The sequence below is a fragment of the Bos taurus genome, chromosome 16 (genome assembly GCF_002263795.3).
Source record: "Bos taurus isolate L1 Dominette 01449 registration number 42190680 breed Hereford chromosome 16, ARS-UCD2.0, whole genome shotgun sequence".
Classification (NCBI taxonomy): Eukaryota; Metazoa; Chordata; class Mammalia; order Artiodactyla; family Bovidae; genus Bos; species Bos taurus.
In genome coordinates this window covers 50223533-50334372 of record NC_037343.1, presented here as the reverse complement: position 1 = coordinate 50334372, position 110840 = coordinate 50223533, and the positions used below count along the sequence as shown (strand labels likewise).

At 55.0% G+C, this 110840-nt stretch overlaps 3 protein-coding genes and 3 long non-coding RNA genes across 14 annotated transcripts; 3 read left to right on the top strand and 3 right to left on the bottom strand.

The window, feature by feature from the left end:
* The first annotated feature begins 8491 nt into the window (after positions 1 to 8491).
* Positions 8492 to 15483, top strand: LOC112441844 (uncharacterized). Its single transcript, XR_003029756.2, has 2 exons — positions 8492 to 8757; positions 15209 to 15483. It is a non-coding gene; the product is annotated as an uncharacterized lncRNA (long non-coding RNA).
* Positions 15484 to 15973: 490 nt separating this feature from the next.
* On the bottom strand, positions 15974 to 23319 carry LOC132342476 (uncharacterized). 2 transcript variants are annotated; one of them, XR_009490866.1, is made up of 4 exons: positions 21924 to 23319; positions 20414 to 20622; positions 19664 to 19766; positions 15974 to 19225 (listed from the first exon to the last, which is right to left on the bottom strand). It is a non-coding gene; the product is annotated as an uncharacterized lncRNA (long non-coding RNA). The 2 variants fall into 2 exon arrangements; XR_009490867.1 differs by having other exon boundaries at positions 19664 to 19736.
* Positions 23320 to 23420: 101 nt separating this feature from the next.
* PRXL2B (peroxiredoxin like 2B) lies at positions 23421 to 26535 on the top strand. The gene is given in 7 exon segments (NM_001040598.1): positions 23421 to 23571; positions 23766 to 23970; positions 24660 to 24711; positions 25265 to 25328; positions 25409 to 25484; positions 25778 to 25896; positions 26392 to 26535. Coding segments are annotated over 7 exon segments (606 nt in total). The 5' UTR covers positions 23421 to 23508; the 3' UTR covers positions 26419 to 26535.
* Positions 26536 to 26639: 104 nt separating this feature from the next.
* On the bottom strand, positions 26640 to 64661 carry MMEL1 (membrane metalloendopeptidase like 1). 8 transcript variants are annotated; one of them, XM_059875550.1, is made up of 24 exons: positions 64545 to 64661; positions 62469 to 62631; positions 46857 to 46934; positions 46090 to 46149; positions 44668 to 44829; positions 44414 to 44494; positions 42509 to 42604; positions 42010 to 42128; positions 41471 to 41536; positions 40048 to 40245; positions 39885 to 39974; positions 34084 to 34220; positions 33636 to 33729; positions 32230 to 32358; positions 31744 to 31842; positions 31219 to 31302; positions 30699 to 30802; positions 30356 to 30414; positions 30022 to 30141; positions 29431 to 29564; positions 29267 to 29332; positions 28589 to 28684; positions 28044 to 28120; positions 26640 to 27971 (listed from the first exon to the last, which is right to left on the bottom strand). In XM_059875550.1, the coding sequence occupies exons 1-24, from the start codon at positions 64575 to 64577 to the stop codon at positions 27872 to 27874; spliced, it is 2445 nt and encodes an 814-aa protein (XP_059731533.1). In that variant the 5' UTR covers positions 64578 to 64661; the 3' UTR covers positions 26640 to 27871. The 8 variants fall into 8 exon arrangements, with proteins under 8 accessions (XP_059731533.1, XP_059731534.1, XP_024832287.1 ...); XM_059875551.1 differs by having other exon boundaries at positions 40078 to 40245; XM_024976519.2 differs by having other exon boundaries at positions 40048 to 40182.
* A 4920-nt stretch (positions 64662 to 69581) lies between these two features.
* TTC34 (tetratricopeptide repeat domain 34) lies at positions 69582 to 94369 on the bottom strand. Its single transcript, XM_002694179.6, has 9 exons — positions 94201 to 94369; positions 92481 to 93304; positions 84400 to 85234; positions 82526 to 82751; positions 81186 to 81390; positions 80364 to 80530; positions 75308 to 75578; positions 74301 to 74515; positions 69582 to 71428 (listed from the first exon to the last, which is right to left on the bottom strand). Exons 2-9 carry the CDS (start codon positions 93259 to 93261, stop codon positions 70901 to 70903), a joined length of 3228 nt encoding a protein of 1075 aa, XP_002694225.4. The 5' UTR covers positions 93262 to 93304; positions 94201 to 94369; the 3' UTR covers positions 69582 to 70900.
* On the top strand, positions 70160 to 73010 carry LOC132342477 (uncharacterized). Its single transcript, XR_009490868.1, has 2 exons — positions 70160 to 70243; positions 71872 to 73010. It is a non-coding gene; the product is annotated as an uncharacterized lncRNA (long non-coding RNA).
* Positions 94370 to 110840: the final 16471 nt, after the last annotated feature.

Below are 110840 nucleotides of genomic sequence, written 5' to 3'. Positions count from 1 at the left end.
GAAGCTCTTCTCCCCTCTGCCCACTGTGGATGCTTCCCTCTCCTTCCCTGGGAGGAGACACCTGGATGATGTACCTGGCCTGAGAGGGGACTGAGGCCTGGCCCCTGTCCTGGGGCTGGAGCGGGGCTAAAATTGGGGCTGGGAGACCTTACACGTAGGAGGTCACTTTGAGGGAGTAGTTAGCCTACCATGGAGTTACAAGGAAGAAAGAATGTCTACCTGACATTAGCAGAGAGGTTGGGGGAAGCTTCCCAAATGCTGACAGTTTGGGGCCAGAAACTTAGTTTTTCTTCTGTCTGCTTTCTTCAGATTTTCTGGAAGGAGCATCAGCTGCTTGTATAATTTCTAAATGGGCACATTTAGGCTCACTCACGGAGAAGGCAATGGCACTCCACTCCAGTACTCTTGCCTGGAAAATCCCATGGACGGAGGAGCCTGGTAGGCTGCAGTCCATGGGGTCGCTAAGAGTCGGACACGACTGAGCGACTTCACTTTCACTTTTCACTTTCATGCATTGGAGAAGGATATGGCAACCCACTCCAGTGTTCTTGCCTGGAGAATCCCAGGGACGGTGGAGCCTGGTGGGCTGTCGTCTCTGGGTCGCACAGAGTCGGACACAACTGAATCAACTTAGCAGCAGCAGCAGCAGCAGCAGGCTCACTCATGGACCCAGGGAGCATGGGGAGTCTTGGGGAAAGCTTGAGACACTGACATTTTTCAGAAGAGCCCTGGATTTAGAGGGCTGAAGAGAAAGGTGGGGATACCAAGGGAGGACTTTCTGGAGGAGGCGGTGCCCAAGGAGGTCCTTGAAGGGAGACTAGCTGTGTGCCTGGTAAGGAATTCTGAGAAGCTCTATCTAGGTAAAGAGATTGGGGGGATACAGACTTGGGGGTGAGCAAGGCAGGGATGGGTAGTCTCCAGGTCCGGCTGGAGGAGGCTTCCCCATGTGTGTGCCATGCATGTGTGCCCTGGCATGTACACCATGGATGTGCACCCATGCCTGGGCTCTGGAGGTAAAGGGCCTGGCACTGCCCCCAGCCCCTCAGCTTGGCTTGCTTCCCTTGGTAGGTCAGCGTGTGTACGCACCTCAGGCGTCCTCTCCTCCCTCCTGCAGCCTGGCATTAGGGGCCCCAACTGGAGGAGGACCCGAGTTGGGCTGGATGCTACTCTGGGCGCCCCCTCCTGAAGCAGGTGAACTCGGGGCCCTGGGTGGGTGTGGGAAGACCTTGTCTCTTAGCAGCCCCCATCCTCACTGTCTGGGGGTCAGTGCCCTCCCCAGGGCGGCACCACGGCTCAGCCAGGCCTCCGGCAACATTTAGAGGCAGGAAAGATTATCCCCATCTCACAGGGGAAACTGAGGAGTTGAGAGTGCCATGGTCCACCACCACCCTACCTGGGGCTGGGCTGTGGTGCCGGGCCACATGGCGGGTCAGTCAGCCCCCCGAGCCCAGAGGGGCTGAGGGTTCAGGGTGTCTGGGGAGGGGCCTCTCCCCAAGCACTACACTCAGAGCTGAGGACCAGCGCTCCTGGGTTATGTTGGACCCGGGAGGTGGACCGGAAGTCCGGGGATGGCAGGTGAGGGGATGTTTTCAAACAGCAGGAAACCCGAGGCCCGGGGTGGAGGGGGCGCACAGATGCCTCCTCCTGTCCCTCAGCCTGCAGCCCCCATAGTAGAGGCCAGGTTTCAGAAAGGGGGCCCCCAGCCCTCTCCCCAGGGCAGTTGGGGTTCCACAGACAGCTTCTTGGCCAATTCTGGGTGCTGCTGGGCGGGGATTCCAGGGGTTACCCTCTTCTGCTCCAGGACAGAAAGCAGGCTGCAGGGGGTGATTCGGGAAGTGGGGTGGTCTGCCATACTCTCTCCACAGCTCCTCCTCCAGTCAACCTGGAGGCCGGGCCACTCCAGCTCACAGGGCACTAAAGTAAAGCTGGCATTTCCTGAGCGCCCACCGCGCGCCGAGCCAGAGGAGAGGCTTGGTGTCTGACTCTGGGATCCAAGGATGATTATTATCATGTCCATTGCACAGATGAGGAAACTGAGGCTTCGAAAGAGGAGGGGTCTGGCCGAAAGCCGCAGACCGAGCCAGACAGCTGGGGCCCTGCAGCTCCTCCTGCCCGGAGGTGAGAGGAGGTGGCAGCTCCAGGGGCTGAAGCAGGGGCTGGCGGCTTTGTCTTCTGCGCTCCTCTCTACCCAACCTTCGCTCCCGCTAGTTTTGTTCCTGTGCCCTAAGGCTGCAGAGCCCCTCCCCGAGCCTGCGTCTGGGGGTCAGGCTCTCAGCCCGTGCCTTGCAGCTTCTCCCCAGGCTCAAAGTTCTCCAGGCTGGGTGCCCAGAGACCCACTGAAACCCCCATCCAAAGTGGGGTGGTTTCCAGGGGCACCATTAGGGGCACAGACAATGCCCTTCTCGGCCCTCACCCCAGGTGCTGGGTGGGACCAAGTTGCCCATCCCGTGGTGGGGCAACTCTGCAGCCAGCCCCCAGTTTCTGGGGTCTGTACTGCCCCTGCCTGTGTAGACACAGACCCCCCCCCCCCCGCCCCCCGCAGAAGATGGTCTCCTTCCCTTTGGCATTTCAGTAGTACACTGAGGGGAGCTGGTTTTGGGGGAGGAGGGACTGGGCGGGATGGGCACAGGGTGTGTCCAGGCTGAGGCTGGGCTCTGCTCTTGCCTTCTGTGCCTTGATTTACCTGTGTAGGATGGGCTTTCTCTGCCAAGACCACCTGAGGCAGGGGTTGCTGGAGCTAACTGAGGGTGGCCAAAGGGGCTGGGCCAGGTCATAAACCTGATAACTGGATCATATTCTGGGATCCCGGAGCTTGGACCCTCCCCAGAAGTTGCCCTTGGATGGCTGCCTGGCCTCCCCCACCCCTTACCCCTTTCTCTCATCTCATCAAGGTTATGCTCTATCCTGGGGTTGAAGCAAGGTATCCATAGATCTGAGGGACCCCTGCATTCCATGAGGGGGTGAGGGGTCAGCCAGGGACTGTAGACTTGGGGACCCCCCTCAGATTTTGCGGACCAAACAGGCCCCAGGTTCCCAAAAGAGCTGCGCTGCAGGCTTGGCAGACAGGAGCACAGACCCCGGGCTCCATCAGCCCCTACTTCCTGGGCTTCAGTTTTCCAGGTCTAAGGTGGTGGTGGTGGCGGGGAGGGCGGGGGCGCAGGGGAGTGGCCACAGGGACGCGCGGAGGTGGGCGGTGGGAAAGCGCGGGAGCCGCGCGTCTCACGGCGCCTTGGGATTAGGGGCCGCGCGGGCCCACGTGGCCGCGCCCCGCCCCCGCCCCGCGAGGCCAGGGCAGGGCCAGGTCGCTGTCCCCAGCTGGTTAAAAACCCCGCGGTGTCAGAGAGCAGCTCGTTCCCAACCTCTGAAAGGCAGACAAGCCCTTTATTGCTCTATTATAACGCGGAGCCAGATGGTCTTTTGGGAGTTGCCCCCCCTCGCCCCCCGCGGCCGCCCTCATTCATTCAGGGGCAGACCCCGGCGTTAATGCCGCCGGGAGGCTGGGGGCAGGGGAGCAGGCACGCTTCCGCCGCCGCCGCGCAGTGTGGGAACCGCCAGGCAGTGCGGACCCACAGCCCGCCCGCGGGGAGGGCACGGATGGGCACGCACGGAGCTCCCGCGGGGCTGCCCGCGCCCGTGGAGAGCTCGCGGGCCGGGCGGGGCGGGAGGACTCCTGGCGGCCCTCACCGGGTAGCCTGAACCCTACCGTGCCTCGGTCTCTTCATCTGTAAAGCAGGGAGGATGCCTGCGCCCACCTACTAGGTTTTGGAGTGCTGGGTAGGGGCGGGCCGCGGCCCTCCGCCATTTTCATGCCTTCCGGGAAGAGCGCTGTTACATGTTTAAATCCTTGAAAAAAACATCCAAAGAAGAAAAATATTTTGAGACACGTGAAAATGAGAGGGGGTTGAAATTTCAGCATCCAGAAATAAAATATTACTGGACCACAGCCAGACCATCCCTCTGCTATTAATATGAGGAGTGCTGTTCTGGATGGAGGCAGACCCGAGTGCGTGAACCACAGGCCCCTAAACCCTGACATATTTACTGTAGGGCAGGTTCGCTGTCCTGCAGTCAGGAACGGCACCCACCACACCATCGGTGTGTTAACTGCTATCCTTACCACCCCCCACCCCCAGCTCAGGGATAGGTCTTGCCCCCGCCCCATCCCTTTTGCTTCTGGGGCTGGTGTGGGAGCTCCACTCAGAGGGGACACCTTGCTGAGGTGAAGGTTTTCATGGCCACTCTGCGTGCCAGGTTCCTCAGTCCATGGGATTCTCCAGGCAAGAATACTAGAGTGGGTTGCCATGCACTCCTCTAGGGGATTTTCCTGATTCAGGGATCACCCCAGGGATCGAATTCCAGTCTCTTAAGTCTTCCGCACTGGCAGATTCTTTACCACTAGTGCCACCTGGGAAGCCCTCATGCCCATTGTACAGGTAAGCACACTGAGGCCCAGTTTGTGGCTGAGACCAGACTGGACCCTGGGTTAGGGCAGATGGGGCAGCATAAAGCACCATGGTGGTCACTCAGCTCCTAGACCCCACCTGCATGTCTTCCACTGCCCGGGGAGGATCTTCCCCTTCACACCCGTTGGGAGGGGTCCATGCCCCAGCACAGGTGCTGTTGTGCACCACAGAGAAGATCCAGCTCCACCCACCCCCCCTTCCCGGGCTAAGGTTAATTCTCACATGGCTGCTCCGTGGGCTCATTGGCTGGCTTGTCCAACCCCTTCCTCCACCAGCAGTCCAGCTCTGGGCCTCGGTGTCCCCACTGATGGTTGGATTGGTCTTGCTGATCTGTAAGGCGCTCCCCTGCCTTGTGCTTAGGTCACTGGGGGCTTGAGGGATGGGAAATACAAGGGGCAACAGCTCAGAGGAAGGGGGCTTTAGGCAGGCCCACTGGGGCCTGCCTGCTGTTGGATCAATTATGGGGGGATGCCAAGGAGACCTGCAGTTCTGGGGCACTGAGTTTGGAAATCCTTTCTCTTTGCCTCACTCAGCTGACCTATCCCCATTCCCTTGTCCTGTGATGGCTGAAAGGAGAAAAGAATCCAGCTCTGCAGGTATGGTCCCAGCCGGGACCCTCTGCTCCCAGGTATTATGGGGATCACAGATGTGAGGCTCCACATCCTTCTTGGTCATTCCTCCGTGATCCCTGGACCCTCAGTTCCTTCCCAACCTCCCCCCCAACAAGATCCCTGCCCTGATGCCAAACTACTACATCAGCATTCCCTGTGGGTACCTGCTGGCTCCCACCTCCTGCAGACCCCACGTTATAACTGGCACTCAGAGTCCAATGCCAGGGGCTCCAGGCTTCCAGCCCATTTAGGGGACCTCTCAGTGAGGCTCAGCAGTGGTCCAGGGCACACTTGGTGCTCCCTGAGCCACTGGGCTGGGGAGTCTCCTTGGACCCACTTAGTGGGGCAGGGGACACGATGCCTGGTTCACAGGTGAAAGCAAGTGTGGCCAAACCAGTCTTGGGCTCCTGGCCAGCCAAAAGCTTAGGGGAGGGGGCAAGATCAAGCCTGCCCACCCCCAGCTACTTAAAGTGGTGGTTAAATGCCAGGCAGGGTGCCCAGAGCCTGGCCATGGGGTCTCCACTCAGATAGAGGTGAGGGCTCCCTTCTCTGGTTTGCCCAGGTCTGGCAGTGACCCCATCTTCGGTGTCCCACCTCTAGCCTCTGGGACTCAAGACGGCTCCTGGGCTCAACCACAGGTGTCCAGCAGGCGACCCCCTGGGTTCACCCAGTAGCTCTGGGCCCCATGGGGCAGCTGCCATCTAACCTGGAGCTCCTCGGTTTCCCTGCGTATGGAACAAGACAGGAGAACCCCAGTGGTCTTGCTGGCCCTGTGGACCCCTTTCGTCGGATGCTACTTGAGAAAGCCGGGGGGCCTGTGGACAGGGAGCCTGTGCTGCCCAAGGCTGATGCCGGCTCTTGGCTCTGGGGCTTTTTCTGAGCAGCCGCCCCGCAGCCCTGCCCACCCCCAGTCCGCGGGAATTTGGGCGGGAGGCCCACTCCGGGTGGCTTCCCACACCCCGCCCCCTGCTGGGGACATTCATCTGGCACAAAAGGCGCGTGCCCGGCGACAAACTCATTCACACGGGCTGCCGGGCTTTGTGTGCGGGGCTGCGGACCCAGAGGCCATCTGGGGAGCAGTCGTCCCAGCAGGGCGGGGCCCCGGGCTGCCTTTGAAGGTTGAGGAAGCAGCAGTGGCTGGAAGGCCACACATCTGGCCTGGCATCACCTTCCTGTCCCACAGCCCCCAGGGTGTCCCATGCACGCCCCAGCCTGGCACTGCTAGGGTGACGAGGGGGTAAGGGGGACGCCTGCCTCCCCTCCCCAGCCGTTAGGATTGCTACCCCTTGGATGCACACATCAGAGAGCCTCTGGGGGCAGCATGGCCTCAGGACAGGGCTGTGGGCTCAGGACTCAAACCCAGGCACTGCGACTACTACTACCACTTAGTAGTAGACCTCAGTTTCTTCATCTGTAAAATGGGGCTAACAACAGTCCACCGCAGGACCATGCTGAGGACAAAGGGAGGGGATAAAGGCAGAGAATTCAGGTGGCCATGCAGGCGCTGCTGGTACTAATGCTTTTGTTTCCACCCACCCCACTTGGTTCCATTTCTTGGGTTGGTGATCCCTGTCTACATCTGGGCTGCGTGAAAGCCACCTGATGGAACAGGAAAAGGCTGGGTGCAGGGCCAAGGAGCACCCAGGACGATGTGACCTCAGCAGTGGCGGGGCTGGTCTGTCCTCTGTCCAGTAGAGCACAGGTGGGCCTGCCTTCCTCTCAGGATTCCAAGCAATTCCAGGGAGAAGCCGCATGTCCTGCTTGGTCTGCATGCCGTAGGCGCTAAGTAAGTGTGCTCCACTCTCCTCATTCAGGCCCCCTGACCTCCACCCTGGGCCTGCCCTGAGTCAGCCCAGGGTGGGCACAGCCCCAAGCATACCCTTCTGCTGACCAGCCCCTGAAGGGCTAGGGACCTGGACAATCTGAGGGGAGAGCCCTGAGGGGCAGGGTGGGGGGCTCCCTGAAAACCCCACCTCATGTGGCAGGCAGTTCTGAACTTGGCAGCTGGACGGCTGGGGGCAGGGAGAGGGGCATCAGGGTTTCCCCCACTCAGGGATCCTTCCTGTCCAAGGGGCTGTGGGGCCAGGGCTTGGCGGACAGGACCTCTGCGGAGGCGCCCTGCCCCCACCCCCGCCGGGAGGGATGTCCTTGAGAGGGTGTCCTGCAGGCCCCGAGATAATCCCTGCCTTTGAGAGGCTGTGAGAGGCTGGCCGCGGACTTTCCCACAGCCCCACATAAAGGCCGGCCGCCAGCTGCTCTCCCACAAAAGGCTCCCAGCCTTTCAGGGCCCGGCGGGTGGGGTGAGCAGAGGCGCAGTGCAGCCTACCTGGCCACCCCCAGGCAGAGCTTGCAACCATGGGGGCGGTGCCTGCCCACTGACCACCAGGGGCTGGGAGGTCCTTGTGGCTGGGCACTTGGGAGAGCCCTATGGGGCCACCCAGGCCAGCCACCCGCCCCCCTCCACCTCCCCCCGCTGGAAGCTGGCATGGTTCTTGGGCCTGTCACTCATTCTTGGCCTTCTTCCTTGGACCGGCACACTCCCGCTGCTGTGCCTGCCTCGCCACCAGCCTGCCCTCTCCCACTCTCCCACTGGCCTCAGATCACCATCACCCGCTGGCACGCTGCCTTGCTGCTCTCACCTCCTTTTTGCTTAGACACCTCACCTGCCCCAACCCCATTCTGCTACACCATGCAGGTGACAAGAGGGATAAATGGCGAAGGCAGAAGGCTGGGCGCAGCCTCCATCTTGACCTCAGCGTCCTCATCTGAGACGTAGGACAGCACTGCCACTTCCCTGGGCTGGTGTCAGAGCCCCCTAAATTCAGATGTTTCAAAATACCAAGTCCTGGAGGAAGCAGGGGGTGGGGTAAGGGAGGAGGGGAGGCAGGGTGCCTGGCCTCAGGAATTAACTGCCCAGTGCACATCAGACAAGGACCAGCCTTGGGAGGCCAGGGGAGCTTCCCAGAGGAGGTGGCAGGTGGAGGCTGGCTTCTCAAAAGCAGGGAGGAGTGTGGGAACTCTCGGGGGCAGAGGCAATGGCCTCTCAGTGCAGCCTAGCTGGTAGGACCCTTTTCTGATTCAGGCTGTATCTTCATGGGGCTCCACATTCTGGGCACCCTGCACCAATTGTCGCCCAGTGAGGATGGCCTTCTTCAGAAGGTCCCCTGTCTGGGAGAGCTCCTGGTCAGGTGTGAGCCACTGGAGAGGTTCATAGGAGGGACCAAATGTGTCACCGGTAGACAGCGACCAGAACGTGGCCAGTGGGGACGCCTGTCCTCAGTGTCCGGGAAGGAACTGATCCGTATGCCAAGACCCCAGGGAGGGACACTTTCTCTGGTCCTGAGTCCTACAAGGCTGCTGGCTGCTGGGGGCCGGGCCATGGGGCTTTGAGGACTGGTATCAGGAGCAGAGATAGCTTGCGCCCACGTGTCCCCGAGCGTCCCGCCCACACCCCCACCTGCTGGGGGCGGAGGCACTGCCTTATACCAGTCAGCGGCCTCTGGCGTCCAAGCTTCATCTAGCTCCGGCCTCCGATTGGCTGCTGAGTGAGCGTGGGGAGGTGGGGAAGCGTGCCTGCCCTTGGGCCCCCTACCCTAGTCCCAACCCAGTCCCATAAAAGCACCGCCACTACCGCCTTCCTGCCGCCCTCCTGCACCAGGCGCCCCAGCCCTTGGCGTGACCCCGTGAGTACCCCAGAGTGAACCCTGATCCGGGTCTGGTTAGACTGCAGCGCAGGGTGTCACCGGGGGTCCCTGCAGGGTCCAGCGTACACCTCGCTACCACTCTGCTCTCCCTCCTGTTCGAGCAGTTTGCGTGGGCGCTAGGTCAAGTCGGAGCCGGGGAAGGGACGTGCTGGAGATGGCGGTGGTACCATCCCTGGTGCGCTTTGCATCCGTCCTGGCGAGGGTCGCGGAGGGGTGTCACCCAAACCCAGAGGTCGGGCCCCAGACAGCCCTCGCTGCCCCCCACCCCCACCCCCGCGCAGTCCCCAGCTGGGCTCACTCTCCCTAACACTGTTCACACTGCGGATGGATCCAGGGAAAGCGTGGCCTGCGGCCTCCCAGAAGCCTTCCGGACTTCTCCCTGCACCAAGTGAGGATGGAGACCTAGGTGGAGCTGAAGAGCCCCTTGCGGAAGAACCCCCGCCCCCGCCGCCAGAGCCGCACGCGAAGGCACTCCCCTCCCACTAGGTTCCTCTCCTACTAGGGTCCCAGGTCGGGGCTTAGCCGTGATGGCCAGCTGCAGTGCTCCTCCCGAAGAAGGCAATGTGGTTCCCCTCCTTTTCCCGCCAAGGCTGAGGAGCCCGGCCTTCCACTGTTCGCTGTGGGCTGTGCCCAGGCCTTCACCTTGAAGAGGAGTCCTGGGGACAAGGGTTTTGTATATTGCAAAGGCGGTAAATGATCAAGTTTGTCCATGGCAGGGAGTGGAGTGGGGCCGGGGCGGGTGTGCCTGGTCATCCCAGCCGGGCCCTGCAGCTCCACCTCTCCTTCTTTCAGGCTAGGAGAGGACTAGATGCTTTATGTTAGAGCGGGAGTGAGGTGGTGGCGTGCTGTGGCCTTGAAGGGCATGCCCACCTGCTGGACATCAGTGGGCTAAGGGGCATGTGCCATTCCCGTGGGATACAGGGGTATGTATTGCAGAGGTGCAGGGTTCATACCATGTGTGTCTCAGAACTGGACCACGTGGAGCTTGAATAAAGCTCCTGGTCTGCAGACTCCACCTGGGTCTCTGCCCCACCCTCAAGTGGACCACCACCCCTGAGATTTGGGGTCCCTGCCCAGGGCATGGGGAGGGGTCTGGCCCTCCAGGGGTGGGGCATTGTGCCAGGGTGTCCTGGGCTGGATCCCTGCCCTGCTGACCTCTTCCCTGGAACCGTGGTCATTGCCCAGTCTACTCCCTCAGCCTCTAAGGACAAAGAAGACCCTCTGTCTTCTGGGGCCACCCTGAGCCAGGCCTCCTAGGGGGAGCCTCCTGTCTCTGGGAGCTCCCTATGGTGCCCACGATGTGGGTTCTGAGCCAGAGCGACATTGTCCCCAGTTCATGGCAGAGCGTTCCTAGTGTGACCCTGCTGGCCCAGGGACCCTGCAAAGGACACACCAGGAATTGGGTGGGGGTGGGCTGGTGCCTCTCAGCAGTGGAGGCTGGCCCTAACCTCCCTCGTTCCCTTTCCACCCCTGTGGTGACCGCCCAACATTACTGAGCAGAGCAAGGACTGCGGCTCCCCCAGGTACCTCTTCGTGGACCCCTCAATCTGCCCCCATCTGTTCCCCATGATTAGAGCCCCCTCCTCCCTTGGCAGCAAGGCTGAGAAGTCAGGAGTCCTGGGCCCAGCCCGTGTCCCGCACTGAACCGGTATGGGAGGGGACGCGGGGTCACAATCTTAAAGGGAGTGTGGCCCCAGGCTCCTTCCCCTGGCCCGCTCCTCCCCTGCTCCCTGACTAAAGCCCATCCAGGAGAGACCAGGGCATAGATCTGGGGTTTGCTGCCCCCTGGTGTCTCCTGGCCTGGTCCTGCCGCCTGGAAGTGCTGGGCTCCCAGAAGGTAAGGGGCTCTGAGTTCCCTTGCTTCTCAGCAGAGGTGGAAGTGGAGGTGGAGGGTCCCTGGGCCCAAGCCTGCCCCAGGCCCGGTGTGGACAGACAGCCAGGGGCTGCCCCCGCCTGGGTGGGGCTTCAGTCAAGCTCTGGAAAAGGGGTGGGCTATGCAGAGAGCAAGCAGAAGTCAGAGAAGGTGGTCAGCGGGCAGAGGTGGTGACCACAGCAGCAGGCAGCAGCCTTGTGGATGGCGCCGCTGCCTCTGTGCCTGGAGTGGCTCCAGATGATGGGGTTGTGAGCCATCTCCCACCCCAATGAAAGTTTCCACCTCTGAGCCCCCTGCTCCACGCTCAGGGCTCCAGTTACTCCCCCTACCAGCAGGTCACTCCTCTAGGGGAGGGGGCAGCCACCAATGGGCCATCCCTCTGCCCCATTCCTCAGCATCTAGTAGGTGTTTAATAAATGTGGGTTACACAGAGCTTGGCTTCCTGGAGGCCTGAGGAGCCTGGACTCAGGGTAAGGCCCGCTGGCTCAGAGCCCTCCTGTTTCCCTATCAGAGGCGGGCAGAGACTCTCAACTGTGCAGCTGGTGACTGCCTGGTCCCTGGGCCCTGGAGGGCCCCCCTCCCCACCAGCCTATCTGGGAACCTTGGTCCAGGGACGGGGCTGGGGCCATGGACACGGTCCTCTGCTTCCAGGTCAATTGGGCAGTTGGTTAGCATGGCTGGCTGGAGAATCCAGGGAGCCAATCTGTCATGTGTCAGATATCTCAGCAGCAGAATATGGGGCATAGGTTGACCACATCCATGTCACAGGTGGTGGAGACTCAGGGCTGCCTCACAAGTGCTGCTCAAAACGACAAGAACCCGTGAGTTGGGGGTGGGGAGCCTTTCACCAGGCTGTGGCCAGACAACATTCCCCTCATGTCCCAGGTTTTCTTTGTGAAATGAAGCCCGTGACCACATTGAAACAAAGGAGACAGGCTGGGGGTGAGCATCTTTTTAATGTCCTGATATCAGTTTGGGGGAAGGACATGATCATGGTTCACATTTAAAAAGGAAACCATAGCTCCTGAAGGTGGACAACACCAGCTCCCAGGCCCCAGGGCCCCACCCTCCAGCATCACCTCCTGGAGGCAGTGATTCCTTTTTTCTGGCCAAGGAAGGAAGCTGGAGCAACACCCCGGGGTGGCATCTCAAAAGTGCAGGGTCCACAGCCCAGGAGCCTGGTCAATTGGCCAACTCTTCCTGCACGTAGTGTGCAGACCTTTAGTTCACATGCTTTTTATTTATATTCTTTTAGTTGAACGTTTTGTTTGGAGATAATTCACAGGGAATTGTGCGAAGCAACACGAAGGAGCTCATGCACCCTTCACCATCAGTAACACCTCACAAAACGTTAGCGCAGGGGGACTTCCCTGGCCGGCCAGTGGTTAAGAATCCATGCTTTCATTGCAGGGGTGAGGGGGCGTGGGTTTGACCCCTGGTCTTACATGCTGCATGGCACGGTTGGGGGTGGGGGGGCCAACTATAGTACAGGGATCAGATTGGGAGTGCTGATTGGGTCCAGATACAGAACATTCCAAAACCGCGAGGATCACTCCTGCTTTCTTTGCAAACAAAACATTATTGAATTATTAATTTCAGATTGTGATAAAACATACATACATACTTTAAGTTACCACCTTAGCCATTTCTAAGTGTGTAATTCTGTGACCTTAAGGATATAAATATTGTTGTGCAGCCATCAGAACTGTCTCCAGAACTTTCTCATCATCTCTATAGAAACTCTGTCCCCATTGAGCACTCACTCCCCTTCCCCCTCTTCACCTGCTGTCTCTGTGGACTTGGCTGCTCTAGACGCTCACGTGACTGGAGTCATTCGGTGCTGGTCACTTGACGTCAACTTGTCACGTAGCATCGTGTCCTCAAGGTTCCTCCACACTGTGGCGGGTGCCAGAGCTCTGTCCCTTCTTCTGGATGAATGACCCTCCCTTGTATGGGGGTGCCATTCCTCCGTGGCTGGATTCCCGGGTGTCTTCCACCTTTTGGTGACAAAGGTGACTAACTCTGCTGTGCCATGTGAGTGTATGGAGCGCTGGACGTGGGTCCTGGGGGCAGGACTGCGCCTGATTCATTTCTGAATCCCACAGTCCAGTGCTGAGGAGTGAGGGCCCATTGTGGAGGGTGGGGGGTGGGGGGTGCAGCAGGCAATGAATACCTGACAAGGCTTCCTTCTGGGGTCAGTATGGAGCTCCCAGGGGTGTCCTGGTCACGTGGCCTTGACCAGCAGTGAATGTTAATCCATGTCCTCATCAGCCTTTTTCTCATAAAAGTGAAACATGCAGTTCCCAAAACTCAGAGCCTGCAGAAGAGGATAGAGGAGAAAGTGGAGGTTGTCTGTGGCAGCCCTTCCCCCTCCCCCATACTCCCATCCCTCCATCCCCCATCCCCAGATCCAGCAGCTTTATCAGGCAAAGGGGCCCATGTGGGTGCCTTCCCTGAAAAACGGTGTCCCTACCCAGGGGGATTTGATGAGGAGTTTTACAGCAATGGTTCAGGGGTGGGATTGCTAAGGATCAGGGTGCGGTCAGGGCCTGAACTCCTTTAATCTGGCCTCAGTTGCTCCCCTCCATTGTCCCCTTCCTTCCCTGATTAGCAACTGTCTGAATCTGCTCTTTGGAACTCAGGGAAGGTCATAGAGGCTGGAGTCTATTCCTTACAAACAAGAAATGGTGCACACAGAAAGGCTTTTGTGCCTGGGAGCCCCAGAGGCTCTGATAGGTTTCACTGTCAGGGACAGGGTAAGTCGATGATGGAGCATCTCAGTACATTCTGCTGAGCAGGTGGAACGAAGCTGGAGCTGAGGCTGAGGCAGGAAGGAGCAGCAGTCACTGCATCAGCAGGGTCACTTCTGTGGCCTGACTGCGATTGTGTTCCGTCTGCGGTCAGACCTGGTTGACGTGTCTTTGTGGGCACTGGCTGTGCTGTTGTTCTGTTCACTGGGAGAGCAACGAGGCGGGCAAGCAGCTATCCTTGGCCTCATCGGGTTTGTTCTGAGTCTCTGCTCGGTGCCAGGTGCTGGGGACACAGACAGCACTGAACAAGGGAGAAAGTTCGTGGCCCTCAGGAATTGCATTCTGCTCCGTGTCTGTTTGCCCTGAATCCCATCTACTCTGGATTCATGTGTTGAAGTGCTGACTCCCAGCGTGGCTGTGTCTGGAGACAGGCTCTCAGGAGGTGGGTAGAAGGGAGGGGCGCTGGTCCCCGGGGACTGGTGTCCTCCTGAGAAGAGAGACATGGGTGATGTGGGTGAGGATGTGGCAAGAAGACAGCCATCTGCGAGCCAAGGAGGGAGGCCTCAGGCCGACCCTGGACACCTTGATCTCAGACCTGCAGCCTCCAGACCAAACCCTCCAGACTCAGGTACACTGCCATGGCAGCCCTCACCATTAGCCCCGCCCACCTTCCAGGCAGGCCCCAGCCCCATCTAAGCATCCCTGATCTCTGTTACTCATGATGTCTGCCTGCTCCCAGATTTCACATCAATGCTGTCATGCAGCCTGGCTCTTCACTCAGCATAGTGACTGCAGGGTTCCTCTGATGCTGTGTGCACCAAGATTCATTATCTTATTGCTGAGTAGGGTCCCATTGTACGAATATGCCACGCTTTGTGTCTACTCACCCATCTGGGTGGTTTCTGGCTCTTGGTGATTACTGGGAAAGCTGCTCTGAACTTCTGTAAACAAGTTCTGATGTGGATGTGCGTGTGGACTCGGTCGCTTCAGTCGTGTCTGACTCTGCCACGCTATGGACTGTATGTTGCCCTCCAGCCTCCTCCGTCCATGGGAACCTTCCAGGCAAGAATACTGAAGTGGGTTGCCATGTCCTCCTCCAGGGGATCTTCCCGACCCAGGGATCAAACAAACGTCTCAGGTCTCCTGCATCGGCTGACGGGTTCTTTACCACTAGGACCACCTGGGAAGCCCTCTGGTGTGGACACATCTTCTCATTTCTCTTCCTTTTTTACCCAGGAGGGGAATTGCCCGGTCCTGCGTTAGGTGTGTCTGTAAGTTCGTAACAACTTGCCAATCTGTGGCCCAAAGTGGCTGTTCCATGTTCCATTCACCCCTGGGAGTGTTGAGATTCCCAATGGCTCTGTGTGCTCCTCAGCATTTGGTCAGACGTTAATCTTGGCTGTTCCGTTGGTTTCAGTTTGGGTTTCCCTGTTGACTCATGATGTTGCACCGCTTTGCCGGTGCTCTCTATGCATCTTCTCGGGTTTGAAGGATTTGTTCAAATCTCTGCAAATTGGATTGTCTTATTGTAACAGTTCCCTGGTGGCTCAGATGGTAAAGAATCCGACTGCAATTTGGGAGACCTGGGTTTGATCTCTGGGTTGGGAAGATCCCCTGGAGGAGGGCATGACGACCCACTGCAGTATTCTTACCTGGAGAATCCCCATGGACAGAGGAGCCTGAAGGGCTACAATCAGTGAGGTTGCAAAGAGTCAGACATGACTGGAACGACTAAGCGCAGATCCTGTAACAGTTATATCTTTTGGCTCCAAGATATTAATGTATGTGATGTATGTTTTCCCTGCAGGTGGTGTGCCTTTGCTCCAGCCCCTCTGCAGGTTGGGCCATGGCCAGCAGCGTTGCCACCTGCTCCGGATCTCACCAAGAGTGGAGCCGGCCACAGTGCTTAGCGCACATTCTTCCTCATTGTACACCTTTCTCACCTTGTCTCCCGGACTCCCAGGGCTCCTATTCATCCTTCAGAGCCCTGCCTGGCATCTGCTGCCCAGAAGTGAGCCTTCACCACATGAAGCTACTTTGGCTTTTTAAAAAATTTTATTTTTTAAAAAAGATTTACTTATATTTTTGGCTGTTTCTGGGTCTTTGTTGCTGTGCACTGGGTTTGTCTAGTTGCAGCGAGTGGGGGCTATTCTACTTGCTGTGCGAGAGTTTTCCATTGAAGTGGTTTCTCTTGTTTTGGAGCATGGGCTCTAGGTGCTCAGGCTCAGTAGTTGTAGCTCGTGGGCTTAGTTGCTTCACGGCACACGGGATCTTTCCTGACCAGGGATTGAACCTGTGTCCTCTGCACTGGCAGCGGACTTTTGACCACCAGACCACCACAGAAGCCTTACTTTGACTTTTAGACTTCATTTCCTCACTAGACCATGAGCCCAGGAGGCCGTCCAAGGCCTTGCAACCCAATGCTGGGGTGTGGTGGGGAGGGGGCGGGGCAGGGGGAGAATGGTCCAGCCAGCAGTGTGGCTCCCTATTCAGGGTTCGACTCGCTGATGCGTGTGGGTAATGTTGGAGCAGTCCAAGAGCGAGTTGAAAAAGAATTTCTGGACACAGAGCATTTCAGAAGGGAGTGAGTTTATTAAGAACAAAGAGCAGAAATAATGTGGGCACCGCGAGCGCAGCAGGCTGACCTCTTGACAAACCAGGGAAAATGGACAGTGTTTGTGGGTTAATAGCCAATTGTTATAGCAAAATTCCTGCTGGATGGTTGGTGTTAGGTGATTGGTTGGGGAGCTACAGGGTGCTTACTGGAGTGGGCATCTTTGCCTAATGGGGAGTCAGGAAGCTCCTTAGTGATCATCAGGGGCTTTTGGCAACAGTTACAAAGGGGCTCAGTCAGTTTCAGAGGTGACCTTGGTTCTGGGCTCTGCTTCTGTGGTCTTGGGGGGAGGCCTCAACAGGTAAGTCCTGCTCCTTGCTGTGCCTCAGTTTTCCTACGTGCCCAGCATGGGCAGGGTGAATGAAATGATCTCTGAGGATGTATCAGATGTGGGGGGGATTCAAGATGTTGGGGTACCCCTACCTGGAGGAGCACCCCATGAGATGGGAGGACAGTGAAGGCGTGGGAGGGAGCAGAGGAGGTGCTAGTGCCCCAGACCAGGCCCTAGGCCCCTGCCATACTATTGGGGTTCCAGAATATTCTAAAGCACTACTCAGAGTCCATCATGGCCAAGCCAAGGCTGCAGGGGGGTGCAGCCTTCCCTGGAAACACTGTGAAAATAGTGGGGCAGGAGCCCAATCTGATGTACCCTCCCAGGGGGATGAGAGCTGTGCTGGTGGGCATCTCATGGGGGCTCCCAAGCTGCTGGGTTGAATGCCCTCCACGCTGCCTCCAACCCCTGGAGTCCATGGGGCTGGAGGCCAGTCTGGGGGCCAACTCTGCCTCTGAACTCTGGGAAACTTTGCAGAACAGGAAGGTGGTCAATCCCTGCCCCACCCCCATGACTGAACCCCTGCCGTATCCCAGCCTCTCCTCCTCAGGTTCCCCTGGAAATGGAGTAGGTGGTGACCATGAGCACATGGTGGCTGCTAGCCAGTTCTACCAGCAGAACTCCTGCCTGGGGAGAGCTGGGTAAAACTGGCTGACCCATGTGCCTGCAGCCTGGGGATGTGACCTTCCCGTGGAGTCCTGCCCTCCCAGCGTCCTGCTCTGTGGGAGGCGGGGCTCCTTACACCCTCCTTCTGCAGCCCAGAGGTCCCTGCCCCCAGGCCTACTCCCTGTCCATCTGAGGATTGCCAAGGAGCTGAGAAGTCTGGGTGGGGACAGCCCCAAGACTCATTGGACGGGAAGATCGGGGTTTGGGTCTGAGCACAGTTGGCTGGGGTTGCAGGGGAGACTCTGGGCAAGGCCTGTCCCTTTCTGAGCCCCATCTCCCCTTCAGCGAAGTGGAGCAAAACTGTCCAGTCCAGCCCTTTTCCAGAGACAGGTGGGGGTGGACACAGTGGGGAGCCCCTGTGGTCATCAGAGATGACTCAGTACACCATGCTGCAACTCATGAGTCCTCCAGTGGTCGGGAAGGAGCCACCCTCTGCAGAGCTGAGGGAAACAGGGTAAACAGCCAGAACCACAGCCTGGCCGAGGTGGGGACACGCACTGGGCACACTGCATGGGGGCTGCTGGTGCTTCTCTGGAGGACTGGTTACTGTTTCTGCAGAGTCTGAGACAGGTAAGGGGGAAGCCAAGCTGAGCTCCTTTGGTGGGCTCAGTGTTGTGGGGAGGAACAGGTGGGCTTTCGGGGGGTCAGAGCAAGGGGAGGCACGGATGACTTTTGGGGGTCACCTGCTTCTATAGGAACTCTAATGCATGACAGAGGGGGCAGGAAGCTGGTTCACTGGGTGAGGCAGAGGGGGGATCTGTGATTGTGGGGGGCCTCACCTCTCCACTTACATGCCCCTCCCCCATGTGGCTAATCAGTAAAGAGAACTTCTGCCATGCAGGAGACCTGGGTACAATCCCTGGGTCGGGAAGACCCCCTGGCGAAGGGCATGGCAACCCACTCAGTATTCTTGCCTGGCGAATCCCGTGGACAGAGGAGCCTGGCGGGATACAGTCCATGGGGTCGCAGAGAATCAGACTGAGTGACTAACACTCACTTTCACTTTCCCTCCTTTGGCCTGGTCAGCTCCTGCCGCCCACACAGGCTGTACCCCTCCCAGCCTGACACTGGTCTCCCCACCTCTCCCCTGAGCATAGCCTGCACCTGACTCTGAGCTGTCACCGAGGGGCCTGCTCCCCCGGCAGCTGTGGGCCCAGGGGACACTGGGGACTGGGGAGCAAACCCTTCCTGCCTCAGGTGACCCCTGTGTGGCTTTCCAGGGGACTGCAGCCAGGATCTGAAGGGTCCTGAGGGTGAACATGGAGCCTCTGCGAGCTGGGGTCCACCACTCTGGTGCCCGGGGCCCAAGGCTGACAGTGGGAGCCTGGCGAGACCCCTGAGCCTCTGCCTGTCCCACCAGCCAGCCCTGTCCCCACTCCTGCCCCTTGGGTGCTCCCCAGTGACCCCCTCCCTCCCCAGTCCCTGCTGGGCCATGTCCCTGTCCTGACCTCACTTGGCCTCTGTCCCCCCGGTATCCAGATCTCCTGGACTGACCCATGTTGCTGGTGCCCAGTCCCCCTGACCTCAGGAGAGCCAGACCCACCCTCAGCAGAAGACCCCTCTGGTGGCCCCTCCCCAACCGCTCCACTCAGGAGTCTCAGGTGACCCCACTGCAGGTAAGGGCGCTCCCTGGCCTGGCTGCACTTGGCTGGAATGTGCTTTGGGGTGGGGCCCTGTGGCTGGCGCCCATCTCCACTCCCAGCTGGCAGCTGGTCCTGGGTGATAAGCCAGGATACTCCTGCAGCCGGGTGGAGACCACCTTCTTCTGGCCAGTGTGGCTCCCCTGCCAGTCCAGTCATCACTCCTCAGGGAGGCCCCTGACGGCCAGGCAGAACCTGCTCTGGAACTAGGACCCCCGGCAGGGCTTCTCCCAGCCTCCAGCCCAGAGCAGTCTGTCCCTCCTGCCAGCCGGGCCTGCTGAGCCCCAGGCCCAGCGCAGGCCTGCAGGAAGGCTGATGGTCTGTCCAGCCTGGAGGGCCTTGGGATTCCTGGGGGTGGGGTTCCCACTCTGCCACAGGGAGGCTGTGGCCTGAGCAGGGCAATCATACTCAGCCATTCCTGGAGCTGGTCCTGGGTCCACTGTGGCATTTCTACAGAGCGTGGTCAGCGGCAGAGCTGCTGCCCCATTTTACAGAGACAGAGACTGAGGCCAGTGCCATCTCCCCTAGGCGCTGTACCTCTTCCTCCTGCATCTCTGTGCCCTGGCGATGACCCTGGGCAAAGAGGAGGAGATGGGGGCTGAGTGCTGCCCGAGAGCAGCCCTGGAAGGATCTCCTCTGAGGGGCTGTTTCTGGGGGTCAGCACTATGGGCTGAGGGCAGACACCCCACCCCTCCTGGTCCAGGAGCCCCTCCATTCACAGCGCCCACCAGCAGCGGCATGAAGCTCCTGACAGGGACACAGATAGGGACACCCCCTGTGGCCCCCATTCTTTCCCCCAAGATTCTCACAGCCACACTACACAGGGGACCTGGCCTGGGTACCTGCCAGTTTATTTTTGGCCAGAGCCTGAGGCTCAGAGCAGCCCCTGTGAGAGAACCATGCCCCAGGAGGGCCTGACATTCTCACAGAATGATCTGACATACCCCAACAGGCTCACTGTGGGGCCAGGAAGAGCTCAGGTGCCTTTAGGTCCCTGTGGGTGGGTCGTACCTGCCAGAAGTATCCAGGTGGCCGTGGTGGGTGGGCTCCCTTTGGCCCTGTCAGCCTTGAGTGCCCTGGACCCCTGGGAGGCAGGGTACGAGGTGAAGCAGCCCTGGGGGGAGTTGCCTGGTATGCTGTGTGCTCCCTGCACCCTGGGGAAGTCCACCATCCCCCTCAATGCCTGATCTAGGGTCTGCAGTGCTGTCTGTGACCCAGGTAGGAAGCTGACCCTAACCCTGAAATCCTGCTGCCAACTGATGCACGCCCTTATTCCAGGCAGATGTGCTTCAGCACAGAGGGTATCACATGTGGCCACCACCAAGATCACTTCTGCGATAGCAGGAGTGGAGATGACTGTCCTGGGGCTTGCCCCACGCCATCTGCAGAGCAGGCCAGAGGTCTCAGGAGAGAGGTGAGCCAGAGGGGCTGGGCACCCTGATCCCCAGGTCTCTGGCCAGTGCAAGAGCAGCCTAGTCCCCTGAAACCCTCTGAAGACACAGACCCCAGACCCAAGCCTGAGATGGCAAGCCCAGCACCCCCTCCTGACTGGGTCCTTGGGCCCCTCTGCCCGGCCCGCTTGTTGCTCAGGCACTGAGTGGTAGGTAGGACAGGCTGTGAAAACTGCCCTCCTGGGATCTTCTCTCTTGCAGGACCCTGGAGGAGTGCCAGCCCCAGACCCAGTAGGTGGTCCTCGTGGTCTTAGCCCCACGTTCCTGAGAGGTAAGGGCCCTCCCCCAGCAGAAAGCCCACAGGCCTCACCCTGGCTGCTTCCCGTTGTGTGCCAGTATCCAGAAGACGTCACCTGCGCCCTGGGCTCACACACTCATCACCGCAGCAGAGAGAGCCAGAGCCAGCAGGTACCAGTTTCTTGGAGGTGGATGAAGGCCCTTCCATAGAGCGGATGCAGAGGGGTGCTGCTGCCCCTCCTGTGGTTCTGAGGTCAGGGCTGGGGGAGGGCTCCAGGGGTCCTATAAGGGAGGTTCTGGAAGTGAGGACCCCTCTCCTGCAGCAGGACCCCCACAGGCTGATCCCCTGGCCCCCGAGCTGACCTGGGTGCTCAGAGACTCTGGAGGGAGCCTGGGGTCACTGGGCAGGGGTGGGGAGACTGCCACAGTGAGGGAGTCTGAGGGTCCTCTCTCCCCACCCTGCACCCCCTTCCTCTTCCCAGGTCTGTCCCTCTGTCTGTGGCGTCGGCTCCAACAGTTTCCATCCCTGACACGGTTCTCTCCATACTCCTCCTCCTCTGGGTCTGTCTCTCTCCCACTCTGGGTCTTGAGGCCTCACTCTCCCCTCTTCCTTGCCCTCCCCTTACCCGTCTCTCCTTCCTCACTACATCCTGTTCTCCCTCCTCCAGCTCCCTCCTCTCTTCCCCAACCCCACCTGCCACCCTCCACCCCAGCATGGGGGCCGGAAAGTCAGATAGACCTGCACTCACACCCAGAGCTGCCCACTAACCACGTCCAGGCCACTGCCTCCACTTCTCTGAGCCCAGCTGTGGGGTGGGGACCCTTGTGGGCACATGAGCCTCAGGCCATCCAGCTGCTTTATTCAGGGAAGAAAATCAATGAATAAAGAGCTTGATGTGAAATAGAATATTTGCACAGTCTCAACATGTCTCCTGGAACAGGCTCATTGCTGGGAAGTGTCCTTGCTTCTCATGACTTCCCAGAAAGTTTGAGGAGAAATAGATTTATAGAATCTCAAATCATCTCCCCCCAAATATATCTTTTTAAAAATTAATTAAGTTTTGGTCATGCTAGGTCTTTGTTGCCGCACAGGCTTTCTTGGGTTGTGGTGAGTGGTGGGGCTAGTCTTTGTTGCAGAGCTCAGACTTCTCATTGCAGTAGTGGAATAAATGAACAAACCAATAACGGAGTGAAGCACACCTGGGGTCTTGGTGGGGACACAGCCCTGCTCACAGGACTGCTACATCTTTATCCCAGTGCCTCTCCCAGCTGCTTACTGCCTGCCCTGTGCCCCCACTGCCCCCTCAGGGTGGACAGGAGCTCGAAGTCCATGGCAGTGAGTGGGCATCAGGGAGGCAGAGAGCTCCCTGGGCAAGGCTTCCGAATCCTGTCCCCCCTGCCGTTGAGAGACCCCATGACACAGTGGCTCTGGCTCCTTGGGAGGTCCGCATTCCCAAGGGGCAAGGAATGCTGGGGGGCACTCTTGGGGTCTGCCTCCTCTGGGTCTGAGGGATGGAGCTTGGAGGGTCGTTGGGCTGTAACTCCTGGGGACCTGAGCCCGGATGGCCCACAGCTTTGCTCACCAAGTGGCTTTCTGGTTTTCAGGCCTGGCCAGTGTATCATGCCAAGTCCCAGACAATAAACGCTCCAGGAGGAACATGTCCTATGCCGTTGTGCTGTTGGTCCCAGGGCTTGCTTCCATCTCAGAAGGGCTGCTGCACCCTGGAGAGACGAGAGGTGGGGAGTGGAGCAACACACGTGGCACCTGGGTGCCCGATGACAGAGACCCCTGAGATACCATGGCCTCCGTGGTTGCACTCCTGGATTCCGAGCTGTGACATTTCCTGTTGTTTCTCCTTCCCTGGTGGACAAGGGGCTTCCTGCCGCTGTTAGTCTCTGCATGGCCTTTCCTTCCTGCCTTCAATACCCAGGAAATGAAATCCTTCTCTTTTTGACATAGTAACTCAATTTTGGGGCCTGGACTTCCAGGCACCCCAGCACCCTCATCCTTCCAGGCCCAGCGGCAGGTTGGAGGCAGCAGCAGCCATCTTGGGCCTTTGTGTTCCCCCTATTGGGGGCCCTGTGGAATACAGTGAGGTAGCAAGAGGGGGCGCCCCTCCTTCCAAACCCCAAGTGGGCTGCTGGCTGTGGCTTCCTTCTCCAGCCGAGTCTGGGGCCTGGAGCCGCCAGAAACCGCAGACTCTCCGCGGGGGTCAGGGGACACCCAGGTGAGACTCCGCTGTCCAGCTTGCCTTGGCTCCACCTCTCAGCCTCCGTGCTAAGGACCCTCGCTGCTAAAACTGAGCGATACTGGAAGGCGTCGCAAGGCTGTCGCGAGGAATGACAAATTCACAAGGCACCTAGCAAACTGCTGTTGTTTCTTTCAGGTCTATTTTACCCAAAGTTTGGGGGTTAAAGCAGATGTTTAGCTGGCATGATAACGGACAGTACTTTATGATGAAAGCCAACACGGACGTGTAACTCAGAAATCGCTGCACTGTCATGGACTTTCAAGATAACGTTTTATCTTGGTCTTTTTAGACCACGGAAAAGCTAGGCCCTCGGGCTACCCTCGGGCTCCTCCACCAGATGGGACCCCACCGGAATCCCAGGACCCTGGCCGCTCCGCCCCTTATCTTCCCGCACACCAGGATCGAGCCCGCTGCCCCGGGCACGTCGCAGCACTCTGCTCCGGCGCGTCGCGTGCCTGCGGCCGGGTTGCCAAGCTCCGCCCGCTACCAGCAGCACCTTTGGCTGGCGGGCTCACGCATATACAAAATCTAAGCACTAGCAAGTACTAAGCAGGCCCGACCCTGCTTAGCATCCGAAATCAGAAGACATCGGGCGCGTTCAAGGTGGTATTGCGGTAGACACAAAATACAGGGGCTATTTTGCATACGAGCCGCTGCAATGGGCGGGGCCAGGGCGGAGCGGGGTTGTCGGGGGCGGGGGGTGGGCAGGGCGGAGCCGGGCCAGGGCTCTCCCAAAGTGGGGCGGGGCGACGCCTGGGGGCGTGCCCAGGGCAGAGCGGGGCCAGCGCACGCGCATAGTGGGGCGGGGCGACGTCTGGGGCGTGCCCGCGGCGGAGGCGAGTTGTGCGTTGGAGTGTAGGCGGAGAGGGCTGGTGGGGACCCGGGCTCGCGGCTGAAATCTGGGGCGGCCGGCGCCATGAGCACCGTGGACCTTGCCCGCGTTGGCGCGTGTGTCCTGAAGCACGCGGTCACCGGGGAGGTGAGGCCTGGCGGGCTTAGGGCGGTGTGTGCGCCCCGGCACTTGGCAGCGGCATCCGAGTCCCGCGTCTGGGCGGGGGGCGGTGGGGGTGGGGAGCTAGCTGGCTGGAAGTGAGCGGCCCTGGCGCGGGGCTCGGGGTGTGGACGTGCTCGCAGGCTGTGATCTGGCGGCGCTCCTTACCCGCCCACACGCAGGCCGTAGAGCTGCGGAACCTGTGGCAGGAGCAGGCGTGCGTGGTGGCCGGTTTGCGGCGTTTCGGCTGCATGGTGTGTCGCTGGATCGCCCGGGACCTCAGCAACCTCAAGGGGCTCCTGGATCAGCACGGCGTGCGCCTGGTGGGCGTGGGTCCAGAGGCCCTGGGCCTGCAGGAGTTCCTGGATGGTGGCTACTTCGCGGGAGGTGCCTGCGCTCCCCACCCTCCTCCCCCAGCACCGGCCCCTCAACTGCCCAACCGCCATGAGACCCCTCTCCTCCTCAGACTCAGGGCATTCGCCTGCCTCCTCCTCGTCCAGCCCTGATCCTTCTCTACAGGAGCGGCTTTGACATGCTCCTGTATCCTCTCCCCTGCCCTCCTCTCGTACTTCCTCCCTTCCCCTGCCCCCTCCAGCTGTGGCCCCTACCTGCCTGCCCAGCCATGATGTTCCTCCCACTATGGAGGGCTCAGTGGTGACTCTAGCCTGGAATCACGACCAAAAGTCTTTACTGTGTCCTCTGCCAGCCTCCCACCTCCCCAGGAGCCTGATCCTGAACTTCCTCGGATGTTTCCCAAGCCCAATAGTAGTGGCTGGGCCTAGAGCCCAGACTGCACTGGCTCCCACCCCACCCCTCTGGCCCACCTCTCTTTCCAACCTGTAATATGCCCTCACAGAGTCCTGCTCCTCCCGTTTCCCCCTGTCCCCTCTGGGCCTCTGCCCTTCCTCTTAACAGTGGGGACACAGCCCTGTTCTGCCTCTCCTGATCATGGGTGTCTGAGCTGGGATCCAAGGGTGGACAGAAGGGCGGATGCAGGAGAGTGAGCCCCCTGGGTGGGGGCTTGTGGGGGAGGGAAGACAGTCCAGGGGCACAGAACTGTGGTCTCTGCTTTCCAGAGCTCTACCTGGACGAGAGCAAGCAGTTTTACAAGGAGCTGGGCTTCAAGCGGTGAGCTGAGAGCTCCGGGCTTCACTGCTCCCCTCTTCTTCTGCCTGCCACCCTCTCCTTGGCCAAGCAGACTCTGAGCATCCACTGCTCCAGTCAGCCCTACCAGTCTCTCTTGGGTGCCTGTGTCTGTTATGGGCTATAGGTTAGGCTTCTCACCCAGGACTTCTCCCTAGCTGGCTCCAGCGGGGGCCTGGGCCTAGGGCACCAGTCAGGGGCCCCTCAACCACCTTGGGTGCCTTGCTACAGGCTGGCTGCCTTGTCTGATTGGCGGTGCCAGCTGAGCCAGATCCCCGGACTCACCCCGTCCACACTCCCCACACCCTCTGTGGGGCCCCAGGCCTGCCAGCCCGTGGCTCTGGCAGCTGCTGCTCCTGGGGCTGGGCCAGTTGCTGGCCTGGCTGTCCCATGTCCCCTGAGCCCCTGGAAAGTTGGGGTGGGGCTTGCTTGTGGGAACTGGTGGGTGCGTCTTGTGGAGTCAGGGTCGTGGGCAGGCTCTGGGGCCCAGTCTTTGGTGCAGAGTCGGAGCCTGCATGAGCCAGCTGTGTCTTGGCAGGTACAACAGCTTGAGTATCCTCCCGGCTGCCTTGGGGAAGCCTGTTCGTGAAGTGGCTGCCAAGGTTTGTGAGGGCCAGGGTTGTATGGGGCTGGGGTGCAGGGCTTCTGTCTAGGGCTTACCTGGGCTGCTCCCCTCCTCCAGGCCAAGGCTGTCGGCATCCAGGGGAATTTGTCCGGGGATCTGCTGCAGAGCGGAGGGCTGCTGGTGGTTGCCAAAGGTGGGCTAGGGCACGGGCATCAGGGCTTAATGTGTGGTCATGGGGTGGGGATTGCAGGGCCACATGCTTAGGTGGGAAGGTCTTGCTGAACTTGACTCTGCCCTGACCCTTCCTCTCTCCCTCCCTCTGGCTTGTTAATCACAGTTTCCCTCTTTGCAGTGTGGCCCAGCTCTCAGTGTCCTCTTAGCTGGACAGGGTGTGGCCAGAGCAGCTCACCCATCCCCATAACCAGATGGGGTGGTGGCTGCACAGGGGCACCCTGACCACTCCACCCCCACCTCCACCTGCTGCAGGTGGTGATAAAGTGCTGCTGCACTTTGTCCAGAAGTCCCCGGGTGACTACGCCCCACTGGAGAGCATCCTGCAGGCCTTGGGCATCTCTGCGGAGGTCGGCCCCAGTGAGCCGCCCCAGGTGAGCCCAGGCCTGGGGTGGGCACTGCACTAAGAATGCCTCCCCCCCAAACTCCCCAGGGTTGCGTGCTTGATGTGGCCAGACTTTGAGCTGGGCCCGGATGGCTTTAGGTGATTCTGTGCCCACGGCAGCCCCAGGATGTCACTGTTGCCTGCCCCACTTTGTGGTGATGGGCCAGGGGCAGGGTGACTGTACGGGCAGGCACAGCAGGGCCTCTCTGGAGGACAGGGGGTCACTCAGGGGCTGCAGAGAAGAGGAGTGGCCTGTCCTCTCAGCCTAGGAGGGCCAGGGTTGTCCCAGGTGACTGTAGCCCATATTAGCATGGTTCCGGTGGCCGACCTTCTGTGCTCTACGTGGAGAGGACTGTCCAGCATGCTTCTCCTCCTACTTGGGCCTTAGACACCCCTGGAGGGTCTATGGCCCTGGAGGGTGGGAGGAGCGGCTCTTGGCCCCAGGGGCATGGCTGGCCTGATGGGGCCCCTGCTGCCTCCACAGTGCGATGAAGAGGCATGCTCGAGGTGAAGGTCCCAGGAGGTGTCACCTGCCCCGGGCACACTGGGAGCTGGATGTGAGCAGACTCCAGAATCTCTGGACGTCCTGGTCTGTGAGCAGCGATGAGCAATAAACTGCGGTCTCTGGGCAGCGTTTCTTCATTGCCTCTAAATCTTGCGCTCAGCAGCCAGGGCCTTGATCACTGATGGTTTCATCCGGGGCGGCGGGTGGTCGTGCGTCCCGAGGCTTCACTTTCCCCACTAGGAGAGTCACTTTCCCTGGTAGGTTGGTGGTGGTGGACATGCCCCTGGCAGTTTCTCTGGAGACCCTGGGCCTTTGGCGCCTGCAGGTCAGGGGTCTGCAAACAGGCCCAGGGTGTGGGAGACGAGGGTGGGGTGGGCTTCATCTGATAGGAAACACCCCAGGTGGGAGCCCAACCTGGAAGGCTCGGGGTCAGAGTTCACGTCTGGTGGGAGCTAGTTGGGTTCTAGGGAGCTCTGCTGGACAGCCGAGGCCTTGTATGGAAGCCCTCCTGGGGGAGGGGCTTGCCTAGACAAGGTGTAGCTCCCTGAGGCTCTGTCACATGGGGGTGACCAGCGCCTCAAAATTGACAGGTACAGAGCAGAACTCCTGTCCTGCCCGCCTTCAGGGCCTCTCATCTGAGTCCAGATGAGTTTCTCAGCAGCCCCGCCGTGTCCCCTGGTCTGGGTCTGAACAACCACAGGGGCCTTCTAGCTGTTCTCCCTGGCACCCAACCCCCTCACTCAGCCTCTCTGTGGTCATTTAAAACTCAGGGCACGTGACAAGCTTTAACCCCTCACCGGCTTCCAGTTACACAAAACCCCACATCCAGATAGTGGGGTGCAACTTGCATCCCCTCTGCCCCATCCCCCACCTTAGTTCCTCCCTGAGTCAGGAGCCCCCCGCCTTGTTTGAACCGTCGGCATGGGTGGGCATTTTGGGGCATCGTGGTCACTGCTGTGCGTCCAGCACAAGGACCCTGGGGTCTGTCAGGAGCGCCCTGCCATGTTCCCACTCGGCCTCCAGCTCTCAGTGGCAGGTGCAGCGGGAGAGGGGGCACTTTCTCGGGTACTGTCACCCAGACCACTGGCCCTGGGCCCTGCTACACAGACAAGGCAGCCGCTTCTTTAAAGCGTTTACTTAGCTGAAGTCTGAAGCTCGTGGACATCTGAGGAGGACGCGCTTTGGAGAGCGGGCAGAAGACGGATAACCGCGTCTACAGGGCTGCGGTGGGGGGCGTAGACCCTCGCGGGCGGGCGCAGAGGCGGCGCTGGGCAGGGCGGCGCTCACCTCCGGTTGTCTGAAGCGCCAGCTGCGGTCCAGGCCCGGTGCGGAGGCCGGGTGCGGCGCGGGCGGGTCGGCTGCTGGCTGCGGGGTCACCGCCGGCAGCACTGTCTCCGCGCGGATGGGACGCCTCGGGGCGGCGGGTGGGCGTGGGCCGCGCAGCGCGGCTCGGCCTTGGCTACCAGACGCGGCATCGCACCGTTGGGTGCATGGGGGAGCCATTCGCGCAGTGGAACGCGTCTGCGAAGGCGCCCAGGTTCTGCAGCGAGCCCAGCACCCTGTGGGTGGACGGAGGGGCCTGAGACAGCGCCGGCCTGGGCGCGGGGCGCGGGGACGCCAGGGTCACTTGCCTGTACTTCAGGGGACTGTGGACGTCAGTCTTGATGGACTGGATGGCGAACTCTGGCCGGTAGGATCCGCACCACACCTGTGGGCGCATGAGGGGCGTGGCTGCAGAACTGGGGAAGGGGCGGAGGTGGGATGCAGGGGTAAGGAGGACCAGAGGGGATGACCCCCCGCCATGTCCCAACAAGGGCCCGGAGAGGTGGGGCTCCCCTAGGGCTGTGGCAGTGCTGGAGTGTAGTCTCCTTCCTCTAGGCACAGAGGAGTTAAGTCAGGACCCCCTGCTCCTTGGGTGGGGAGAGAGAAGGCAGCCGGTTGCCCCTTCCCTCAACAGCTACATCTGAATCTTCCCCAGCCCCAGCTCCCCTGACATCCTTTCCCTCCAGGAAGCCCTCTTGGCCCATTAGTTCCGGTTCTGCCCAGCTTGCCAGCCCACAGTGTCCCTGGAGGCACCCTGTAGTGAGGGCTCACCGAGGATAGGAAGTGGGAGCCAGTTCCCAGTGGTGGGTGTGGGGGCAACTGGGGAGGGTGTGGGTGGGGAACTGACTCCCACCTGCGCATAGTTGATGAAGAACAGTTGCTGGTAGGTCAGTTCCAGGCCTGGCAGCTGCTGGTCCTTGCCGCCTTCTGCCACCCACTTCAGGTAAGCCTGCAGGCACCAAACGGGTGCTGGGCCAGGGCCTGCCCTCCCGGGGGCAGCACCAGCCTGGTCAGGACTCCTGCTCCTTGGCTTGGGGCAGAATGGAGGTCTGGCTCTCAGGCCTCCCCTTGTGAGGGTCCTGCCTCTGCAGCGTGGAGCTTCTGAGCACCCCAGGGACCATCTGAGCACAAAGCCTGGCTGGGCTCTGTGGGGGCTCACTGCCCAGGCAACCTGCCCCACAAATGAGCTCCTGACACCTAGTGCCCAAGGCTGTCAGTGCAGGGGTGTCACTGAGGCTGGAAGCTGTGCAGTGACTGTCACTGTCTTATTTGGCAATGGACAGTGGTCTCCGCAGAGTGCAGAGGCCTCAGCTAAGAGTGGAGTGAAGTGAGGGCCAAGTGGCTATAGCACTTGCCCACCTGTGGCCAGCAGGCTCCCCCAGGTTTCTGCTGCCTCCCGTCAGATGAAGAAGGGTCCCAGGATACACCTGGGCTTGGGCAGGGGACAGTCCCTGCCACACTGAGGGGCCTGTACCTGCCTGGGCCTGACCACTCCCTTCCACTTCCTCTGGGGGGCCCTACTTGGACCCACCTTGTATGCCTGCCGCACCCCTCCATTGTCGGCAATGTTTTCCCCGAGTGTGCTGAAGCCATTCACCTACAGGCGGGAGACAGGATTGGGGGGAGCGCCTGGGCTGCCCTCCTCCGCCCTCCCCTAGGCCAAGGCTGCGGCATGGTCCAGCGGTGGCCGCTCACATTCTGGTCATCAGCCAGGTCCCAGGAGTAATTGCCATATTGGTAGACCATGCACTCTGACTGCTCCCTGAAGTGCTGGGCAGAGAAGTTGCTCCACCAGTCCAGCATGTTCCCATTCTTGTCGAAGTTCCGGCCTGAACGGAGGTTAGGGGAGGGGTAGGCTACCCATGATCCCCAGCCTGCCCAGCGCCAGCCTCGCCCCCACGCCCTCCTGAAATCCCCATGTCTGGAGCCACATGAGCAGAGAATGGGCCCCAGGTGGGGGCTGTTCAGGCCCTGGGGGACAGAAGGCTTCAGTGGTGTCCACGCCACCCCCAAGGTCAGGGCCTGGGGTCTCTCTCAGGAGACTAGTGACTAGTGACCCTTGCTGTGATGTCCAAACTTTCCAAACCCCAGGGAGGGAGTGCATGCACTCTGGGGGTTCGGGGCTGCCCTCAGAAGATCTGGGTGGGCCAGTCCTAGGGGAAGGCCAACCTCCCTGGGTAGCAGCTTGAGGACCCTGGAAGCAGGTTGGGGGGGTCCCCCAGGCAGTGGTGGGAGGAGTGAGTGTGTGATTGGAGGTGCGGCTCAGCGCCCCGGGCAGCCCCCCACCATTGTCGTCAAAGCCGTGGGTGATCTCGTGCCCGATGACCATCCCGATGCCCCCGAAGTTCAAGGCTTGAGGCTGCTCCTTGCTGAAAAAAGGGGGCTGGAGGATCCCAGCGGGGAACACTGTGGGGGGGTGGGGGGTGGGGGGAGATAGAGTAAGCTTTAGGTGAGCACACCTGTGTGCTGGGCTCTGGGCGGGCACATCGAGGGGTCCTGCCATTTAACCCCACGGCCGGGGAGGTAGAGGTTATGACCCTCTCATTTTACAGAGGAGAAAAACCAAGGCTCAGAAGGCGGGAGGGCAGGACTAGAGGAGCAGGGTGGAGAGGGAACTTACCAATCTGGTTTCGGTTTGGAGAGTAGAAGGCGTTCACCACGGCAGCCCCAATGATCCAGCTGTGGAAGACAGGTGCATCGTTCAGAGCCCAGTTCTCCTGGGCCTTAACTCCAGGCCCCTCTACTTGGCTGACCAAAGCCCACTCTGACGCATGCACAGCGGTCACGTCACGGGTCCAGCAATGCCAATGGCCAGGGCTGGGTCTGGGCCAGTCTGAACACCTGGTTTCTTCCTGGAGCCCCACAAGCAGAGGGCAGGCACAAGGGGCTCGGAGTCAGACCACTGCCCTCCCCAGCTGGCCTGGCATCTGGCCCATCCCCCACCCCACACCATCCCCACTCACAGGTTCTGGTCCACCTTCTCCCTAAGCTTCTTGAGGCTCCGCTGGGCGCCAGCCTTCAGATTCTGCAGTCCGTTCTCAAAGTACAGGTGCTCTGAGAAGTTCAGCTATAGGAGAGAGGTGGTCATTTCTGGACATTTGTGCGGGGTCCTCGAGAGGCTGGCGGGGAAGGGAGGTCAAGGACGGCTGCAGACTGGCCTCAGGACTCGCCAGGCAGTCCTGCACGTGGCTCACAGGCTCTGGGTGCAGGTGGACTAAGGGCCAACCTTGGCTCTCTGTGTGTTTACTGGGCAAGATCCGAGACCCTCCTGGCCTCAGTTTCCTCACTGGTAACGGAAGGTGATACTGGAGCCCTGGCACATGGCCAGATGACTAAGTTAGGAGGGGTCCACCCCTGGTAGTTGAGGAACGAAGGTCCCCTGGGCTGGTTCAGGGGCAGGTTGGACTGGGGCGAGGGGACAGGTGGGGCTCTCGAGGGCCCCCGGCCTGGGGGTGGACTGGGGGGCCCCATTGGAACACACACGTTGGAATACTCCTCGTCCAGATGTTTGTTCCCCTCCTCCAGGATGTAGTCAGGGTACCCAATCTGCTCCCGGATGTTCATGGCCTGGGTAGGAGAGGGGGCCAATCCATGCCCACCCTGCCATGGGCATCCTGGTTCTGTCCCTACCATATGGGTTAGGGGCTAAGGGACTTGGCTTTCCTTGCAGGCTGGGGGGAGGCTAATGGGGACAGAACGTGAAAGGGCTTGACTGGAGACTGACCTTCACCACTGACCTTCGTCCAGCTGCCAGCTGGGATCTGGGGTGGGGGTAGGGCCGAGCTGCCACGCTGCCCTCTGTCACACGGGCCCAGAGGGACCCCTGCTCCTTGCAGCCGTGGCCGTCCCACCACCCTCCCCCCCTTGCTGGGGGTGCCTCATCTCTGTCCAAAGCCCCTTCCTGAGTGAGCCCCACCCCCTGCTCATTGTCCTGTCTCTGAAGTGGGTGTGGTGATGGTCACCCCATGGCCCTCACACTGGGGCCGCCCTCCCTGGCCTCCTTCCCACCTTCTCCTGGGCCTTCTTCTTGGATGACTCATCCATCCAGCTCAGCTCATCCAGAGTGTCCACGAACACTGCCCGCACCTTGTCAATGAGCTCTTTGACCTGCAGGAGTGCACGGCCCTGGTGCCTGGGGGGGCCAGCACTGGGTCTCTGCAGGGGGCTGGTACCTCTGAATGTGGAGGGGATTTGGGATAGGATCCAACCCCCTGGGCGCTTTGTCCAGGGTGGACCTTCCGACCTCCTGGGCAGGGGCTTGCCGGGCCCTGGACTCATGCCTCGTACAACTTCTCCCCCCTCCCAGGCAGGCCATCAGGGGTCCTACAGGGGGCACAACTTCCCCGAATCCCCATGTGTGACAGGGCACTGGGGCAAACATGTGCTCCCCAGTATGCACAGGCCCTGCTGGACAAGCAGGACCCCCTGACCAGGGGCCAGGAGGTCCCTGCAGGGAGGCTGCCCTGGGCCCAGGATGGGTCGTGGAGCACCCACCACGTCCTTGCTGTCACCGGAGAAGGCCTCCTTGACATAGAGCGAGCCCACGGCGCTCTCCATGTTGCTGTTGACATAGCTGACGCACTCCCGCCAGCGAACCTCCTCCACCGTCGTGCCATAGAGTGCCTGGCATGGTTCATGTCGTCATCACGTTTACCAAAACCTACTTCCCTGGCCTCGGCCCCAGGGTGCCCAGGGACCAGTGGGACACATGGGGGAACTCAGACACTCCCTTTGAACCCTGACCCCCAGGGGTGGGAAGACAGTGTGTGGTTTGGAGGGTGGGGCTCCCGGCACAGGCCGGCCTATGGAGGCCGGGGGCCCTCCTTGTCCCCTGTTCCTGGCCTGACTATTTGCTCTCCAGGAGTCCAGCCCCACCCAAAGCACAGGGTGGCATTGACCTTGGAGGCCTTGTCTAGCTCAACCGTGAGCTGCCAGCTGCCTGGGGCTCCGTTTTCCCATCTCCAAAGTGATGATGGGAATGCTTGTGGTCCTCGGGGACACGGGGCACAGCCCACCAAGCTCCTCTGTCCATGGGATTCTCTTGGCAAGAATACTGGAGTGGGTTGCCATTTCCTTCTCCAGGGGAATCTTCCTGACCCAGGGACTGAACCTGGGTATCCCGCATTGCGGGCAAATTCTTTACCGTCTAAGCCACCAGGGAACTGCCTGATTATACTTTTCCAATCTCCAAAGTGGCAGTGAGAATGTTTGCTGTCTTTGGGGACACAGAGCACAAGATGGAAACGTTTCCCCTGTCAGATTTCCGGCCCTGAGTCCTGGCCAGCCTGGAACTCTGGCCCTGCATCTGGGCCCACACTTCAGGGTTGTGGGGTCTCCTGACCCCAAAGCACTCTGACTCAGCCTCTCTCCACTGAGCTTCAGGCTCCACTCTCTTCCCCAGCTTGGCTGCTAGTGTCTCCAGCCTGGCTGCCCCAACCTGGCTACCACTCTTAACACCCCTGGGGCTCTCAGTGCCTGTGGGACCTGAGAGCTGCTCTGGCCCACAATTGCCGGTCCCCCACCTCATCTCCCTCCTTCCCCCATGTGATCCTGGGGTTGCTGCCCCAAGACCTCTGCACTGGCTGTTTCTGCTCCTGGGGAATCTGGCCGCAGTCTTTTCATGCCTGGGTCATCTTGCCTGAAGGTCTCTACTGTCTAATGGAGAGGCCCTCCCTGCCCTCATCCACTCCCTTTGCATCTTACTGGTTGGTTTTAAAGAGCAGATCAAGGTTTGTTCAGCTGGCCCAAGAGGACCAGTGTCTCATTAGCCTCAATTATGGCTCTGACCCCAGGGTGGACTTTGGTGCTTGGCCCATGGCAGGTGGTCAGTGTCATAAAGGGACAAGTGGCAGGCCAGGTTTGGCATGTGGGGAGAGGCACGGAGGTGGGGTGTCACTCACCTTGCGGTAGCTTGCACGCGCTTCCTTAAACCGCTGGCTCAGGCTGCTGATGCGGTCCAGCACCAGGCGCCAAATCAGGTAGTTCTGCATGGTCCTAGGATAGGAGGCACAGGGAAGTGGATGGAACAGGTGGGTGGTGCTTGCCCAGGGAGAGGATGAGGTTTCCGGCCCTTGGACAGCAGGCTCCACACCAAGCAGGGAGTTCAGGGTGGTGGAGGACACATCCAAGATGACACCCACATACATCCTGCCTGCCCCTGGATGCCTCAAGGAGGGGTTTGCATCTCTAATATAAAGTTCCACTGGCCACGAGCATTTACCCCCATCATGTCCCTCACGCCTCAGAGTGATGCTTTATTGGATCCTTTCCTGAGAGAAGGAGCTGTTAGGGAGGAGTAGAGAGCGGGGGAAAGATGCCGAGGCCTCTTGGGGCCTTCCTTGGCCCTACCTGGGTGAGTAGACATCGATGATGCCTTCAAGATTCTGGAGGTAGGGGATGCCATAGACCACCACTTCTTCATTAGGCAGCAGATCAATTTTGACAGAGGATAGCACGGATTGTATGAAGAGAGTCCAGTTAAATCCCTGGGGACAGAGGGATGGGGAGAAAGAAGGGGAGGTGGAAAGGTAGACACAGTTCTTAGGCATCCAAGAAACCCACCCCTACCAGAGAGTATTCTGGTGGAGAAGGCAGGTTTCCTAGTGGCTCAGATGGTAAAGAATCTGCCTGCAATGAGGGAGACCTGGGTTTGATCCCTGGGTCAGGAAGATTCCCTGAAGAAGGGAATGGCAACCCACTCCAGTATTCTTGCCTGGAGAATTCCATGGACAGAGGAGCTACAGTCCTTGGGGTTGCAAAGAGTTGGACATGACTGGCTAACATGTTCACTTTTTCAGGGAGAAAGTGCAGGTAATCAGAATCAGAAAAGGGTGGATGACATTATCGCAAGCCTAAAAATGGTGAGAAGAGATTATGCCATATATTTGAAAAAACTCAAGTACAATGGAAGAATTCCTGGAAAAGCGCACTTAGCAAAGACAAAAGAAGAAACAGAAAAAAAGTTTTATGTGTAATAATCTGGATGTGTGCATGGCTCAGTTGTGCCCGACTCTTTGGAGCCCATGGACTATAGCCTGCCAGGCTCCTCTGTCGATGAAATTTTCCAGGCAAGAATACTGGAGTGGGTTGCCATTTCCTATCCCAGGGGATATTCCCAACCCAGGTATTGAACCCATGTCTCTGGCGTCTCCTACATTGGCAGATGGATTCTTTACCATTGAGCCACCTGGGAAGCCCAAAGACATACAAAGGTAGTAAACTGGATATTTAATTAAAATATTTTCACATAGAATTTTCCAGACTTATCTGGCTTTTCCTGTGGATACTGACATTTAAGGAAGACATATTGTCAATGTCACTCAAACTTTTCAGAGAAGGGAGAAAGAAAAAACCTGTTTCAACTTGATTTATGAGATGAAGAATAATCTTAATATCAAATAAGGATATTACAAGAAAAGAAAACAATAGGCTAAAGACCTGCCAGGCAGTCCAGTGGTTGAAACTTTGCCTTCGGAAGCAGGGGGTGTGGATTCAAAACCTGGTTGGGGAGCTAAGATCCCACATGCTTCCCAGCCAAGGAACCAAAGCATATAACAGAAGCAATATTGTAGTGTGTTCAATAAAGACTTTAAAAAATGGTTCACATCAAAACATCAAAAAAAAAAAAAACTTAAAAATGCAATTAGAATTCATCCATACCAATATAAAATGATAATGCAACACAGCCAAATTAGATTTACTCCAGGAATACAAGTGTGGTGTAACATTTGAAAATCAAATCAGTGTTATTCTATATGATAACTGAATACAGAAGAAAGATCACATGGTAATTTAAGTAGAGGTGGAAAAGTTGTTTAAAAATGGACTATCTGTTCATGATAAAGACTTTGAGCAAATTAGGAATAGGAGATAAGTTCCATAATCTAATGAAATGATCTATACAACAGGCTAAAGAATGCTGAGTACCAAAGAATTAATGCTTTTGAACCATGGTGTTGGAGAAGACTCTTAAGAGTCCCTTGGATTGCAAGGAGCTCAAAGCAGTCAATCCTAAAGGAAATCAATTCTGAATATTCATTGGAAGGACTGATGCTGAAGCTGAAGCTCCAATACTTTGGCCATCTAATGCGAAGAACTAACTCATTAGAAAAGACCCTGATCCTGGGAAAGGTTAAAGGCAGGAGAAGAAGGGGACGACAGGTGATGAGATGGTTGGATGGCATCACTGACTCAATGGACATGAGTTTGAGCAAGCTCCGGAAGACGGTGAAGGACAGGAAGTCTGGCGTGCTACAGTCCATGGTGTTGCAAAGAGTTGGACATGACTGAGTGACCGAACGATGAATACAACAGGAACAGTGACAACAAATAAAACCCCACTCCACAGCAAGCAAAATTAAGTGAAAGCTTGCAACACCAAGCTTTCCTGCTGAGATCAGGAAGGAAACAAGGTATCTACTGTCATGACTTTAGCATTATGCTAGGAGTCGTAGACAGTTCAATAAGATAAGAAAAAAAATAAAATCGTAAGGATTGAAAATGAAAAAACACATTTTTCATAAAGGATATGATTCTGTGTATATAAAATATGAAAGGATAAACTATTGGAACTACTACATACTTTGAGTAAAATTGCTATATACAAAGTATTTTTATTAATATATACCAGGAACACACAAGACATATTATAGAATTATACCATTGGCAATGATATTTAGAAAACCTAGGAATAAATCTATTGAAAGATATGTAAGGCCTTGACATAGAAAACTATAAAACTTACTGAAACAAGAGAAAACATAATATATAAAAGTAAATGTATATGGAAGGTTCATGGATCAGAAGATTGAACTTTGTAAAGATGTTGACCTTCCTCCAAACTGACACTTAGATTTGAAGCAATCCCTATGGAAATCTCAGCAGCTTTGTGTGTGTGTGTGTGTGTGTGTCTGTGTGTGTGTGTAATTGGCTAGCTGACTCTGAATCTTGTAAGACATGTAAAAGTTCAAGAATAATCAATTTGATCTTGAAGAACAGAGTTGGTAGACATCAGAACTTATCATAAAGCTGTAGCAACAAAGGCAGTGGGTGCTGTGAATAAACAGAGACCAGTGGAACCGAAGGCAGTTCAGAGATAACACACGCAGGTGCGAACACACAGACACAGACACGCACGCAGAGGCGCACAAAGACACTCAGGCTTTAACAAGGGCGGCACACAGCGCAGGGGCTGATGAGGGGGGTCTTTTCAGTAAATGGTGCTAGATCATCCGGATGGCCACAGGGAGGAAATGAAACAATTCCTTCTCACTCTACATAAAATATCAGGACTTCCTTGGTGGTGCAGTGGATAAGAATCCTGCCAGTGCAGGGGACATGGGTTCGATCCCTGGTCTGGGGAGATGTCACACACTGTGGAGCAACTAAGCCCATGCACTGCAACTGCTAAACTCATGTGCTGCACCTACTGAAGCCGGCGAGCCTAGAGCCTGCGCTTCGCAGCAAGGAAGCCACTGCAGTGAGAAGCCTGCGCACTGCAGTGAAGAGCAGCCCCCACTCCCTGCAACTGGAGAAAGCCTGCTCGAAGCAGCAAAGGCCCAGGATAACCAAAAAGAAATAAATAAGTAAAATCACCTCAAGGTAGACTTTGACCTAGACGACCTGGACAGGCAAAGATTTCTTAAGCAGAATGCAAAGAACGCTAGACAGAGAGACAGTATCCATCCAACTTTGATAAATTGATAAACTGGACTGTTTTAAACCTCCTTAATAAAAAAGAACCAGTATGAGAGTAACATATCAGGCTGCCTGTTGGAGAGGACATTCGATACACAGAAACTGGCCCGGGGATCACATCCAGTGTCTATAAAGAACTAAAAACCGGCAAGAAGAAGGCAGAGGTGGGAAGAGACTTGAACAGACACTTAGGAAAAGAGGGTCATCGCTGGCCAGATGGTGTGGAGTAGTTCAGGGAACATCAAATCCAACTCAGAATTCCACAGCACATCCCTGGACGGGCTAGGACGGAAGGAATGGGCACACCCAAGCACCAGAGGGAGCATTTCACTCCTGTTGGGTAGTGTAAATGGGTATGATGGCTTTGGAATGACCTGTGTCCTACAACCTGGCCACTGTGCCCCTGGGTGGTTGCCTGACAGAGATGCTTGCGTGTGTGTGCTAAAGGACATGCAAGAGAATGAATGCAGCAACATCACTCAGAAAAGTCCTCAACTGGAACTGACCCAGAGGTGCAGCAAGAGTAGAAAAGATGCACAAACTGTTGTGTGTTCTCAGGGTCGATCGTACAGCAATCAGGATGAGTGGGAGGTCGCTGCTGCCCCGGTGAGGTGAGATGTTGGCTCGCCCAGGGAATGTGAACAGGGCAGCCGGTACGAGTGTGTGGTGGGAGGAGGACAGCGCTGCTTCAGGGGAAGAGCAGGATGGGGGCTGAGTGGATGTGCTCACATGTGGCAGTTCTAAACTTTATAAACCCATTATCATCCAGACATTCTGAGCTCTGGGTTCCTGGACATGCCCCCTGCTCTTCTGGGGCCATCTCCTGGGCAACTTCTGGCCATCTTGAGTTCTGTTCCTCTCACTTCCCGTGTTGAGTGCATTTGTAAGTCCTGCCCCATCTCTCTCCCAAATCAACCCACAAGCCAGGTCTCTCGGCACTTCTGCTGCCGATGGTCCCAGGCTGCCACCTGTCTGGGTTGTGCATGAGCCTCCTGACCTGTCTCTCTGCTTCTGGCCCTCGGTTCCCCTCCCTGTGCCCTCAGCAGCCAGTCCTCTTCTCTGTGAGCCAAGTCCTGTCCCATCACAGCCAGAGCCTTCAGAACAGCCCCAGAGGCCTGACACGGTCCACCCTTCCCCCTTGGCCTCCACTTGCCCCCAGACATCCCGCAGCCCTGGCCTCAGGACCTCAGCACACACTGTACCTCTGTCCCCACCTTGGTGGCCCTCTGACATACTGTGCAGGCCACCTCTCTTTTTCCTGACCTGAGCTCCAGGCAGGGCTGCCTTCTTCGTTCATGGATGGAGCTAGTGCCAGAGCAGGGCTGGCCCTGAAAATGCCCGCTGGGGAGTGGGTTGTGGGTGAGGGGTGTCACAGCGGGCCACGGCTGAGAGCCGGGAAGGAAGAGTAGGATTGGGTGCCATGGGGCCTTCCAGAGCACCAGGTTCAGAGCCCTGGGTGGGGCCTCTCCTGAGTCCTGTCTTGTTCCCCAAGTCCTCCTCTCTTGCTCCCTGAGTCCCCTCATGTTCTGTGGCTCCAAACACTCAGGTTTTCTGGTCAGAGGAAGGAGCTTTCTGCCTCTGCCTTCCTCCTGCTGACTTGGTTCTGTCCCCAGCTGCATGCACCCTCCTCCCTCTGACTTGGGCCTCAGTTGCCACCTTTAGTTGGCAATGGCTAGAACGGCCTTCCTGTCCCTCCTCCCCCTGGGGGAGGCCCCTCTGACTGCTCAGGGTGGCCAGAGCAGGCTTTGGGTGAGTTGGGGGTGGGGAAGGGCCCAAAGCTGATCTCCTCTCTTCCTAGGCTGGGCTGCCTCTCCCCAGCCCCTGGTGCTGAGCATGAAGCTTGGCCAGTGGGGAGGGTAGGATTGGAGGGTCTGGCCACAGTGGGGGTCCTGAGCTGGGCCTGGGGACAGAAAGCCCCAGGTGGGGGTCTGCCCAACTCATCCAGGTGAGTCTACAACCCCTCTCAGGCTGTTTCCCGCTCAGAAAACTGGGGACGTTGCAGCAGCCACCTCATGGGAGGGCAGCCCCTCCATCCGGAGATAGCCAGCTGGTGTCTGTTCCAGTGTGAAGGTGTCCCTGTTGAGTGACCGGTCCCACGGCCCCTCTTGGGGGTGGGGGTGTATCTAGGGGTCCCAAGGCCCCTCTTGGGGGTGTCTTGAGGTTTAGACTGTCCTGGTGTGGAAGTATCCGTGTTGGGTATATCTAGGGGTCCCACGGCCCCTCTCAAGGGGGTGTATGGTCCTTCCTGGAGGGCGTATGTGGGGGGGTCCCATCCCATGGCCCCTCTCGGGGGGTGTATGGCCCTTCTTGGGGGGTGTATGTGGGGGGTCCCTCAGCCCCTCTCTGGGGGTGTATGGCCCTTCTTGGGGGGCATATGTGGGGGGTCCCTCGGCCCCTATAGGGGGGTGTATCCAGGCTAAGAGGAGAGGTGGGTGGGCGGGGGCGGGGCTCACCTTCAGACCGAAGCTGTTCTGGAGCTGCTCCAGGTCCATCCTGTGGTACAGGGCGGTGACGTCATGGCGCTCTTCCTGGGGGACCGTGGCCTGCGGCAGGGCGGGCGGTCACGGGGGCCGGCGTGGCACCCCCCCGCACCGCCCACCTGGGGCGCGGCCTCACGTTGGCCAGCTGCGTCTCCAGCTCCAGCACCTGGGCCATGTCTTCCTGAACCAGGCCGCTGTTCTCGGGGAGGTTCAAGTCCGCCCGCAGCATCATGGCCACCGACACCATGAACTGCAGGTAGGCTTCCCGTACCTGGGCCAAAGGACGCAGGACAAAGTCTGGTGGCCTCGGCTGCCATGGCCCCCACGGTGCTCTCTGTGGGGGTGCGGTGGGCATATGACAGAGAGCAGCCCTCAGGTGCTCACCCGGGCAGGCATTCCAGACAGCTTGTGCCTCCCAGAACAGGGCCCTCAGCGCTGGGGCTCACGCTCCCCACCAAGCCTGGGTGGGTGGCTGCGAGCTCTGTGTGGATGGTGCCTGTGTGACCCGCACCAGGCACTCAGGGCCGGGCTTCCCACTCCATCCCTCCTGTGTGTGACCAGGGCCTGAGACCTAATCCAGAGGACCGCATAGCCACGTGTGAAGTGCGGGGCACACAGTAGGTGCTGGAAAAGGCCCAGGGCTCAGGGGGGCTGCCCCACCAGGCTGGCCTCAGCTGGGCACTGGGAATCAGTCCTGAGGACGTGCGCCGTCTTAGACCCACCTTCTTTGTGGCCCATCATTTGTGGGCAGGAACCACAGAGGCCTTCTCCTCCCAGCTGCTTGGTGTCAGGCTGGGCTACTGCCCAGAGGCTAGTGGTGGTGGCCTCTGCTCCCTGGCTGCCAGGTGTGAGCCCATCCACATGCTCCAGCCTCTGCTGCTCTGAGCTGGGTTCCTTGGTCTGATCTCCCACTCCATGGCCCCTCCACAGGTCCTGCTTTTGGTCACCCTTGTCCTTTCTCTTGGCTGGTCCCATCCTTCACAGTCTAGCTCACAGCCTGCCTCTTGCGGGAGGCCCACCATATTGCTTCCAGGTCATGGGTCATGTCATCTCCTGCCTTCCTAGCCCACTCCCAGTCTTTCCTCTCCAACTTCCCCCTCTTCCCCTCACTGGCCCTGTCCTAGCCACTATTTGGTTCCCCATTTCTCTCCTTCTGCATGCACAAGCAGGCCTAGTTGGTGGCTGTATTCAGATCTCTACAGGCCCTGAGCTGACCGCATGGACTCTAGTTCTGCCCTGACAAGGGGGCGGGCAGGGTGTGCCCCTCGGGGCTGCAGGGCTGAGCTGATTGCCAAACCTGGCGCCAGGGGTCCAGGGGCACCCCTGCAACAGTGACAAAGACAGGGGTCCACGTCTGCATGTCCAGCACTCAGCACCGGGATTGAGCAATGCAGGTGCCCACAAAGGCTAGCTGTGGGACAAGGGTGGGGCAGACACACAGGGAGCTGGGCCTCAGGGGGCCCTCAAGTGACATGCAGGGGGCACCCGGAGCAGAGGGGGCAGACAGGAAAGTGCCGGGGGTACCGGGCTGATCCAGCATCAGGCAGTCCCTGACTCACCTTCTGGTTGTTGCCCTCCTTGAAGTAGTACTCTCGGGACGGCATGCCCAGGGTGGGTTGGTCTATCTGCAGACAGAGCATGGGAACCTGGGCACGGAGCTAGGTCCCCAGCTTCGCCCCTCCCCCAGACTGTGCCTGGCAGGAACCTGAGTTCCATGTGGAATGCATGCAGCCCCAACTCCTGCCCTGGGCTGGACTGTGGGTGGGCTGAGGGGAGGCCCACCTGCACAGCCTTGGGCACCCTCTCCCGCCCCCCAAAGTGAGGGCACATTCCACACGGGTCCTCTGTGGCCTTCTAGCTGTGGCCAGTGGTAGCTGTCTGAGGTCAGACTTTCTGAGCTGGTGCCAAAGGCCTGGACAGAGTGTCCCGAAGACCAGCTCAGCACATGGGCTTACTCCTGGTCAGGACCTGGGTCCCAGAAACCCAGATGGTTGGCACTGGTCCCTGTACTGCAGGCGTGGATGAGAGCAGGGCCCTGGAGCACATCAGGCCCACCCGGCCCTGTGGAGCCCCGCCTCCCCGGCCCCCTGGCTCGTACGTAGATGATGTGCCGGCTGGAGTTCTGGTCGTCGTTCCAGATGAAGAGGTCGATGAGCACCCGCCGGTTGAACTGTGCGTTCATCACGGCCAGCTGCTGTTCCAGCTCCCACTGGGGGCCTGAGGGTCAGCGCCTCATGCTGGAGACCGGCCGGCCTTGGGGTCTAGCCCAGCCCCTCGTCTGATGGGGAATCCCAGAACTCGGGGGTGTAGGACACCCTGGCTTGTGGCAACAAGCACACCAGTGGGCCTTGGAGTGGGGCTTGGGGTCGCCCTTCCCCACATTGTCCACAGGGAACAACGGTGTGGGAAGCAGAGCCTGCCCTGAGAGCTGGAGCCCTGGGTCTCTCCTTAGGGCTCTGGAAGGGATGCCGCTCTGTAGAGCTGGAAGGGACTGGCCACTCAGAGCCCACTAGCAGCTGCTGTACACTCCCCAGCTAGGGCCTAGAAGGCCTCGGCTCCAAGGAGCCCCAGGCCCAGGGCCACCTGCCCTGCCTTACCTACGCTCTTGTTCCACTTGTCCATGGCCACTGGCCAGCCTCCCACCACCTCCAGGATATTCAGCAGGGGCTGTGAGTCTCGCTTCTCTATCTCACCTGAAAGGGGAGGGAGTGATCACTCACCTGATGCCCGAGGGGTGTGTGTATGTGTGTGACACCTGCTGCACACCCAGGTATGCTGACACCCAGCACTATGTCTGACCCTCCCTACACAGACACTGCAGAGTGGGACATGTGGGGGCCCTGGAAAGAGCAGAGACAGGACACAGGTGGGGAGGGGACCAGGGTTGATGAAAGCCCAGGTACCACCAGGACGAGGGTATTGGGGGCTGTGACCTGGAGCAGGCGGGACTCAAGAGGCCCAGGCAGCACTCTGGGCAGGGGTGGGGGACCAACTCGACGGTGGGGAAGTCCTCGAGCCCTCCAATCCCAGCATCGGGTGGCTGAACTGCCGACAGAGCTTGACACACAGCCTCCCAGTGGGGTGGTTCAGGAAGCTTGGGAGAGCCTGGGTCAAGAATCAGTGTGGGTGGGAACAGAGAGGCCTGTGGAGTAGGCAGAGGCTCCGGGTTGGGAGGGACTGGCCAGCCACTTGATCTGGATGGGCTTGAGAGCAGGCTGGTGGGGGAGCAGTCCAGGGGGAGGGGGGCCAGGGACTGGGGGAGTGAGAAGTATGGTATCCCACATGGCTGGTGAGGGCACACTGGGCTTGCTTTCTTGGGTCCCAAGCTGAGAGCAGGTTCAAAACTGAGGGAGTCCTGGCAGTCTCGGGTCGGTTGTGACAAGAGGCACTGGCTTCCTGGGCTGGTTCCCATAGGTAATGGACTGGCCACCAGGCTGCAGGCCATGGGTCACACCTGTACTTTTATATTCAGTCTGGCATTGTCCTTTTGAAGATTTGGTCTCTCAGGTCAGAAACTCTATACATGTGGGAACCGAGGACACCGCCTTCACCTGGCAGGTGCTGGCCAGACCAGATCAGGTGACCTCTTGTTTCCATGGGAGGAGGGAGTGCACCAGCCAGAGATTGCACAGAGATACCCAGATGATGCTGGGGTCCCCACAAGTCCAGCTCTCAGGTACACCAGGAGCAAGGCCCTCCTTCCAGAGACCCTGGGGAAACAGCCAGCTTTGAGCCCTGGCACCAAGGAACTGTCCCCAGAGCAGCCAAAAGCATGGGCTAGGCTTGAAAGCTCCATGGCAGGTGGCCAAGGGAAGATGGCCGGAGGGGCCCAAGTGTGTGAATCCTCTTAATAGGGACCAGCGCCCCGAGAAATCCCCCAACACGCCCCCAACATACACACAGGCATGCACATATTCACACAAATCACACAGACACACAGACACATATACATATACATACATACACATACAAAGACACATAAACACACAAACATACAAAGACATGCACACAAACACGTATGCCTATACACACAAAGACATACACATGGCGTATGTATATAGACACACGCACACACATACACAGACACACACAAAAACTAAATACACATATCCACATATATATGTATACACACATACACACAAATGCATAAATACAGACAGACATACACCAATTCACATTCAAATGTATACACACACATTCCTACACACGCATATATACAGAATCACACACACAATAGATATACATTCACATCTATGCACACACATGCATCCCTCACTATCTCCCTCCAGCCTGAACACATGTCGTCCACAAGGGTCAGGGGGTGAGCTGGTTCTGGGTAGCTGGCAGTCAGCCCGTGCTTGCAGGAAGCCTGGACCCTATGGGGGAGGCAGGGCACATGGTCCCCCCAGGTGAGTTTGGAGTGGTGCCCTGTCCCTTGCTCTGCCGAGGGCCGTGGAGTCCTAGAACAGGGTCCTGGCAGGGCAGCCCCACTGGCCACTCACTTTCGTTCATGCAGGAGCGGTAGAGCATCTTGGCCTTTTGCACGGCCGGCCGGTCTTTGGTGGTGGAGTTCTCCAGCACCGCTGCGGGCAGAGAAGCCAAACAGAGGCCTCAGGTGACTGCTGGTGGGGGGGAAGGGTCAAAGTCCCAGCCCAGGGTGAGGCTTCATCCCAAGGGACTCCGTCTCCCCAGCCTGCTGGGTGAGGAGGGCTCTGCTGGCCGTCTCCCTGCTCCCCGTGGTGGAGGCTGTGCTCACCTTTGAGGATGATCTCCAGCTCATCCCGGAGGATGTCGAAGACGCTGTAGCGCGAGTTGGTCTCAGGGATCACGTGGCGCCGCAGCCAGCCCCCGCATGCGTACTGGTAGAAGTCGTTACACGGCTCCATGGATGGGTCCATGTTCTGGAGGATCCTGGCAGCTGTTCGTCCCCAGGGATTGCAAAGGGAGACCCGGTGTGGACAGCCCGATGGGCAGTTAGATATTCAGTCACAGCCAAGTGCCCTTGGGAGCGTTAGTCACCCTGGGACCTCAGGGCAGTTGTAAGCAGGGGCTCCAGCTCTAGTGTGTTAGTTGCTTGGTCGTGTCTGACTCTGTGATTCCATGGACTGTAGCCCCCAGGCTCCTCTTTCCATGGGATTCTCCAGACAAGAACACTGGAGTGGGTTGCCATTTCCTTCTCCAGGGGATCTTCCCAACCCAGAAATTGAACCTAGGTCTCCTGCACTGCAGGTGGATTCTTTACTGTCTGAGCCACCAGGGAAGCCCCCAGCTCTAGGGACTCCAGTTATCAGCCACACAACCTTGGACCCCTGTGACTGCTCTGATCCTCCCCTTCCACATCTGCAAATCTGCAATGCTGGTGGTCTGAGCCCACCTGGCTTGCAGCAAGTGCTCAATGCTGGCCCTGCCCCAGAGCCCTGTAACGGGTCACTGTGTCTGTGGGGGATGGTGGCTGTCATCTACCACGGGGCTTCATTTCCTGCTGGAGGGCTGTCTTTGCCCCCAGAACCCCAAGTGGTAGGGACAGTGGTGGGATGATTTCAGCTGGGCTGGCCAGGCTGGAACCCCACCCAGGACCCTCCCTCACCTTCTGCTTTTTGTGGCCGGGACGTCGCAGGAGACAGCACTACAGGGGTCTCTCCACGGCCCCAGTGTGGGCCGAAGAATTACATTGCTGAGTTCTTACACTAGTGTTTCTTTGTACCATTTTCACTGAGTTTTATTTGCACATAGCTGCACATGGCACCCAATTTTAAGATGAATTCCTGGGAGAAAACTCGAGAGTGTGTGTTTGTGTGATCTTCTTTCTGTAAATGCGAAAAAGAGCATGTGGGGTCCCTGTGCTAGCTTTGCTGTGGTCACAAGGGCCTCAGCGGGCAGGGAGTGGCTTCCTGGGCGGCACAGGGGATGAGACACCTGCAGAGGAGTCCCTGCCTATGTTCACAGCTGGGTCTGCGCACCAGCGCTGTGTGTGTGTGTGTGTGTGTGTGTGTATATGTGTATATATGGGTGTATGTGTATATGTGTAGGTATGTGCATGTGTGTATATGTGTGTATATATGTGTGTGCATATGTGTATATATGTGTGTGTGGCTCCTCCTGGCCTTGGGCAGTGCCTACACCACCATCACCGCCACCCCCCTAACCAGGGCAACACGCGGCAGGGAGGCGGGCTTACCTGCCATCACGCAGCCAGGGGTGGTGCAGGTCTCGACATTGTCCTTGGAGGGTTTGATCTCTGCAGGTAAGGAGTGATGAGCGTGAGTGCAGGACAAGGATGGTCAGGTGCCAGTAGGCCAGGCAGGGGTGGGTGGGGCACCCGTGGGGTGGGGACAGCTGAAGTGGGCAGGGTCAAGCTTCAAAGTCATCCCGCCCCCATGTAGCCCAGACTGGGCCCTGAGGGCATCCTCCCTGGGTTGCCCAGGCCTGGGCCTTAAGTGAGGGTAAGCTCACTCTGGCTTGACCCCTGTAGTGACCCTGGAGCCCCTTTACACCCTCTGAGCCCCCTCTGAAGGCTGAAGCCAGCCGTGGTGCCCTCTACCCCATGGGCCCAGCCATCTCTCACCCATGAGCTGTCACCTCCTCCAGGCAGTCTGCTTGTGCTGCCCTGTTGCTGTGCGCCCCTACTCTCTTCCTATTCTCAACCCCTGCCATCTGGCCATGTCTGTGGAGCAGCTCCCAGTAGGGCTGCAGTGTGACTCCTGCCGGTCCCCAGGCTTGGGGAAACATCCTGCATCTAGCAGGTGCTCACGACTGCATCCCTACCACTGCCTCCCCCCACCTCCCAGACACTGTGTCCTGGGCAGGACCACCCTCCTGCTGCACACTCCAGCTTGCAGTGGAACCCGGCCTGGCTATAGGCTCCACGGCCCTTGCTGGTGGCCTGGCCCATGGGGGTGCTGATTCCTAGCCCCCTCCCCGTGTTGAGAGGGGAGGTGGGGCTACCTCGGGGTGCTCGTTTTACAGTGTTCTTCTCTTCCTTGGAGAAGCAAAGCCGGCTAGAAAAGAGTGGCAGCCGCTTCCCTGGGGAGAAACACAGCACTCAGCTCTGGGGTGGTAGGGCCTGTGTGGGACAGCACAGGCACTCTCCTGTGGCAATGGGGGCAGGGGGCGAAATCGTGCATGAGGTGGTGGCCTCTGCCCCCTCTAATGGGGGCAGGTCACCAGTCAACCAAGACGGGGCCCCAGCAGAACTCAAATCTGAGTGGAGGGGGCGGGGCTCCCCTGGCTTGCCAGTCTCTCTCCGCCCGCCTGCCTGGCCCCCGCTCCTGCTGCTGGACCCACAGGGGTCCTGAGGCAGGACCTCCTCCCCTAATGAAGTGCCTTCTGACATCCTCCTTGACCGGGGGATCATGGGCCTCACCCAGGTCAGGGTAGGCAGCTTCTGGGGTCTGCTAAGGCAGGGACAATGCACTCCTTTAGGGTGAAAGGATGTCCTCTGGGGGCGGGGGTAACCTCCTGACCCATTCTCCACGCCCTCAGCTCCAGCCCCGCCATTTTTTCTGGCAGCTGAGAATGCAAAGCTGCCCTCCATCATTTGTCTACTGCGTGGGAGGGGCCACTGCTTGGTCAGCATCGGCCTGAAGGGGTTGTGAGAAGGATGGGCCAGTGGCAGGAGGGGGTTGATCAGGTCCAGGGAGAGTGCCCACCAGCCCTGGCCACCTTCCCCACCAGGGAGACACATGGAGGGCCTTGTCCAGGTCAAGGCTGTGAGCACTACAACTGTGGGGGGTGCAGGAGGCCCTGGACATGCTGGTGTCCCCTGGGGGCTGTGATTTGGGATAGGGGTGGGGAGAGGAGTTTCCCCGCCATCTGTTTCTTCGTCCGTGAGTCCAACTTGTGTTCATATTATCAACCAGCCCTGGTGCTGGACCCTGGAGAGTCAGATCTAAGGCCCACACAGGCCCTGCCCTTAGGGGCCCCCGGTTCAGTGGAAACAGCAGAAAAGTGATACGTAGATTGAGGCAAACTGTAAAAGCAAATCTGAGCTTTGGAGATGAGGAGGACGGTCGCGCAGATCAGAAACAGAAACGCAGTGCTGAGTGATTGCCACATCTGTCTGCCCCATGGGCATGTGCCAGTTACAAAAACCCACAGGGCTTCCAGACAACGGCCATGCCTTTGTGGAAGAGTGGACTAGCTATCTGAGCTCTAGCCAAAGAGACAGTGGTGAGTTGGGGGTGGCAAGGAGGACAGGGAGGAAAAGGCCTTTGCTTCTGATTAGGGCGCGATTGTGGCTCCCACCTGAATAAGGACAGCAAGCTGGAGAAGCAACATGAGAATTTTAGAAAACAGCAGACAGCTGAAGACAAAGAAACCCAAAAGAATTCCACAAAGAGCCAAGCCCTCCCAGGACCAGAGGGACCTGTGGCTGTTTCACCTGTGCCTGGGGCAGGAGGAGGGGCAGGGGGAGGGGCAGGAGGAGGAGCATGCCTCCTATAAAGTGGAAGGATTTGTAACAAGCCCTTTGCACCTGCTGGGTAAAGAATCTGTCTGCAAAGCAGGAAACACAAGAGATGCAGTTTTGATCCCTGGGTCAGGAAGATCTCCTGGAGAAGGAAATGGCAACGCACTCCAGTATTCTTGCCTGAAAAATCTCAAGGACAGAGGAGCCTGGCGGGCTACAGTCCATGGGGTCCCAGAGAGTTGGACACGACTGAGTGGCTAAGCATGCACGCCTGTATTGCACCTGCCCTTGGGCTGGTGGGAGGGATACTGGGTTCCAAGGAGCCCCCGTCATGCAAGGCTCTGTTTCTTTCTCTGGGGCCTCCCCTGATGCACTGCAGTGATGCAGATGAAGGCAGGGCCAGGGCAGTAAAGCTGGGAGAAATCCTCCCCCATAAGGAAGCAGGCAAATGTGACCCATAACCAAGAAAATAAACAAAAGCCCAAAGTGGATTTGTTGGTAAACAGATATCAGTTATATAACAGATAAAAGTTATTTAACTTATTTAGCTTCTATGCAGAGTATATCATGCAAAATGCCAGGCTGGATGAATCACAAGCTGGAATAAAGATTGCTGGGAGAAATATCAACAACCTCAGATATGCAGATGATATCACTCTAATGGTAGAAAGTGAAGAGGAACTAAAGAGCCTCTTAATGAGGGTGAAAGAGGAGAGTGAAAAGCTGGCTTAAAACTCAACATTCATAAAACAAAGATCATGGCATCCAGTCCCATCACTAGATGGCAAATAGATGGGGAAAAATTGGAAACAGTGACAGATTTTATTTTCTTGGGCTCCAAAATCACTGCAGATGGTGACTGCAGCCATGAAATTAAAAGATGCTTGCTCCTTGGAAGAAAAGCTATGACAAACCTAGACAGTGTATTAAAAAGCAGAGACATTTTTTGCTGACAAAGGTTCATATAATCAAATCTATGGTTTTTCCAGTAGTCATGCATGGATGTGAGAGTTAGACTATAAAGAAAGCTGAGCACTGAAGAATTGATGCTTTTGAACTGTAGTGTTGGAGAAGACTCTTGGGAGTCCCTTGGACTGCAAGGAGATCAAACCAGTCAATCCTAAAGGAAATCCAACCTGAATATTCATTGGAAGGACTGATGCTGAAGCTGAAGCTCCAATTCTTTGGCCACCTGATGCGAAGAGCCGACTCACTGGAAAAGACCCTGCATAGTATACACTCTCTGGTATAAAGATCAATGCAAAAAAATAGAGGATCCAGAAATGAACCCACACAAATATAGTCAACTGACATTTGACAGAGGCACAAAGGCAATTCAATGGAGATAGTATAGCCATTCAATAAATGTGTCAAAATGAACAACTGGACATTCAAATACAAAAACAAACCAAAAAATTAGAGACAGGCCTTATGCCTTACACAAAAATTAACTCAAAATGAACCACAGAGATAAATATAATATGCATAGTTTTAACATTTCTTGAAGTAGACAGGAGAAAATCTACATGACCTTGGTTTGGTGATGATGTTTAAAATAGGACACAAACAGCATGATCCAGGAAAGAAAATACTTGACAAGTGAGACTTAAAGAATTAAACTGAGACTTGAGAATTAAAGTGAAGAACTGCTCTGTGAAAGTCTTGCTAAGAATGAAAATATGAGCCACAAACTGAGAGAAAATATTTGCAAACATGTATCTGATGAAACACTGGTATCCAAAAGTTAGAAAGAACGCTTAAAACCCAAAAGTTAGAGAACATAAAAGATACGAAGACACCTGACCAAAGAAAATATACAGTTGAAAAGGAAACATATGGAAAGATGCTTAACATCATTTTTCATTAGGGAATGTACATTAAAACAACAGTGAGGTAGCATAACAGACAAAATTTGAATGGACAAAATAAGCAACGGATGATATCAACTGCTAGTGAGGCTAGAGAGCACTGGGAACTCCCACTCATTGCTGGTGGGGATGAAAAATGCTACAGTTGGAGCTGTTGTCTTACAAGGCAGTTTGCCAGTTTCTTACAAAACCACAGTCTTACAACATGACCAGCAACTACACTCCTAGGTGGCTACACTACTGACTTCAAAACTTATGTCTATGCAAAAACCTAAATGTGAATATCTACAGCAGCTTTATCTATAACTTCAAAAAACTAGAAGCAACCCTGATGTCCTTCAATAGGATAATGAATAAACTGCATTACATTTATTGAATGGAATTATCATTCAGCAATAAAAAGGAAAAAGCTATCAAGTCACAAAAAGATGTGAATGAATCTTAAGTTGTGTATTGCTAAGTGAAAGAAGCCAGATTGAAAAAGCTACATACATTGATTCCAATTATATGATATTCCAGGAAAACAAAGCTACAGCGAAAGTAAACAATGATTGCCAGGGATTTGGTGGAAGGTCTGAAGTAGAGGTGGTGCTGGTGGATGCAGGAGAGGTGAAGCACAGGGAAATTTAGGGCAGTGAAACTATTCTTTCTAATACTGTAATGGTGGATATGACATATTAAAAACTCGCAAAAACCCACAGAACTTTATACCAGAGAGCGTAAACACTGATGTACATAAATTTTAAAAAGACCATTTAGAAGGTCAGGAGACCCCAGGATGAAGTGCAGCATGAGAATTTAAGTATATCAGTGCGTGCAGTAACCTCACTGAAAGGGGTAGGGGCACAACATGCTGAGCTCACTCACCTTGGAAATGAGTAGATTCCATCAGACTGAAGGCAAAAGAGCTGTGTGTAGCACTGCGCTCTAGCTGATAAAGTTCTCCCCCATGGGAATACACGTTAACAATTCTGAAACCATGATACGAGTATGTTGGAATTGAATAAGTAGGCAAGTAAATAACAGAAGGCCAGGTGCATCAGTGCTGCAAGAGGAGTTACAGATAAACAAGGAGAGGGGGCAGAATGATCCATGTTGTCATGGATTAGAGGTGGGGACATCAAAATAAATTCATGTTTATAGCTTACATACACAGACAGATACATACACAAATGTTTATAGATAAAATGAAAGACATTAGCTTACAGATCCCCAAACTGCAATATATCTCAAGTAGGACAAATACAAAGACACTGCATGTAGCAGCATTAAAATCAAACTACTAAGAACTACAGACAGAGAGAGACATTTGTAAAAGCAGCCAGAGGAGAAAAAGACTTCAGTTCACGGGAGCTACAGAAAGAGTGGGGCTTCCCTGGTGGCTCAGTGGTAAAGACTCTGCCTGCCAATGCAGGAGACGTGGGTTCAATCCCTGGGTAGGGTAGATTCCTGGGAGAAAGAAATGGCAACCTGCTCCAGTATTCTTGTCTGGGAAATCCCATGAACAGAAGAGCTTCGTGGGCTACAGTCCATAGGGTTGCACAGAGTTGGACACAACTTAGCAACTAAATGACAGCAACAATAAGATTAATGGCTGGCTTCTCATCACAAATAATGTTGGCCAGGAGATGATGGAATGAAGCCCTGAATGGATGTATGAAGAAAACAAACTATCAACTTAGAATTCTATATTCAGCAAAAATTTGGTTAATAAGTGAAAATGAAATAAAGATATCTCAGGTAAAAATCGAGAGAATTTGTCTCCATCACAGATGCACTCACTACAACAAACATTGGGTTGGCCAAAAAGTTCATTTGGGCATTCTGTAGCATCTCACAACTGAACTTTTTGGCCTACCCAACACTAAAGAAAGGATTCCCACAGGACGAACAGGTAACCAGTTGGAAGCACAGGTTTGTGGGAAGGAATGACCATGACCAGAAAGGAAAGCAGAGAGTAAATGGGGTGAATGAAGCATCATGGGGACCCAAACAGTGCATCTGTCTGACCTACTGCCTGTCTAGTCAGACAAAACCAGAACCTATGACCAGCACTGTGGGGGTAAGTTCACTTCTTCTCCATGCTGCGTCCCCCTCTCATTTCCTCCACTGCATTCCCAGCACAGGCTGCTGTAACTTTCTGAGTGGGGAATATTCCTCGGGTAAGTTCATTTGATGCTACAGCTCAGGAGTTGCCCGAGGATGCAGTGGGATATTGACAAACGTTTTTGAAATGGAATAAGGCAAGACCACTGTATTTGTGCACATCACCTGTAACTTACACCGCCTCATTTGTGTCACCACCTCCACTTTCCTGATGAGAAAACCAGCCGGCATGCGAAGTCATGCACCTGTGGCCAGTCACTAGTGAGTGGGCAAGTTTGGCCTTCCAGACTCCATATTTCATTCATAATTTGTTCTTCTGAGCAAGAGAAAAAGCAAATCAGCAAGGGTTTGACACAAAGGCTGAAGAGGAATGAAGTCTTCCTCTAAATATAAAACGGGATCAATGGACACAAGCAAACAGACCCTCAAAAGGGATATTTCCCCATTGATTCCAGAAAGAAGTAGCCTTCCTTATACCAAACTGACGTGTCCGTTCTTTGTTCTTTTTTATATATGCTTGAATAATTATTTTCATACAGACTCTCTACATTAAAAAATAACTAACTTTTCCTTTGAATGATCGGTTCTCCTAAAGGTTGGCCTTGATGTGAATAATTTGTTACCTCTTTCTGTCTCTCTGCTCTTCCTGTTTCTGTCTCTATATCTAACAAAAGAAGGCAAAGAAGAACTTTATTGGGTGGAAAACAACTGTCCTCCCTGGAGAATGTATAATCCCAGGCTGATTGTCATGCAGGTGTGGAGCATGAGTCTACAGGATCCTGTGGTCAAGGAAACCTCAAGATGAGAAATTAATTTTAGGCTGGTAGTGTCTCCAGGTGCCTGATGGAGATAAACACACATATTCTCTGGAGGAAAACTTAGCTCAAGTAACAAAGGATTCTCATAGACAAAGCCAGTTTGAACATGCACTTAGGTTTAGGAAAAGACCAGCTTCCATGAGTGAGAAACAACTAACAGCAGGACTAGAACCCCAAGGATTTATATTTTGGGACTGTCTGATCAGAACGTGTGGAGGCTGGCATCTCGGGCCCCAGACCTTGACATCTCTCTGCCGCTCTGCCTTAGTAGTTGGTGCTCCCGAGGAGGCAGGAAGTATGTCCTCCCTCTCTTCAGTGTGGGTTTGCCCCTGTAGCTTTGGTAATGATGTGTTCCAGTTGTGAGGCTAGGCCCTGAGTGTGCTCCTACTTGTCTCCACGAATTTCTACACAGAGAAGGATGTGTTTGCTTGTCCTCATAGGAGGATGAAGTTCATTGTACAGACCTGCCCCAGCTGAGCCTGACCCACATTAGGTGAGCTGCCCCCAGCCCACGGATGAATGTGTGTCATGATAAATAATTGTTGTTTTAAGCCCCTGAGTATGGGGGCAATTTGTCAGGCAGCAGTAGCTAGCCGATGTAGAAATAACTCAAGTATGTTTGAAATATTTTTTTAAAAAAGAAAAACATCAATTTGGAAAAGAATCACTTGGAAATTAGAGAAATAAAAAATGTAATTGTTGAAATTAAATTTTAAAGAATCCAAAATGGATGGGTCAGGTGGAAGATACAACCGAACTGAAGACAGATTTAGTGAATTTGAATGTAGTTCTAAAGAATTTACCTACAATGTGGGGCAAAGTCAAAGAGATGGAAATTTTTCTCTAAAAGATATATGGAAGGTAGAGTGAGAAAAATCGAGTGCATACACAATCAGAATTTAAGAAGGAGAAAAAAAGGTTACGCGGGAGCATGTGTGTGCGCTTGTGCCAAGTCGTTTCAGTCACGTCTGACTCTGTAACCCCGTGGACTGTGGCCCACCAGGCTCCTCTGTCCCTGGGATTCTCCAGGCAAGAATACTGGAGTGGGTTGCCATGGCCCTCTCCAGGGGATCCTCCGGACTCGGGGATTGAACACACGTCTCTACGTCTCTTGCATTGGCAGGTGAGTTGTTTACCTCTAGTGCCACCTGGGAAGCCACAATATTAAAAAGACAGTAGCGACAAGTTTCCAAAATTAATAAATGTTATTAATGTTCAGATTCAAGAATCACAACAGACCCAAAGCAGAATAAATAAAGAGAGTCCCATGGTTTAGGCGCCTCATGGTAAAAATGCGGGATACCAAGGGGAAAACAGTTCAGTGGGGAAAAAGTTCATCTGACAAGAAGGACAACTCATAACAGCAGCAGTGGAAATCAGAGACAGTGAGGTTAAGTATTCAGGATGCTGAGTCTATAACTAAGTCCAGATTTTTTAACCAGTTAAACTATTACTGAAGGATGAGTACCAAATAAAGTCATTCAAATAAACAAAACTAAGGTTTGCTATTGAAAAGAGTATTTCAAAGCTGTGCTTCCCAAACCTGCTTGATCACAGGAAAGGCCTAACATGCTGGTTATATATAGTATAGTTTCAGAGGTCTTACCTTAAAAGATTTCTTGGTTTTGCCCAAATGGAGGCCTGTAATGGACTAAATGTTTGTCTCCTCCTCCCCACTCCCTATTAATGTGTTGAAGCCTTAACCCTCAATGTGACTGCATTTGGTGATGGCAGTAAGGAGGTGATGAAGGTTAAATGAGGCCATATGGTGGGGTCCTGATCCAGCAGGGCCGGTGTGTTATAAGAAGAGGAAGACACCCCAGAACCGATCCTGTCTGCCACATGAGGGCATAGTGAGAAGGTGTCTATCCACAAGCCAAGAAGAGTCCTCACCAGGAACTGAATTGGCCTGTACCCCAACCTTGGACTCTTAGACTCCAGAACTTGGGGAAATAGATTTCTGTTGTTGAAGTCACCCCAACTATGGTATTTTGTTATGGTGGCCCAAGCAGTAACAGTTAGGACCAGACATGGAACAACTGAGTGGTTCAAAATTGAGAAAAGAGTATGACAAGGCAGTATATTGTCACCCTACTTATTTATCTTCAATGCACAGTACATCATACAAAATGCAGGGCTGGATGAATCACAAGCTGGAATCAAGATTGCTGGGAGAAATATCAACAACCTTACATATGCAGATGATACCACCCTAATGGTAGAACATGAAGAAGAACTAAAGAGCCTCTTGATGAAGGGGAAAGAGGAAGTGAAAAAGCTGGCTTAAAACTCAGCATTATAAAAACTAAGATCATGGCAACCCATCCCATTACTTCATGGCAAATAGAAGGGGAAAAGTGGAAACAGTGGCAGATTTTATTTTCTTGGGCTCCAAAATCACTGTGGACAATGATTATAGCCATGAAATTAAAAGATGCTTGCTCCTTAGAAGGAAAGCTATAAGAAAACTAGACAGTGTATTTAAAACAGACATTATTTTGCCAACAAAGTCTATCTAGTCAAAGCTATGGTTTTTCCAGTAGTCATGTATGGACATGAGAGTTGGACCATAAAGAAGGCTGAGTGTCAAAGAATTGATGCTTTTGAATTATGGTGTTGGAGAAGACTCTCGAGAGTCCGTTGGACTGCAAGGAGATAAAACCAGTCAATCTTAAAGGAAATCAGTCCCGAATATTCATTGGAAGGACTGATGCTGAAGCTGAAGCTCCAATACTCTGGCCACCTGATGTGAAGAGCCCAGTCATTGGAAAAAAAAAAAAACCCTGATGCTGGGAAAGAATGAAGGCAAGAGGAAACAGGGATGATGAGAAGGCAAGAGGACAAGATGGTTGGATGGCATCACCGACTCAGTGGACATGGGTTTGAGCAAACTCCAGGAGATGGTGAAGGACAGGGAAGCCTGGTGTGCTGCAGCCCATGGGGTCACAAAGAGTTGGACACAACTTAGTGACTGAACAACAAGCAGATTGAGATGGGGCCAGAGGTTCCTGGGCAGACAACTGCCCCAGGTTCCTCTGATTATCAAGCAAGTTCAGCAAATGCCATCCTAATCAGCGCTCCCCAAATTTAAGTGCAGAGGATCCCCTGGGGATTAGGTGCAGGTCCTCACTGAGCAGGCCTAGGGTGGGCCCTGAGTTTCTGAATTTCTAACAAGCTCCCAGGTGACCCATATTGTCTGTGGGCACACTGTGAACAGGAGACTCCAAAAGCATGTACTTCAGAAAGAAGGAAAACTACTTCATAAGGGCTGCCGGAGAAGTAGGAAGAGCGATGAGCAAAGAAACTGGTAAGGACATGGAAAATCTAAATTAAATTGACGGTATTAGAGAATGTTGCCTGTGTGCAGTAAATAAAAAATAAGGTGGAAACCACGGACGTATCCACAACAATATGTGATCAGGGAGGAGGACAAGAAGAGTAAAACTATTCTAAACGCTTGTGTCGTTTGGGAGAAACATGAAGATATTGACTGAGTAAGTCAAATATGCACATAAGATTTAAAGTATATTAGTTTAGCTTTCTGCTTATGACATCAAATGCCACAATAGAACAGCATTCCCTTTTTAACAACAGGGAAAGTCTAGATAGTCTACAGAAATCAGTACTTTTCTGGAGACCTTCTAGGACCTGAGGTCAGAAGGGGACCCAGAAAACAGAGTGACAAGCCCCACCCAGCAGAGATGGGACTGTTATTGCTTTGACAGGCCCCAGGAGGAGTAAGAGACGGTCACCATACAAGTGACAAAGAAATCAGCCAACGTTTTAATGAATTCTTATTTTTAAAAGTCTGAAATGCTCCTTTTAAAACTATTTATTTTTGGCTATGCTGGGTCTTTGTTGCTGCGCATGGGCTTTCTCTAGTTGTGGTAAGTGGGAGCTACTCTTTGCTGAGGTGCACAAGCTTCTCACTGCAGTGGCCTCTCTTGTTGCAGAGCACTGGCTCTAGGCTTCAGTAGCTGTGGCACGTGGGCTCGGTAGTTGCGTTTCCCAGGCTCTAGAGCACAGGCTCAATAGTTGTGGCACACGAGCTTAGTTGCTCTGTGGCATGTGGGATCTTCCTGGATCAGGGATTGAACTCGTATCTCCAGCATTGGCAGGTGGATTCTTTACCACTGATCCACCATGGAAGCCCCTTAATGAATTCTTGAAGTCCAAGTGTGAGTTAGCCAGTGTGGAACAGCTGGAGCTTCAACACAGGGGATTTTGCAATTTTCACCAGCTATTTCCATGGATCCTTATCAGGTGTTGATGAGAAAGATTGGGGCAGTTCTCAGGAGGCCAGAGGGAGTCCCACTCAGTGGCACAGGCATGCAGGAGATCATCTGCTTCTGCTGCGGGGCCTGCACTTGGGGTCTCGTGCTTGCCTGCACTCTCCTCTTGTGGGAAGCAAGAACTTTACACCACTGCGGGGAAGGGCAGTACACCTTTTCACCCCCAGGGGTCAGGTGAAAATCTACTGGTCTGGAGGAGGGCCTGATGTAAAAGTCCTCTGCTCATGGGAGAGGCAAAGGAGAGCCCTGTGGGCCCAGGATTTTAGCTGAGGTCTGCTGCTACTAGGTACGGGGGAGGGGACTCAGGGATACGGCAAAGTTTGATGGACATGGGGATCAGGGCAGGGATGCTGTGACAGCTCCACTCCAAGACTGAGCCTGGGCCAGGACACCAGAGCTCGCCCCCCACCCCCTGCCAGCATAAGCCAAGCACTGAAGAGCAAGGGCAACCTCCCAGCTGTGGAGGGACAGAGGCATGGAGAGAACCCCTCTGTGTCACACACATTAGGGACTGCTGATTGCTGAGGCTGGAGCAGGAGCGAAGTGGACCCAGAGGTTCCTTCTCTGAGCTCAGGTAATCATCACTCACAGCTGGAGAAAGGTGAAGTCTGCAGGGCACCGAGGGTGACAGGGTGAAAACAAAACCCCAAGTCAGCTGACTCCTGACTGGATGGGTTCAACTATTCACACTAAGGCTGGCAGAACAGGTGCGCTTACTGCCGGGTGCAACTACTGTTTACTCCAGTCTCTGTATTCAGATGTGCAGCGTTCAGTAAAAATGTGTGACACACAGAGACACACACATACACACAGGAAGAAAAAACAATCCACTGCCATGAGATAAATTATTCAATAAAACTAGACTCAGAGATAGCTCAGATACTGGCATCATCAGAAAAAGACTTCAGGATAATTATGATTAATATGTTAAAGGATCTAATGGAATAGGTGGATAATATGCATGAACAGATAAGAAATTTCAGCAAAGAGATGGAAGCTATAAAAAAGTGGAAAATGGGAAACATCAGAAAGGAAAAGCATGTTATTAGAGATGAACTTAGAATTTCTTTAACTGGCTGACCAGTCCAGATACAGCTGAGAAAAGAGCCAGTGAACCTGGAGATTAATTAGGGTCAAACTCTTCAAATTGTATCACAGAGAGTAAAAGAATGAATGAAATCTGAACTGGGCATCCAAATACTGTGGGATAATATCACACCATCCTACAGACATGTATGCAGAGTCTGAGGAGGGTGGAAGAAGCAAGAGAAAAATGAGAATCCTTAAACAAGATTGCTATTAATAAGAAAACCAAAAATAACAAGGAAAGGAAATATAATCCAGCTAGTCTTCATAGCTCAGCTATGAAAAATCCTCCCTCAGTAGAACTATTGTAGTGATGAATATGGATTTATCAAAGGCAATGAGGTAGCTATACTCGGACCATAGAAGCCTGGGTGGCTTAAGGAGCCAAATCTGCCTCCTATTTGGGATGTCAATATTAATACTGATAGAGGATCAATTACAAATCTAACATTCTATTACAAAATCTGATCATAATATCATGATAGACGTTTTTCTAAGTGTTTTTGAGGTGTTTGAACCCTCAAGTAAGCCTCTAACTATGTTATGTTCCATTTTACAGATAAGGAAACTGAAGCACAAAGCTGTGATGAAAACCCTCCAAGGTCACCCTCCAAGGTCACGTAGGTGGGATCTGGGGAGGCTGGCAAGCCACCAACCTGTCAGCCTTTGGAGCCTGGGTATTAACCACAGCCTTATAGGGCCCCCTGTGATCTAGCAATGACAGTAAAGAGAGAAGAGTCAGAGATGAAGTTTAGACATTCCAGTACAGGGGTTGGCAGTATTTTTCTGTAAAAGGCCAGATAAATATTTTAGCCTTTGTGAGTCACATACAGACTCTGTCTCACCTACCCGATTTAGCTCTTGTAGCATGAAGACATCCACAGGCAATATCCAAGTGAATGGACACAGCTGTGTTCCAATAAAACCTTATTTAGGAAAACAAGCAATGGGCCAGAGGTATCCAACCTCTGCACTAGACAATGAATATGACAGCTTCTGAGGAGCATAATTCCAGTATGGGCAGGAGTATAGGCCTGGGACTGTATTTGCTACTGTATATTTTATTTTAAAAAGTTGCTTTTATGAAAAAGGCTTATCTATAACTTTTGAAAAACATATTAAAATGAAAAAATCTGAGATAACCTTTAAAAGGATTAGAAATATAAAACTTTCAAGCTAGTTGAGGTAAAACGGAGTGAAAAATAATAGTCCAATCCAAAACAAGGTGAGAAAAAAGAAAAAAGGCATCGAAGCACAAAAGAACACAACAGAAAAAAACATACATTTTTGTGTGAATAGACAGAGACAAAATCCTCCAGGTAGAAGATAGAGACCAAAATCCACCTTTACACGGTTCCAAAAGACACACATGTAAAGCTAAAGAGACAAAGTTTCAAAGAAAAAGAATGGAGGAAATAAAGAGCAAATGCTAACTCAGATCAGATGAGACAGAATTGAAAACAAAACACATTAAGGCAAAAGGCACATTAAGACATAAAGGGGCCCTACACCATTATACAGACTTCGCTTGTGGCTCAGCTGGTAAAGAATCTGCTTGTAATGTGGGAGACCTGGGTTCGATCCCTGGGTTGGGAAGATCTCCTGGAGAAGGAAAAGGCTTCTCACTCCAGTATTCTGGCCTAGAGAATTCCATGGGCTGTATAGTCCATGGGGTGGCAAAGAGTCTGACATGACTGAGTGACTTTCACTTTCACACCATTACACTGAGTGAAGATACACTGAATCTAAATTTGCATCCATATAATAATGTAGCTTTTTTTTTTTTTTGGCCATGCCCTTGGTACTGAAAGCATGGAGTCCTAACCACAGGACTGTCAGGAAATTTCCTTAACGTAGCCTGCCAATGCAGGAGACTGAAGAGACTTGCGTTCAATTCCTGGGTTGGGAAGATCCCCTGAAGAAGGGAATGGCAATCCACTCTGGTGTTCTTGCCTGGAGAATCCCAGGGACAGAGGAGCCTGGCGGGCTAAAGTCCATGGGGTTGCACAGAGCTGGACATGGCTGAAGTGATATAGCACACAGCACAGAGGGTCTTAAAACAGGCAATTGAATATTTGACATAACTACAAGGAAAATTGAAGGTTCTCTAGGGCTAAGTTTTAGTACACACATCTTTCAATAATTAAAAGATCAAGAAAATGGAAAGAAACAAATATATAGATTTGATTGACCTAATAGATGTTCTAAGCCTCCTCTGTGTCTCCACTTTCACCTAATGGTGATGGGGTGTATTCCACATGCACACGTGGATTACTTATAAAACTGACCTTGTATTGGCCCTAAAGCAAGTCTCAGCAAATACCAATGAATCAGTATCACAGAAACCATGGCTTCTGATGACAATTCAATTAAGTTAGAGACCAATTACAAAAGGCAACTAAGAAAAAAACCTCCACACATCTAGAAATTTAAAAGAGAGATTTCTAAGTAATCCATGAATCAATTAAAAAAAACAACCAGTGGATGAGAAAGTACTTAATAATAAGCAATAACATAGCATATAAACCCTTCCACAGGCTCTATTAGGACCTGAGGCAGAGACTGGCTATGGGTCATTTGTGGGGGTAGGGGAGGACACAGGAGCCCTGGCAGAGACCCCACTTGTATTTAGGGAACCAGGAGGAGAAGGGAAGGCCGTTGCAGTCAGGGTGGGCTCACACTTCTCAGTACTGCCTAGATGAGGACTGGGGTGGTGTGCGGGGTCAGCCCAGTCCCCAGGAAGCCCCTCAGCTGGGTTTCTGCAGCCCAGTAGCTGTGAACAGGTTCCCTAGGGTCTCTCTGAGAGCTCTGTGATTCAGTGCCCATCTACCCTGACAGAAGACCCAGGATGGCCAGAGACCGAAGCAGCTGGCAGGGTCCAGCCGGGCACCTGGTCAGGCAGGAGCAGCCCTGGGGGGAGGGGGAATGCCCATTACATCTGGGGGTGGCGCCCACTTCTAGTTCAGAGAAACAGTGCTGCCCAGCAATGTCTGGATGGTCCCATAGCAGTGCAGGTGGTTCCCGTCAGTGAAGGAACATTCTAGTACAAAGACTGCCACTGCCCTATTGTTGAGGGTGCTGGGGTTGGGATGGAGATGGTGTCTTTTCCTGCAGATCCTCCTGAGTCCTGAGCCCACTGCCCACCCACCCGCCTGCAGAAGGAACCTAGAGTACCTCCCAGCTGGTGTCCACCCATTGCACATGACCCTTGGGGCAGCAACGTGCTCCAGTGAGGACAGTTCACACCCCAGGGTTTAACCTGGGCTACCTGGTGCCCAGGTGCAGACACGTGAGCGCCTCCCCTTGTTTCCCGTGCCTTGTGACCCCATGAGGGGACAGTTTGGGCTCTGTGAGTGGGGGGGTTCCAGCAGGGCGCTCTCGCTCCTCCATCTCCCTAGGACCCCAGCCTGCTCCCCGCCACCCCACCAAGGTTTGAAAAACAGAGCCTGAGATGCCATGAGGCCGGGGAACCAGGGCCGTCAGGGGCCGGGGAGGAGGATCCCAGCGAGGTCCCTGCGGGGGACAGCCAGGGAGGCGGCAGGTGAGCGCGGCGGTCGGAGGATGCTGCGCCGAGAGTCCCAGTGCTGGAGCGCGGGCTCCTGCTGCTGGGCCGGCCGGGAACTGCAGCGCTCTGTGCGGCAGCCGAGGGGAGGGGGCGCGCAGATGGGGCTGGGGACAGGGTCTACAGCTTCTCGGGAGTCCGGCAGAGGCCCACCGAGTCAGAACCAGCCTGGTGCCAGCCCGCGCCTGGGCAGAGCCTTCCAGAAAGGTCCCCGGTCCCCACAGGTCAGTGCCCCTCATCTCCAGGCTATAGCACAGCCGGGCCGCCCCCGGTGCCCCGCGCAGACCCCGCCTGCCCTGCTCGCCAGGCGGCTCCTCCGAGTGGGCGGGCGCGCAGACCTTCCGGAGGTCGGGTGCGGATGAGCGCGGTGAGCAGGGTGCCGGTGGCCCGTCCGGGGGAAGGGGGCGCCCCCACTCACCTCTGCTGTCGGCGTAGAGGAGGCCCAGGGTGACCAGGGCGCCGGTCACCAGGAGCAGCAGCAGCAGCAGCCCCGCCTCCAGGAAGCCTCGGTGCTTCTGCCCCGAGCGGCCGGCGATCTCCACCATCCCCACTGGGCTCTCGGGCTTGCCCATCGCAAGTCTCTAGACGGGGAAAGAGCACAGCGGAGGAGCCCCAAGGCCAAGGCAGGGGCGGCGTCCACCCGGGGTGGGGCGTCAGGGCAGCGGGGGCTGGGTGTGGCGCTAGGGAGGCCCTGCCCGAGGCTGGAGGGTGCTCGGCCCTTTTCTCCATCCCAGGTCCTGCGCCTGAGGGCTCTCCTCTCTTTCCCAAGGAGTCTGAGTGCCGGACCCCAGGGGTGGGGCAGGCCCGGCCCTGGGCCGTTGGCAGTCCCTTTTTGAGGTTGGCCTCTCTACGTCTGCTTTCGGGCAGAGATTGGTCTGGGGTCGCTCAGCTCACAGCTTGGGGTGGGCACGCAGGACCCAGGAGACCCAGCTCCCAAGTTGTTGAGGGGCTTCTGCAGCGGATCCTGCCTGGGGCTCTTGTCCCGATTTGGGGGGATGTCCTGGAGCTGTGGGCCTCCTGCATCAGGGTCACCCTCTGGGAGGTGGCTTGGGCCACTGCGCTCCCTGCTCACTGTTCCTGCCTGGAGCCCAAAGGGTCTAGGGGGAGGCGAGAGTGACTGTGGTGACCAGGCAAGCCAAGACAGGACACGGCAGGGCAGCTTCAGCAGTTGTCCCCCCACCCTGTCACTACTGAGGGGACGCCTTCTCCAGCCGGCCAGGTGGTGACAGCCAGGCTCCAAGCAGCATGGAGGACACCCGGGGCTGCAGCTGTGGGCACGAGAGGGTGCACTGCCCGGGTCAGTGAGGACAATTCACAGAGGGCTGCATGAGTCCCCTGTGCATGTGATTGTGCGTGTGGATGCACACGTGTGTGTGTGTGAGTGCATGGGATGAGCGTGTGAACATGCACGTGTGCATGTACACACGTGCACGTGCTCCTGGGTGTCTGTGTGTGTGTGCTCATGTGCACGCCTCTGCTGCTGGCACTCAGGGCCCTGACCGAGAAAGGTGCCTGGGTCCCCAGGGAGAGTGGGCTGCCCTCCCAGCTTCAGTCCTCACATGAGCTCACATTCCTGATGTCGGGACTGGGGCCCAGTCTACACCAGCACAGAGGACAGACCCGGTCCCGCCTGCTGGCAGGTAAGCGTGGCCCAAGGCTGCCCATGACTGGGTTAGCTGTTCTCAACGCCAACAGGTGTCCACACTCACTGGGGGGTGGGGTGGGGGGTGGGTCTCTCAGCCCTCTGACATCATTGCCACACAACCCAACCAGGGAGGAGCAGCCAGGCCTCCATCACTTCTCTCTGCTCCCCTCCCCTTCTGGAAGTCCCTGCTTGAGGTCCCCTTAGCCAGGCCTCCCCCTGGCCCACCCCCAGACCTGAACTGCTTCACCACCTCACCTGTGGTTCAGCTTCTACAGTCCTTATTTCTATTCCCATTGCCCACCTCCCCATTGGGGGTGTCAGTGTGGGGGTCACAGGGCTCCTTCTACCTGGTCCTCAGGACCTAGGTGGGTGCCCATGACCCTGGAGGCATCCACTGACTTGAATGAATGAACGAAAGGATGAGTCAGGCTGACTGATCTGAGCCCAATTTAGCACCTGTGGCCCTGGTTTCGCCAGCATCTTCTTTCTCTGATTAGATCTAATGAGTCTACTCATCACTCAGTCAGTCCACTTCACTGTGTCCTGCTGACTCCAGGGGACTCCGCATAACAAAGGTAGGCATACAGTAAAAACTCTCCCTGAGGACTGAGGACAAAGCCAGGTACCGACAGGGGGAGAAGCTGGGGACCCCACCTCCCTGGAGACACGGTCATGGCATCTTCAGGCCTCTGTGGCCAGCTGGGCAGACAGGGTTCCTTACAGGAGTTGGGGGGCTGTGCTGGGCTGCTTGTCTGGGGCCTGGGCAACGGGCTGGTGCTTGGAGGGTGTTCTCCTGGCTGCGCTGCCCAGGAAAGCTGGCCTGGCAGGCAGGCCCCTCCCTTGGCTCACCTTTGGGTCACTCAGAGCGGCCACCACAGACATGTCTCAGAAGGCTGAGTCAGGAGGGCTCCCAGGGGTGGGAGACAGTGGCTCCAGGAGGGGCCAGGAGAGGCTGTTGCGGCTTCCGGCCTCTTTGTGATGCGAGCAGGGGTTCTCTGGAGGCGGACCCTCCTGCTCACAGTAGGCAAGTTCCATCTGGGTTTGGTGTGGGGGAGAGGCCAAGAGCTGCTCTGGGGGCTCTAGGCTCCCTGCTGAGCGAGCGAAGTCCCTGGAGGCTGAGGGTACCGCCTCCTGCCTTTCATCCATCCTTGCTGTCCCCTGGGTTCAAAGGGGCCACAGGGCTCCTGGGAAGGAAGGCCAGGCCCTTCTCCTTACCCTGCTCACCTTGGCGGAGAGGTTGGAACCAAGAACCACCCTGGTCACGGGGTTCCTTTCTCTTTTGTCTCCAGGGAGGGTCCAGTGAGGGTGCTGGGTTCTGGGGGCCTTGCTGGGCTGTGAGGGGAGCAGGCATCCCTGCTCATCATGATGGGGTGGGGGTGGGGCCGTCAGGGAGGGTCCCCACTCAGAGACACTGACCCCCAGAAGGCAGGTGGCCCTGACTGGGGGAACAGGAGAGGGCCTCTGGGGTTGGCAGGGGCACCTCAGTGCTTCGGTGTTAGTTAGGCACCCCTGGCCCATGATGGGGTCAGAGTTGGGGGCTTTGGATAAAGGAGGCCCCAGTCAGAACCCAGATGTCCCTTCTCCAGGCCTGACTTGGTGACCAGCATGGTTCTGCTTCCATTTCAGAATCTCACAGATGGAGGGATCCCCTTGGGCTCCTGGGACTCTGTAAGAGTGTCCAAGGCTGGGGCCAGGCCACAGAGCCAGGGATCTGGGGTAAACAACTGCTCACTCCATCCCCTCACCAGAAGACCCACCCTGGGTCCTGTTGGAACGTTCCAGTCCATGTTCCGGTGGTCTCTTGGGTTGGCCCCTGCGCTGGGGGGAGGGCCATGCTTCAGGGTCTCAGATTCCAGAAACCAGTCCTAGCCCCCAGGCAGGGCTCGCCTCAGCGCCCTGGTTGTCCTGACAGACCCCCAACCAAAGGCCCAGAGACCCAGCCTAGCAAGGAGCTACCCAGGCTGCTGGTCTGAATGGGGACAAGGCCAACGTCAGGGGACTGAGAAACTGGAACTGCCCTTCCTGGGAGCCAGGGCTGGGTCAGGGTCCAGCCTGCTGGCTACAGATTCCTTCCCAGAGTGTGCTGGCTCTGGGGACCCAGGCTCTGTGCTGTCCAGCCGGAGGTTCCCCCTCCCTGACCCAAGGCCACCCGGATGCAGGGACTGTCTGGTCTCTGAGCTCAGCTGCACTTTCCCACTCATGCTGCCCCATTCAGGCTCCTCCCTGTCTGTAGCTCTATCAATGAAAAAAACTGCATGAGCAAGGGGCCTGGGGCCTGGCCTTACCTCCTGGTGGGCACTGCACTGAGGCCAGCAGTTTCTGGGGGAACCCAGCATAGTGGTACTGGGTGCCCTCCAAGAGAATCTGGAAAAAGGGGGGCCCACAGGCCAAGGACCTACAGACCCCCAGCCAAGTCCCTGGATGGGCCATGACCTAGCTGCCTTGAACACAACCCCCCAAGGTGGACTTTAGTCCTTTCTCTTAGATGAGCTCAAGGGCCAGTGAGGGCTCCCTGTCCATCCCTCCCCATCTCTTGGGCAGTAGATGTGGGAGGTGGAGGTCTGAGCCCAACCTCAGCTCTGGGGTCCAAGGAGCCAGCACCCTCATGAGGGCAGGGAATGGGGCGCCCCTCCCCTCCCCAGTCCTGGGACCAGGGCAGGTCTACAGGGAGTAGCCTCTGGCCCTGGGGCTGCCCTCAGACCCTGCAGACACCTGCCCTTTACTGCTGGGTCCAGTCCTTCCCTGCCCCATGCCCTTGGGCCAGGCGGTTTGGGGAAGATCCTATCGTCTGCCTGAAGCCCAGCATCCCCCGGCAGGCATGTCTCTGGGCCTCAGCCCAGTGGGAAACGACCTTCCCTGGGTCTGCCCACCCATGCTCCAGGCAGGCGGGAGGTGCCCCGCTTGGAGAAGACAGGCTGGCTGGAAGAGGTTAAGTATTTCGAGGCAGTCGGAGAGCTGAGCTGAGAGCTGGGCCTCTGGGAGAGCCCTGCACACTGTCCTGTTCACTGCCTCCTGGAGTCAAGAGGCAGGCATCCTAGACAGGAGGAGGGGGTGGGGCGGTCTGACTCTGCCCCAGGTCTCCCATCACCAAGCCCCACCCCCAGCCCCAACAGCTGGAACATCAGACCCTCCTCTATATGATTTGTCTTGGAGTCAGACAAGAGGACAGATGTGTGGTGCCTAGCACAGCTGTGTGTTTGGGAAACACCTGGCGGGGGTGGGGGTGAGGGGCAGGTGCAGAGGAGCTGGAGGGTGCACTGGTGGCTGACAGCCCATGCGGAGGGGCTGTCATCTGTCTTGGAACTCAGGCTGCTACTTTTGTGATCCCTAGTTATTTTACTCCCGTATCCCTGATGCTAGGAGACTGAAGGCTAAAGGAGAAAGGGGCAGCAGAGGATGAGATGGTTAGATAGCATTACTGACTCAATGGACATGAGTTTGAGCAAACTCTGGGAATAGCGGAGGACAGGGAAGCCTGGTGTGCTGGACACAAGTTAGCGACCAAATTAACAATTAAGACCCTCATAACTAACTGTTCTTTAAATTCTCGCTATTTAAATCACTCGTGTGGTTTCTGTCTCCTAAGTGGACCCTAATGACACATGAATTGGCCACTAGGAATGACCCCAGGAGGCACCCCCAAACATGGAGTTTGGGAACCAGCCTGCTTGTATCCTTGGGCCTGACTGTGGGACTGAGCGCCTGGGAGACGTGACTCGTGGCAGCGGCTTTAGGAGTGACTGAGCTACCACCGTGCTCGGCTGTGAAGTGTTAGCTGAATCTGGGCCCAGGGACCGAGGGCTGCGTGCTGCTATGGATGAGCGGCCCCAAGGCCCCTGGTGTCCTGCACACTCACATGGAGACGACAGGAGCTCAGGTCTGGGCTCAGCTCCACCACAGCCCTGAGAGGCCCTTCTGTCTCACAAGCACGGGGCTGACAAGGCTGAAAGACAGACACAACATCTGCTCCTGTGAGTAGTACAATCAGTGCTGGGACTTTCACGGCCTCCCCAGGCTTCTTAGGAGAAAGTTCAAGCACTGATTGGGAAGGATTGGGACCCTGAAACTAGGAATGGGATGTCTGGTTGGCCTCAGATGGGGCTGAGAACCTCGAACCCCTGGGGCCTCTGAGCCCCTCCCATGTCCAAGGAGACAAGCCCCTTTCACTATAAACCCTGCGAGAACCTCCTGTGGACCAGATACTTAGAAAGAGGCTGCTCATTCTACTCGATGTCCATAGTTGGCCCTCAGACCCACAAGTATGGTCCAATCTCTGCATGCTTAGGGTGGGGGCGAGTATAGCGTCCAACCCAGAATAAAACAACTTACAGTAATAGATCCAAACAATTTCAAGACATAATTAATCGACGCCAAGAATCCTGGGGATTATGCCGGGTCGGGTCAGGGGTGTCAGACCACAGTGGAGGGAGCACAGCACTGAGCTGGGCTGGCACCATTCACATAGGTGCACCAGCCAGAGAGTCTAAATTTGTGTGTTGGCTATGGGCTCCCCTGGGGTTCAACGGTGAAGAATCGCCTGCCAAAGCAGGTGATGCAAGAGGCATGGGTTGGATCCCTGGGTTGGGATGATTGCCTGGAAGAGGAAATGGCAAGGAAATGGCAATAATTCCAGTATTCTTGCCTGGGACATCCACGGGACAGAGGAGCCTGGTGGGCCAATGAAGCTGAGATGCTAGAACCTCTCCTGTGTAACGTAGAGGAAGGAACCCAAGGGCACAGGGAGGTGACATGTTGGAGAGGACTTATCATTCATGACCCATGCCTCTGATACAGCCTCCGGTAGGGTCACAGAACTTACTTTAAGTATTTCTGTGGTTAACTATACAAACACATTTCCTGATTTTGAAAAACCCTTGCATTCCCATGTATGTTGCTGTCGAACATTTTGTTGAATTCAGGTTTGTTGGCACTTCATTTAGTGTTTCTGAACTGATAATTTGTAAATGAAATGGGTTTGTGGCTTTCATTTGATTGAGATTATGCTTTCTAAAAAAAAAAAAAACTTGGAAGGGAACTATATTTGGTATTTTGTAATAAAAAACTATAATGGAAAAGGATAGAAAAAAAGAATACATATACATATATACGTGTAACGGAATCTCTTTGCTGAGCCCCAGAAACTAACACAGTATTGTAAATCAACTATCCTTCAACAGAAAAAAATAACTTGGAAGCTTTTCTTCTTTTCCTTGGCTGTGAAGGAGTTTAAAGCAATTACGAGCTGACTGTTCTTTAAAGGCTGGCAGATCTCCCCGACACCATCTGGAACTGGAGCTGTTTTGGGGGAAGCTCCCTAACCACCTTCTCTTTTCCCTCCGCGATAATTGTCCTGTGCAATTGTTACATCTACTCTGGAGTCAGTTCAGTTAAATAATATTTTCCCGGGAACCAACACATTTTATCCAGGTCTTCAAATTTATTTGCACAGAGGTGAGAAAAGTGATGTCTTATGATTCTTTAAATTTCCTGTGTGTTGTTTTTACTTCTAAAAATTTTGTGGCTTTGTTCCTTTCCTGTCTTTCCAGATTAAGTCAGATACTGGTTCATCTGTTTGATTTTCAAAGAACTGTATTTTGGATTTTTGAGTTCTTTCCCTTTTCTATTCCCAATTCATTAACTTCTGTTTCCTGTTATTCATCCCTGCCTGTTAATTTCCTCTATTTCACTGTCCTTTTTAAACTCAAGTTTAGGATGCACTTCATTTTGATTGGCTAGTGATGCACTCAGGATGTGAACTTTCCTCTGGGCACTGCAACTCATAGGGGCTCCCCTGGACTGCTTTTTTTTTTTTTTTTAACTATTTTTCCAATATTCTCCAATTCCAGTTTTGATTTTTTTGGATCCAAGAGGTGTTTCACCTGCAGGGAATTTTAAAACATCAATTTACATCTTTATTGTCTTGAGAATAGGTAATGCTTTCTGTACCACATCATAAACATTTCTTGGTAACCTCAGATTTTGAGAAAACAAGGTGCAGCCTGTGTTCTAGGGGGACAATCTGATTTACACTGAAACCACCTGATTATTCTGCCATGATGGAGGCCATCCAGGGCCTGTGAGTTCTTGTCCACTTGGGCGCCATGGCAGGAGGCTGGGATATGGCCTCACGTGGACCTGCAGATGTGGTAACGACCCCCAGCCCATGTGGAAGTGGATGGGGAGGACTCAGGGTGGGGGTCTCTGCCAGCTCAGCAGTGAGGAACTGGGGGGTGGGAGACTGGTTGGGGGCTCTTCCAAGACCATCAGCTCCTGGGAAGCTGTGGTGAGTCAGGCATCTGCAAGCTCACTGTGATGAGCCTGGCCTTGAGTGGACAGAGGAGGGCAGGACATCTTGGGGGGAGGAGAGCAAATGCACCCTCTGTCCCTTGCTTTACTAGATGGCCTGTCCAGCAGTTGTGTTCGTGAACAGGAGAGAAAAACTGCACAACTCGGACCTGGCTTCTTTGAAACCAACAGCAATGGGACCAGGGCTGGACTTCTCCACTCCCTCCAGGAGAAGTTTTCCAAGCCAACTGTGGTGGGAGTGGGTAAGTTTAATTATGTAGGAAGCACCTTTACATCCGACAGGAGATCAGATGCCAAGTAGATGCCTGGCTGCTCTGCTCATTGGAGGCCCCTTGGGGCAGGTGTCTCTGCTTGGCAGGGAAGGGAGGCCATATCATCCTCCCAAGGTGCTGGCTTCCCTGGAGAACAACCTTGATGAAAGCATAGGTTTTGGGCCCAGTTTGAGAGTTTTTTGCCTTTGAGGAGCTCCAGGCCCTGCAGGACACCTGGCCAGAGGTCAGGCCAGGGTCAAAGGCTGCTCCACATCTGGAGAAGGGTTTCCTGGGCTGGCACCATCTCCCCAGGGCTACGAGGGGCCAGCCTGAAACCCACTCAACCTGCAGGTCCCAAGCCAGGGATAAGGAACAGGACTTCTCTCTGAGGCCCAAGAGGGCCAAGAGGGCCCCAGCTTTGAGGACCAGGTCGCTGTTCAGGGAAGAGGCTCTGAGCTTCCTAGGATGGTTGCTCCAGGCAGGTGGGGAACTCTCTCCTCTGCTTCCCGAGGCTGGCCATCTGCCAACCCACCCAGAACTAGGAAGAGGGAGAGGGTGGGGGAGCACCTCCTCAAGCAACCTCCCCAGGGGCTGGTCGAAGAATGATGATGACAGGGTGGCCTCACAGCTGGGCCTGGGGAGTGCTGGTCAGTAGAGCCGGCAGCCAGAGGACGCCTCCCTCCGGATTCTCGCCTTCAGCCTCTTCAGGCCGCTGTGCTCTGGGTCCAACAGCAGGCCGGCCTCTGCCACTGTCCAGGCCTCGCTGTAGCGTTGCTCAACTAGGCAACACCGCGCCTGGCACAAGAGTATGTGGGAGGCTGGAGCCCGGCCTGGCCGCTCCCACAGGCTGCTCTGGGCCTGGGTGGGTGCCAGATGGAGGGCCTGGGCGAAGGCCCCTGCAGCCCCAGCCTCATCCCCCAGAGCCAGCAGCAGGCGGCCCCGGGAGCAAAAGTCCTCCACCTGTGTCTGGAGGTCGCTGTCCCTTGAGCCCTCTCGGAGCACGTGGTCTAGGTCCCCAAGTGCCCGGCTAAACTCCCGCAGCTCTGCCAGGCAAGTGGCCCGACGGCGCAGGTGACAGGTGCTGCTGCCACCTGCCAGGATGGCCAGCGAGCAGTAGCCCAGCGCCTGGCGGGGCTGTCCCAAGTTTAGGAGGGTGTCAGCTTCCTGGACTGCGGCCTGCACAGAGGGGATGGAGGGAGGGAGGTCAGGCCATCCCCTCCGAGCCCTGCACAGCCAGCCGCTGCTCGCTCCCCCATGCAGATGCTGTCTGCTTCTTCTGGGGGGTAGTGTATGGAGGCACAGGGCAGTGACCACCCCCTTGCAATCCCTTCACCCTGCTTGGGTGTCCTCCTGCTTCTCACAGCCCTACTGTCCCACCTGTGGTCCCAGCTCCTCTTACCTGGGTGACCTCCTCTCTTCCCTCTGCTTCTCCCCCTCTGATGGGGCCTCGGCCAGCCTCCCCCCTCCCCTGGGATGGCTGCCCAGCCCCAGGACAGCAGCGAATGCCCTTCAGCCCAGCCTGTTCCCGGAGCCCCCTCCTGGACCCCAAATCAGAAAGGCAGGGTCTGCTCTGTGCTAGCGCTCTTCTCACTTCCCTAACCAACTAGCCACTCCCGCAGGCCCAGTGGAGCCAGAGTCAAGGCCAGGGAGACACTCTCCAGGCGCCCCCGGTGTGTCCAGGAAGGCTGTGGTGGACTCACCCTCTGCTCATGGATGCAGCAGGGCAGGACCAGAGGTCAGAGGGCGCTGTCCATCCTAGCACTCTTTCCCTGGGGACTGCTGGACTGAGGCCCTGGCCGCCCCCGTCTGGGTGGAGCAGCTCCAAGGGCCAATGCCACCCCTCTGCCCCCCAGGCTCACTTTCCTTTTTTGAGTGTACAGGAAGCCCATTCTTCAAACCTGCCAAAATGCCTTACCTCCCCTCGCCAACTGCCCCGGATAAATCCGCTTGCCTCCCTTGGCTCCTCCTGCTCTCAAGAACCCATAGTGGCTCCCCAAGGCCTGATGGGGAACAAACCAGATGCTGCCTCTCCCGCTGTCCCTCCCTCTCCCATGCAGTCAAGTGATACCAACGCCCCCGGCCCCCGCCTGTCCCCAGGAAAGCACAGTGCACCCAGCAGGTGAGCGCGTGGTCTTGTCTTCCCGGCCGTGCCACAGAGGATCGGCGACTCTATCTCTCAGTGCAGCGCCCTCTCTACGGGGGAGGTCAAGAGCATCAGCAAGAGAGTCAAACCCTCGCGCGGCCCAGGGCAAGTATTCCATTTCTTCTTGCTTCACCTACGGCTTCTGCGAAATAGGTGTGGAAACTGACAAGGCACCACCAGCCGCGCAGGCGTAGTACCGCCGGAAGCGGGGCGCCACTACTTCCGTCTCACTTCCTCGTTGGCCCGCGTTGCCCAGCAACGGCCCAGCATCTCAAGAATTCTCGCTGCAGCGAAACTGGTCTCCAGGCGGCCAGGCCCAGCGCTCATCTCCCGGCCCAGCCCTTCTAAGAACTCGAAGACACACCTTTGCCCAGCCTTGTCTTGTGAACTCCGAGACCTCAACCTAGCTCCCTTCTCCTAGCTCACAGCCCTCCTCCCCTTCCTCTGGGATCTGAGACTCTAGCCCAGGACCCGCCTCTGAGATCTCTGGGCTTCTCAGCCGCCCCTCTGGTTCTCGGTCCTGGTAACACGCTGCTTGGTCGGCTCAGGGCTTCTTTGATAAGTTCTTTGACTTCCCTTGTAGCTCAACTGGTAAAGAATCTGCCTGCAATGCGAGAGACCTGTGTTCGATCCCTGGGTTGGGAAGATCCTCTGGAGAAGGGAAAGGCTACCCACTCTAGTATTCTGGCCTGGAGAATTCAGTCCATGGGGTCGCAAAGAGCGCAAAGACACGACTGAGCGACTTTCACTATCAGTTTTGGCCTGCTCAGCACTACAAGGGCCGCCCCCCTACATTGCCCATGGCTCCCTTAGCTCTTTCTGTCCCTAATGCCCATCCAGCCAACTTCCATACTGACCCCTCGTTGAAACCCCTAGTGTGGTTCTGTTTTCCTGATGGACCTGGAGTGACAGAGCCTGTGGAAGCATAAAGAGGTGAAATTCTTGCCCCAGGTCGTGCAGGGGTTCTTGACTGGCCTGCTGATGCTCTTGGCTTCTACCACCTACTGGTCCCTTCACTGCCCACCCCGTCCCCTGCTTCCTCAAAAAATAAAAATTAAAAAAAAGGGTTAAATTCAGCCACTGCAGGGAAATCCATTCTGCTGTCTGCATTCCCCCAGTCCACCTCCTGTACCTGCCTGGCTGCTTCTGCCTCCAGCAGGTGAAGGGAGGGGCCCTTCCCTCTGTCCCCACCCTGAGCCTCTCATGCCCCTTCCCCTGTACTCCACACCAGCTGCATTTTGATCACCTGTTTCTTGAACACTCCCAATTCTTTCCTGCCTCCAGTCTTTTGCCTTGGCCTCTGTATTGCCACGGCAATGTCACCTCCAGAGCTGCCTCACAACCCCACTGCCCTGTCTCATGGTCTTCCTGCACTTTCACCCTCTGAGGTGAACCCCCCCCCCACCACGGTGGTACCCCCTGAGATGCGAGGGCCATGGTGCTGGCAGTGGCTCCACCCAGGGCCTGATGGAATGTGCTCTTACCTTCTTGTTAAATGAGCAGCCGAAGGAAAAATCCCCTACCCAAACAGCCTCAGCCCAACATCCCTTCAGGGTCCCCTTCAGTTCACTAAGGGTTCACCTGCTTGCTCTCTGGACGGATGTCCCTCACATGGCCTGACTAGGGGGTTGGGGCAGGGTTCCAATGAGGGCCAAGTGTTCCTGCCTCGCTCAATCTGGCTCTGAGGATGCCGTCCCCTCCCTCTTCTCAACCCTGAGTCAACTTATATGTTTTACACAAAAAAGACACCCTGGGGGTGTCAGGGCTTGAGCTGGCCAGACCGAGGTGCCTTCTGATCAGGTACAGGGGGCTTGCAGGGCTGCACAGGGCCCTGGACCTGGGGGTCTCACACCTCAGGTGCTGGAGAAGGGCTGGGCTGGGGACTCCGAGGGGTGCTGTGCCCACCTGGGTGAGGCTCTGCCGCTCCGAAGCCTCCAGGAGACACAGCAGGAAGCCGAGGTCCTGGGCATCCATCTCTGCAAGGCACTGCAGGTCCTGTGCAGCGGCCACCACATCCCCCTTCTTGAGCCGGAGCAGCCCACGCCGGGCGCGGGCTGCCTCTGATGGAGGGGTGGGGTGCAGGACTTTTTGCAGATGGGCACCGGCCTCCTCAAAGCTGCCTGTCAGAGATTGGGGAAGGACAGTCACTGTGGGGCTGGGGCGGTGGTGGGGGGCGGGGGGACACAAGTAAGCTCACTACAGCATTTCTTGCTCAGCGCTGGCTCTGGGAGTGGCTGGTTAATGGAAGGCCTTGGTCCCAGAAGGAAGGAGCAGGGAACAGAGGGGCAAAGTGATACCTTTCACCTGATGACTGAGCCCCCCACCAAGGGGGTGTCATTAAATTCTATGACCCCCGGGTGGAGCAGTAGGACTTGGAGTTCCCTCACCATGGTCACTCCAAGGACCTGCTGTCTCTCCTGAGTAGGGCTGCATGGGATCAGAGCAGCCTCTGGGGTCCCCAAAGGCCTTGGTGGGGGTACCTCACAGGCTTAGAAGTGATGATGACATGCCCGGGAAATGCAGGTTGCAGAGAGAGCTCCCTGTTCAATTTAGCGCTGAAATATTCTCAGGACTTTGCAGTAAAGACCAATGTTTTGGTACATGTGGGCCTAATACAGTCTCGCCCAGAACCGGGCAGTCTGTAAACTTCTGAATAAATGCATGAATTAAAGAGGAGGCCTAAGCATCTGAGCCTTTCACAAAACCCCACATCATGGCTTCATCTCATCTCCCAGTGGACAAAGCTGCACAGGGGACCCACATGGGAACAGGGCACAAGTTCTGGGACTCAGGGTGGGAGGTACCTTAGACGCCACTGAGTCCAGGGTCTCTTTCTCCCATTTTACAGGAAAGAGTTCAGGATGGGAGGAGTAGGGACGATGTTCACGTCCCGTGTCTGGACAGACACATACCCACCGCAGCGAGCGCATCTGCCAGGAGCATGTGCCAGAGGGGCTGCCTGGCATCAATTTCAATCAGTGCCTTCCCCGCAGCCAGGAGGTTCTGGGCGTCCTTGTCACTGAGGCGGGCCCCTGTGTCCGGCAGCTGACTCAGGAGGGCCCGGCAGCGGGAGGAGAGGCTCTGGGTGATGAGGGCCTGGGCTTCTGGCTTCAGAGAGCGGATCTCGGGAACTGCAGTTTTCGGGCTGAGCCTCAGAGCGGAGAGGATGTCGTCCACAGCCTCCTGCAAGGGGAGGAGGGCAGGGTGGGTGGCAGAAGTCATCCCATATTTGTGTTCCTCTCAGTGCCCTAGTGTTGGGGACACCAGAACGGGCAGATGGCCCAGTCCCTGCCCTTTCACCATGGGGTGAGGGTCAGTCAACAGGAGGGCCTGTAGGGTAAGCTGTCAAGGCAGCATGTGGCGAAGTTACAGCAATGGTATCAGAGTTCTGGACAGGGGTGATGGTCTGGAGCCCCAGAAGGGCCATGCTGATCAAGAATCTGCTATGGCACAGAGTGGGGTTTGGGCTGGCAGCAGAAGGGCCAGAGGCCAGGGGCTGAGTCTGTAGCTCGGAGGTGAGGAGGGGAAGAGGAGTCTGGAGGCCCTGATGGTGCTGTGGAAGCACATGAGGTCCGGTGAGGCTGGGCCCTTTAGGAGAGCCTTGACCCCGGTGAGTCATTTGCATCTGACCTCTGACCTGGCCAAGAGTCCAGAGCCATGAAACCGCCCTCCAGTCCATCCTCCTGTTGGTTTTCTACTTGTCCTTTTCTTTGTACTTTGATGTCTTTCCCCCTCCTTTTCTACCTTCTTTTAGGTTAACTGAAAAGGTTTATTATTTTATTTTAGTTCCTCCTTTAACCACTTCACTCTGCCTCTTTTTGGGAATTCCCTGACTGCCCTGAGGTTAGGACTCTACATTCTACTTCAGGGGGCACAAGTTTGATCTCTGGTCAGGGAACTATGATCCTGCAAGCTGCGCTGTGGCCAAAACAAAAACACAACACAACAAAACAAGAAACTCTGCCTCTCTTTAACACTTTCTAGCTGTTGTCCTATAGGTTACAAAGTCGCTTGCTCAGTTGCTCAGTCATGTCCGATTCTTTTGACCCTATGGACAGTGTCGCCAGCCAGGCTGCTCTGTCCATGGGGTTTTTCAGGCAAGAATACTGGAGTGGGCTTCCACTTCTTCCTCCAGGGGATCTTCTCGACCCAGGGATTGAACCTGTGTTTCCTGCGTTTCCTGCATTGGCCACTGAGTCACCTGGGAAGCCATAGGTACAAAATGTGTCTCTAGAAATGGCATAGCATCGTCTTCTGGCTTCCACCGTTTCTATGAGAAGTCAGTCATTGCTCACACTGCTCTTCTGTTGCTCAGTTGTCTCCGACTCTGCAACCCCACGGCCTGCAGCACGCCAGGCTTCCCTGTCCTTCATCTCGCGGAGTTTGCTCAAAGTCACGTCCATTGAGTTGGACTGTTACTGTTGTTCTACTATATGTAATATTTCTTTTTCTCTCTGGCTGCCTTGAGTATGTTCTGTTTATCTTTTGTTTTCAGAAATGTGATCAAGGGGTGCCCAAGCGTGGTTCTGCTTTGTGTTTGTCATCTTGGGATTTGTTGAGCTTCTTGTAAAATTTTTGGGCATTATTTCTTCAAATACTTTTACAACAACATATACATATATTAATACAAATACATGCACACATATTTGTCCCATTGTTTCTCCTCTGGGACTATAGTTTTACATATGTTGGACTTCTTGGTATCATCCCAGAGGTCACTGAAGCTCCCTTCATTAAGAAGAAAATCGTCTCCCCCACTCTGTTCTTCAGACTGGATAATTTCTACGGATCCATCCTTAACTTTACCAACCTTTTCTTTGGCAGTTTCCAACCAGCTGTTAGGCCCATCTGGTAAATTAAAAATTTTAGATACACCTTTCAGCTCCAGAATTGCTACTTGATTCTTCTCTATAGTTTCTGTTTCTCTGCTACGATTTTTCATCTGTTCATTCATTATGAAAAGTTTTCCTTGATGTTCTTCACATGTTTATAATCCCTGTTTTAACACCCTTATCTATTAATTTCAGGAGAAGGCAATGGCACCCCACTGCAGTACTCTTGCCTGGAAAATCCCATGGGCAGAGGAGCCTGGTAGGCTGCAGTCCACGGGGTCTCGAAGAGTTGGACAGGACTGAGCGACTTCCCTTTCACTTTTCACTTTCATGCATTGGAGAAGGAAATGGCAACCCACTCCAGTGTTCTTGCCTGGAGAATCCCAGGGATGGGGGAGCTTGGTGGGCTGCCGTCTATGGGGTTGCACAGAGTCGGACACGACTGAAGTGACTTAGCAGCAGCAGCAGCTATTAGTTTCAACATTTGCACCATCTCAAGTTCTGTTTCTATTGAGTACTTAGTTTTCTGATTATTGGTCACATTTCCTGGTTCTCTGTGTGTTCAGCAGTTTTTTGATTTGGGGCTGGAAGTTGTGGATAGTACATGGTAGAGTCTGGACTATGTCACCGTCTCATAACGGAGGTTGTGTTTTATTCTGGTGGCTCATTTTGGTTCTGTTAGATTTGGTTTTGTTCCTTGTGAGGGCAGATCCATTTCAGTTTTGAACTTAGTCCTAAAATATGACCTTGACTTGGCCTCCCTCGTGGCTCAGTGGTAAAAAAATCTGCCTGTCAAGCAGGAGACATTGATTCGATCCCTGAGTTGGGAAGGTCTCCTGAAGAAGGAAATGGCAACCCACTCCAGTATTCTCACCTGGGAAATCCCATGGACAGAAGAGCCTGGCGGGCCACAATTCATTGGGTCACAAGAGTCGGACGTGACTGCAGTGACTAAAAACATGACCTTTACTTAGGACATGGTCTCAGCTGAGTGCCTAAGGTATTCAGAAAAGTCTCTACTCTGGTGGGGTCAGGATTCCAACATCTCCTGCCACCTGTGAGCTCTGTGGGGCCCCCACATGTGCAGATCAGTTCAGACAAGAACCCACCTGGAATCCCATGAAGACTTCGCCCCTCTGCATAGCCCCAGTTTCTCCATTGCCCTTCGTTGCAAATTTTAGCTACTGCACCAGCCAGGAATCCCAGGCTCTGCCTCCTCAGCTCAGCAAGCCGACTGCCCCACCTCCTGGTGAGTAACAGGAAAGGCTCCCCAGGCAGAAAGTCAGGTTATTGTGGGGCTCCCCTGGGGCTCCCCTTTTGTGGTTTCCCGTCTCTCAGGGATGGCAGGTCTTCACTGTCTGTTGTCCAGGGCCTGAAGACAGTTGTCATGTATTTTATGTAGGTATTTTGTTTTCAGAAGCCCAGTATCTATTACCCCTTCTAGCCACACACTTTAAAAGTCCAGAAATGGAGTTCTCCTGGAGCACGTGTGTGGGGGACAAGGTCTTAGAGAGACAGAGTCCTTAGATGGCTGGATGAAAGTATGGTCCTCTCTAATCTTCCCTAGACCATGACCTGGATCCTACCTGACCCTGGTGCTGGCCAGTGGTAAACCTACTGGCTGGTTACCTTTGCAAGGAAAAAGTCCAATTCTGTGCTGGCTCATGGGAATTCCAGCTACCACCCATGGAGCCCTCACTGAGGACCAGGCACCAGGCTGAATGGGGCTTCCCAGGGGGTGCAGTTGTAAGGAATCTACCTGCCAATGCAGTAGAGGCAAGAGATGTGGATTTGACCCCTGGGTCAGGAAGGTCCCCTGGAGTAGGATATGGCAACCCACTCCAGTATTCTTGCTTGGAAAATTCCATGAACAGAGGAACCTGGCAGACTATAGTCCACATGGTCTCAAAGAGTTGGACATGGCTGAGCATACTCGCAGGCACCAGGCTGAGTATCTGACAGCCTTGAATAAGCACTTCTACCTCACGGCTGAGGATCTGATGACCTTGAACAAGCACCCCCCGCCCCCATTTTACTGATGTTGAAACAAAGCTCAGAGATGTTTCAGGATTTGGTCAGAAAGTTAGAGGTAGGGGAGAAGGGTTCTGGATTCTGGACCCTCGCAGGCTGACTCAGAGCTTCTCTCTCAGTGAAAGGCTGGAGGGCTTGTGGGCACTTGGCCTCAGCCCATCTCCAGGAGGAGGAAGTCCGGGGGTACAAGGTGGGGTAGCCTCTGCTTAGAGATGTTTCTGAGGCACCTCTCAGAGGAGCTGGTGGCATGCTGGGAGCACCCAGGGGCGCGGTTCCAGGGGTCCGCCTCTTGGCTGAATCCCGTCTCTGAGAACACAGGTGCTTTCCCAGCACAGGAAGGGCCCTGCAGAGGGCTGGGTTCCCAACCACACGTGCGTGCCCAGGCTGGAACAGACACCAGGTGCCAGTGGCCTCGGGGGAAACGCGATACCCTGGCAGGCAGAAGCACCGTCTGCAGATGCTCTCATTCCAGTGGTATCTTGTATGGATCACTTTTCCTTGTCTTCTGGGACTCCAGTCCTTAAGGAATTCAGAAACCTGGCAGGCTGGTTACCTCTGGGTGTACTTTGACCCAGCGAAGCATCAGAGCAGACAGTTGGTTTCAGTTTCTCACCCATGACATCGCTCTTGGCTGCAAAGTGCCCTTGTCCAGGGCTGTTTGGCTGTGGCTGCCTCTGAACACAGCTTCTCTGTGGAAAGTACCTGCCCTGGGCCTGGCAATGGACTACCTCCCACCCCTGCCCCTGCAAGCCAACAACCCGAAACCACAGGTCCTGTATAGACAGCTGAGGGTGGCACCCAAGAGGCAGCCAAGGTGTCTTTACTCTAAGGTGGGGTCCCCCAGTAAGCCCGAGGCCTTGCATATCTATCCACACTGATGGATGCTGGGAGCACAGGGACTCTTCAGATGAGAGCGACAGGCTACCTGAAACCATGGATGTGATGGTGAGGCTCCGGGAGCCCCAGAGCGGGCGGGGTTTGATGCATGTGTCACACTCGATGCCTGGCTCTGCGTCCTCTCTCCTGGGGGGCTGAGAAGGAGGGCAGTGCCTCTCCTGAGTACCACCACCTGCCCTGTCCCAAGTGGGGGGCGTGGGGCCGGTACCTTCTGTTTATCCAAGGCCAGGTGCAGGAGTGCCCGGCCGCACAGCGCCTGTGCGTTCCCCGGCTCAGTCCTCAGCACGGAGGTGAAGTCGAACATGGCCGTCTTCTTCTGGCCCAGGAAGCCATAACAGCGGGCTCGGGCAAGCAGGGACTCAGTGGCCTGATTTCCTGAAGGAAGGGGGCATGGCATCAGAATGTGACCTCTGCCAGGCACGGCCAGGTTCAGCGTGTCTGCCCTCACCCAGCAGTTTCTGCACCCACCCTGGTGCCCAAAGGGTTGGGGGAAGGGGTGCGCCAGCTCTGGGGTCACCTGGGGAGCTCACAGACTGCTGCACACCAAGACACTCTGGGGAGCAGTCTGGATTGGCCTGGGGGCCCTGGCTGTGGAACATAGCCTGGCTCTGGGAGCCCAACCCAGATAGGTGGTATCTGGGAGAGTTGGTGGACAGTCCGAGGGGACTTCCTAGAAGAGGGGGCACTGCAGCTGCATCTGAGGTGAGATGAGGGGAGGTGGATCTGAGCAGCTGGTCATGGAATGGCTGCAGGTGTGAAAGTGCCAGCCTGGTCCCCCTACCCTCAGGGCCTGGATGTGTGGTATGGAGCCCAGGATACAGGGGAGGGTCCCAGCTCAGGCCCCAGCTGGCTGGGCCTTCTCCTAGACCTTAGCATGAAGGTGACCAGGAGTCATGAAACACCTGTGAACCAAGCATGTGCTCAGACCGCTGGTGCCTGACAACACCCCTTCTCCACACAGCACAGGCTCCCCTTATCCCCAGGTACCTGGCAGGATGGGGGTGGGAGGAGGGGGCCGGGAGGCTCTTACCTGAGGCAAAGATGGCCAGAGAGAGGTAGGCGATGGCCTCCCTGGTGTGGGCCCCGCCCTCGGCCCCTCCCGGTCGTGCCCGCAGGATGGCCAGGGCCCTCGCGTGGCAGTGGCCCCAGAGCAGCTGCCTGTCCTCGTGAGAGAAGACGGCCAGGGTGGACTGGAGGCAGGCCGTGTCCCCGGACTGGACCACCTTTTTCACCAGCTACAAGGGAAGGGGTGTCACCACTGGGTCCTGTCTGAGGCCCGCCCAGACAGCTCCACCCCTATCCTCCACGTAGGGGAGTGGCTCAGGGAGGCGGCTTGCAGGGGCGTGGCAGGCAAAGGTGTGGCTCATGGGGGCGTGGCTCTCGGGGGAGGGACTTCGGGCTGGGGTGGGGGTGGTGGTGAGGAGGGGTGGTGGTCTTAGCCTCCTCAAGCCGCGCCTCCTCCTCCATGACCGGCAGGCAGAGATCTGGCCTTACGGACCTGCGCACGGCAGGTCTGAGAACTTCAGGGAAAGCGGGCTTTCAAACTAATAAAGTGACAGAGGCCCGGGGAGTCCTTCAGAAGGCACCAGGAGGGATCCTGGGACCTGCCCCTGCTCTGGGCGGAGTGCGTAGGGAGGGGGCAGGACATAACTTCACAGAAACCCACCCGATGCTGCCCCTGCCTCCTGCACATGTGTGGACGCCGGTCCCAGAGCAGGACAGGCAGGACCAGAGCATCCTTCCCTCCCACCCTTACGGCCCAACTCAGGGCGACCAGAGCCCAAAACAGGCCAGAGTGGAAGAAGGAGGCTGACAGGTTCCACAGCCTTGCCCCAAAGTCTGACATCTCTTCCCTGGGAACATGATCTTCTGCCCTCACAGGACCTGAGGGAGGCGAAGTCACACCGCTCCTGGGAGTAGAGTGGTCTCCGAGGGAGGAGAGCAGGGCTGGAGAGTCTGGGGGCTCCTCCACCCTGGGACAGGGTCACCAGCAAGCCTAGTTTACTTGGGAGATTTGGGACTAAGCTCCGCTGACACTCAGCTCATGGCTTTTTCTTCATAACAACAAAAGCAAATACAGAGCGCTACTGCATGATGGAGGTCGGCTGGGCCTTGGGGTACCTCCTGCAGCTAATTCTCATGAGAACCTGAAAGGCCAGGGTACAGTTGAGGAGACTGAGGGTCAGAGAGATGAGGACCTGCTGGAGGTGGCAAAACTGGGGCTGAGACAAGCTGTGCCTGGGGCAAGCTGGGGCTGGGACAAGTCTGGGTGCAGGGTGTTCAACGAGGGGCCAGTGGGGGCCTGGTGCCCTCCACAGCACTGTGCCCTGTGTCGAGCTGCCCTGCTGTGGCCTGCCGGGGCCCTCTCACCTGGTTGGCATCGTAGGAGAATCCCCTCCGGAGCTGCAGCAGGGCCAGCCGCGCCAGCACAGGGGCCGCCTGAGGCCTCCGGGAGAGGGCTGCCAGCAGGGCCTTGTGGGCGTCGTCCAGGCGGCCGAGGCGATACAGGGCGTCAGCTGCCAGGAGGCGCGAAACCTCATCCTCCGTGTCCAGTTCCATCAGAAGCGTGGCCAGCTGGTGCACGCCGTGGGCATCCCTGTGGAGAGAGCAGCTGGGGGAGAGCTGACCCTTCCCTATACCTCTTCCATCTGCCCAGGAGGTGGGCTGCAGGCAAATCCTACTTCCTGCACCTTGTACAGGCAGCTCCCTTCCTGCTGCATCTCAGAGACCAGGTTTCTGCTGGAGGGTGCCTGCTCACTGGCCGCAGAGCCTGGAGCTGCCCTTTCTGACCCTCTCCCGGCCTATGGGGCAGGCATTTCACAGATGAGGAAGTGAGGCTGTATGCTGACCCCCAGCCCACTCTGCCCCAGTTTTCTTTTCTGCAAAAACAGGTAACAGTGTTGGGCTTGCAGGGCTCAGGTGTGTGGTCTGCAGAGCTAGATAACGCACAGGCGGCACTTGGAATGACCCCGGGGCCCTCTTGGGAATGAGCTTGAGCTCCTACTGGGACACAGCTGGAGCCTGGAATTGACGGTCCCCAAGACAACAATGGCACCCCACTCCAGTACTCTTGCCTAGAAAATCTCATGGATGGAGGAGCCTGGTAGACTGCAGTCCATGGGGTCGCTAGAGTTGGACATGACTGAGTGACTTCACTTTCACTTTTCACTTTCATGCATTGGAGAAGGAAATGGCAACCCACTCCAGTGTTCTTGCCTGGAGAATCCCAGGGACGGGGAAGCCTGGTGGGCTGCCGGTCTATGGGGTCACACAGAGTCGGACACGACTGAAGCGACTTAGTAGTAGCAGCAAGAGAACAGATATAAAGGGCCCCAAATCTCCTACAAGAAAATTCCTCCTTACCAGCAAATCAAAGCGATGCAATTGAAGGAACTGGGGCCGAAGAAGCCAGTGTGTGTGTGTGTGTGTGTCTGTGTGTGTGTGTGTGGTGTAGGGATGAGGATGCTGACATCAAACACACCAGGGGCCCCCCAGCTCAGTGTTGTTAGTTTTGCTAAAATACCTTCTCACCACCTCCCAGCAACCAGAGAAATGCCAATCAAAACATCTGCAGGTTTACCTACTGGGCTGCTGAAAAAATTTGCAGAAGGAGCATCAGGGCTGGAGCGTGTGGCATGATTGGCAGGTGGACAGCTCCAAGGTCAAGGGCCTCACAGGGAGCTGTGCCCTCTGACCCCAGAGCTCAGCTTCTGTTGAATCTTTAGGGCAGACTAGTCCAAGACTGGATGTTACCTGGGTAGCATTATAACTAAGAGCAGAGGAGCTGGGAATACCCGAAGCCCTGATGGGATGTTCACAGGATGAGCTACCAGGCTGTCTGAGAAAGGTAAGTAGCAGCAGAAGAAATGTTCATGATCCAGTGAGTAAAAACGTGGGTTATATTTGCATATTGAGCACAAATTCAGTTTTGTGAACTCTATTTTATATGGACAAAGAGAAACAAGGGAATGCAAACAGTGTGATGCTGGGTAAGTTCTGTTTTTTTCATTTCCATTTTTGAGTTTCTGATTTTCTAAGTGCATAATGTATCTGCCCTTTGGGACCAAGGATCCAAGATCTGGGCCCCAGGACTAAACCCCCGACCAGTGCCTTAGGGAAATCACCCAGCAACTCCCTGCCTCTGTTTGCTCATCTATAAATTAGTACTGCACACACCCCGACTACCTTGGAGCAGACCAGAATGAAGCAGCAGCCCCAGGTGGGTGTGCGGGGCTAGTGTTTACCCTTCCTGCACAGCGCGGCTGTCTGTCTCCGCGGCCTTAGTCCGGCGGCCCCGCCAGCTCTTGGGTCGTGGCTCTGGCCTCCCCTGCAGCATCTTGCGGCCCTCCTCGCGTAGCACGGTCAGGAGCAGCCCCCGTTGGTTCCAGGGCACGTAGGTCTTGGTGACGAGCAGAGTTTCCTCGGGGCCTAGGCGGCAGGCGGTAACGTAGTCCAGTGCGCCCAGGAAGGCGCTGCCCGCCAGCACTCGCAGCAGCCCGCGGCCGCACAGGGCGCGCACGCAGCCGCTCAGGTGCGGCGGTCCCAGCTCCACCACCGCCTGGAAGTCCTCCTGAGCGCTCCCTGAGTCGCCAGAGTGTAGCGCGCAGAAGCCGCGGAGCGCCATCAGGGGCGCGCGGTCCCCGGCGCGGTCCGGGGTGCGCGAGGGCCGCAGCAAGCGCTCGCACAGCGCGCGGGCGCCCGCCGCGTCCCCTGCCAGCAGCAGGCACTCGGCCAGTCGGGCGCCCAGTGCCGGGCGCGCCCCGGGCGGGGCGACCCGACACAGGACCCGGAGCGCGCGGGTCACCGGAACCAGCAGCTCACGGCCAGAGTCCTCGCGGAGCTCAGGGCGACTCCTCACGGTCTCCTGGAAGTGGGAGAAGCCCAGGTCCGCAGCCTCCTGCACTTGGGCGTGCAAGCGCTCCCGGTCCCCGGCGGAGAGCACGGCCTCGAACTGCCTCCGAGCCCCCGAGGGGCTCTCGCGGAAGGCCCAGTGCAGGTCCCGAAGCAGGTCTTGGGCCCCGCTGTCTAAGAAAAAGGTCGCTGCAGCGCGGGTGACCAACAGGGTGGCCAGACGCTCACCTGGGGAGAGAACAGAGGCGTTGGTCTGTCTGTTGGGCCATGTCCTCCAGGGGAGCCACCTGTAGACTCCAACCCTCCAGTGGAGGACCCTCTGAAGCATCTCATGCCAAGCCCCTGGAGTCTCTCAGTGGCCAAGGACACGGCATGAAGAGGATGAGGGCTGTCAGAAGGCTGGGAGCTCCTCCGGCAGTTCCTGGCCTATAGAATACAGGTTCAATAGTTGTGGCACACAGGCTTAGTTGCTCTGAGGCATGCAGGATCTTCCTGGATCAGGGATTGAACCTGTGTCTTCTGCATTGCCAGGTGGGTTCTTTACCACTGAGCCACCAGGGAATCCCTGGGTCAATTTCTGTTGACTTCTTTATCTCCTGACTGTGGCTCACCTTTTATTTTTGTTTCTTTGCATGTTTAGTAATTTAAAAAATTGTACACTAGACATCTGGTTGATTTTTTATAGAGACTCTGGGTTCAGTTATGTTTCTTTGAAGAGAATTGAATTTTGTTTTAGCAGGCAATGAGTGTTCATTGGAAGGACTGATGTTGAAGCTGAAACTCCAATACTTTGGCTACCTGATGTGAAGAGCTGACTTATTTGAAAAGACCCTGATGCTGGGAAAGATTGAAGGCAGGAGGAGAAGGGGATGACAGAGGATGAGACAGTTGGATGGCATCACCGACTCAATGGGAGATGAGTTTGAGTAGAGTCCAGGAGTTGGTGATGGACAGGGAGGCCTGGCGTGCTGTGGTCCATGGGGTCTCGAAGAGTCGGACATGACTGAGTGACTGAACTGAACTGAAACTGGCTAGGTTCAAACTCCAAATTCTGTCTTCTAAAGTGGGCAGCAGCTGAAAATCCCATTTAGTTCTTGCAGCTTCCAGCTGTTGCTTTTTCAGGCAACCCAGTCTCTCCTGTGTGTGCAGGTCAGTGGACAGCCAAGGATTTAAGTGGATTTAATATACAGATTTAATCTCCTTTCAAGAAGACCAAACCAGTCATTCTTAAAGGATTAACCTTAAATATTCATTGGAAGATGCTGAAGCTGAAACTCCAATACTTTGGTCACCTGATGCGAAGAGCTGACTCACTGGAAAAGACCCTGATGCTGGGAAAGATTGAAGGCAAGAGGAGAAGGGGATGACAGAAGATGAGGTGGTTGGATGGCATCACTGACTGGGTGGACATGAGTTTGAGCAGGTTCTTGGAGTTGGTGATGGACAGGGAAGCCTGGTGTTCTGTAGTCCATGGGGTCATGACTTAGTGACTGAACAATGAAGGACAGCAATACATGGATTTGGGGTCTTATCTCTTTTCCTCCCTGAATGTGGCTCTCTCCTTTTTAGGATTTCCCCTCTAACTTTGCAACTACTTTTTTCATCCCTAGTTTCTGTCATATGACATCTCAAGTGAGTAAAATGGCAACTTTCTGTCCTACATGGATTGAGGAGTCAAAAGCTGCAAAACTACAAATCTCACCTTGTGTAATCTTCATCTTTTAGGGTCAGTCTCTGGTTTCTGCCTGCATTTGGTCATTGTTCAATTGCCAAATATTTTAACTTTATATTTTGCCCCAATTTTATAATTATCTGTGGGACACACAGTTTAGTCCAGCTGCTGCTGCCGCCGCCACTGCTAAGTCGCTTCAGTCATGTCCGACTCTGTGTGACCCCATAGACGGCAGCCCACCAGGCTCCCCCGTCCCTGGGATTCTTCAGGCAAGAACACTGGAGTGGGTTGCCATTTCCTTCTCCAATGCATGAAAGTGAAAACTGAAGTCCAGCTAGTTCAACATTATTGAAATCCAGAATCTTTTATTGTTAGATTAAAAAAATTTGACAATCTGGTGGTGAGGGGATATAACATGCTATAATGTTACCACTGTTCTTTTAATTTTCATCTTCCTGATTGCTGGTGAGGCTCATTTATTTAAAAATACTTTGCTGCCAATCTGGTGGGTAGAGAAAGTGGGATCTCATTGTTTTAATTTGCATTTGTATCATTACTATGATGTTGAATATTTTCCACATGTTTATTAGCCATCTGTGTTTTCTCTTTTGGGAAATGCATTTGCCAGTTCTTGTACTGATTTTTTCTCCCTTATGGATATGTAGGAATTCTTCAAATACTCTGGGTACTCATCTTTTATCCTCTGAATATTTTGCAAATATTTTCACTCTGTTGTGGATTGTCCTCTCATTTTCTACAATTATGGGCAAAATAGAAGTTTAAAAATTTCAATTCAATCAAATGTATCAAATTTTTCTTTATTGTTTCCATTACTTTTGCATCTTAAGAAGCCTAGCTGTACACAGAACCTTAAGATAGTCTCTCATATTTTCTTTTAGAAAATGTAAAGCTTAGCTGTTAACATAATTCACCTGGAATTTACCTTTTTTTTGCATGATTTGAGGTAAAGAATCAGTACTATGCATTGAATCATGGTCCTCTTTTTTTCCCCTGTAGCTTTGCAATGCTCACTCTCATATATTAAGTTCCAGATAATTATAGGTCTGTTTTTGGCCTCTCTAATTTGTTTTATTAGTTCATCTATTTCTTAAGTCAGTATCTTTCTGTATTGATTAGTATGCTGCTGCTAAGTCACTTCAGTCGTGTCCGACTCTGTGCGACCCCATAGACCGGTCAGCCCACCAGGCTCCCCTGTCCCTGGGATTCTCCAGGCAAGAACACTGGAGTCGGTTGCCATTTCCTTCTCCAATGCGTGAAAGTGAAAAGTGAAAAGTGAAAGTGAAGTCACTCAGTCGCGTCCGACTCTTTGCAACCCCATGGACTGCAGCCATATAGCTTTGTATTAACTGGTAGAGAAAATCCTATACCAGTGTCTTCTTCTCCATCTTCATCCCTCCCCACTCCCCTTCTCTTTCTGCTCTTCCTCCTTCTTCTTTGTCTTGTCTATTATTGGCCCTTTGCTCTTCTATCATATCAAATATTTCTATTGGTAGACATTGGCTATCTCTCTGCTTACAGAGGCATTATTTATTCTCTTTTAATAAATGTTTACAGTGTTCTCCATAAAGTCATATGACTCATTGAAATAAATTATTTTCTTTTGCTCCAGTAAAAGGTGTACTGTAAAACCATTAAGCTCCTATTCATTGTTGGTGTCTGTAAACATAAATACTTTTTGTATCTCCTGTTAAATTCTACCCTTATATCTAATACATTTTTGTTGTTTCTGTTGGGGTTTCTACATAGCTAATCATATTGTCTGAAATAATGGTTACTTTATCTCTTTCTAGACTTATTATTTCCCCTTATTGCATTGGCTAGCATCTCTAGTGCAGTGAGGTATAAATGGGGGAGTGGGCAGCCACCACATTCTTGGTTCTAAAATATCACCATTAAGTGTGATATTTTGGTAGGTTTTGATAGATTTTATCTTTTCCAATTAAGTAAGTTTTCTTCTATTCCTGGTTGTTTAAGTTTTGGAGATGTTAAATATTATATAATACTTTCCCCTAATTTATTCCCTAATTTCTTTTTTCTTCCATGAATGAATGTTGTAAATTATATTATTACGGAAACATAACCCTATAAGTCCTGTATTATTTAAGTCAGTTTTGGTTAAAAGATGCGTCAAAAACCAATGCTTTGACTCAGCATGCAGTTGCAGCAGCCACTCTTGCTGTGTAACGAATTGCCACAACACCTAGTGACTTAAAGCAACAACCGTTTTCTATTTGCCATGATTCTTCTTCCATTTGGGCTGAACTGGCAGTTCTGTTGGTCTTGTCGGGGATCACTTCGGTGGCTGAAGCCATCTGGTGGCTTGCCTGGGCAGGCAGGTGTAAGGCGGCCTCGCTCACGTGTCTGGGGTTTTGGTGTTGGCCGTGGGCTGAGCCTCCTTCCCGGTGTGTGCCCTCGTGATTCACTAGTTATCTTCCATGCATGGCACTGGGGAGGTTCCAGGAGGATGGAGATGGAGCCTGGCTTCCAGAACCACACAGCATCACTTCCACTGTTTTCTGCTGGTCCCAGCTAATCTCAAGGCCAAGCCAGCTCTGTTTCCATGCTGGGTGAACCATGGCTATGTCTTCCACCTACCGCAGGAGTTCTTAATGAGGAATCTTGAACAAACAGGAGACGGCCGCCGGGAACTTTCCAAAGATAAGCAGTCAGGGAACTTCGACCCCAGGGAGACGTGACTCTTGTTCTGTGTCTTGTCCTCATGCATCGAATGTCTCTGTATTGTTGTCGCTGTTTAGTGGCTAAGCCATGTCCAACTCTTCGTGACCCCATGGACTGTAGCATGCCAGGCTCTCCTGTCCTTCACTCTCTCCCAGAGTGTGCTCAGATTCATGTCCATTGAATTGGTGATGCCATCCAACCATCTCATCCTCTGTTGCCCCTGTCTCCTCCTGCCCTTAATCTTTCCCAGCATCAGGGTCTTTTCCAATGAGTCAGCTCTTCATATCAGGTGGCCATAGTATTGGAGCTTCCACTTCAGTATCAGTCCTTCTGAAGAATATTCAGGATTGATTTTCTTTAGGATTGACTGGTTTGATCTCCTTGCTGTCCAAGGGACTCTCAAGAATCTTCTCCAGCACTACTCTTCCCTGTATCTCCATCTACTAAGAAGGACTGAGGATATTCCCAAATATGGAAGACTTGTTCAATGTTTCCAGGGACTTTGGATAAGTAGCCTTGAGAATAGAATACATTTGTTATAGGAAGCTACATTTGTAAAAAGTCTGTTATAGCAAAATGCATTCATTCACATAGTAAGCCATGCTTGTGCAGGTGTGATAAGGTGGCTCCCAGTGATGGAAGTGATTTTGGCCTAATTAAGGTGGTGATTTGTAGGGAAGGTTCTCCTGTCCATGTCAGAGCCCAGGCAGGACAGACAGCTTCCTGCTGTCTCTAGGGGGTGGGGAGCAGAGTTTTTCCAGAACATGTTCTTCGAGGCTGCAGCCCATTGGAGGCTGTGGATTTCCGTAGGGGCTCTGTTTTTTTTTTTTTGTGCTCAGTTGCTTCAGTCGTGTCCAAATGTTTGCAACCCAGTAGACTGTAGCCTGCCAGGCTCCTCTGTCCATTGGATTTTCCAGGCAAGAATACTGGAGTGGGTTGCCATTTCCTTCTTCAGGGGGTCTTCCCAAGTCAGGGATTGAATCCAGATCTCTGCATTGCAGGCGGATTCTTTACTGATTGAGCCACCAGGGAACCCCAATACATCCGGGTTGTCACTGGTTCTTCTGACCAACTGGCTATAAATCAGAGGTTCCTCTGAACCCCTCTTTGTTTAGTCGCTCACTCCTGTCCAACTCTTTGTGACTCCATGGACTATAGCCTGCCAGGCTCCTCTGTCCATGGAATTCTCCAGCCAAGAATACTGGAGTGGGTTGCCATGCGCTCCTCCAGGGGATCTTTCTGACCCAGGGATCGAATGTGAATCTTCTGCATTGCAGAAGAGGCAATGCCTCAGGTGCCCACTGAGGCACCTGCAGGGGCTCTACTCGTCATTAAAGTGACAGACCTGCCCCTCACCCGGGAGCTGCTGAACGACCCCAGCTCACAGGCCTCTGTGTGTCTGTGCTTTGGGCACCAAGGGCCTCCTACTCAGGATTCTGTTGTGACTCTGTTGAGCATTTTTAGGTCATTGATAGTAGGAGGACTGCAGGGTGTCTGCTCTGGCATATTCCTAGAAAGAAATCTGCTCACTTTTCAGTTCTGTCTGGTTCCCGTCTCACCTTGGCATCACCAGGAGCCTCACAGGCACACTGGACAGACATGCCCCTCCCCCTCTGCATGGATTGGCAGAGGCAGCTCTTTATCTCATAAACGCAGGTGTCATCACCCTTCGGGCTCCTGAGTTCCCTTCTTCTTGTCCTCCTGTCCCCTTTGCTGGGTCCTCTTTTGTGGGGAGCAGCGTGGTGGGTAGTTAGGAGCACATGAGGGCCAAATTCCAGCCTCTGTGAACACTCTGTGTGCCCTTGGTGGCCCCATCGGTGGAGTGGATATCCTGCATCCAGCTTCCAGTGGTGCTGTGCAGTGCCGTGCACACATGCTTCTCATACCTGAGCAATGGGTCCGCTCACTGAGTGGCAGCTCCTGGCCCCTGCCTCTAGGTGTCCAGCTGCCCTACTCTGTCCTGGGGGCTCTTCCGATCTGGACCATGACCATCAATCTCTTCCAAACACCTTGAGACCATGACCCGGGGATCTCAAGGCTCATGTGTCCAGCTGCCTAACTACACATCCAATTGATGGACTCTAGGAACATTTTGGAAGAACTTAGTGGGTTACTGGAGAGCACTTAGTGGTGACACCATTTTCAGGGTTTGATACACAATTTCACTGAATCTGCCCAGTAACCTTCAGAAATGGGTGTGACCACCACCCCCACATGTGCACAGGGAGGCCAGTGGGTGGCAGGGAGTTGGGAGTGGGGTGGCAGGCTGGTGTGTGGCTCCTGGGTGATCCCAACCACAGCCCCACTACTTCCGGGCAGGAGCAACATCTCAAACTGGGGGTGTCTCCATCCCCTGAGGCCCCCTTTCCTGTCCTCTCTTCTCTGTCCTCTGCCATCCAGCTGCTGAAGGTGAACTCTTAAAGATCTTCCCTGTGCGCACCCCCCGCCCCCGCCCCCAGCCCCTGCCATCACTACATCCGGCCAGTCTTATCATTTCTGTCTCAGTGATAACTCAGACCTGGACCGCATCCAGCCTCTGGCAGTTTCTCTTCTCAGTCTGGCCCCCAGGGCATGTTCTGTGCACAGCAGACAGACTTGAAAAATGCAACTCAGAATACCTCACTCCAGTTTAAAACCTCCCTGACTTCTTGCTGCTCTGAGGAGAAAATCCAAAGTCCTCAGCCAGAGGGCTTAGCCACGGCTACTGCCTTTAGAGCCTTCTGTTGCCCTCTGCCCCCACCCACTACCCCCTACCAGCCATGCTGGATCCATTCAGTGGCATGGACACCCCAAGTTCTTTCTCACATCCTGTTTCTGCTGCCAATCCTTCAGTCTCAGCTCAAATGATGCCTCCTCCAAGAAGCCTTCCCTGACCAGCAGGCTAGAACAGCACCTTGCATAGTCGCACAGTGCTTTCTCAAAGCATAAATGTTCTTTTCTTGGTGCTCTGTAAGGTCAGGGGCCTGTCCGTTTTGTCACTGTGGTGTCCCCAACGCCAGCACAACCCCCTCCCCCACCATAAGCAGGACTTAACCATGCAGTGAAGCGACAGCAGGAGCAACTTTTGACCTAGTCCTTGGCGGGTGTGGAGGGCATGCCTACCTTGGGGTCTGCAACCCGTTGGGGTGGCCTCCAGGGCCCGGCTGCAGGCTGCCCGGCAGTCCTCATACCTGCCATGCTGGAGCAGGGCTTCAGGTGACAGGGTAATGCTCCAGATGCCCTCAGGGTCCAGGGCTGCAAGGAGTCCCTGGCAGTTGGTCACCTGTTGGTTGGCACCGTCCCCAGCCTCCTGATGTTCTGAGATGTAGTCCTGGAGGGCTCTGACCAGAGCAGGGAGGTAGGGCTGCTGATGCGTGTGAACGAAGGCCACGGTCCGGTCGGCGCTCTCCACGAAGGCCTGGAGGTAGTTGGCCACCCCGGTGCGCACCTGTGTTCTGGACAGGACCCAGGCCAGGGCGCGGGTCAGCCGCAACTCCAGGCTCTGCTGGGAGTGGGCGTCCAGCAGGACCCCACAGCGCCGCACCACTTCCCCGTGGTGCCCGTGTGCTAGCAGCCCAGCCAGGGAGTGCAGGGCTGCAACAGGGTGGTCGGGGCAGAGGGTGGCCAGGAAGGCGCAGGCCAGGGTCCCTGTCAGGGAGACCACTGCCATGCCGTCCCAGTGGATGGCTGGTATCTGGCTGTCACCTCGGCACCAGGCCTCTAGGGTGGCCACCACAGATGACCCCCGGGTCTCGGGCAGGGCGGCTCGGACACTCCGCAGGGCCGAGGGAGCGTGGCAGCTGAAGGCAGCCAGATAGAAGGCAGTGGCCAGCGGGGTCTCCCCCAGCGCCAGGTGCTGGTCACCCTCTCGACAGAGGCAGGCCACGAGCTCCTGGGCCGACATCACGCCCGCACCTCCGATGGGCCCATGTCCATCCTCACAGCACCTGGAGGGGGAGTATGGTTAGTGCATAGATGGCCCACCTGGCCTATGGGCCCCCCCCATCCTGCTTCAGGGCTGCCCCCTTCCCCTTCCTACTGAGACCTCAGGGTCAGCGCGGAGCCCCCAAATGAAGACAGGGTGAATTCAGCCACCAACGGGTGTCTGGGGTGCCTGCCCCGCAGGCGTCTCCACCGGGCTGGGGCACATCTCCCAGGCCAGCCCCCAGTTGCTGTCTGCCTCCAGGCCTCAGTTTCCTCCTCTGCAGAGGGGGCCATGACCCCGCTCAGTGATCAACACTCAATGGACATCTGACTTCTGAGTATCCACATGGGGAGGAATCGGGCAACCTGAGGGGTCAGGGACCTCTGGCCCTCACTCCAACTGCTGCCCCTCCTAGCACAGAGCCGCTCAGGAAGGTGGGACCTCCCACCGCCAATCTGGGTCACACAGGCATCCCCTACACCTTCTCAGGGCTCTGAGTTTCCACTGACCTCCAGCCTCAGGACCACAGCCCTGCCCACCTCCCACACTTGGGCAAGGTGGGGGGAGGGGGTGGTGCAGGTAGGGCTGGGGTGGTGAGGGGCACATGGCCAGCTCTTGGGTGGGGTGGGGAGCCATGCTGGTGAGGGGGGCAGTTCTTGAGGTCAGTTCCGGGACCAATCCTGCAGAAGGCCTCTCTCTGCAACCAAACCTTCCCACCTGAAGAATGGCTCAGTGGCTGGGGATTTCTCTCCTGGTTCCCACGTGCCTGCAAACAAGCCCCCCACCTAATGTTTGCTCTCTGACACACACCCAGACACAGACACACACCCGTTGCACACACGCACGCACTCACATGCATATGCACACACACGGCACACACGCAGGTGGCTCCCAACGTGCACACGCGCTCACACTCGCCTGTGCTCCGAGGCTGTGCGGGGTGCGCGGGGAAGGAAAAGGCTCGCCACCCAGACTTGGGGGGCGGACAGGAGCAGGGGCGGTGGATGCGGCTCCGGCGGAGGGTCCGCGGACCTGGGCTCTCAGAAGCGCCGGGGTCGAGAGGGCGGGTCCGTTTCCCTGGAGACTGTCAACAGCCCGGGCGGGCTGGCGGCTCAGCCGCGCCCCCAGCGGTCCGGCGCGCCCCCGCCCCGGACCCCGCCCTCTGTGGCCCCTAGCCGCCGCAGCCAGACCAGGCTGGGCTAGGGTAGGGGGCGTCTGGACGCTGGGGAGGAGCTGCCCACAGTCTAGGACGCACCTCCAGACCCATCCCCACACAGGTGGGGAAGGAGCTCCGCGGAGGTGGGTGGGCCTGGGGGCCCCCGCCACCCCCAGAACTCTGCCTTGCTGCTTCAGTGCCCCTTTCTATCGTCCACGCCCCTCCTGCAGGGTGCTTCTAGGAAAGCGGCCCCCAGGTCACCTGTTCACTTGGGCTCCTGTGGGTCTCCCTCCCTATCGTCTACTCTCTGCTGAGCAAACAGACCAGACCCCCCTCCCCACCACACCCCGTCCCAGCAGAGGGCCTGTCCCCTCCTTGAGATGAGGCCTGGAAGGTGGCCCTAAGGGGCTGTGACATGCCCTGCTGGCCCAGGATCACCTGGACTGTGGTGGAGGAAGGCCGGTAGCATCGGCTGATATTTTAGGAGTTGACGCCCTCCCAGTAGGGAGGGGGATGGGTGGGAGGAGGCAGCAGAGGTGGGCAGGGCAGAGCTGGACTGAGGCTGTTGCACTGGGGTCTGAGATGCTGAACCCTGCCCTGGTGGGGCCCCTAGGGAGGTGGATAAGTTGCACCTCCCTGGAGGGGTGGTCCTGTTTAGGGTGAGGGCCCCTCCTAACTCAACATGCCAAGGTTCCCAGATGCCAGGCTCATCCCTGTCCTTGTGGGGCTCAGGGGACCAGGTGGAGTGACCGCTCAGGCACTGGGTGCTGTGGGGCAGGGATGTCCTCCCCAGGGTCCTGGTCCCTGGCGAGTGGCCCCCCCAGCCTGATAGGGGGCTCCCAGGGAAGAGGCGGAGTCTGGGCTCTAGGTCTGCAAGGGTCAGACGGCTGTGGTCAGCATGGCCTGGTCCCCCTGTCTGGCTCCTGGCCTGCTCTTCAGCTCCTTGACATTCACAAAGGCATGGCACCCAAATGAGCGAGTGGGGACCCAGCGGTGACAGTTTATGGAGAGATTTCCTGTGACTTTGATTACTTTCATTTTATTACCCTAATTAGGCGAGCCAGTAATGGAGCAGGCCTGTCGCAGGGCTGTGGGGAGGGCCTGGGGCATGGAGGCGCAGTGCTGCCTGACATCCCCCATCACATTAGCCCGAAGGGTCCCCCGAGCCTCTGCCCGGGTGCATGGTGCCCGCAGGCCCTAGGGCGCTGGCCAGATGAGCCCAGTGATCTCGGTGGGCCGGAAGCTGTGATGGTGGCCCCCACCTGGGAGCAGTGCACCTGGATACAGGTAACCTCAGGGCACCTTTGGGATGCAGAACCAGGAGCAGTTATCCTGTATGCAGAAATGTGTTGCTTTAGGTGCCAGTGTGACCACTGAATTCAAAAGGAAGGCGTTTCTTGTCTGCATCAGCGGTTTCACACTGTTTCTGACTGGCGTCCAATTGGAGGTGATTCTGGGCACTTGTCCTTCGCACCACTGTGGCCCGCAAAACCCTGACAGGCCAGGCCACATCTTTGTGGGGAGTGTGCGACTCTTCCACAGGTTTAGGGGATGCGTGGGGTGTCATTGTGATGGAAGTGCTGAGGCTCCAACTGAACACTCTTGGGCAGATGCCCCGCAGAGCCAGGAACGGAGCAGGTGTCAACCCTGGGCCCGCAACTCCCAGCATCATCACTGCCCACCACAGGACGCGGCTCTGTCCACCAGCTGCCCCAGGGGACGTGGTCAGACCTGGGCGGGTTTAGGGGTTCTGCCCAGTCCCCCACAGAACTCCCTACGCTCCCCAAGATGGCCGTGAGACAGCTGCCCCGAGGGACACGGGCGATGCCGTCTGGGTCCCAGTGTGCATGTGGTTGCTTTCCTGGGGGCATCCTGGTCATACCACTGACTGGGTGGTCAGTGGTGGTCAGATGGTGGTCAGACGGTGTGAGCAGGGGCACGGCAGAGAAGTTGGAAATAGAAGGAATTGGTGAAGGTGGTTGGGTGGTGATGGCTTTGCAACTGACCTTGTATTTGTGTGACTTTCACCTCGTGTGAGGTGGGGTGTGATGAGTGCTCCAGGCCCTTTTGGTACGAAGACGCAGAGCAGTGGAGTTGCTTGCCTGGGGACCAGGTCCCTGGGCCCAACCAGAGCTCAATCTGAATTTTCAGCAGCGCCTCCCCCGGGGTTCCTCTAGGAGGAACTGGGCGGGGGGTGGGGGGGTGGGCATTGGTTTACCCATCAGCTCCACTGAAGCAGGTGCTGGTCCATTCCCTGCCTGTACACCTGCCTCTCCAAGGTCAGGCCTGATCCCAGCGCTGGGCCCAGAAATCACGAGGCGGTGCTGGGTATGTCCTGCTCCTACTGTGGCCCTGCCTGTAGACCCCGCGCCTCCTCTGCTGTCACAGAGACTGGGCCTCCACGCCTGGGCCTCCTGAAGCCTGTGGGCTGCCTCCACCACTGGGCCTCCAAGCGGGGGCCTTGACACAACCCAGGAGGCAAGCTGGTTTTGTGCTCCCCTGGCCATTAGGGAGGAGGGGCCAGGCATCCCCCACCTGTCTCCCTGGGAGTTACCCTGGGGACCTCTAACCTACTGACTTCCTCACACCTGCTCCTTCCTCCCCAGGCACCAGCTGGGAAGGCAGGCTCCTGGGGGCTCTGCCAACCTCAGTTAGAAAGTGCAGCTCTTAGCAATAGCCTGTGACTACTCCCAACACCCCCAAAAGTGACTGTGGGTTCTTGGGGTGACTGCCTCTCTCCCTAGGAGCAGCTCTAGTCATCTCTCTGGGCTCAGTGGTCCCCAGCATCCTGGACTCCCCAGGGGGTCTCCCAGGGTGTGTAAGCCACCCAGAGCCCCCTAGCTGCCAAAGTTCAGGGCACCATCACCCCTCTTTATAGCCCCTCCGTCAGCCCCAAGAGGCTTACCTGTGGAGTAGCGGCCAAGTACACCAGTGCACTGGTGGGGAACACGGTGGGGAACACCAGCAGGATCCCGGGGACCAGGGTAAGTGAGAGTCTGGTTGTCACTAGATGAAATTTCAGCTTCTCATCCCTGCCACCCGTGGGCAGGAACTATAGGCAGAGCATGCCTCTGGAGTCTGGAGCCTGGAGCCTGGGGAAGGGGGAGATCCACCAGCCTGGACCCCTCCCTCCACTGGCCTCATCCTGAGCTTCCCGAAGGCCCAGCAGCCCTCAGACTGGCACAGGGGCTACACCTGTCCCGTGCATCATTCTTCATCAATAATGCAGTGGGGGAGGCGCATCCCCTTATCCACTGCCCACCTGTCTCTTAATCTCAATTACAGTGGCTGCAACTTGCCAAGGCCACCTCTGCCTTCCGGGCACTAGAGTGGGTGAAGCTTGTGTTTAGGAAGGAGCAGGTGTGTGATGTTGAGGTCCTAGGCTTTGGGGGATGGGGCCCCTTTTTTTATCAGGGAGACTTTTGGGGCTCCCCTAAACCCACATCTCCTGCCCGTGGGACCTGCCCTGCCCAGTACCCTTGTCATTCAGCCAAGACATACTTGTCCCCTTGTTGTGCCTGCCCGCCCTCCCCCCCGCCTCCCCGTACCCCTCTCCCTCTCCACAAGTCTGTTCCTGCCCCAGGGGCTTTGCACTCCCCTCACTTCCTTCTCTGACTCACTTCATCTGAAGTGACTCCCTGTTCCCCTCTGTTCCCTTGCTTGCTTCACTGTCCGGCACTGTCCACTTGTCTGTTATTGGATTTTGTTGTTGGAATGTTGGCTCCAGGAGGGCAGGGTTGCCACAGCCCAGCAGGTACCTACCTGACACGTGGGAGGGGAGGAAGGAAGGAAGGAGCAAGGCCAGGCCTGGCTCCCAGAGAGGCAGCTGGCCTGGTGTCACAGAGCTCCCCAAATTCGGCAACCTTAACCAGACACCAGCTGCTGTGGCTGCGAGAGCAGATTCTGAGGAACCGGCTTCTGAAAAGCAAGAAGTTTGGGAAGTTCACTCTTCTCCAAAGCCACCCAAATTTATCCTTTGCCTTTTGCCTTCGTCCAAAGCTTTTAGCCATCAGGGAATGGGGGAGATTGATGGGCCGAGTCCGTTGGCTGGTTTGTGCACAGAGCCTGTATTGGTTTCAACTAACCAAGTTTATCAACCAGGCACAGAATCATTAATCACACAGAAAAATAACACAGTGAAATGACTTTTCAAAATGTCGTTGGTATAATTATCAGCTTGCCCATTACACTAAATGCCGCCATTTATATCTGTGATGCTTAAGTATGCAAACAGTAATTAACGTGGTAATGAACTAGGGGCCCCAGAGCCTCCCCTCCCCGAGCTAATTTGCATGTTAATTATTATTAGCGACCAGGGAAACAAGTTATAAACAGCCTAATTAGCAGCCGGATCATTTTTACAAGAAATTGCCGTGCACTTTGACATGCGAGTGAGCGTTAGATTAATGGAGTCGGGCTGAGCTGCCCTCCTAGGGGGAGGGGGTGCCCTCTTGGAGTCAGTACCACGGTACCACGTTGGATGCACTGCAGCTCATTGGAGGCGGGTGCCCAGAGTCTCCGGCTGGCCACCGGCCCTGTCCAGGGCACGGCCCCCTCCTTCTTGGTTGTGGTCTCAGGACGGACAGGAAGAGCCAGGGATATGGCGGGGTCAAGTGTGACCAGGGTGGGGGTCACCATTAGAGAAAATATCCCTCTGACAAACAGTAAGGAAACCTTCATTCTGGGCTGCTGCAGCCGGGGAGAGGAGTCAGGCTCCTGTAACAGGACGAGGGGGTTACAACCCAGGAGCAGGACTAGGGTGTGAGTGGATGGAAATTAGAAGGGCAGCTGTCAAGGGGAAGGGGCTCTTGCTAAAGGCGGACCAGGGTGATCAGGATGGGGGGAGGGGATTGATTGGATAGGGATGGTGATCTGCTCCAGAGACTAGGGGCGGGGGTTCTCCCCTAACTGACTCAGCAGCTTTCCTGCTCCCCCTGGGTGTGGCAGCCTGAAGGCAGGGCCCAAGAACGAGGCCGGGTGGAGGATGGGGCTCCAGGAGGCTGCCTGTCTGGGGTCTGGTCAAGAGGAGATTCCATGTTCTCCAGGTTTGCACCGGCTCCTGTGGGGACCTGCAGCTCCTTGGCCAGCACCAGGTCCGGTTGTGGGTCCCGCTCTGCTCTGTTCTGCTCTGCTTCTGGTGCCTTATACCCCCTCTCCCACAGAACAGCCCTGTGAGCAGGTAGCTGTGGTGTCCGGAGAGCCCTGGGTCACCTCTCTGACTGTGCCACTCTCCAAGGGGCGTTCCTGCCTCAGGACCTTTGCATCTGCCTCTCTTGTCTCCCAAAGTCCCCACCCTCCAGATGCTGGTTTGGCTTGCTGGTGCTATTCTGTTAGGAATTTGTTAAGATTCTCGTCTTCAGAGAGACTGCCCGCTGCCCCATCCAGAACCCAGCGGGTCATGCATTACACTGTCTATCTCACTAGCTGAAAGGTCAGCTCACCAGATCAGGGAGGTTCCCCTGGACCCCTGTCTTCCTAGCCCCTGGTACAGCCTGGCACGTGGCAGGACTCAGGGAATTCTGGGGAGCTGGGGTCAAAAATGACTGAATGTTAGTTCTGAGCAGGTATGGCCTCAATAGTAAGGAGTTATGCTTCATGGGTCAAGTCTCCACCCAACAACTTGACTCTGCCATTGGGGCACAGAGGTGGCCACAGACAGTCAACACTTGGTGGACGGGCTGTGCTGATAAAACTGGACACTGACACCAAATCTCATTATTTCCCTGAGTCACAAATTATTATTTATTTTTTAAAAATATTTTCCAACCATTAAAAAGTGTGTAAACCATCATTAGTTCAAAAGACCAGAGAGTAGGCGAGATTTGGGCATTCTTCCATGTTTTCCTTTCCACGTGGACTTTAAAATCTGATTGGTTCTGGGATTTCCCTAGTGGTTCAGTGGTCCAGGGCAGGGGGTGCAGGTTTGATTCCTGGTCAGGGAGATAAGGTCCCACATGCCTTGCAGCCAAAAAATCAAAGCAAAGAACAGGAGCAATATTTAACAAATTCAGTAAGGACTTTAAAAATGGTCCACATTAAAAAAATCTTTAGACTGGTTCCAGTAAAACCTTGCATGGCATTTTAGGGGGATTGAGATTTTTTTTGTATTGGAGTAGAGCTTTCACTTTTCACCTTTATGCATTGGAGAAGGACATGGCAACCCACTCCAGTGTTCTTGCCTGGAGAATCCCAGGAATGGGGGAGCTTGGTGGACTGCCATCTATGGGGTCACACAGAGTCGGACACGACTGAAGTGACTTAGCAGCAGCAGCAGCAGAGCTGATTTACAATGCTGTGTTAGTTTCAGGTGTACAGCAAAGTGATTCAGTTATACATATACATGTATCTGTTCTTTTCCGGATTCTTTTCCATTGTAGGTTATCACAAGATACTAAATATAGTTTCCTGTGCTATACAGTGAGTGAAAGTTGCTCAGTTGTGTCCGGTTCTTTGCGACCCCATGGACTATACAGTCCAAGGAATTCTCCAGGCTAGAATACTGAAGTGGGTAGCCTTTCCTTTCTCCAGGGGATATTCCCAACCCAGGGATTGAACCCAGGTCTCCTGCATTGCAGGTGGGTTCTTTACCAGCTGAGTTAGGGGATTTTTTATTAATTGTATTGATTAGTTTGGAAGCCTGGCCAATTTCATCTAGATCTTGCATGCTTCTGAATCACCTGCAGCTACTTTACAGACGTTGTTGCTATTTTACAGACGTTCTCTTCCACTGTAGCTTCAGGTGGTTGTTTGCCTGTAAGAGAACCACGAGTTTCTTTGTGTTAATTCTGACTCTGGTCACATGGCTGATGTTTCCTGTTGGCTTAGAACCACCTTTCACTGATTCAGAGGATTTTCCCCATGCCAGATTGCGACTCTGGAGGTGACTGGCTTTCCTTCCTCTTCTTCTTGTTTAGTTGCTGAGTCGTGTTCTATACTTTGCGACACCATAGACTGTATCTCTCCGGTCGCCTCTGTCCATGGAGATTCTCCAGGCAAGAATACTGGAGTGGGTTGCCATGCCCTTCTACAAGGGATCTTCTTGACCCAGGGACTGAACCCACGTCTCCTGTATTGGCCGGCAAATTCTTTACTGCCAAGCCACATAACGCCTCCTGCCTGGGCATCACCTGAGCACTGTCCGGGGCTGACTATCGGTGATGCAGCTTTCCTGTGTGGCCCTGTCAGCGATGACCCTGTCGGGGGGTCACTGTGGCCCCAGCCTCTGGGTTCTGCACCTGCTGCTTCAGATGCTCCCATGCTCTGTGCAGACCCTCCGGCCACACCTGCTCTTTTCCCACCCACAGAGGTGTGGGCTCTGACCCCTCCTGGCACTGGAGGGCCTCCTGCAGAGTGGTGCCCAGAGTCTGCGGAAATGGGCACTCCCAGGGTCAGGGGAACTGAGATGGCCATCTCACCAACTCAATGGACATTAGTTTGAGCAAGCTCCAGGAGATGGTGAAGGACAGGGAAGCCTGGCCTGCTGCAGTCCATGGGGTCTCATGGGTGAGGTACGTGGGGGCCTGGCCTGGTGACTGCCCACCCCACTGCCCTCACCACTGCTCCCAGGTGAGGTAACAGCTGCAAAGCCTCACTATTAGGCTGCTTTTTCTCTGGGGCCCAGACCAAGGTGGTCCTGGACTGCAGACCCTCAGGAGGGGTGTTAGAACTGACCCTTTATTGGTCTGGGGCTCACTGGGGAGTGGGGCAGTGATACCACCAGACTGCAGCCCCTTCCTGTGGCTAAGGCTCTCACCTGGGGTCCAGGTGCAGTGGAAGGCAAGATGCTGGGCATGCAGTAACCATGACCATGACCTGAGCGAGTATAACTGTGTCGGTGAGGGATGTGGCTGATGGCCTCCCTGTCCTGTGCTGAAAGCCTCAGGGAGAGAAGACAGTGAGCTTGGGGGGCTGATGGATGGCAGGGGTGTGGGAGGGGAGGGACGCCATCTTGCCTGGTCCCCTGGAAGCTGTGGGCAGACTCCACTGAATGCAGCCTAATGATGGGCAGCAGGGCTGCAATGGTGGCTGGGTGCTTGGCCTCCGAGGGTTTCCTTTGACAGGGAAGGTCCTGATAGCAGAGGAACAGATAGGTCCAAATAGCCCAGAGAACTGGGCTGGGGAAGTGCTGTGGGTGTGCTGGAGGCTCTTGATCTGAGGGCCCCTGGTCCTCCTGGCAGCAGAAGCAGGCCCCCACTCTGTAGAGGAGCACAGGCCCCTCCTCTGCCACTGGAGATCTCAGGAGATCTCAGCTGAGGCCGTGCCTGCTGGACACCCCTCTCTCCTGGGGCTCCTCCCTATTGTCTAGGGTGGGCTCAGCACTGCCCCAGAGGGATGTGGAAGGAATTGCAGGGCTGGCCAATGTACAGGATGGTGGACCATATGGGCGTGGACCCTGCAAGTGCTGGGCTGGGCATGTGGATGGAGTTGGCTGCCCATGTGGGTGTTCTGCAGCTTCAGAGTCCATGCTGTCAGCGGCTGTTGGGCGTTTCCTTGGAGCGTGTGAGGTGAAGATGCTGGTACTTACTCGTGTGGTCCTGACGGGGAGGCTCTGGGCAGCGGGGATGTTAGGACACCCTCCAGGAAGTGCTGTTCTCTACAGCAACCAGGACAAAGGGGTGGATGGGGAGAACGAGAGAGTCGTTAAGGAGAACTGTTTACTGAGTGTAATGGTGGAGTCACGTCCTCTCCAAAAATGTGCTGGAGTCGTACTCACCTTCCCCCCAACCTCAGCATGTGACTGTATTTGTAGATAAGATCTTGTTGGAGGTAACTGAGTGAAAAGGAGGTTGTTAGGGTGGGCCCCAATCCCATAGCACTGTCCTTGTAAAAAGGGGTAAATTTGGACCTAGACACACACAGGGGGGATCACGTGAACAAGGAGGAGAGGAATCAGGGTGAGGCATCTACAAGCCACAGAACCGAACGCCGAGGGTTGCCAGAGCCTTGGAAGCTGGGGAGAGGCTCGGACAAGATTCTTCCTCACAGCCTCCAAGGGGAGCCAGCCGTGCAAACACCTGGGTCTTGCTCAGACTCCCAGGCTCCAGACTGTGAGAAAGTCAAGTCCCGTTTAAGCCACCAGGGAACAGATGTGCTGAAGTTTTGAATGGGAATGGGGGCCAGGGTTGACAAGAAGCTTCTTCCCTCAGGGAACCAGTGATGGGGGAGGCTCCAGACCATCCCTGTAGGTGCAGCTGGGGCTCTGCCGCTGCTGCCACCATCCTAGCTCTGGGCCTCAATGCTGGTGGAAACTCCAGAGCTGGGAAGCAGGGCCACGTGGGCTCCCAGAATGAGAAGCTTCAGCTCCCTTCCTGGTGCCCTGTGGGCTCCCCCAGCCTCACCAAAGGGGGGCTGGTCCCCTGGAGAGGGGACCCCCGGCACCACTCCTAGTACATGTAAGGCACTCAGCTGTTGGTGGGGTGGAGTGTGGGGACACATTGCCCCCAGCACTTGGGGCCCCCATTTACTGCCCCTGATGAGCCTCTTGGTCTGCAGGGTGTCAAGGAGCCCTGCTCTCCGGGCAGGGAACCAGTACAGAGGGCGCCTTGGCCACCATAGAGGTGGCCTTCCCTGAGGTCTTGCAGATGTGATCTGTTGTTGTTCAGTTGTGTTCGACTCTTTGGGACCCCATGGACTGCAGCAGGCCAGCCTTCTCTGTCCTTCACTATATTCTGGAGCTTGCTCAAACTCATGTCCATTGAGTTGGTGATGCCATCCAACCATCTCATCCTCTGCCAGCCCCTTCTCCTCCTGCCCTCAATCTTTCCCAGCATCAAGGTCTTTTCCAATGAGTAAGTTCTTCTTATCAGGTGGCCAAAGGATTGGAGCTTCAGCTTCAGCATCAGTCCTTCCAATGAATATTCAGGACTGATTTCCTTTAGGATTGACTGGTTTGATCTCCTTGCAATCCAAGGGAATCTCAAGAGTCTTCCACATCACAGCTTAAAAGCATGCATTTTTCAGCACTCAGCCTTCTTTATGGTACAACTCTCATATCTGTGCATGACTACTGGAAAAACCATAGCTTTGACTAGACAGACCTGGGAAGACAATAAAAACAAGAGGGTCTCTGGGGGGTGGAAGCAGGAGCCTGGACCGTGGGGATCAGGCTTGGCAGCTGAACTGGGTCAGGTTTGCTGGTCACTGATTTCTGCTTTATTGACTATGCCAAAGCCTTTGACTGTGTGGATCACAACAAACTGTGACAAATTCTTCAAGAGATGGGAATACCAGACCACCTGACCTGCCTCTTGAGAAACCTATATACAGGTCAGGAAGCAACAGTTAGAACTGGACATGGAACAACAGACTGGTTCCAAATAGGAAAAGGAGTACATCAAGGCTGTATACTGTCACCCTTCTTATTTAACTTATATGCAGAGTGCATCATGATAAATGCTAGGCTGGAAGAAGCACAGGCTAGAATCAAGATTTCCAGGAGAAATATCAATAACCTCAGATATGCAGATGACACCACCCTTATGGTAGAAAGTGAAGAAGAACTGAAGAGCCTCTTGATGAAAGTGAAAGAGGAGAGTGAAAAAGTTGGCTTAAAGCTCAACATTCAGAAAACTAAGATCATGGCATCTGGTCCCATCACTTCATGGGAAATAGATGGGGAAACAGTGGAAATAGTGTCAGACTTTATTTTTTTGGGCTCCAAAATCACTGCAGATGGTGACTGCAGCCATGAAATTAAAAGACACTTACTCCTTGGAAGGAAAGTTATGACCAACCTAGATAGCATATTGAAAAGCAGAGAAAAGCAAAGCATACTTTGCCAACAAAGGTCCGTCTAGTCAAGGCTATGGTTTTTCCAGTGGTCATGTATGGATGTGAGAGTTGGACTGTGAAGAAGGCTGAGCGCCGAAGAATTGATGCTTTTGAACTGTGGTATTGGAGAAGACTCTTGAGATTCCCTTGGACTGTAAGGAGATCCAATCAGTCCATCCTAAAGGACATCAGTCCTGGGTGTTCACTGGAAGGACTGATGCTGAAGCTGAAACTCCAGTACTTTGGCCACCTCATGCGAAGAATTGACTCATTGGAAAAGACCTTGATGCTGGGAGGGATTGGGGGCAGGAGGAGAAGGGGACGACAGAGGATGAGATGGCTGGATGTCATCACCGACTCGATGGATGTGAGTTTGGGTAAACTCCGGGAGTTGGTGATAGACAGGGAGGCCTGGAGTGCTGCAATTCATGAGGTTGCAAAGAGTTGAACACGACTGAGTGACTGAACTGAACTGAACTGAACTGATCTGTTTAATGGGAGATCTTCAGGCCAGGGGAGCCCTGGTCCAGACACAGTCCCTCCATGAGGTCCTGGATTTGAAGCAGGAGGCCAGGATTGAAGGGACCTTGTGGGCTTGTGGGGCATTTTCAGGCATCAGGAAAGCAGATGTTTGTGGCCAGGTGTTGGGATAGGCGGTGGTCTTTCCCCACTACTGCTTGCTCCCTCCCACCACACCTGCTTCCCAGTGAGGGAGTGGCTTTCTTCCCCAGAGACATCACGCGTGGCCACATGACAAGCTTTGGAGAATGGGATGTGAGCGCACATGCCTTGTGGCTCCATCAGGAGGAGCTGAAACAGGATGTGCTTTGCCCCTCATCCTGAGAGAGTTAATTCTTAGGTAGGTTGATAAGGAGTCAGGGGTCCTCAAGGAGGAGAAAGGGACAAACATTTTTTTCTACATTCTTCGTCTTAGTCACATAAGAACGTTTTTTTTTTTCCTTAAGCTCTGAGTTGTTATGACAACAATCTATTTCTTCTAAGGCTAACTTCCTTTGAGCCCAGAGCTAACCAATTGCATGACAAAGTGGTGCATCTTGCTCAAGGGTATGTTTTTCCTTAAGCTCTGTACTAATGGTTATGTAACAACAATGTATCTTGCTTGAGGACCTGTTTCTCCTTCTTAAGAATCTTCTGACTAATCCTGTTATTTTAAAATGTATGTTGGGGGAATGGGTCTGGTAAGACCTTTCTATTGTTAGTAACCAATTGAAAAAGTATATAAGGCCTTGATAAGACTGGCAAGGGGGGCACTCTCTGCCCCCTTCTGGTGTCTGTGTCAGAAATCTTCTCTGTCCCTTTCCACTTTAGTAAAACTTTTGCAACATGAAGCTCTGAGTGACTGAAGCAGAGTCTTTGGTCCTGAAGTGAAATTTTCTCCTTCTGAGATCACGAATCCAACACCATTCACCCGTACGCCTTCAATCTCTTTCCCCTTCTGTCAGCCTCCTGCAAAAACATGGTCACAAATATGGTGGCATGATTCAGCTGGGTTAAGTGCTAAGTCACTTCAGTAGTGTCTGACTCTTTACGAACCCATGGACTATAGCCTGCCAGGTTCTGGTGTCCATGGGATTCTGCAGAAAAGAATACTGGAGTGAGTTGCCATGCCCTCCTTCAGGGGTTCTTCCTGACCCAGGGATCGAACTCTTGTCTTTTATTGCACTGGCAGGCACATAACCCAACTCAGTGGTAAAGAATCCACCTGCCAATGCAGGAGATTCGGGTTGGATCCCTGGGCAGGGAAGATCCCCTGGAGAAGGAAATGGCAACCCAGTCTAGTATTCTTGCCTGGAGAGTCCCATGGACAGATGAACCTAGCAGGCTACAGACTGTGGGACCGCAAAGAGTCGGACATGACTTAGTGACTGTGCTAAGTTGTTTCAGTCATGTCCGACTCTTTCTGAACTCTTGGACAGTAGCCCTCCAGGCTCCTCTGTCCATGGATTCTCTAGGCAAGAATACTGGAGTGGGTTGCCACTTCCTCCTCCAGGGAAACAACAACGGCCCAATCAAAATTTCTTCCTGGAGGTCAGCTGTCCCAAATGGGCCAAAATCAAGGTGTGGGCAGGGCAGCTCCTCCTGGAATCTCCAAGCAGCATCTGTTTCTTGCCTCTTCCAGCTTCTAGAGGCACCCACATCCCTCAACTTGTGGCCCCTCCTCTATCCTCACCATCAGCAGTCCAGTGTCTTCTCCTCCCTGGACGCTGCTCCACTCTTATTTGTCCTCTTTGACTCGGACCCTCCTGGTCCCTGGAGACCCTCATGATGACCCTGGACTCACTTGTATAATCCAGGATAACTTGCATACCATTGGCAAAGTTCCTGTAAGGTCACTCTACATGGATTCCAGGCATCAAGAGGCGGGTGTGTTTGGGAGGTCATTATCCTGCACAACGAACTGCGCACAGATCATCATCGCCCAGATGGAGGCTGCACCTCAGCCTGGGATCTGCAAAGAGAAGGTCAGGTAGAGCGGAGTTGAGCCCAGCTCAGTCTTCCCCAGGGAAGTCTGGCGAGCTGCAGTCCATGGGGTCACAAAGAGCCGGACACGACTTAGGGACTGAGCAACAATAACAACGGTCTTCTCCAGATGTGTCCTCTTCACCACGGTTTCTGCTAAGAGCACCTCCATCCCACCACTGGTCTTTACAGACAGTGGGAACCCTGTTCCCTGACCTGGTCTTTGTCCCCAGGCTGGGTCTTCATCTGAAGTCTTTTGCTTTTATCTGAGAGGAGGTGCATCTTTGACCCTAGAATTTCTGGATGCCCCTTTCCCCCTCCGTTGAACAGACCTTCTTGCGGTACTTCTGATCAGATGTCGCTGGTCAAGGACAACTCAGTGCCAAAGATCCACCTCTGAGCCTCTTCCCCGGAGCCACATGCGTGCTGGGTGCAGACCTACCCTCCCGGTTGTCTCTGGCATATGTTTTAGCCATTGTTTGTCTATGCTGTGGCATGGTCATAGCTCCGGCAGCCTCCTACAAGTTTTCCCTCCGCCAAAGCCAATGTTGAGATGCTGTCATGGTCATCATTCAGGTACCACTTTCTGCATCTGTCAGCTCAGGCTGCAGCACAGACACTCCCAGCATCTCAGACACTCACAACAGTTGCTTATTTCTTGGTTGCCTTCCGTGGGGACTGCAGGCTGACTCCTCTTGTGCTCCACCTCCCGCAGTGAAGCACCCAAGTCAGGAGGATGGACAAGCTGTGCCCATGGAGGGCTTGGGAAAGGAGGGGGAACAGATAATTGTGAACAAACGATCAGTCATCAACAGGGGTTACATGAAAACAATGAACACGGTGAATACAGGCTTAAATACAATTAGATGTGCTTTCTCGCTGCAAGAATTCTCAGAATCCTTAATAGGCCAACTGTTTGGTATGTTCCCAAAGGGCACTCTGGAACAAAGCCTCTTACAGGTACCTTTAATCAGAACCATCCCCCTGACCTACAGGACTTACTGACACGCTGCCAAGCCCACCTGGGAGATGCTGCAAAGGGTGAATTTGGAACTGACTTGAAGTACAGAAAAACTGCCGCTTTTGAACTGTGGTGCTAGAGAAGACTCTTGAGAGTCCCTTGGACTGCAAGGAGGTCAAACCAGTCAATCCTAAAGGAAATCGACTCTGAATATTCATTGGAAGGATTGATGCTGAGGCTGAAGCTCCAATACTTGAGAAGTGCCGACTTGTGGGAAAAGACCCTGATGCTGGGAAAGACTGAAGGCCAAAGGAAAAGGGGGTGGCAGAGGATGAGATGGTTGGATGGCATCACTGACTCAACAGACATGAGTTTGAGCAAACTCCGGGAGATGGTGTAAGACAGAGAAGTCTGGCGTGCTACAGTCCATGGGGTCACAAAGACTCAAACACAGCTTAGAGACCAAGCAGTAGGCACTTTGGGATATTGTGGGTTTGGTTCCAGACCATGGCAATAGAGCAACTATTGCAATAAAGCAAGTCATATGAAGTTTTTGGTTTCCTAGTATGTATGAAATTTATGTTTATATCACACTGTCACTTACTAAATGTGCAATAGCATTATGTCTAAAAAAACAACATACGTACCTTAACCAAAAAATATTTTATTGCTGAAAAATACTAAATGATTGCAATAGTAGCATCAAAGATCACACAACAAATATAATAATAATGAAAAAGTTTGAAGTGTTTTAAGAATTCCCAAAATGTGACTCAGAGACACCAAGTGAGCAAATGCTGTTGGAAAAAGGGTATTGATAGACTTGCTTGGCACAGGGAAGCCACCAACCTTCAGTTTGTATAAAAACCCGTGGTGCCTGAGAAGCTTAGTGCAGCCAGGAGTGCCTGTGCCCAGTGATGGCATGATTATATGGAGACGTTGGGTGTATCTGTGTCAGCAGGGTCTGAAGCCAAGGGAGGTGGCAGAATCCAGAACGGTTTTATTTCCTGTGGGAGCTGGGGTCCTGCCCCCTGGGGCAAGGGCTGGGTGAGAGGCTGTGACACAGCTGAAGGGCGTGACAATGGCATCCAGGGTCTGTGAGGGACGACGTGACAGTGTCCAGGATCCATTGCTCCAGCTCAGAAGATGCTTCTGTGTCCCTAGAGGGGCAGCGAAGGTGCACTGATCGTTCTGGCTTCAGGAACAGCCCAGCCCAGCATCTCAGTGGCTCACAACAGCTGTTTCTTTCTCGGCTGTATCACGCGAGGGCTTGGTTGACCCCAGCTCTGCTGGACTCTGCTGGTCTTGACCTACTGGATTCCAGGAGCATAGTCAGTCCTGGGCTGAGCAGGAGTGGCCGGCTTCCCCAAGGGTGCTGAGTGATGACTGGATTTAAACCCGTGGGCCTGGTCTGTGATTCCAACCCTTTTTAGGACTGGAGCCTGCCATGGGGCGGCTATAAAAAGCTCAGCCACTCGGATCATGAGAAAGGTCACTTGGGAGTGGGCAAGTCATGGTTCCCTGGTGAGTAACCATCCCTGATCCCTTGGAGAGCAGGAATCCAGCAAGGAGACGACAGTACAGAGAAAGTACCCACAGTAGCTTATTGTTAAATTTAGAAATAATCACTTTTTGGTGTATTAAATACTTGCAATATCTAGGAGAATCTGGGATATTCAATTACCCAACAGACTAGCCTTCTGCTTCTACATTAAAGTTATAAATAATTGATTCAGGTTTGTAATTTTAAGTTGAATGACATAGGGCAACTTCACTAAGTGTGAACAGTATTTTAATTTGAAGATTTTTCTATATTTATCAGTTTAATTTATTGGGATTATATGGGTTCAGTTCAGTCACTCAGTTGTGTCCGACTCTTCGTGACCCCATGGTCTGCAGCACGCCAGGCTTCTCTGTCCATCACCAACTCCCGGAGCTTACTCAAACTCATGTCCATTGAGTCAGTGATGCCGTTCAACCATCTCATCCTCTGTCGTCCCCTTCTCTTCCTGCCTTCAGTCTTTCCCAGCATCAGAGTCTTTTCCAATGGGTCACTTCTTCCCATCAGGTGGCCAAAGTATTGGAGTTTCAGCTTCAGCATCAGTCCTTCCAATGAATATTCAGGACGGATTTCCTTTAGGACTGACTGGTTGGATCTCCTTGCAGTCCAAGGGACTCTCAAGAGTCTTC

Excerpts from the sequence above, each read along its gene's own strand:
- MMEL1 (XM_059875550.1), bottom strand. The coding sequence starts at position 64,577 with ATGTCTGTGGTGGCCGCTCTGAGTGACCCAAAG. Across the intron at positions 44,495-44,667 it reads GCTGGAGATCATCCTCAAAG|CGGTGCTGGAGAACTCCACC; the intron begins GTGAGCACAGCC and ends CTCTGCCCGCAG. Across the intron at positions 28,121-28,588 it reads TCTTCATCAACTATGCGCAG|GTGTGGTGCGGATCCTACCG; the intron begins GTGGGAGTCAGT and ends ATGCGCCCACAG.
- TTC34 (XM_002694179.6), bottom strand. The coding sequence starts at position 93,261 with ATGTCGGCCCAGGAGCTCGTGGCCTGCCTCTGTCGAGAGGGTGACCAG. Across the intron at positions 75,579-80,363 it reads TGGCCTTGGATAAACAGAAG|GAGGCTGTGGACGACATCCT; the intron begins GTACCGGCCCCA and ends CTCCCCTTGCAG. Across the intron at positions 71,429-74,300 it reads AGCGGCAGAGCCTCACCCAG|GCCGCAGTCCAGGAAGCTGA; the intron begins GTGGGCACAGCA and ends CCCTCTGTGCAG.